Source organism: Taudactylus pleione, unplaced genomic scaffold, assembly GCF_031769625.1.
Source record: "Taudactylus pleione unplaced genomic scaffold, aTauple2 ptg000256l, whole genome shotgun sequence".
NCBI classification, from domain to species: domain Eukaryota; kingdom Metazoa; phylum Chordata; class Amphibia; order Anura; family Myobatrachidae; genus Taudactylus; species Taudactylus pleione.
Window position 1 is genome coordinate 17,261,007 of NW_028284658.1, and position 103,994 is coordinate 17,365,000.

The 103,994-nt window shown below is 42.2% G+C and overlaps 3 protein-coding genes across 5 annotated transcripts in view; 1 reads left to right on the plus strand and 2 right to left on the minus strand.

The window, feature by feature from the left end:
* The first annotated feature begins 3,302 nt into the window (after positions 1-3,302).
* LOC148514991 (claudin-12-like) lies at positions 3,303-8,565 on the plus strand. Its single transcript, XM_088480819.1, has 3 exons — positions 3,303-3,374; positions 3,566-3,686; positions 5,481-8,565. Exon 3 carries the CDS (start codon positions 5,499-5,501, stop codon positions 6,231-6,233), a length of 735 nt encoding a protein of 244 aa, XP_088336945.1. The 5' UTR covers positions 3,303-3,374; positions 3,566-3,686; positions 5,481-5,498; the 3' UTR covers positions 6,234-8,565.
* A 789-nt stretch (positions 8,566-9,354) lies between these two features.
* On the minus strand, positions 9,355-74,200 carry LOC148514992 (glycogenin-1-like). 2 transcript variants are annotated; one of them, XM_088480703.1, is made up of 10 exons: positions 74,029-74,200; positions 73,244-73,310; positions 70,103-70,244; positions 68,195-68,369; positions 59,948-60,110; positions 39,131-39,257; positions 16,758-16,968; positions 13,938-14,030; positions 10,982-11,095; positions 9,355-9,614 (listed from the first exon to the last, which is right to left on the minus strand). In XM_088480703.1, the coding sequence occupies exons 2-10, from the start codon at positions 73,248-73,250 to the stop codon at positions 9,453-9,455; spliced, it is 1,194 nt and encodes a 397-aa protein (XP_088336829.1). In that variant the 5' UTR covers positions 73,251-73,310; positions 74,029-74,200; the 3' UTR covers positions 9,355-9,452. The 2 variants fall into 2 exon arrangements, with proteins under 2 accessions (XP_088336829.1, XP_088336830.1); XM_088480704.1 differs by lacking the exon at positions 10,982-11,095 and having other exon boundaries at positions 74,029-74,198.
* Positions 74,201-82,606: 8,406 nt separating this feature from the next.
* Positions 82,607-103,994, minus strand: part of LOC148514993 (protein MTSS 1-like) — a 166,058-nt gene continuing 144,670 nt past the window's right edge. The window contains exons 10-14 of one of the 2 annotated variants that reach the window (XM_088480705.1): positions 97,782-97,896; positions 95,251-95,376; positions 93,341-93,491; positions 90,933-90,959; positions 82,607-88,318 (exon numbers count right to left, since the gene is read on the minus strand). In XM_088480705.1, the coding sequence (XP_088336831.1) occupies positions 87,594-88,318; positions 90,933-90,959; positions 93,341-93,491; positions 95,251-95,376; positions 97,782-97,896 (1,144 nt within the window). In that variant the 3' untranslated portion in view covers positions 82,607-87,593. The remainder of the gene's footprint in view (positions 88,319-90,932; positions 90,960-93,340; positions 93,492-95,250; positions 95,377-97,781; positions 97,897-103,994) is intronic. The other variant, XM_088480706.1, reaches the window with a different exon arrangement.

Consider the following 103,994-nt stretch of genomic DNA (forward strand, 5'->3'; position numbering starts at 1 on the left):
AGGGTTAGGCATTTGGGGGGGAGAATAGTTTATTCAATACTTACCTCTCGACGATCAGGATTTTCACTGCTGCAGAGATGCCGCTGTTGGGATTTGAACCGCCGGCCATGCTGAATACTGAATCCCTCCAAGCAGCTAGATGTTTTTGTGACTACATTTGCAATTATTATTAAGAAGTTTAAAGACCATGGAACTATAGTCAACCTCCCTGGACGCAGCCACAAGAAGAAAAGCAACCCCTGACTTAACAGAAGAACAGTGTGAATAATAGAAAAAGGGTCATGGAATATTTGCAAAGAGATATAAGTTGAACTTCAAGGTCAAGGTATGTCAGTGTCTGATCGCACCATCCAATACTTTTTGAAGGACAGTAGGCTTCATGGAAGAAGACTGACGACTGTAAACTTGCCAGCCGGCAAAACGTGTGTTGGTCACCAGGGAGTACCGGCGGTGTGCACGCCTGAGTTTCCAGACATCCAGCAGCTCTGACTTCCCAGATGATCCTTCCAGGTACATAAATACAATCCTACTATCACTGCACTCTCACTGGCTAGTCAGGTTATCCGAACCAAGGGCAACAACCCCCCCATAGCTGAAAGCAGATGCAGCTTTAACTCTGGTTATTTACACCTGGGAGCCCTAATTGGACAATCCCTACCTAGCGTACATTTTCAAAAGTAGAATGATACTGTGTCCATCTTCTAATGGTGTTATGTACGATACCTGGTTGGTTAAAATAATTAAGAATCTGTGCACTTACTGTACTATTGTAGTTACGATTATGTTTGTTATGCTTCAATAAAGAAACAATTATTAAAAAAAATAATAAAATATTAAGAATATTTTGTAGATGATGGTCAAACTACTGTATTTAAAACAAATGTAGTGTGTCACAACTGTTAATTATATTTAAAATAGCACTCTTTGGATTTATAATTTTTGCTGTGCATGTCAGTCTCATTATAGAAGAGAGATGATTTATATATTCCTCAGTTTGAGAGGACACAGTTAAATCATCTTTGGATGTAACTTAGCACTGTACAGTTTCGTTTATTTTATTATAATTTTTTACTTACTATCTGTACTCTGATCGACAAACAGTGAATTCCGAATTCACTGTGGCCAACAGCAGATGCAGGATTACCTTTATCACACGAGCAATTAATCAGAGTACTTTCATTAACCATTCACTACCATCTGGTACATGATTAACAACAGAAACTTACTACGTATACTACCTTTTCTATATTTCTATACCCACTCACCTGGGAGTCATATTAGGGATTACTTTATTCCTACCCTATTTTGTTGTTAACTCTTTCTTTGTACTTAAAGACATTCAATATTGTGCCATATTTTATCATTTAAATTGTATAGGTACACTAATATGACATTTGACAACACTGAACAATTTATGTTCTTTATTAATTTCTGGGAACTAAAGGTGCATACACACTATGCCAGTGGTTCCCAAACTGTGTGCTGGTGCCTCAGGACACTTGCAGGGGTGCCTCAGGTTGGTGGTCCAGCACCAAATCAAATTATTTATGGTCAATGTAATGGACATATGTGGACAAATAGAAGCGCAAACCTGTCCATCACTACTTAACTGACCCTAAGGATGACAAATAAGCACAATTTACTTCACTACATTTTTTCTGAATTTCTCAATAACAAACATTCGGCTTAGGGGTGCCATGAAAACAATGCTGATACACTAGGGCGCCGTGAGTCAAAAAAGTTTGGGAACCACGGCACTAAGCGATATATCGGCCACTTCGCTCAGTTTGTACGGGTGATTGTGCGCTCCTGTGCATCGTTCCTTCTGATCTGCTGTGCATGTACGGCAGGCCAGAAGATCCAGCGGCCGACACTATGCCTCTGGATGCAGCGTGGGAACAATATATCGAGCGTTCATACACCAGATCGTGCAGTGTGTACGAACCGCCCAATATATAACGATGCACTAAGCCTTCGAGAGTGATAAAGTACCAACCAATCAACTCATTTTTCAAACACAGCTTGTAACAAGGAGGTTAGGAGCCGATTGATTGGTACTTTATCACTCTCCACGGCTTTGTGCATCTCCCCCTGGATGTTATTCTTTTGTACACCATGTGCTGCTGCCTGGTTGGCCCTGTATTAAATCATACCTCTCAGCATTGGGGAGGCTGGTATCGGTACAATGTGCGCCGAAGCTGCTTGGCTGCCCCCAGTCTTTCTCCATAGTGTATGGATGCCGTGTGCAATGCGCATGACATCCATTCACTGCTGCTCTGCTATGAAGAGGAAGAAGGGAAACCTCCTAACCTTGCCCCCCATGGGATACTGGCCTATGCACACTGTGGTGGTGGAAAAGGTATGAAGGTATGATTACATATTAAAGAATGTGCATAGGATTCTCTTGATTAGCGATAACTCCCTTCTGCTGGCATTTAACGATTCTCATTGCTACATTTCACAGGTAGTAAAAATAAATAAAACTTTAACAATCTACGAAGATAATTCACGACTCCAGTTTCAGCCCCTATAACTCTATAAGACCTGGAATAAAAGAACACATATTTGCTACCCCTATATTTAGAATTAGTTGAATGCATTTCAGAATCATTTTCTAAATATGTAAAAGTAACTGTGGGAAAAACTAATAGAGTGATTTGTGTCAAATTCCCAAGCTAATAGACATAAATATTTGAATATGATATTGTTACTATATTTATAAACTTGCAACATATTACGCAGCGCTGTACATTGTGTGTTATTTATATGTAGTGTGATGCCCACAAAGACATGAAATGGGAAGTACTGTAAAGATGGCTCTGCCCAAGTGAACTTACACTCTAGGACATTTCCTGCAGAAAAGAAATACAATATGAAGATTACCACAGTAGATTAAGATATTAAAAAGTAATTCCTATTGAAATCGATGCAGCACATAATAAATAGTTCTGGTCATAGAGATGAAAATCAGCTCTGCTATTGCAGGAGATAAATACTGGGTTTATACACTGTTATGTAGGCCCAATAGATATCCATGTTTAGATAATTTTATTTCATATAAGTGAGTAAAACGTTTGCCAAGGGTTTTATTATTACTAAAAAATGCAGTGAGTTTTTGTTTCCTATTCTGTGCTTTGCCATTTTTCACTGCACTGCTTCCAATGAATTACGGTTTCATCAGCTGTTCTATGCAGAAGCTGTGACACAGAGCATGCTGGGAACTGCAGTCTGAATGAGAGAGATTTTCTGCATCAGCAATGACCTGAGAGAGACTGCTCCCAGAATTCTCTCCTGAAGGATGCTGGGCATGTGCGGTGTGATGTAGTGGAAGCCTGGCTGCAGATCTGTGCTGCCAGCCTCTGCTTTTGTGGTTGGTAAGTGACTTGATATTTCTGTTTTTAAAGATAATGAAAAGAACCTTAAGTGGCATGATATAGTGTCACAGCTGGAGCTCCAGGTCCTACAGGAATGTTATATTGCAGGTACCGCTGGGAGCTGAGCAATTACACACACTGTGTGACTGGTTGTATCCCAATATTTTAATCCTTAATCTGTCTTTTTGCAGAGAGCAATTTGTTGAAAGAAGGAACTGCCCCCCCTGGAAGATCTGACTGGTGTTTGCTCAAGGATGTGTTTCATTTATTAGCTGGATGCGCAGTGACTGAAGGAATTGTGAGTTTGAGAAGGTGAGTCACAGACATCCATGTCACTGGCTGTGTCATGTGCTTATTGTACGTACTACTTGGTTATAGGTTTCACTATTAATGTACAAATTCAGTTTTATTCAGGAGTGTTAAACCGGCGTCCAAGCCTTATACAACCTTTTATGATTGGACTCATCTGTGGCTAATTAAAGGCAGACAGCATCCCTTTAGGTCCTGTATCATCTCTTTTATAGGGCTAATACATCAGATCTGTAAATGGGTGGTGTTACAAATATTATAAATATATCAGGTTGCCTATACCTAAATTACAACCCATCTAAATGCACTTACTGCAAGAATACATTTTGCTCGCACTAAAGTGTTAACAAGGGGTTAAACGAACAGTGAATTTAATGAATCACCTTGGCCCTCTGTGTGGGGTGTAGTCAAAATGTTGATATTTACAATATCAACATTGTTAAAATGTCGATATTGAACATGTTGGCATGTGAAATACCAACATTTTGCACTGACTGGCAACTGAGATTTAGGGCTAGGCAACAGATGGAGGGTTAGGGTTAGTGATACTCACTACCATACCGTCAAGTCACCGCTAGACCACTCTGGATGTTTTGTTGATATTCTAGTTATGTCAACAGTTAATCAGTGTCAACATGATGAATGTGAACAATATACACCACATCTCCTTGTGTAACTTTCAGCTTGGGGCTGATTCAAAGTTGTAAGCTAACCCGATAGTTTATGTACAACTCCGATATTTGGAGAACTGTGCACACGCAGAATCTGTACTACGCATGTGCAGATCTCCTTCTGCGAGATCAGACGCCACAGCCTGATTGACAGGCTACAGACGGTATTTTGGTTGTCAGGCAGCATACGAGAAAATTAGGGTGTCTGTCCCATTTTCTTGGTGTGCTGAAGCCAGTGGCTGCATCCTTGTACACCGCTTCACTGGCATCATCTGCGTGAAAACACTGGCCATCCTAAGTAATCTGAAGGGTACTCAGATGACTGATGGTCACGTAGAGTGATCCAATGCAGCATCTTCAGAACTAGCAGTGGCTCACATAAGCTGGCAGGAGTCATCTATTTACACAAGATTCCTCCTGCAGTATTAACATATTATTGCACAGCCACTGTGTACATAATCGCAGCGGCTGTGCAAAAGCGTGCTCTACCAGTTGGTTTTGCTTCCCTGAACTTGTATGCCTGCAACCTTTACTACAATGGTGTAACTATAAGGGTGTGCGGTGCACACGGTCCCGAGTCCAGGGCGGTCCACACTGCACACCCTACACCCATATATAGTTATACTTACCTCTCCGCAGTCTCCAGAGTCTTGTGTGTGCTGGTGGCCTGACAATAAAGAGCAGCAACAATCACAGGGAAAATGGTGTGGCAGCCATTTTCCCGGTGAAATGTCCATGGGAATAAGGTGTGGGTGCCATTTTCCCAGAGACTTGCACAAGTGCAGTAGTCTCTAGCACCAAGCCAGATTCTACTGTGCTGCCAGAGAGGAGGGGACCAACACGGAGGCAGCACGCAGGCCCTCTCCTCTCTTAAACCTCCCCTGCTTTACTATATACATTATGTTATCTTTATGACTTTCATGTGTGTTTTTCAGCAATTAATTTGTATACTTGGATAAATGAGCAGAGCTGTTTATTTTCTCTGGCCTGGGAGATGTAGGAAAGCGTAGACTCATCAGTAATGTGTTAATTGTATAAAGCTGGACACCCCATTTAACATTATATTAATACTGCTCTGTAAGATATGGGGCAAATTTAAAAGGAAACATTTGTCATTTCTTTCCAGTCATTGTCTTTGGTTTCCATGGGCTGCCAGGAGGTGCACGCAGTGACTTTATTTGCGTTTGTATGTGGAACGGCCTCCATATCGGGTCTCTTTGCCGCTACTTTGCTACCACAGTGGAGACAGATGAAACTTTATACCTTCAACAGGAATGAGAAGAACCTGAGTGTCAGCATAGGTCTGTGGGTGAAATGCACCCGTTTAGAATGGAGCAGGGAGTGTATGATCTATGATACAGAGTGGTATGCAAATGTGGATCAGCTGGATATCCGTGTTCTGCAATTTGCTCTTCCCTTCAGTATCCTGACGGCAACCTCTGCTCTCATATTGTGTCTCACTGGCATATGTAACACCACCTTCAGCACAAACGTGCCCAGTCTGAAGCTTGCCAAGTGTTTAGTCAACAGTGCTGGATGCCACCTAGTGGCAGGAATGTTATTTATTTTAGCAGGTGTTATGAGTATGACTCCGTCCGCCTGGGTAATATTTTATAACAGTGTTTTGAACAGCAAATATGGGCCGTACTTCACATATGACATTGCGGTCTTTGTTGCCATTGGAAGTGCTGGGGGGATGTTCTTCACGGCAGTCTTGCTGTTTGTATGGTACTGTAACTGCAAATCTCTGACCTCTTCATATTGGCAGCCACTTTATTCACATATCCCAAATATGCCAAACTACATCCCCCCATCATATTCCTCACATTCCCACTTATCAGCCATTGATATAGACTTTCCTGTCACCTATACTGTTTAACAACAAATGGTGACATGTTATAGATTTTTTTTTTAGCTCCATATAAATAGCTAATTTATGGTGTTTTTTGTTACTACATGGGAAATATACCTGTTGTATGTTAACCCTCTTAAAGCTGCAGAGTCTAACATTGTTGTAAAGCAATGCATGCACTGCATACCTCCCAGTATGCCCGAAGCACAAATGAATATAACATTTTCCGTGGTGGTTCTCTGAGTATGATGGAGCCCAGCAGCTGGAGGGAGCCACCTCCCCAGCCAGAGTTTTTTTTTGTGTGTGTCTGCTGCGGCCATAATACACATATGCCTAGCACTGGCACAGCGGGCAACCCACAACCACTGTGTAGCCACACCCCTGGGAAGTCGGTGAAGGATAGCCTCACATCATTTAGTGTAGGCTGCAGCGAGAAAGCAGCTTTGACTGCATGAGATGGCTTATTAATGGGTTGGGAGGATAGCCAGGTCTGCAGAGATAAGAACACTGGAGCCCCAGATGATGACTTTAGCAGCGGTATGGGCTTACCATGATGGGTGGTGTGGATGCAGTGTGATAGAAAAACATGATGGGGACATAAATAGATATTAAGGATGTCACTATTTGTGGACAAGTGTCATTTATACTTAGAGCTTGCACACACAGTCAGTTACATCTACCCCATTCTATTTTTCATAGGTAAATAAAGGGGAGACAGCTCACCCAGAGATCTGGGGGTATATTTTCTAAAGGTTGATTTTTTTTAATCGAAAATCGATCAACATTGATGTGTTTCTTGGGTTAAATCACACTTTTACTTATGCTTAAAAGATCAAATCAGATTAAATTGTCTGTTAGTAAATGTGTGATTTAGGACCAGAAACACAACATCGATGTTAAATAGATTAAAAAATACCTTTAGTAAATATACCCCCCCCCCGTAATCTCTGCAGAGTTGCTGGTGCATGGTGACCGGATAGGATGTGACATAATAGCTGGATTTCTGTATTGGAGCGAGGAACAGCGGTACAACTAAATCCTACACCAAGCCTCTAGAAAATAGATTGGGTTTATTTATTGGAGGGGCAATTAGATTGGGCTTATTTATTCAGTGCAAAAACTGAAAAAAAGGGAAAACAGGAGCATCCGACGACTATGTGCACATAAGCTATAGTTCATGTTACACAGCCCTTTCAGCATGGGATGGATGTCATTCTGATGTGGGGATTCATTTTAATGTTAAATAGAGGGATTTTAAAATATAAAGTATATAAACTTTCCAATTTTGAAAGCATAATTCCTCTTACCACTTGATCTTTTTCTGTTTTCTGAAAATTGTGCTTTTGCCACAGTCTATTTGGAAAAGTTAGCACATTTTCTTAATATCTATTACTGAAATGTTTCTTTAGGTGAAAATTAATCTCCAAATGAATGCATATTATGACACCTTAGGTGAGAGGTACAGGTCTTTAAACATCTGAATGTGATAAATAGGTAATACGGAGCACCTCACATTTCTTTCTTCATTTAGGGCCTGATTGAGAGATGTACAAAACAATGGATTACGATGGTTGGAGATGTGCACATGCGCAGGTTTTGCACTGGGCATATGCAGGTCTCTTTCTGCAACTACGGTCGTAGAGCTCCTCCTAAACCACAGCTTTTTTTACATGCTGCGGCCGTTTGGGGACGGGTAATGGGTGGAGTTAGCCGGCCCTCATTTTCTGGGAATGGTGAAGTCAGTGTCTGCATCTTCCCACGCAGATTTACTGGCTAGTCATTCTGAGTAACCATAGGCTCACTCATATGGCCAATGCTTCAATGGTGATCTGATACTGCATCTTCACAAGCAGCACTAGTATCTGCGATGACGACAGTGGGCATGTTTCATCCTCAGACGCCTCCTATGGAATTACCATAGTTTTGCATCGCTGCTGCATCCAAAGACACAGCAGCGATGCAGATAGCATCCATCATTTAACCAGGCACAAAGTGTAGTGTGGCATGGCCCAGAAATATGAAAAAACAAAATCAGCTTAACACTTTTCTGACATTCAAACAAGATAGATGGTACAATTCAACCTCCTCTGCAACATTTTATTATATTATTTATTTATTTATTTATATATATATATATATATATATATATATTTATTTATTTCTTCTGTTTTAACTTCGTTTAAATACTAGTAATGTGAATATCAACGGATTTGCCAAAAATATATACGTTATTGATATTTTACTGTCACCTGTAATATGTGCTTAGCTGTATATTTTAAAACTTTAAAATGTTTCTTACATTTACAATCTGTAAATGTAAACTCGGGGTTTTTTGCAAATTATCATTAATTTATTTTGAAATAAATTTACATTTGTTTTTCTTTTATGCTGTATAATGTGATATCATTTGTAACTGTTGTACTCTTCAAATAAAGTTCTTCCTGTTGTGACAAGTTTCAGTGCCTCCTTTACCCACAGGTATTACTTGACAATTGTAGTGTTCTTTTAAATTCGTGTGGACAGCTCTTTGCTGTGCTAAATATGATTCTGAACATACCACTAGGGAACAGGTGAACTGTCCTGCTATTCAAAATGGGGATTTCTATACTTATCATCATTCCACATAGGCTACATCCCTGATCCACCACACAAACAGTATAGCAACTGTAATAACTACAAAATGTAGCAATCTGCTTCTATGCTAACAGAGAATTATCGGTACATTATTTATGCTGAATTTCAAATTCTTATCACAAAATTCACATGCGTCACTCGCAGTATTTGTGAATTTGGCTTTAGAGCAGTCAATAGTTATTGAAATATCTAAGAGAGAATGTTTTCCATTCCAAAAGAACTTTCTTTGGTAGAATCTTAATTAACAAGTAGTTGCTGTCATTTTTAAACTAGCAGCTTCTTGATAAAATTTACTATAATTTTTTTGCATGCGTGTTGAAAGATTATTCCAGTAGTAGCTGACTGTGAACCACCAACCATGTGTAGGTATAAAACATTTATAAGCAGACTTTAAACAGGGCAATGCCAGGAGTACTAAATTCACGGTCAAAACTTTCATAATTCTTTGTAATAATATTAGTTAAAAAAATGAATGCAAATTTAATTTATTTTTTGTTCCAATTTAATTGGCAAAAACCTCAAATAAAATCAAAACACAATATTGCCACTGCACAATAAATAAAGAAAAAAGTTATGCTGCACAGCATCCTCGCAGATCTAAGGGAAAACAAATTACTGTAAAAACCTATCTAGCTTCTTTTGGATGTTGTCAAAGCAATATTTTCCCATGTAATCAATATGTCCTTCCTCCCACTTTTTTCGTTCCTCCTCAGTTCTTACTGCTTCTTCAGCCTCATGGATGGACAACTCGGAAGCAGAATGGGCAAGATGGCTCTGAAGAACAGGGAAAAATAAAATTACCCAATCAGAATTAGAAATGGGATGATGTACCACCTAGTGTAAGTTCTAAAGGTATTAATCAATGAGGAGTTCCGTGACAATATAAAGGCTCAAGGCCATAGGGGACTTCTAATATCTTTAAGAATTTACAGTAGGGAGTATATTGTTCCAAGCAATGATGGTCCAATCGCTTTGCCAGCCCCTGCTCTATGCTTCTGACCATGCGTGAGACCTACGCATGTACAGTGAAACCCCGTGAGGGCTGTCTGTTGCACAACTGGGGCACTCACTGCGCATGCACAGACCCAAGGGCCTTCACAGAAGAGCAAAGCAACATCCACTACCATCCCCCAATATTGTACAATGGGGACCTGTGATTTCTTGTTACACCCCTCATACAAAATCCCAAAATTTTTGTAGGTAACTAATTTGGTGAAAATATTTTTGGATTTCATGAACCTTTTTGCACACTGTGCTATACATAAATGGGACTATAACTTTGTGTGTGTTGAGTGCTACAAAGTAAATATAAAAATATTGTCCTTATGGTAATCTTTAGATGAAGGCCAGTAGTCATGAGTGGCCGAACGCTACATAACTATGCAATATTTTTTCATTCAATTTTGAACAGTATACAAAAATAGTTTAACAAAGTGTCTATAAAAGGTACATCACTGAAAGAAAAAGATTACTTCAAAAATAATTCAGCAATTTACTTACCAGCTAAAATGAAGCCATGCAACGCTAAACAATAACACCAAAATAAAACAAATTTATATACTTTACCACCAATGTAAAAAAATATTTCTTGTAAAGCTAATTTGTAATCTAATGTAATCAGAAATACAACAAATAGAACATTCCTAGTGCCAAGGAAGATTGGGAGGAATTCTTCCCAGAAATTAGTTAATATTCAGGGCTGTTCCTATTTTACGTTATCAGCTCCGTACTTTACGGCTGCCCATAAAATAATCAGAAGTACCAGAAAAATTAGTTTTGTTCTTCTTAAATGTTTATAACAATAAAAATGTTGTATTTTGCGGTGTTATTGTGTATATGATAACTTGCAATGGAAATAAAAAAAAGTTTAATTACATGAAAAAAAAATTAAATTCAGAGCCCAATTATTGAGATTCATTTGTTATTTTTATTCAAATGTAATTTGTGATTTTTATTCAGATCTAATTTGCTATGTTTATCCAGATGTAATTAAGAAAGTGATACATGGCAAAGTAAATTTCAAATATCTATATCTAATATATATATATATATATATATATATATATATATATATATATATATATATATATATATATATAGTGGAAAAGCACATGACAGAGGAAAATAACCAGCGGTAATACCATATGTTCGGAGTCTTGAGTTACAAGCTGAGGGTTGAGCTGAATGGGGAATAGGAAGTCTTGACCTTGTAGATTGTCATCATGTGTACGTTGCTTAGAGCTACTATCGGGTAGCTAGAAAGACAGCAGGTAGATACATCATGCTTTTTCTAGAACCTCTCTTTAGGCTAGCGTCAGGTGGGCACTTTATGGGCAAGGTCCCACAAGCATTTCAGAGTGCTACAATTTTTTTAAACCAGAAACCACAACGTTCTAAAATTAGGTTACACTTAAGTGCTATTGCTCAGGTATGCATGGAAGTTAATGGGGAGAGGTGTCTTCGGCAGTCGTATCTGCTGTCGTATGCCAGCAACTGGACATATACAGTGACTGCAATATGCAGTCAAAAATGTGTTATGCATTTAGATGCTGGGCTCAAGGGGCGCCTGTCTGACACCACCAATACATTGTACTTGATGTAAGCCCACAAAAGGTGCAAACCTACAGTAATAAGATGCTGGCACTGTAAAACAAAGAGCCTCCCTTTAACTGATCTTTATATTTAATTATTACCCATTTCTGGGTGCATTTCTGACAATTGGAGACAGAAAAATAATACACAACCAGTTATCTTTTACTTTGTAGAGTGTGCTAGTAAAATGAGTGAGAATTTAATTGGCTACAATGGATTACAGCTCATTTTGTTCTGTGCCCCCGTTTTCATACCTGATCTCCAACGTATGCTATGTAATAAGGGAAAACACATACACTATATGGACAAAGGTATTCGGACGTCTGCCCATTACACCAACAGGGACTGTAATGACATTGTATTCAAATATATACAGTATACTTTAAAATGGAGTTAGTCCTCCTTTTGCAGCTATAACAGCTTCCACTCTTGGAAGGTTTTCCACAAGATTTTGGAGTGTTTCTGTGGGAATTTTTGCCCATTCATTCTGTAGAGCATTTATGAGGTCAGGCACTGATGTTGGACGAGAAGGCCTGGCTCGCAATCTCCGTTCCAGTTCATCCCAAAGGTGCTCGATGGGGTTGAGGTCTGGGATCTGTGCGGGCCAGTCAAGTTCTTTCATACCAAACTCATCAAACCACCTCTTATAGTCCTTGCTTTGTGCACTGGGGCACAGTCATGTTGGAATAGAAAAAGTCCTTCTCCAAACTGTTGCCACAAAGTTGGAAGCATACAGTAGCATTGGTATGCTGAAGCATTAAGATTGCCCTTTACTGGAGATAAGGGGCCTAGCCCAAACCCTGAAAAACAGCCCCATACCATTACCCCTCCTCCACCAACCTTCACAGTTGGCACAATGCAGGCAGGCAGGTAATGTTCTCCCGACATCCACCAAACCCAGACTCGCCCATCTGACTGCCAAACAGAAGCGTGATTCATCACTCCACACAACACATTTCCACTGCTCCACAGTCCAGTGCCAGTGCGCTTTACACCACTCCATCGGATGCTTGGCACTGGACTTGGTGATGTGAGGTTTGCATGCAGCTGCTCGGCCAATTCCAGTAAGCTCCCGCCACACAGTTTTTGTGCTTACATTAATGCAAGTGGAAGTTTGGAACTCTTCAACTATGGAATCAGCAAAGCGTTGGCAACTGTTACGCACCATGCGCCTTAGCAGTCGTAGACTGCGCTCTGTGATTTTACGTGGTCTTCCGGTTCGTGGCTGAGTTGCTGTTGTTCCTAACCACTTCCACTTTCTAACAATATCACTTACAGTTGACCGTGGAATATCCAGCAGGGATGAAATTTCACGAACCGTCTTATTGCAAAGGTGGCATCCTATCACAGTACCACGCATGAAGTCACTGAGCTCTTCAGAATGACCCATTTAGTGTCACAAATGTTTGCAAATGGAGACTGCATGGCTAGGTGCTTGATTTTATACACTTGTGGCAATGATTAAACACCTCAATTCAATAATGAACAGGTGTGGCCAAATCCTTTTGTCCATATAGTGTATTTGAGAGGTGCTTTTCTCACATAATTAAACGGATAAGCTAAGCAATTCTTTACTCGTTTGTATGGTAACCTGGTCATCAGAGGCATCCTTCTGCCTTCTGTTATAGATAAAATATCACATACACAACTTGTCCTTGTTTGCTTTGCGTGAATTGTTATTGCTATAGTTTTTCATGTGCCTGTGCAGAAGTATCTCTGACAGTACCAGTTGCGGAGAATAAAGCTTTTCCTAGAAATGTCTCTTAAACCTCCCTTCCCCAAAAGTAGTAGTGTCACCATGACAGTCACGTCTTCGGGACTTCACCATTGTCACACTGCTCTTTCCTGGTACCCATCGGCTACTCCCACTCTTTGTGTGATCCAGACCACCAATCTTAGTACATTTTCAAAGTGAGAGTGGCTTAGCCAGGGTATTGGGTAGAGTTGATTGGGCAAATAGACAATCAATGACTTGTCAAACAGATGCACGCTAACACACTGCCTTAGCATAATTTGTGGGTTCAGAAAAGAGGGACAGTGTTCTTGAGGGAGGGTCTTCTACAGAACTGCTGGTTGGGGAAGAAAAGTTCTAGGAAACTTTTTATGGATAAATCCAAAAAAGCAAGAAACAGGAGCCCCTGTACTCAGCTGCCAGCAAGCAAAAAAGACCTATTAATAACCTGTCACTAACATTATAACAAAAGTAGCCAGAGTTGCATACAATTGCATATACTGTACATGTTATCTCGACTCACACACCAGGAGGCAGCTGCAGCCCTTCCAAGCTCAACCAATGGCAAAAGGTAAGAGGAGGAGCTCACTTTAACACGAATAAAGTGGCTGACGTGCATTTGTATGCAAGCAAGCCTTCTGCTATTCTTACTGTTTTATAGGTGTTTAGCTCTTTATAGAAGGCACACACAGCAATATGCAAATAGGTCCTGTCTTTATCTACAGAGCTATACCATATGATTCCTTTTGTATACCAGACACATGTGAACTTACAGTGTTATCAGGACTTTCTACATGAGCTTCCAAGGAGCAGTCTGAGGACGGATTCTCACTTTTTATCTGGAGTTCAATCCTTCCAAATTGATGCTAAAATAATTGGAAACAGCATATCAAACAATGTTCACATCAATTAATACATGCCTCTTATTGCTAACAATAACAGGCATCATTTGCACTACTGGCTGCCTGTATAAATGTACACATGATGTAAGCAGGGGCAAACGCAGGATTTCTAGAGGGGGGTTTCCAAATGCTTGATTCTAGAGTGAGTGTGGCCAGTCCATGAATAGGACATAATTAGCTCTTAATCAGCTCTAATATGAGTCATAATTCCAACATATACAGGACCACCTATCACAGTAAGCCATTAGATGCATTAGTAGGACTATCCTGTTTATTAATTTTACAAGCGGGCACTGTTTCAGAGCATGGGAGTGAAACGGGAGCCTGGGGGAGCAGCAGAAGAACCTAGCACTGCTCTGGACATATATGTATGTCCAGAGCAGTGCTAGGTCTTCTTATGCACTGTATAACAGTATTAATAATTATGCCTATAGATGGTCTATAGCAGTGCAACCTTAACAGTGCACGTTTTCCATATATCCTAGTTGGTACACAGATATATTCATTACTGGCTGATGTTAAAAGATCCTCAGGTGGTGCTAATTATTTCATTTGTGATACTGAGGAGAACATGCAGCACTAGTAAATTGTATTGTATACTATTTCTATTGTGGTTATGATGTCCCCCCCGTCCCACCCCCACCCCTGTGTTTGTCTATGGATGTAAGCCTGCCTGTTCTTACATCATCACACATGAGAGCAGGTACAGGTGATGCATTTAGAGATTTAATTTTGTATTTCAGTGTAACCAATGCTTGACCTTGTGCGTCAGGTACACTGTTTGGATGACTGCGGTCAGTCAGTGGTATTGGCACACACAAACAAAATAAAGTAAGGTGTTTGCAGCACTGAAATTCAATATATTCTATTTAAAGTTATTCCAGGATTATTTTGTTGTATCTGCACTGGAGCCACATACTGTAGGATATGTCATTCAGACATGGCTCCTCGTGTAGCACTAGCTGATTATGCTTCTGGATTGGAAGCCTTGTCTTATTAGGTAACTCCACTCAAAAAATGACTATTTAAGTCCGCATTACACTGATTGAATCCATGGTTACAGTTCTTGCCAAGGAAAGTAAGTTGTTCAAAACATATTTGCCAATTTTTCAGCTACAGTTCATTCTGGGGTTCTCACTGGTTATTTCAGTCAGAAGTCCAATTTTAAGGGATATAGTCAGGAAGCCGACAGTCTAAATGCCGACCGCCGGCTTCCCGACAAGGTACTAATGACAGGTATCGAAATCCCGATGACTGTCATTAGACCTAAGCCGAGAGCCTGAAGCCCGGCATACCGAACAAAGGTAAGCCGGGCGCGGAGAGCCGCGCGGGGGGGGGGAGGAGGCTTAGGTTTTAGGGCTCCCAGGGAGACTTAGGGTTAGGCCCCCCCCCCGAGAGGGTTAGGTTTAGGCTAGGGGAAGGGGGGGTTAGGGTTAGACAACCCCCCCGGAAGAATTAGTGTTAGGCTGCGGGGAAGGGGGGTTAGGGCTAGGCACCCCTAAAGGAGGGTTAGGGTAGGGAATTAGGTTAGTGATACTTACCTAATTAGCAGTCGGGATCTTCACCTCTGCCGGGCTTCCGCTGTCGGGATTTGAACAGCCGGCCATGCGGCCGGTGGTAATACCTACTACACCCAATTATAAGTGTCCAGGAGTTATTCCATTAAATTTTTACTAATCACAATAATGATTCTGATTAGCCAGTAGTTATTTATGACTGAAGTTATCCTTTAAAACAGGAGTTACCCTTTAGAACACAACTATTTTCAATATGTTCCTTGAAAGCAAATCTAAATTTAATTTGCAATTTATTTCAGTAAATATATTTATTACAGGTGGAAAGGTGGATATCCACTCTCACTATTAGACTGATGTCACTCCATACCATGTGATAATCTTCATCTGTAAGATGTACTATAGCCCCAGTTTATAGTATCATTAATACTAACATTAGGGCAATTGTATTTTAGGGTTTGTAGCCCTAATCTTAATTCCTAAGCAACAAACTGAGAACTTTTTGCTTAGATGCAGATCTGGGGACCTTGTAAGTGAAAGCTGGCAGATGATCTCATCTGTGAAAAAAGCAGTTTGCTGTCTGAATGATTGGCATGCTGCGGGCCCCTGTCAGTGTCTGATGTTCTGCTATTGTGTGGGAGGCGGGGCAGACAGAAAGCTTCCATAAGTACAGGATCATGTGCACCTTCAATTACATCCTCCTTTATTTAACACACACATAGTTAGAATTAGCAGGCTCCCTCTGCTGGAATGAATAACATCTAATGTTTAAGGTGTCTGGTGTCTGACTGCAATGTGAAAGGTCCTGGGTTCAAGTCTTGGGTATTGCTGCTGTGTGCTCTATTTTGGTTTACTTTAATTGAGTGGTTCCCAAACTGGGTGCCTTGTGGAGCAACAGAGCAGAGTTAGGCAAATCCAGTTCTTGTGGCTACCAATCATAAAATATGTAACAAATAAAGCACAATCCATTCCACCACCATATAACTGAACCTAAGGATGATAGGTAAGCACAATTTACCTAATTTAATAATTGCTGAATTTCTCAATAATAAACTGTTGGCATTGGGGTGCCATGTAACAAATCACCTATCTAGGTCACCATGATTAAAGAAAGTTTGGGAACCACTACTTTAATGTTCGAAAGTATCCCCAATCATTAATTTATGAACAGATTTACCCTTGTATCTATATCGCCAAGCTTCTCCTGTTCTGTTAATAAGGGTAAAATGTCTGAAATGTAAATCTCCCACCAGAGATTGAGAAATATAAGATGTTGATGGCCGCTTAATGATTCCTCATCTACAATCGTTCTGGTTTGTGGGTTATATTTACAGGTCCAGGGTTTAGGTGTACCAATAAAATGAACAACCTTTGCCTCCGACCCAAACCTAAAGAAGAAAAAAAAAAAAACACATTTCATGTGCATCAATGTTATATGTCTGTTACAAGTATGTTTGCAGTATGTCAAATAAAGCGTACACACTACTTTAATACATGCATGTACCAGATGGAGTTATCCAAGGATTATTGATGTGTGGACCCACAGTGGTAGGAGTCGATCATTGCTCCACACTTTGTGTAGTATTACTACCGTTATCAAGTCCTCCATGAATTACGCCCTTGTAAGGAAGTAGTGGACACACTGTGTATGACATACTTCATCAGATTTAAACCTGATTAGCAACAGGCTACATAAAAGCAGTGACAATACATATGTTACTATTTATACACACAAATCAATGAGGGTAGAGTTGAACTCGTTTACCAGATTTCTACTGTGAAATATGTGGAGAATTACTTTTATTAGTGTTATACAAAGGGGCTAGTGAGGGGCACAATGTCACATTATTAACCCTGGCATCACTCTCATTAAAGAGTTTCATCAGGTATTCCGAGCGATACCAGAATCCGCTGTTAGAGCACAAAGCTCAGTGACGTCAGTTAGTTTATTCACTGAAAAAATGGTGAATTTAACAGCGCTCAGTGCATTAAGCAGTTTGATTAATCGCTCACAGAGGGAAATGCATCAAACCCTTGAGAAAGATAAACTGAAGTTTATCAAATCAGCTTCAACTTATATCATTAGCTAGAAGCTGGTTGCTATAGGCAGCTTCCCCACTCTATGGGTGGTATCCAATTAGCCCCAAACACTCTTTGGGCGCTAATGGATCCCCCGAGGCTATCCAATTAGCCCCGAAGTCCGGCCCAATGTCGGCACTTACTGGGGACTATTTTTCGGGACCTGATGTGTCTTGAAAAGTGCAGCAATGGCGAAAACACATCAGTCCGTAAACTTATCACGGGTCCTACGTGTTTTCAGGGGAATTATCCTATTTATAAAAAGAGGAGTTGGGGATACAAAGTGGCGCTGCAAACAAAGGGCTTCAGCCCATCCACACATAGAGACTTATCCCTCAAAGTCTATAGATGCTGGACAGCTATATGGTACAGTGTCGAGAATGCCTAATGTGTCACAAGGGGAGTACAAAAGAAAAACATTTATCTTCCCAAATGGTGTATCGTATTTTTCTTTGTACCATACATGTTCTGTTAGACAGGGGCATTTCTAGTGACGAGGGGGCTCGTGTGCAGTCTCCGTCACGGGCCCCCTCCTCTCCGTCCGGCAGCCCTCTGAGCTGTGTGCGGCCAGCGCCGGAGTTATAGACTCTGGGCACTAGAATGTGCCCAGAGTCGATAGCGCATGCACAGTTCCCCTGGAAAATGGCCGCTGCGGCCATTTTCCCTGTACTGCGCATGCGCTAATGACCATTTTCCCTGTACTGCGCATGCGCTAACAACGGGAAAATGGCCTCTGCAGCCATTTTCCGGATGTTTTTACAGCGCCGAACCCCCGCGCCAACGTGGGTCTCCAGAGAGGTAAGTATATTATGGGTGCAGGGTGTGTGATAGACAATGTGTAATATTTCCTAGATCAAGTTATCTAGAGCAAGCACAGGATATAGGGGAAGAGATATTAACCTACTCTCTCCTGGCCAACCTATACAAGCTTTAGCTTGCACCTTCTTGTGTGAATTAGGTGCATTGGATAGACCCTCTGAAGATTGTATAATCTGTGAATACTAAGCATAGTCACTTAACGATACTGCCTTTGAACCTTATAAATACCCCTGCCTATACCTTCTAATATCCTTCCTATAAACCTCTAAGGATGATGCTATTTTGCGTACGCAGTCATACAGTAAATAAAGACTCCAGACCTAGAACCTGTGGTTCCAAAGCACAAAGTATTATTCAAGTAAAAGTACAGCAGTTACACACTATGATCCTCATGTAATCTTAGCGCAAAGAAATAATACAGATCCAAGTACAGTTATACATACGCAGCGCTCTCTGGTCCAGATGTTAGGCAGTTTGTTAATACCATTGGTCCTAAAGGAGAGGGCATATGTTACTAGGAATTTAACAGGTTGGTTCAAATAGACACAGTCCAGCCTCTAACAACTGGAGGTCTCTGGTTTCCCGCCTCATGCAAATCCTAACAGTTGTTCATATAATGTACATTTTGTTGCTTGAAGTCTCTGCGGCCCATAAGTTCAGAATGCATGTTGCGATCTCTCCATCGATATTACCGGAATACTGTTGAGAGAGTACGCATCAGTACAATACCAAACATGGCTTACTTATCACGTATAGAACCTTAGTTACGAAATAATCTTTATTTCATAGCAATTATAGTAAATGTGCATACTTGAATCTTATACCTTAAAGCTTATGGAACCTTGTATGTGAATATGTAATGTGTAAGTATGTGGGGTTTGATGTAAAGACGCTAGTTAACTTGGGGCAGATGCGTGTGCATGAAGCTAATATTCAGCGTTTTCATACAGGATCTTATGCATTCGCTAGTATGTGACTAGTTAACAGCGCAATTGTGCTTATTAATGTGTGTATGAGAAATGGTTAAAGATGCAATCGCATGATGCTAATAGTAATATCGCCACATGTACTAAAGTGTGAGTTTATCTAAAATGGCACTTAGCCGGCCATTCGCAAAATGGCATCTTGCGATCTCATTTTAAACTGATCTTGTCTCAGCCAATTATCCAGCTTCGACAGTCCACCCTTTGATAGCAAACAACATGCTATCACAATCTGATTTTAAAATATAATTTAGGCTTACATTTATATACTATTTAGTGTTATTATGGGATGGCACAAGGTGGTTCTTAATCCATCAATAATGTGTCTCTGAGTGGGGACATAAAACTACTATTATATGCACACCGCGGATCTTGGAAGATCATCCGAAAGGTGTGGGGATACACCAGTCCTATAAAGGCAGTCTTGAAGGGGAAATTTGAGACTTTACATTATCTGAGGTGTTCTGAAATAACATTTCAATAATACATTCTATGCATGTCTAAATATAATACATTAAATGATGTATTTCCTAGTTCAGGGTTGTAATGCAGTTCTATATTTACCTCGGTATTCATACTGACCACCATCATAATTTCGTTCTTTCGTTTTACTCTATTTTTACATTTTCCACACTTCAACACAATAGTAACACACCGGACACATATGCCAATTATCATAATGACAATCAGTATAAGGATCAAGAATTTGCCTATGCTGGCGATTACTTCCTGGACCCATTCCCCTAGACCTGAGAACCATTTCACTGGGTTCAGCCATGAAACCCATCCTTCTATCTTCTCCCCTAGTTCAGCCACTGAAGCATTATGGTTCTTATGAAATTACCATTTTAGCTGCAGAATTTCATCCATCTTCCGGTCTATCACTTCCTTAGGGTCGCTGGTATCATTGGTGACATAGGTGCAGCATTTTACTCCAAATTGGGTGGCCAACGTTACGCAATACCCTCCAGTAACAGCAGTTAAATAATTTAACACTAGCCTGTGTTGCACCAGTTATTTCTTGTACGCTTGCAATTCTCTCCCTGTATACCTGAATGTGTCATCGTACCTCGGTGATATTAGCTATCAATTTAGCAAGTTCCTGAATATATCTAAAATTTAATGTACCCCGAGCGATCCTGGTGGGATCCAATGCGACTAAAACTTGAAAGCCAGTTGTCTCACTAATTAACTGAGTGGCTTTGTGCACGTCACCAGGTATCATATTTCGTTTGCCTCTGTGTTCATATTGTGTGTGAAGATATGGTGATGGTGTGTTTTTATGTATACCAAGCATTTCAATATGTGTGAGGGTCATAACTTCTGGGACTACTCTTCCCAGGTAACACAAACCTTCGGAACTCGGGGAGAGCCACTTATACGCTTTTCTTCCACATATAAAATATTAATTATCAGGGAGAACATAAGGAATGGTATGCATCATTATCATTAAGCACCTTTCTCTTGCAAACAATCCTCTCTCAGGCTCTTCCATTTGGTATATGCAAGTTTCGGGTTGTATTATTTTAGCACAATAACCATCTGGTACTTTACCAATCATTTCTTTGGTGAAACTCAATGTATACCGCTACCTAAAATGTCTCCCACTAGATTTCATTGAGCGTAACAGATCATGGTCTATAGATTCATTATCAGCTCTTTGTGAGAAGGTCATCGTCTGATTATTCCGTCACTTCCCAACTCCCGGGTTTATTGGGGTTGGTTATGTTTAAACACAAAAGTGATCTATCTACTTGGAATTGGTAGAGTTTGAAATGAGGTGGTTTGGATGAGAGGAATTTTCCATCCAATGTTTTCCCTTTCTGTAATTCTAAAATTTCCGTGATATTCAGCGGAAATGGCACCAAACCTACATTATGCTGTCCCTGTGGCACATGTGAACACACCCAGCAATCAGTTTGATTTAACACTTTGCCTACCATGCTATGATAATCCTCTAAAGGATACCCACCCCAATATGGGTTATATTTAGGCTGGCACCATTGGATACAATTCTCATCAACTAGGGACCCACAAAGCTCACAAATACAGGAATCTTCAGACGATAAACCTCCACACCATCCCCGAGTATGCGGAATAACAGCTCTCTTAACAATAACAGTACTAAGATTGGTCAGACACTCCCCTGATTGGCATTGCACTCCTTATGACTCCACTCCATCAGCACTGCCATCAACTCCCCTCTCCACAATCGGTCCCCCTTCACAGAAACCGGACATTCCCGAACTGACCAGGATGATGAACACTCTAAAAGAGAATATGAAAATGAACACAGCAGGCCCGTCCATTGCCACAAGATCTGCAGATTTCTTTTAGTTCAGGTATCTCACTACGACCTTTTCAATCCTCCCAGAACAAGCTCACGAGCGACAGGTTCACGCTATCAGCCTTGTCTCCGACTCGTTTCTCCACCAGTTGGTTGACCTTTTTGCAGTGAGTGGAATGGACCCAGGTATCTCTCTCAGCCACTTTCAAAGATGTAGTACTTGTCAGCAGCACCTAGTACGGACCTTCCCACCGATCAGTCAAACAACCTGAACGCAAGAAATTTCTGATCATAACATATTCTCCTGGTTCAACATCATGACAGTTAGTTTCAGGCATATCATTGGACAACAATTTCAGTTTCTGCTGCTGTTGTTTTAACTGCTTACTCATTGATATAAGATACTTTACAGTTACCTCGTTGTTACCTTTCAAGTCTTCCTGTGGACTTATAATCAAATGAGGTTGTCTACCGAACAGTATTTCAAAGGGAGACAGATTTAGAGGGGGTCTGGGAGTGGTCCTTATGCTATGTAGGACCAAAGGCAATGCTTCTGGCCATCCTAGTCCAGTTTCTGCCATGATTTTACTTAGCTTATTTTTAATAGTCCCATTCATCCTCTCTACCTTGGCACTGGCTTGCGGTCGGTAGGGGGTATGAAGTCGGCTATTAATACCCATCAGCTTACACATATTTTGAAAAACATCACCTGTGAAATGAGTACCCGTCACTCTCGTTGATTTTAGGGATACCGTATCTGCATACAAATTCCTGAACTATTTTCTTGGCAGTAAACGCAGCAGTATTAGTGGCCACTGGGTGGGCCTCAACCCAATTAGAAAATACATCAGTGCACACTAATACATACTTAAGATTCCTGCAGGGTGGTAATTGGATGAAATCAATTTGTATCACATGGAAAGGTCCATCAGTCGGTGGAATGTGGGATGGTTCGGTAGGGATCGGTTTCCCTATGTTCTTCCTCAAGCAGGTCAGACAGGACATTGCTATTTTTTATGCTTGTGAAGAGAAACCTGGTGCGCACAAGTATGCTCTCACCAACTTGCACATACCTTGCTTTCCCAGACGAGTCAGACCGTGTGCTGCCTCAGCCAGGCTGGGGTAATATGCCTTGGGGGCTACTGGCTTACCTTGTCCGTCCCTCCAGAGCCCGGAGGACTCTTGCCCACATCCCTTGGACTTCCAAATGGACTTTTCCTGAATTGAATACAAATTTAGCATCTCAATTAATTTCAATATCAATTGTTTGGAAAGACATAATTTTTTCAGTGGGAGAAAACATTTTTAACCCTGCTGCCCATTTTGCAGCTTCATCGGCCCTGTTGTTGCCCAGTGACACCGGGTCATACTCACATGTATGGGCTTTACACTTGATTACTGCCACCGCTTTGGGCAGTTGGATTGCTTCTAAAAGATGTTTTATGTGTCAGGAGTGTGCAACTGGTGTGCCTGATGCTGTCATAACATTTCTCAGACGCCATATAGCCCCGAAATTGTGCACCACCCCGAACGCGTACCTCGAGTCAGTGTAAATGTTAGCAGATTTGCCTGCTGCCAGTTCACATGCTCTAGTTAGTGCTACTAACTCTTCCACCTGGGCTGAGTGAGGAGGACCAAGAGGTTTGGTTCTATGATGTCTGTGTCATTTACAACAGCATAACCTGTACATAATTCACCTGTATCTGTTTGTCTATGACAACTCCCATCCGTGTAAAAAGTCACATCTACATTCTGTAAAGGTGTGTCGTGTATGTCAGGTCTAGCAGTAAAGGTCTGATTCAGATATTCCATACAATCGTGTGTATCATTATGTCCGCTGAACTCACCCTCCGTCAGCAACTCGTCTCCTTCCACCCTCTGTACATCATGTTGTACATATGGTAAATACGTTGCTGGGTTCAGTGTGCTGCAACGTTTAACAGTGATGTTTGCAGGTGCGATTAGAGCTAGTTCCCATTTGGTAAACCTAGCCGAAGAGACGTGTCTGGTTTGAGCAGAGTTCAGCAGAGCAGATACAGCATGGGGAATGTATACAATCATATCATGACCCAATACTACATCCTCACTTTTACTCACCAATAAAGCGGTAGCTGCTACACTTCTCAAACAGGTGGGGAGTGATCTTGCCACAGTGTCTAATTGGGCACTGTAGTATGCTACGGGCCTACTGGCATCACCATGTTTTTGTGTAAGGACACCTGCAGCACAACCATCGGCTTCTGTACAATACAAATCAAAAGGTTTTTCATAATCAGGTATTCCCAATGCAGGTGCTTTTGTCAGACTATCCTTAAGATTAAGGAAAGCCTGCTCTGATTCCTCTGTGTGTATGACACGATCAGGCTTTGAGGAAGAGACTAAGTCCTGTAAAGGCAAGGCCAAAATAGAAAAACCTGGGATCCACATTCTACAATATCCACACATTCCCAAGAAGGTACGAATTTGCTGTTGATTCTACGGCAGTGTCATGTTCTGTATGGCCTGGATTCTATCATTTGTGAGATGTCTTAACCCCTGGGTTAGGCAGTGTCCCAAATATTTTACTCTGGATTCGCACAGCTGTAGTTTGTCCTTAGCCACCTTGTGTCCTGAATGCGAGAGACGAAGCAACAAAAGTTTAGTATCATTCAAACATGATATAAACGAATCAGAACACAGCAATAAATCGTCCACATATTGAATTAGAACAGATCCATTTGCAGGTTGAAAAGATTGTAAACAGTCGTGCAATGCCTGAGAAAAGATACTGGGGCTGTCTATGAAACCTTGGGGAAACCGTGTCCATGTATATAAATGCGAATAGATACTGACAGTCAGGGTGGAGAGGCACAGAGAAGAAAGCAGAACAGAGGTCAATGACAGTGAAATGGGTTGCGTTTGGAGGGATCTGCATAAGAATGACAGCTGGATTTGGCACTACGGGGAATTGGCTCTCCACTACCTTATTAACAACTCTAAGGTCCTGTGTCAGGCTATAACCCCTCCCACCACTCTTCTTCACCGGAAAGATGGGACTGCTGGCTACACTAGCCGTACGAACTAAAATTCCCTGTTGCAATAATCGCTCAATTATTGGAAAAAACCCTAATTCTACCTCCTGTTTTAGTGGGTACTGGGGAATTTTTGGAACTTGCCTACCGCTTTTTAAATTTACCATTACTGGGCTTACGTTTGCCATTAATCCAGTGTCCTGTCCATCCTTAGTGCAAAGGGAATCTGGAATTTGGGACAACATTTGATCTACCTGGGATGGATATTCATTTACACTGGTAGAGCGATACATTATCCTTTGGGGAGTGTTCAACATATCCTGCACCTCGTGTGCAACTCTCTCAGGGATATCTAAAAATACACCATCAGGGGTGCAATATATAACACATCCCATCTTACATAACAAGTCTCTACCAAGCAGGTTAGTAGGAGCGGCAGCAGCCAGAAGGAAAGAATGCCTGGTATGCAACGGCCCAATAGTAACCTCTGTGGACTTTGTTAAAGGATAATGTTCCACTTTACCTGTTACACCCATTGTTGGTACTGCCTCGTTGGTCACCTGTAAATTAACGGGAGATTTTATCACTGACCTGGTCGCCCCTGTGTCTACAAGAAAAGGATATTCAATACCAGCTACATCAACCATCATGACCGGTTCTTCCCTAGTACTTCCCGTTAACCTGACTATCTGTAGACTACAAGTATGACCTGACCCCTAGCGTTGGCTACCATTCTCCAATAAAGCATTAACGGCCACAATTGGAGCTGGTGCTTGCTGGATATTTGCTGGTCTCTGTGCATATCCCTTATGGGGATATCCAGGTACTCTCTGGTTTGGGGATCCTACCCTTTTTACTCTGCAGGTTCTACTTAAATGTCCTGGCTGGTTACAATTAAAACATATTCATGGATCGGATGGAGACACTGGTTGTTGTGACATTTGAGCAGGGGGAAAAGGTGGTGGATATGGGTAGGGATATGGAGGATAAGGGTATTGTGGAGGATATGAAGTTTGTGAGTAGTGTGGGACCTGTGGTTGTGTAGGGTTAGTAGAATAGAGCTGTGTTTGTTGTTGCATGGGATTAGTGAGGGCATATAACTCTTCAGGTGTAGGTGTGTGTGTAGATGCAAGTGTGTCTGTTGGCTGTGGTGTTACCGTCATTCCTTCCAGAGCTTGAATACTGACAGCCATTAGTTTTTGGCTCTGGGTCTCGCTCTTCTTTGAGATGTTCTTATCATTTTCTATGGCAGATTCTATGAGTGTATCTATTGTGACTCCCCTCCAGCCAGGTTGTGAGGTCTGAACCCGAGTCTTTAAGTTTTCCTTAAGACCGTCCATGAGTACTATGACTATCATTCCCCTGTGGTGAGTGCTATCTTTAATATCTTCTATCCAGGTGTACTGGGTGATAGCCTGCAGAGCCCGGTCGCAATACTCTTCTGCAGATTCACTCTCCTTTTGCTTTATGGTGAAAATTTTGTTCCAGTTAATTACTACCGGAAAATATATACCCAATTGAGTTACAATGCGGGAAATGTTACCTTGGTTTACTTGGTCCGTTAAGGGAACGTCATCATCCAATGCACAATCTGTGATAAATTTTGTCACATCGGTATTTCGTGGTAGACAGGCCCTAAACACCACACGCCAATCTTTATCAGTTGGCTCATGAGAACCAAATTCCTCAAAAATCTCTGACATTTGGCTAGTTCCTTTTTGGGATCGGGGAAATCATTTATGATGGAATTTAGTTCTGCTCTTGTCGAAGGACAATGCATTACCACTTCCCTCGTGGGCACTACACCGTTCGCATCTGCATTTCCATTCGGAACAGTTATTGTCCGAATGGGATGCAGACTGGTAGCGCTGCTACCTTTGACCTTATTACCTGGCTGGGGGTTTAATCTGTTGCTGCTACGTATGGTAACAACTTCCTCTACGGGTGCAGAGGGTGTTAAGCACTTCCCTTGCTGTTACCGATGGATATGACGGCACCACTCGTGATTGTCATGGCGTAGCATCTATCATTTGTACAGCATGGGAAATGGCAGACATTACAATAGGCTCATCATCCACATCATGAACATTTTCTTTATAGTTACTTAAGAGAGGGTACAAATTGCTTGTTACATTTTTACGGGTATTTTTGATAACTGTACTTGCACCTCCATCCACATAAGGTGGGGGTGGTGCACGGCAACTGCCGGCAATACCTTCCGCAACGCTACTTTGCTGCACGTGCGCGCTATTTTGAATTTCAATTCAGCATAGCGGATGTATTCTCTGGCAATACGCTCGCAACGCTAGTTTGCATCACTTGCACATTTTTTAAGCCACGCATCCCCTTCATGCTGCCACAACTTTAAACATTCATAATATTTAACCTTTTTCTCTCTGGAGCGCATCAGACTGATGTGATCCCTGACATTATCTAATACATCTTTATCAAAACTACCAATTCTGGGAAATGGTCTAACACTCTTCATCGTCATTTTAAACCATACATCACAATACCTTATTGCATAAGTACCGTACTTAGTATGCAGAATACGACGGGCCGATCCAAGCGGCGCTTCCATTAGCAGCACATCATTGTCTAACATCTCTATTGTTTGCATGGCTCCCATTCTGAGACAACTCCTACGCTTTTCAATAAAGATTTAAACTGGTGAAAGACAGTCAAGATACTTTCACTTACCTGTGGACGATTTAACGGCAGCGCCCACACACCTGTGAAGATTTGAAGAAGGCTACTCCACCCACCCGGATAAGATTTAAGACGGCAACTTCCACACCTATGGAAGTTTAAGTCGGCTACTTCCACGCACCTCTCTACAACAAAGACAACATGTACACCTGCTACTGTGTATAGAACGGTAAGCTGCTTACCGAGCGGCTAGCACTTAGCCCTTAAAGGTCATACGGTACCTCTAACTTTAGGGAACAAGTTACCCCTACCAACAAATACTCACTATTACACACTTTTTTCCTGCGCAGAAAAATACGCGTTAACCCAGATATTGACAACAATTGAAAAGAATGTAAATCTCAACGGCTTTGTTTAAACACGTGGCAGCACAACCGGAAGTACGTATATGCTATTGTGCGACCAGTCGCATACACAATAATGCGACTACCTCACAACCGTATGACAACCTTTAGCTGCGTACACAAAAGTGCGTCTTTACTGTGCGCAAAACTGCGATTCAGCCGCGTGTTCAATACTGCGGCACCCCTTTAAATGTTAGGTTCTATCAACAAAGGAAAACAAACTTTTTCCTCTCTTGTCCCTGGATTCTAGTCAGCGTCCCTGGCTCACACGAAAATGGGTAGCGATCTCTCAGCACTGAGCGGTTGCAGGTAAACCCTGCATGTGGCCACTCCACCCTTTGGTGAGAAATCGATAACCGTAAGTGCCGTGTGAGTGGGTAAGTGACTTCACTACGAGCCCCAGCTAATGATACTGCCTTTGAACCTTATAAATACCCCTGCCTATCCTTCCTATAAACCTCTAAGGATGACGCTATTTTGCCTACGCAGTCATACAGTAAATAAAGACTCCAGACCTAGAACCTGTGGTTCCAAAGCACAAAGTATTATTCAAGTAAAAGTACAGCAGTTACACACTATGATCCTCATGTAATCAAAGAAATTATACAGACCCAAGTACAGTTATACATAGGCAGCGCTCTCTGGTCCAGATGTTAGGCATCAGCAAGAAACCCCTCGTCAATCAGCATTCAGCACAAAGACTAGGAACCCAGGGTCAGAGCACACATATTTATACCCCCAGGAATAAACAACACAATAGAAAAGTTTGTTGCTAATACCATTGGTCCTAAAGGAGAGGGCATATGTTACAAGGAATTTAACAGGTTGGTTCAAATAGACACAGTCCAGCCTCTAACAACTGGAGGTCTCTGGTTTCCCGCCTCATGCAAATCCTAACAGTTGTTCATATAATGTACATTTTGTTGCTTGAAGTCTCTGCGGTCCATAAGCTGAGAATGCATGTTGCGCTGTTTCTATAGATATTACCGGAATACTGTTGAGAGAGTACGCATCAGTACAATACCAAACATGGCTTACTTATCACGTATAAAACCTTAGTTACGAAATAATCTTTATTTAATAGCAATTATAGTAAATGTGCATACTTGAATCTTATACCTTAAAGCTTATGGAACCTTGTATGTGAATATGTAATTTGTGAGTATGTGGGGTTTGATGTAAAGTCGCTAGTTAACTTGGGGCAGATTCGTGTGCATGAAGCTAATATTCAGCGTTTTCATACAGGATCTTATGCATTCGCTAATATGCGACTAGTTAACAGCGCAATTGTGCTTATTAATGTGTGTATGAGAAATGGTGAAAGATGCAATCGCATGATGCTAATAGTAATATTGCCACATGTACTAAAGTGTGAGTTTATCTAAAATGGCGCTTAGGCGGCCATTCGCAAAATGGCGTCTTGCGATCTCATTTTAAACTGATCTTGTCTCAGCCAATTATCCAGCATCGACACACTTTAGTCCATAATATATTCGAGGCAGACATACTATTCATATCCATTTAAGGACAAGAGTTTGGTGGACTTGATAAGGAACACCTAACAGAACATGTATGGTACAAAGAAAAATACGATACACCATTTGGGAAGATAAGTATTTTTCTTTTGTACTCCCCTTGTGACACATTAGGCATAGCCTTTTTTTCTTCACACTGTACCAAAGAATTATCCTATTTGTTCATCCGAACAAATAGTATACGGTGAAATTTTTTTTTTTTTAATGAAAAACAGGGATTATCTGCAAAAAATCCTGGTTTCAAAAATATCGGGGCTAATTGGATACCGCCCTATCTCTCTTGAAGGTTTGATACATTTCCCCCAACTCTCCATCTCAAACTCATTACCCTACACGCCACTCACTTCCTACATTCCAATCAGTCCCATTACCTAATTTCCTAGTGAATTACCATTTCCATTGTCAGGCTCATTCCTCACTTCCCATTTATAACTCACCTATCACTCAGGGTGGGATGCATCAGCCCTAATGGTGGTAATCTCATTGCTTTTTCAAGTTTGAGAGATAGAGATTAAGTAGTCTGAAAATTTAAATCATGTTCCTTAATAGGACATGTTAAACCGTAAGGTTTTTGTCTATGGAAAATGTCTGTCTATCTATCTACCGTATATACTCAAGTATAAGCCGAGTTTTTCAGCACATTTTTTGTGCTGAAAAAGTACCCCCTCGGCTTATACTCGAGTGAAGTGTGTAGCGCTGACCGAACGGAGTTCGGTCATCGCTACACAGCACAAACACACAGCCGCCGGAGCCGGCAGCTGTGTGTTTGTTGTAATCAGCAGCCGCTGAGAGTCTGTCAGACTCTCAGCGGCTGCTGCTCCCACTGCGGGAACCATCTTCCGGCTCCCGCAGTGGGTAATGGGAGAGACGTCGTCATGAGTAATGACGTCTCTCCCATTCAAAGCGGCCGGAGGAGCTGTTAGCGGTGGGACCAGGAGCGGGGGTTTCAGGTAAGTGATTTTTTTTTTCATTCTTATTACGTCTCTCTCTACTTGGGGGGGGGGGGGGACTACTGGGGGCACTACCAGGGGGCGATTACTACAGGGGGCACTACCATGGGGCGATTACTACAGCGGTCACTACCAGGGGGTGACTACTATAGGGGGCACTGCCAGGGGGGGATTACTACAGGGGGCACTAAAAGGGGGGATTACTACTGGGGGCACTTAAATGGGGGGATTACCACTGGGGGCACTAAAAGGGGGGGATTACCACTGGCACACTAAAAGGGGGGATTACTACTGGGGCAAAACCAGGGGGAATTACTACTGGGGGCACTACCAGCTGCTGCATTTCCCACCCTAGATTTATACTCGAGTCAATAAGTTTTCCCAGTTTTTTGTGCTAAAAGTATTCTGGTCGAATTATACTCGAGTATATACGGTATCTATCTATCTATCTATCAATCTATCAATCTATCAATCTATCAATCTATCAAACAATATGAAGGCTGTTATACTGGTTATTTTTTATTAGGAAACTCAGAGTTTCTAGTGCATCCTTTATTTGCACCCTTTAACTCTATTTACATTTATTGATTACTTATCTATTTACCTATTTACAGCAATTTCTATGTGTTAATGTTGATAAAATGTAATACTTATGAGACTGAATAACAATTATTTCACCAAGGGGTAAAACACACTATGCTTTGCGTAGTATTTGTGTTTTAAATTCCTGCTTAAGCATGCCGAGAAGCAGCAGCATTTGCAAGCCGCCGCTTAGTAAATTTACCCCCTAAAGCTGGCCACACACTAGACCAACTTAAGGCCCCCATACATCAGAGATTGATTGCAACAATCGTGCAATTTGCAATCGATTGTGTATAAAAATCTTTCCCTTTTTCAATCGATTGCAGATTGCAGGATTGACACAATCGATTGAAAAAGGGAAAGATTTTTATACACAATCGATTGTAAATTGCACGATTGCTGCAATCAATCTCTGATGTATGGGGGCCTTTACATCCAACCAGCCAACTTGTTGATTGGTTGGAATGAAAATCTGGTAACGTATGGGAGTATATACTGATCAGCAATTTGCTCCTAAATGCCAGAAAACAGATGAAAATGGTAATTCAAACAAGTTTGTTAAATGTTTGATCTAAACTATTTGTTCAAATAACAGTTTTGGTCCATTTTCCAGTGTTTGGTGGCAAATTGCTGATTGTATTCCTTACCAGATTTTCATTCCAACCAATCAACTAGTTGGCTGGTTGGACAGATAATCTTTAGATGTGTGGCCATCTTAAGTATATATACTTCCCTAACTATCAGTGTTTCTGGTATTGCACATATTGTTTCACTGTACACACAAGTAATAAAAGATCACTGTTTAGGTTTGTACTGCACAGTAGCTGATCAGTAGCAGCACCTTTCCCAGATCTACAGTGTTCACTCGTACTCAGATGCAGAGGCATCACCGGGTCTGGTGATAACCGGTGCACACTGTACATCCCCCCGCACTCACCCGACAGGGACATGGCCTAAATAAAGGGTGTGGCCTTGCAGAGTCCCTGAACGTATCACTCCAGGGGCGTGTCCAGCAACCCTGGAGATGCTGGGTTGCCCCTGGAGACTGTGCCTACACTGTCAGCTTCTCCTGTGACAGGAGCCAAGTGCTGCAGGAGAATGTCACACTGCAGCACCCGTCTTCTGTCACTGAGGCAGACCTGGCATTTGGTGTCACCCCCTCCAAGGGTGACACCCGGTACAGCCTACACCCCCATAGCAAATCCACTGCTCAGATGCCCCCTGGACTAGATCCCAGTTGTATAGTGTTGCTTATAGCGCCAGTGCAGACAGTAGCAGGATACCATGCACAAATGGAAACACACAGACAAAGAACATACTAAGAAGAGTCAGGGAGAGGCCGAGGTGAAAAGGAAATTAGATTGGAGAATGGTCAAAGGACAGGCACAGGTCTGGGCAGACTAAAGACTCAAAAAGACAGGCAACGTCCAAAATAATAGGAAGCAGTCAAAGGGTTAATAAAAAATACAAGCAGAGGTGGTACACAGAGAATCAAATAATAAACTCCAAAATACTGGAACAAGCACAAGACTGACTAGGAACCTAACACCAGCCAAGTGAGAATGACACTGAAGGTATTTTTGTGAGTCCTGGCCAATCAGCTCCTAGGTGGAAATCATGTGACCAACACATAACTGCCAGTGCTACTGACCAACTGTACTAAAGAGAACAGTAATGAGCCAAGGTGACATATGATTGCCTAACAACCTCAGTACACAATGAAAGACAACAACATGCTGCTGATAACTAGGACAAAATGGAACAAACAATCTAAAATTATTTGAGGCCTAGTCATTTTTGGAAATTAAAAATATTTCATCAGTGAACGTGGGGAAGATTTTTTCTGTAAACAGCAGACTTCCTGTCAGCCAACTGAAAGACATTGCATGCGATATTCAGTGCCTAAAAAGTTGATAACTGGATAAAGGCTTTCACTCATATAAATAACCAGGGTTTGCACAATGTCAGATATCTTTTGTTCTATCTTCATTTTTGTACGTATGTTTGAAATATTATAAAGATGTCTTTGTATACATGATATACTTTGTATACATGTTAGTATTAAATGGCCTGATGTATTGTAGACTAATGAATTTCACGAGCAGCAGGTCACATAAGGACCTGACTGTCTTACTCTCATTCCAGTTCTGCCGCAGACAATTTTATTGTAGTTTGCGCCTGATAACAAACATGATTATTTATTTATTTTAGTCAATTTAATACTTCCCATATATTATACAATACTAGCTGGGATACCTGGCGTCGCCCAGGTTGAAAAATGGACCTTAAAGTACATCTGCAGCCTTCATTTTTTTACATTGTCCTCGCCTAGAACCCCATTCCATTGATCCTGAAAGGACCCCACTGTTTGCTAACATGGTTTTAGCCCTGAAAAGGACATGGGGTATAGCCAGAGCAGAGTGACTTACAGGGACATAAATCAGTGTAGCTTCCCAAATCACTGAGGTTTCAGACATCACTACAGAACAGAAATCAGTGCTGAGTGAGACACCCAGTGAGACTGAGACGTTCCGCAATTTCCTATCCATTTTTATCTTACTCGTATCGCAGATGCAGCGAAATGCCACTCAAAGTGACGCTGTGCTTTACAACTTTAACCACACAGGAATTAGTTTTAAGCAGGTACAAAGTCGCAGATGAAGCACAACGGAACTTGGCATGAGAAAAAGCCACAGACACTGCATCATTGCACTTCGTACACAGACACAGGGCCTCATTCAGACCCGGTCGCAAGCACTGAGCGCTCGCAACCGGGTTGATGCTTGCCCACTGTGCATGTGCACGTCGGAGCCGGCTTGATGCAACTGGGTTGATGCTTGCCCACTGTGCATGCGCACATCGGAGCCGGCTCCAACGTGCGCATGCACGAGACCCAGCTAGCGACGGGCGCTCCGTCGCTATGGGTCTTGCACCAAAGGGGGCGAGCTGTCAATGTTGATTGACAGCTCGCCCCGTTTGGAAGGCGGGCCGGGGGGGTGGCCGGTCAAACAGAGGAGTTCCCGACGGAACGCTCTCCGTTTGGGGGCGGCCCCAGTGACATCACCAGTGATGTTAGTGGGGAGCTTCCTGCTTGATCAGAGCAGGAAGCTCCCTGGGGCTTGCGAGTGCCGAGACCCAACCTTTGGGTCTTGTCGCAAGCCCTGATGGTCGCGATGGCCCTGACCATCGCGACCATCACCCTGGTCGGTCGCTAAGCTGTGGGTGGTAACCCACAGCTTAGCTAGCGACCAGGAGGCCGCACTTCAAGATGCAAGCGCCCGCCCTCATTCAGAGCGACCGCTTGCATCTAACGACCAAGTCTGAATGAGACCCTCAGTCTCACCCAGATATACTGTACAAATGTCACCCAGATATACTGTACAAATGTCAAACTGATCAGTGTCATTTAGCAAAGTAGTTTTGTCGCTCCCAGCTGTTTTATTTATGGAAATAAGATTCACTTTTGAGCGAGAAAGACGCTTGGCATGGCCAAGTCATCCAGGACCTGGCGCATTGAGAGGGGCTATTTGCCACGACTTGAGCAACAGTGTATGAGGACACATCTGGATACAAAATTAAATAAAGTGAGGAGTCAGCATTACATAGCTTTATCATTCACATCAAGTTTAAAGAAGCTAAGATGCCTATACAAATAGGCTTCAGCTGGGTCAAAAACAATTGTGTCCCTAGTGCCTAAGCCTATCGTACAGTGTGGTTAAGTATTGGCTAATTAGATATGTAGCTGGTGCGTAGGTTTGACTACACTTAAGTAGAGCCGAATGCAATAATTTGTGCCTAAAGCCCCACCTTCCACTGACCACATTGCTTTTACACAAATCATTCCCATAACAGCATTAGACTGTCAATTTTATCATTTCCCCACCTCAATTACTATCACTGTCATTATTTAATCTGATTTGGTCAGTTCTTTTTCTTCTTTACCTGTTAAAAATATAGCTTGACATATGCACCATGTTGGAAAGCCTCATTTCTCTACTCTAGGGGCATCTAAACTATGACTCGTGGGCCAAAAGTGGTCTGCCGCTGCTGGAATCCGTCCAACCAACCTGATTATAGTCTGGACGTCTTAGATCTGCTGCGACTACCCTACACTTCCACTTCTGTGACAGGAGCGAGAAAGTGAGGAGAGCTCTGGCTGATCTGCTCGAGAGACAGACAGATGGATCCAGACAGAGATGAGGGGACTCCCAGATTGTAAGCAGCGGCATGCCCAGGTATCCCACCCCTAGGCGATCATCCCCACCCTGGCCAGGGCCTCCCAATCAGCATGGACAAGGTGCATTACTGAAGACAGCATCTGAGAAAAATAGAGAGATTGTGGATTGAGGCCATTACCTGAGGTAGGATATGCACCATATATGAGGACGAATTGTGGAGGATAGGGGCTGGGGGCATAATCTAAGAGAGTGGGACTGGTATAATTATCTGGAAAGAATAGAAACCAGGGTCTTTATCCAAGAAGGATAGATCTCAGGCCCATAATCTAGGAAGGATAATGTCCACTGTCATATCTGAGGAGAATAGGGACCAGAGCCATTATCTCTGGAGAACAGGGACCAGGGCTATTATCTGAGGAGTATAGAGGGCATGTACAATATATGAGGGGGAGTGATATCAGGATAATAAAATGAGCATAATACATACCAGAGTCATTATTTGAGGATAATAGGGAGCGGGATCATAATATGGGAAAGTTACAGGCCAGAGCCATAATCTGAGACCAGGGACAGTATTTGAGGAGAATATGTACCAGGGGCTCTCGTCTGACATGAAGCACATCAAGCAGTGAAAGTAAAAACTCAGTTGCTTGCATTAACCCTCTGCTGTGGAGGACAAGTGGGACTCGTCCTCCTGATATCAGATAGACTATGGAAGACGAGACCCATTTGTCCTCCACAGCGGCAGGTGTAGAACCCCCCCAAAAAATAACTTGTCCCTACCTATCCAGAAGACCAGTAAAATTCAGAAGTGCTGCCATTGTGCGCATGCAGCACTGTTTAAAAAAAAAAAAAAAAAAAAAAAGAATGAAAATGGTGGGGGTAGAACTTTAAGTTATTCTATCTGTCCCCCCATATAACATAGAAAGATGGAGTTACCCTGATAACCAGTCACTAACCCCCTGCAATTCAGAAAAATAATGAAGTCCAGGCATGGGGGAAGATCTCTCCCAACCCAGCTACAAAAAATTTAAGGGGCACCTGTTTTAGAATGAGGGGAATCCCCTCTTTCAATTGTTAGGGCCCCTTAGTGCTTATTATCTGGTGATCACTTACAGTATGATCACCATGCAATCTTGCCTATAGAATGGAAAATGTGTGTTTTCCATATATGGGGGTTAGGGCACTGAGTGCCCTATCACCCTCATAATGACAGCTGCAACCCAGCGTGCACCCATATTTAAAAGCAGGGAATCCCCACTTTCAAATGATGTGGCTCACTAGTAGCTTTGTCTTGTGATTATCAGACAATATTGACCAGCGCTACGGATAATAGCTCTGTGCGCCATCATGCCCATAAAGACATCCCCTCATTCAAATTATGTGGCCCTCTTAGCATCTATTGTCTGATGACCAGAGATACCAGAACAGTTTTCCATAGATGCGGTAGGTTGTCTAGTGTATAACATGGTAGGCCTTGTTGGACTACCATATTCTTCCTACACATAGTAAGCATCTTCATTAAAGTGCAGATTTTCTTCTACACATAGAATTCTGCTTTTTTTTACTATTTTGGAAAGGTGGATTATTGGTGAAACAAGATGGGGAAAAAAGATCATGTCTGCTTCTGGTTCCCATTCTTGAAATTTCAATAAAAAAAAAAACTTTTTGGGCCATTTTTGTTATAGAATTCTTTTTTTTTTTACATGTTACAATGAGTAAAAAGACTAATGGTATTATCTGAAAATACAAAGTCTTCTGAAAAAAAAAAAAGGTATAATTTGTGTGGACAGCTCATAAAAAAATAAATCAGTGATATTGATGTTGGGATGTGACTAGCGCAAAACTATAAAATGCACAAGGGTGAGAAAACCATCAGCAGCAAACTCACTGTGAATGATACAGCATATCATTCACAGTGAGTAAAATTGCAATCTAAAATCATTAAATATACATTTAATTTGAGATATTTTTTATTAGTTTTCTTACACTAAGATTTACTCAGCACCCTTACCTAATTGCCAGGAGGCTCTACAGCAGGACTGGATTAATGGCGGGGTGACCCCTGGGCCTCCACACATAAGGGGCCAGTAGCACCTGTTTTCGAACACGGCAGCCACGGTGCTGCTGCTGAATGAATAGCGCTGCATATAGTGGGTCTCCTCCTGAGTCCCTTAAGCTTTACGTCATGCCCACAATGCTTAAGCTGCAATATGCATTCAGCAGCAGCAGGGACATAATATTATGGGTGGCTCTGTTTTACATACTTGGAGGGGGCAATGATGCTTAGGGCCATAAACAATTAGCGGCACAAACTGCTGGTTTTTTTCGGGATTGGCGAAAACAGATGTTTTCCTCCCCCCCCCAAAAATGAGAAATTTTTGGCCAATAAAAAAAACTTTGAAAACGGCAAGCAGGTGAAAATGGAGAAAAAAAAAAAAAAAAAAAAAACTGGAGAAAAGTTTTCTCCATCCCAGACCAGGAGGAAAAAAAAATGCTAAATTCCTATTTTTGGCTAAAAATGTGGGTATTTCTATTAGAACCCCATTTTTTTTTCCTGGTCTGGGATGGAGAAAACTTTTCTCCAGTTTTTTTTTTCCTCGATGTTTGCCAGTTTTGCAGTTTTTTGCCGAAAAACTTCAGTTTTCACCAATGGCGAATAAGAGGCAGTTTTCGCTGCTAACTGAATACAGCCCTTAATATTAATATAGGGGCTCTGTGTGGCATACTTGGAGGGGGCACTGAGACATAGGGGTAAAGCTGAGAGTGTTTACAAGTGGAGATGTTGCCCATAGCAACCAAACAGATTATACTTAACAGTTAACTAACACCTTCCAGAAGATAATAGCTAGAATCAGAGTGGTTGCTATGGGCAACATCTCCACTTCTAAAAACTCTCACTTTAGTAAATGTACCCATATTAATATGGGAGCTCTGTGTGGCATACTGGGGGGGGGGGGGGAGAATATGTGGCATACTGGGGAGCTCAGGAACACAAAAATGTGGTGGGCTCTATATGGCATTCTGGGGGCACTGGGACATAATATTGGAATCTCCGTGTGGCATACTGGGTGCACTGTGTGGCATACTGGGGTTGCACTTTGGCGTAATATTAATAAGGGGATACAGGCAACACACACCAATTGGATCCCCCTCCCACTCCCCACTTTACTTTTCTCCATAGTACTACTTTATTATAGTTAGCAATTTAACTATACTCAGGTGGAACAGTTCTGTACTTGCCTCTCTCTTTAGTCATTTGTTTTCGTTTTGAAAATTCTACTACATGACTATTTGTCAGTTTATAATCTCATCAATGCTGAATATGCTTTGTACTACATTTTCTAATATATTATATTCATTCCTGTGTATGCTACCAAAGCCTTTAATAAAAAGTTAACAAATAAATAAAAATAAAATATTAATATGGGGGTCCCGTGTGGCATACTGGGCGACACTGGTACATAATATTAATATGGGGGCTGTGTGTGGCATATCGGAGGTAAATAAGTGGTGTACTGGAGGGGGTCATAGGGACAAAATTAATATGGGAGGCTGTTTGGGGCATACTGGAGGGGCAATATATGGCGTTCATGGGGGAGGCACTGGGACATTATATTGATATGGAGGCTGTGTGTGGCATACTGAGGGGTGCAGTGTGTGGCATACTAGGGTGCAATGTATGGCATACTGAAGTGGGTTGCTTTTCATACTAGGCATACAGTGGCATAATGTTTATACTGGGGGCACTGTGGTACAATGTATATTATGGGGGTATTGTGTGGCATAATGTAATTTTATTGGTAGATGTCCCCACAAATTAGTTGCCCTGGGGCCCCCACAAACCTTAATCCAGCCCTGCTCTCCTGTCAAAGTAATTCTCTTTATATAGCACTCTAAGAAAAGAGCTTTGATGTCCGGTTCTACGCCAAGATTCAGGCTTATGTCACCTTTCACCTGGCCCCGTGAAAGCATCCTAATCTATAGGGGTATAACAATATCTTAAGCAGATGTGTTTCCTTGTCTAACTTATAGAATTACCAATCATTTCAAAAGCAATCAATGATACTTACTGCTTAAATGCAGGCCTATATGTGTACACAGAACTTATACTTAAGTTATAGATGAAGGGTAAATGCTTGCCGATGTCTGCTGTCGCCCAGTTACTGAAGAAACCATTTAATAGGCCTTGGTCACCTCCTGTAGCAAACAATTAAAAAAAGAAGTCATTAAACTATAACGCTTTTCAAAATAGTAAAACTCAATGAAACAATCTAAAAATAAGAGTTATGGTAGACTTACCATTGATAACTCTTTTTCTTCGAGGTCCATAGGGTCCACAGGGATACCATGGGGATGTGGTCGGAGTGATCCAGGCACCAAACAGTTAAAGCTTTCAGTTCCCAGGATGCCTCTGGTCCTCCTCCACATATATCCCGCCCCTGGCCACAGGCATTCAGTTATGTAAACAAGCCCAATGCAGGAGAAGGAAAGAGGAGAAGGAAGAACAATCATACACCAGAAACACTCTCATACAAGATGAGAGAATCCATGACCCAATGCAAGAAAAATTACCCAATGCAACCAGGTGCGTTAGGGCGGGTGCCCTGTGGACCTCGAAGAAAAAGAGTTATCAATAGTAAGTATACCATAACTCTTATTTTCTTCTTCGGAATCCACAGGGACAACATGGGGATGTCCTAAAGCAGTTCCCCTAAGGGGGGTGGGGGGTCGGTCTCCTGAGCAGAAAGGAGAACTCGTCGCCCAAAGGAAGCATCCTGAGAGGCAAAAGTTTCAAGGGCATAGAACCTGAGAAAAGTGTGAACAGAAGACTAAGTGCCTGCCTTGCACAATTGCTCAGCAGAGGCACCACGACTAAATGCTGAAGATGGCCCTACAGACCGAGTAGAATGTGCTGTCACCGTGTTTGGAACAGGGAGATCAGCCTGTGTGTATACCTGAGAGATAGTCATGCGTAACCATCTAGCAAGAGTCTGTTTGTTAGCTGGCCATCCTCGTTTGTGAAAACCATATAACACAAAAAGAGCATCTGATTTTCTAAAAGTGTTTGTACGCTCCACATAGATATGGAGAGCATGAACTACTGTACATCCAGGGAGGCTTCCCCTACAGAAAGATCTGAAGCCTGAAAAGGTGGAACCACAATTTCTTCATTCATATGAAACGGGACACTACCTTAGGAAGGTAACCCTCCTTTGTACGAAGAACAGCTCTATCCTGCTGAAAAATAAAAAATGGGGAGTGACAAGAGAGTGCTGCCAAGTCAGAGACTCTGCATGCAGAAGAAATAGCTAGAAGAAAAATTGTCTTCGCTGTCAACCATTTCAAGTCTACAGAGTCCAGAGGTTCAAATGGGGAAGCTTGTAGTCCCTTGAGAACCAAAGACAAATCCCACAGTACTACCAGTGGGACAAAGGGTGGCTGAACTCGGAGAACCCCATGAAAAAAATTCTAACATCTGGTAAAGAAGCAATCTTTCTCTGGAACCAGACTGACTGTGCAGAAACCTGCACTCTCAAAGTGGCTAGGCGGAGACCAAGGTCTAATCCAGCCTGGAGAAAAGCCAGTACCCGTGAAACCCTAAACACCTTCGGGTCATATTTTCTGTAGGAACACCATTGACCAAAAGAATGCCAAACTCTGTAATAGAAGCGGGCAGAAGAAGGCTTTCGTGCCCTAAGCATCGTCTGAATCACAGAACTGGAGAAACCTTTGGCTCTTAAGATGGAAGATTCAAGAGCCACGCCGTCAAAGACAGACGAGGTAAGTCCGGATGCAGGCAGGGACCCTGTGCTAACAGATCCGGCCATAGAGGAAGAGTATACGGACTGTTTATGGATAGATTCCGTATGTCGGTGAACCAATGACGTCTGGGCCAAGCAGGAGCCACAAGTATTACTGTTCCGCCTTCCTGCTTGAATTTCCTGAGGACCCTTGGGAGGAGGGAAATCAGAGGAAAGAGATACGCCAGCTTCAAGTCCGATCTTACTGCCAGTGCATCCACGAAGACTGCTGATGGGTCTCTGGACCTGAACCCACTCTCCGGCGAGTATGTTCTGACGACTTAGGAAGTCTGCTTCCCAATTGAGAACCCCCAGAATGAATATTGCCGAGATAGCCAGAAGATGAGGTTCTAGTCCTTGCTCCAAACTGTTTCCAGAAAGGACGATATAGTAAATGATAGTCCGTCAATAACGTCCTGACAAAAAGAGATATTCCACTTCACATCAAAGGAAAAAACTCCCAGTAGAATATGTGGGAAAAAAAATCAATCAAAATAACTGTCAGTCCTAACTGGAAATCACAATAAATGGACACCACATGTAATCTAGGACATGCAATCCGAGCTTCCCAAGATTTCTAAAACAATAGGATAGAACACCTCCTGTGTTATCCTATATAGACCCAGACAAGCTAAAAGGAATAAAGCTGTATGAAAAGCACCTCGGTGATATTCATATATAATAATGTGCTTACATGAATGCTTACATTAAGCAGCTTGATATAGTCATATCAAGGTATCTTTAAATATAGTGCATAGTGATGATTAATCATGCAGAAACATACATAGATTGAATGCTCACGTTTCAGCTTACATGGGATAATTTTGGACAAGCATGTAAAGGTATCTCTTCATTTCCTGGACAGATTTCACAAAGATATGATCTCCAATATATGGGACAGAAAAAATCTCATAGTGTAATATCTCAGATAAATATGAAGTTTAATAAAGAACAAATAAATAAAAAACAGAGAGGATAACCTCCGTACCAGATGATGTAAAAGGATCTGCATATACAGGATAAGATGGATGGCACCCGGGTGTTTCTTATGCCGTTAATGTAGGTGATCCTGCTGGTAAACTGGAAACTGAAGGCTTCCTCCCTGTCACTCCTCCAACATGTTTCGACACATAGGTGTCTTTCTCAAGGATCCTTGAGAAAGACCCGGGTGCCATTCATCCTCTTATCCTGTATTTATTTGTTTTTTATTAAACTTCATATTTATCTGAGATACTACACTATGAGATTTTTTTCTGTCCCATATATTGGGACACTGATAAATTTGGAGGGTTTTCAGATTTAGAATAGGGCGATGAGACCCATTTGGTTTCTGAACCAAAAATAGATTGGAATAATAACCCCTTCCTTGTTGCAACACAGGAACCGGGATTATTACCCCTGCCTGCAGCAGGGCGTAAATGGCTTCATGAAGGGCCAAGGCCTTGACCAAATCTGATGGAGGATTTGTGCACAAAAAATTTCTGGGGAGGATGCCTACATAATGTGAGGGCATACCCCTGAGAAACCACTTCACGGACCCAGGCATCTGTTGTTGTTTGATGCCAGTACTCCACAAACTGAAGAAGTGGGCCCCCCACCTTTGGATCCCCCAGGAGGAGGCCCACCCCATCAGGCCGAGGGTTTGTCATCCGGCTTAGAAGCTGGACATCTGGCCGGCCCAGATCTTTTAGTTTGTCATCGGTTATCCTGCGAAAACTAGACGGCCTGGAAGAAGACTGTTCCATTGCTCATCCTGAGGACGAAAGGACTGAAAAGAAAACTGCCTAGACTTTAATGTAGCCGTAGATGGCAGACCTGCAGATTTTGAAGCTGCCAGAGTAGCTATTATCTTATCTAACTCTGCTCCAAAAAGTATATTTCCATAGAAAGGTAAGGATACCAGAGCCTTCTTTGACCCTTTGTCAGGTTTCCAGGGCCTTAACCAAAGGACCCTACGAGCCACCACTGAGGTTGCTGATGCTTTGGAAGCTAATAGTCCCGGATCTATTGCAGCTCCTCCCAAATAGGAGGCTGCTTGTATGTGGGAGAGATATATGTGAGCTGTTTTTTGGTAGCATCTGGTAGAGAATCCTCCAATGCCCCCGTCCATTCTACATCCGCTTTGGATACCCAAACCTCAGCCATAGCTGGACGAGTAACAGCTCTAGATGATGAAAATATTGCCTTAAGACATGTTTAAATTTTTCTATCTGTAGGATCTTTGAGAGAAGATGCTGACGGAATAGGCAACATAGCATTCCTGACTAAGTGTGTCACATGAGCATCCACAGTAGGAGGGATTTCCCACTTAGTACATTCAGAAAGGATACAATGATGCTAATCTTTTAGTAACATAAAATCATTTATCCGGGTTACTTACCCCATGCCTCTTCCATAAGTTCAGTGAGCTGCTTGGATTTAGGAAACTCAGCTTTTACCACCTTCCAGTGTTTAAACACTGGAGCCTTCTTACTAGGAGCTGGTTCATCATCCTGTTACGGTCACAACTTGTCTCTCTCTAGCAGTTTACATTCTCAGGACGCTGTTGTTCCAGTTCCCTCAGTTGCTAGGCGATCTGCACGCCTCAGGAGGTCACATGTTATCCATAACACAGCGTGATTGGTTTGTCTTCCTATTTGTACACGCTGGCCTTTTGCCACCTCGCCGACTATAGCATTCCTGTAGGTCTTCTCTGCTCAGCCGCAACATCAGCATTCTGTATCACCTCTTGGAAGGGTATGCCAGTGGTATTACCTTGCTACTGACTCTCCTACGGCTCCCTAGCCGCACCAGCAGCTTCCATGCTGCCACCGGCTCTCCAGTCTCTCCAACAGCTCCCTAGCCGCATCAGCAGCATCATTGCGTCCACCAGCTCTTCAGCCTCTCCAACGGCTCCCTAGCCGCATCAGCAGCTCCTGTGCTGCCGCCGGCTTTCGAGCCGTACCATAAAACACAGACTTGTGTATCAGCTCTAAGTCGCAGTACACAAACTAGTACACAAACTTGTGTACCAACTCTTATAGACGCAGTACACTAATTAGTACACAAACTTGTGTACTGGCTCTCAAAGCCACATCAATTGTTACTCTCTTCTGCATCCGGCTCCAAGCCACACCATCGGCTTTCAAAGCCGCATCAATCATTTACTATCTTCTGTAACCAGCTCCAAGCCGCACCATCGGCTCTCAAAGCCGCATCGATTGTTACTCACTCTTGCAACCGGCTCCAAGCCGCACCATCGGCTCTCAAGGCCTCATCAACTGTTTACTTTCTTCTGCTACCGGCTCCAAGCCGCACCATTGGCTTCAAAGGCACACCATTGGTTCACTAAGTCATATCATTGACTCTCGTCTACCTGAACCTGTTTCTGTTCCTGTCATCCTCTCACCACTGAATCCCATTGTACCTTCGTGTGAATCACTACTACCCCAAATTATAAGCCCAGGCGGCCGCATAAGTATCCTAGTTCTAAGGGAACAACGGGTGGCTGTTATTGGCGGAAGACCTCGCTAGCCTGGGTTCTAGGGGGTTCACACATAGCAGACTTTGGGATTTATAGCACATCCTGTATATCTAGGATTGATTTAACCACCCTCACAAAAGAAGGAACATCCACTGTAGAAGGATAGTTCTCCCCTCCCAAGGTAGACCCCGAAGAAGAACCCTGCGCATCATCCGATTCTTCCGATGATGCGTCTGAATCCATATGCTGAACAGACTGATAAAAAGATAACTTTTGTTTAAGCACCATACTCTGACTTGAGTGGGCATTAGCATCCAACCAGGAAGGATGTGTAGGAGGTGCAAACAAAGCATGCTGTGGGTACCCCATACAAGGAGGCAGTGTGGGAGTAGCCATACGATCCACAAACTGCTTCATTACCCGAGACAAGGAGGACACCCATGATGGCTCCTGTACAGGGACTGGTATACTGGACTGGTGAGGTGGCTCTTTATAACAGACAGTACACAAACCATCCTTTATAAGGTCCTGAGAGGAGAAGCTTGCCCAAAAGGATTTACTTGAAACCAGCACAGGGGCCTCCCCCTCCTGATTCCCTTTAATTTTTGACATATCAATGATCAATTTATCAATTATAAAGGTAACAATGCAAAGTAATATAATGTGACAGCCTTCACAAATAACAAATAAATGTGAAGTATAAAGTAAAAAACCCACGCACCTGCAACAGAGGGATGAGGAGAAAAACAGTGATAGTTATAACTGACAGTCAGAAATAAAAGGCAGTATCAACAGCTAGCAAACAGTCACATACAATACATATGCAATTTAGTTGCAATGGGCTCTAAATCAACTACTCAAAACACGATGCTTGGTAGGATATATAGCACTATATACCTGACCCATGGGAATGGTATACAGGAAGACTGACCCAAAACCTCCTGAGACCAACAGCTACAGCAGCGTACCGATAGTGGACTGTAAGCGTCTCATATACACGAGGCGGAAGGAGGAGGAGTGACCGAGCAAAAACCTCTGAAGGAACTGTGTCTGGGTTGGGGGAGGAGCTGCGGGGGGGGAGAGTCTACCTCCCCTAAGCTCCATCAACCTGCCGAGTACGCTGGCCTCATGGCAGCAGAAGTGTCTGCTGCCAATCCCCGGCGTCATACAATAAGGCCCTGGTGGTCTAGTGAGGACGCGGAAGCTCCGGGCCCTCAATCCAGCAGCTTCTTGTGCGTCTCCGCTGCCGGAAGCAAGGACTGCCGTACGTGATTCCCCGCAAGCGAGGAATCATCTTACCTGACATCTCCAAGCGTCCGGTTGCAGAACGGGCCCCGGCATCACTGCTAGCAAGCTCTGCTGTGAACTGCCGAAATCACTAAAGGTGTTGCGGCCCGGTGGAGGTAGACGGAGTCGCAGTGTATGTGTCTTCATTCTGACGCTCAGCACTGCTAACTCAAAACATCCTGGGAGCTGAAAGCTTTAATTGTTGGGTGCCTGAATCACTCCAACCACATTATCCCCATGGTATCCCTGTGGATCCCTATGGAACGTGAAGAAAAAATTATTTTCTCTGTATATAAGCTGTTACCCAATGATATACAATGGTGATAAAAACATTTGTGGTTAAAAACAGCATTTTAGATTGTTCACAATACAATATATGCCTGTCACATTATCCCACATGAATACTATATGCTTTAAAGTGATTAGGTCTACTTTTATGTACAAATAGAATAAATTTACACCATTTCGTACATTTTTAGTACACTCGGACAAACAGAAAAAAGCTACAGGTAGACAATTATCATTTACTGGTTTTGTGGTTATGAACAGGGGTTAAAGTGGGCAGGAATGGGGTGGAACTGAGGGCCTGATTCAGACCCGGCCGCAAACGCTGAGCGCTCGCAACCGGGTCGATAGTGGCCCACAGAACATGCGCACAACGGAGCCGGCTCCGTCGTGCGCATGCGCGAGACTCGGATAACGACGGGCAATCCATCGCTCCGGGTCTCGCACCAAAGGGGGCGTGCTGTCGATGTTGAGTGACAGCACACCCCCTTTAGTGGGCGGGCCGGGGGGTGGCTGCCCAGACGGTGGTGTTCCCATGATAACGCCTACAGTCTGGGGGCGGCCCCACTGACATCACAAGTGATGTCAGTGGGAGAGCTTTCGGCTCTGTTTGAGCCGAAAGCTCTCTGGGGCTTGCGGCCACGAGACCCTACCACAAGGGTCTCGTCGCAAGCACGATGGTCGCGGTGGTCTTGACCATCGCGACCATCATCCTGGCCGCTAGCATTAGCTGTGGGTGGTCGTTCTACAAAGAGGCCGTTCTACAAAAAAAAAAAAATGCCCGGCCCTGATTCAGAGCGAGCGCTCTGTCAGAGTGTCCATCTCTGAATCAGGGCCTGAGTTCCATCACCTCTAATGATAGATGTAACTAGTTCCACCTCCACCAAGTCCCTGCACAGAAGTCCCACAGAGAGCCACTTTTTAAGTGATCTAACACTGTAGTCTCAGCTAATGGCAGGAGTGCTAAAAAAGCATCTAAAATGTATTTCACACTGTCATAGCCCCCAAAGCTTCTGGGGGCCTAGGCTTCCCCCAGTCATTCACTTTACCGTTTCCTATACACAACAGTGCGTCTGCGTGTGTGTGTGTGTGTGTGTGTGTGTGTGTAAAGAACAGTTTTCACACTTGTTTTGGCCTGTCAGACTAGCGTGGCAGGGGGTGGGGATTAGGCAGCGGGAGCAGTGGCAGAACTAGCGGCAGTGCAACCGGTAGCTTGCACCGGGGCCGCTGTGGTGCAGGGGCCCATAGCCGCTAGTGTCCCCACAAGTGTAGTGCAGACCGCAGTTTGAGCAGTCAGCACTACACAGTAACAAACACACTGCCGCCAGCTCATTGGCTGCTGTATCCACAGACGGAGCCTTCTGGCTCCCCCTGCAGCGGGTGATGGGAGAGATGTCATGATGTCTCTCCCACAGTGCAGAAGAGCGGGCCGGGAGGAGCGGACAGCGGCAGGAGTGGGGATTTAGGTAAGTTGTGTTTTTGTGTGTGTATGTGTAAGGGGGCACGGGAACTGGCACAGCATAGGGGGGGCGCTACTGGGTGCACTGTATAGGGGGGGTGTCTGCTACTAGGTGCACTGTATAGGGGGGGGCCACCTACTGGGGGCACTGTATGGGGGGGTTGGCCGCTACTAGGGGCACTGTATGTATATGGGAGAATACTACTGGGGGCAATGCATATGGGGGACTACTATTTGGGGCAATGCATAGGGGAAATTACTACTGGGGGCAATGCATAGGGGGGATTACTACTGGGGCAATGCATAGGGGAGATTACTACTGGGGGCAATGCATAGGGGGATTGCTACTGGGAGCAATGCATAGGGGGATTGCTACTGGGAGCAATGCATAGGGGAGACTACTACTGGGGACAATGCATAGAGGGGACTACTAGTGGTGGCACTGCATAGGGCGAACTACTACTCTGGGCACTGCATAGGGGGGGATTACTACTGGCGGCACTGCATAGGGGGAACTACCACTGCGGGCAATGCATAGGGGGGATTACTACTGGGGGCAATGCATAGGGGGGACTACTACTGGGGGCAATGCATAGGGGGGCCCAAAGCATATTCTTGCACCTGGGCCAACCACTCTCCAGTTCCACCACTGGGTGGGAGAGATGAGTTCCACCACCTCTCCAGGACCACTTTAAGCCCTGGTTATGAATGTTAGAAAATGAAGGATTTCATTAAGGAAGATCTCCACTAGGAAAATACTTTTCAATCAAACCTCTTTCCAACTTTGTGGCTGAGGTCTTGTGTCTGGGACCCCATTTTGGAGAGACTGTATGACACAAACTGATGCCTTGCTGACAGATGTTCACAGTCGATTTGCAAGTTATCTTATTTGATCATTCTAACTATCTATTTATAATAAAGTCCACAGTGGGGTCTGCCTGTTCGTTCGGGCTAATCTCTTGAACCACTGGACAGATTTTGATGAGGTTTTCACTATTCTATTTAGCATTGGTCGAGGAAGGCGAAGGTGTATGAACTATTTATCTGTGACAAAAGGGAGCCGAGCAGTGATTATTTTAGTGAAGCAAAGTCATGCCAAGCTGCTGTATGTGAGCTGAAACAGCAAGAGACACTGAGAGCAAATAGAGATGTTGCTTAGCAGCAGCCTAGAGAGGGGAGGGAGTCAGGGACTGAGCAGGGTCACGTTTGAGGCAGACAGAGAATGAGAGACAGCCTCCAACAAACCCATGAAGATGCCCTGATGCAGGCACAGTGGCCAGGAAGGAGCCAGGGGAGGCATAATTATCAGGAATTTAAAAAAAATATATATACAACCACCATCGGAACACCATCAAATAATTTCCATTTGATGATGGCAAACATCAGATTTCCACCATCAAATGGTAAAAACACTACCATAGGAGCAAAAACATCGTTGGTTAATAACCATTGGATCCTGATGTCCATCCCTATGCTGAACCTGCAGGTGGACACCCGCCACCACTCCTCCACAGTGAAGTGTTCCCTCTTCAGCATGATGTTCCTGCTCAGCCACATGGCCTCGTGAATAGAAGGCACCTCCCATGGAAGTCAGTGCTGTTCTTGGACAGGAGCACCACGGCTACATTGTGCAAAGAGGACATTGCTTATCGTCATGTTTGGCAGCTGGGGAGGGGTGCGAAAGGAGGCTGCGGAAATATGCACAGGTGCCCCAGCTGCAATACAAATCTCTCATCCATAATCCTCCTGCCTTTCTCAGCACATTCCAGTGACCAGGACCCCGCCAGCTGCAAGGCAGCAGCAGTGGGAGGTTGCAGTGACACTGGTACGATGCAGGCGGCAGGAGTGAGAAGCAGGGGGATGTAGTGAGATGAAATTGCTCCTGTGCGAAGTTGTGACTGTTTATTAAACAATTTTTCAAGATAAACATACATAAAACACACACAAAATAGAACACAACACAAAAAACAAAAATTGACAAATGACATCGAGCCATTGAAAGTAAAACATGCCATTACTGTCAATATTAGAACAAAAATAGCATCCATCAATCGACCAGGAAGAACCAGGCAAGCATGAGCACGAATGGAACACAAAATCAACCTAGACAGTGAAGGGTCTTGTTCCAGAGCATACTGTGAGGCCTGCCATAGGAAGCAGACTTTATCAGATTTAAGAGAATACATCTCCTTAAAATACATGAAGCATTCATGTTGGAATGTGGAATTGACTAAGCCAAGGGATTCATATATTTTTAAATTAAGATAAAATTAAAACTACTTTTCTTTCAATTAATGGACTTACATTTATTAATTATATTTGATGTTAAAACATATCCTTTAGGGAGGATGGCGGAAATAATGTAGTTGTAATCTTGCATTACTTTTTTCCTGCCTAAGCTCATTCCTGCTTTTCCCTGAGGGTCCAAGTGATAGTCCAATAAGGATCATTACGTGGCCTGGGTAAAGAGTAACCCCTTCCATCGGCGCACTGGCCTCATCTGACATGTTTTTCTGCTCTGTTGAACACTAGGTGAGTGGAACACAGCTGAGATGCCTACACACTTGAGGCTGCCATGTTGCAGGCTGATTTAATTTATTAGGAAACAGTGCCTCATGAATATTAGTTAGGCCTCATGAATAGTGCCTCAGTTGTGTTTCCAGCGATTGGAAGCTGCATTCTCATGAATATTAATTCAGCTCACAAAATGGCTTCTGCTCCTGAATAGGCGATATTTAGACTTTGAGGTGTATCTCCTAAATAAATTAAATAATCAATGGGGGACACATAATATTAGTTATAAAAAGAAAGACCATGACAGACTATCAGATGTTTGTAATAATATACTGTACAAAGCTTGATGCTAAAATAAACTCAAAAGACAAAATGACACTTTGAGAGCCTGTAGATTTGTTTTATACATACAGTATATGCTATAGCTAAAGGAAGCACACAAGGAAAAATGACTAGCAGAGCGTGTGCCCAAAAGGAAAAGAGGAACAATTATGAAGTATTCTATGAAACACTATTGTATTGAAGCAGACTCGTACTGGGCCGCCAGGGAGCCGGGTAATTCCCTGGTGGGCCCAACTGATTCTAGACCACTCCCTTTTCTGAGAGGGTGCGGGGGGTTGCTGCCCGAAATGTACAGTGGTGCTGCCTGTGCCGCAGTCCAAGCCTGAATGAGGGAGGAAGGCCACCGTCACTTCCCCCCCTTCCTCCACTTATCTGCTATCTGCGGTCCAAGCCACAGGAGGACTAACTGGAGGAGGGGCCACCATCACTTCTCCTTCCCACTCCTCCTCTTAGCTCCACTCACATTGAGTATGACTACTGTCGGCGCCGGGTTGATGTCAGGATCTATTGATCATCCCCGGCGCCACAGTGTCTAGGGAGGAGAGGAGGAGCAGGCAGCCATTTCCACTCGCTGCAGTTATCCAGGAGGCCTGTGGTAAGTAAAGGCATTCAACTCAAGTGCTGTGCTGCAGCTGCTGCTGTCATTACTGACTGACCGGCCAGGCTACAGCTGTGCTCTTTTATTGGTGCTGCTTTGAAATCACCAAAGCACATCAATATGTTAGAGAATGACAATATAATATACAGACTTTACCCATCAATAACCAAAGGGTATTTTTTGATTCTTAGAGTGTATTAATTCATTTGTATGTTTCACATTGAGTTTTTATTCTATATGTATGTCTAACTTGTTTATGGTTTACTGAATTAAATACTATGGGGCCTATGTACTAATAATTGTGGCACTGCTGTGATTACTAAGGATCCATATTGCAGGGGATATTTTCATTGCTAATGAAAACATCCCTGCTATGTACAAATGGGAATTCGCAGGGACAGCGGTTGCAGTAACCGCTGTCCCTGCGCGTTATATCCCTGGTATTTAGTAGAGGTCTTTCACATTTGTGAAAGACTTCCCCGGGGGAAGCTGACACTACCCTACGCATTTTTTCCCCCTGCATTTCTAGAACCAGGACCGGATCAGAGCCCAGTGCTGGTTGCGCAGAATACGGGGGACCCCCTACGTCGTTTGTCCCCTGAATTTTGGCAACCAGGGCTGGTTCTGACTAGCCCGATGCTGGTTGTGCTTACATACGGGGACCCCTACATCGTTTGTCCCCCGTATGTTTCACAACCAGGACTGGGTCACTAAAAGCCTGGGGTCGGTTGCTCTTTAGGGGGGAAGGGGGGCACGCCATTTTTTTTTTTCACACATGCACGGATGGTTCTCACTGAACCATCCCTGCATCTGTGTTATTTTATTAAAGACAGATGCATGCATCACGGATTTCCCTCACCCGTGCGTGCCTTTTTTTTTTTTTAACAAATGACGCCGCTCGGATGGTCGGACACACGATGCATAGGGGCGAATGTTCATATGAACAGCGTGTGTCAACAGCACCAAATCGTGCGCCCGGGACCGCCAGGGAGCTCAAGGGAAATCGTAAGATGAATCTTATCTTATGCTGGTCGTACTAGTGTATGACCAGCTTAGGTGTTAAAACATATTCTATCATCTAAACCTACCTATCTTTTACTAAATAATCAAATTTAGAACAGCTGTGATCAACTCTGTGTTTGCTGAGTCCACAGGTATTAATTGTGCCATTGTTATTGGGTCCCTATTATATAATGTATAGCCTATCTGACAATCTGTAGTCCTCAAAATGGATTCAGTATTTGTGACTCTAAAATTGTTTTTCCATGGATCTTCCTCTTGTATTTTAAAATGAATTATAATAATGGGATAATTACTGCATAAAAATAGTACACATACGTGGATAAATACTAAATAATGGGATAAATACATTGTAGTATGTATACCATTATTATGAAGTATTTATCCCATTATGTATACTGCATATACACATATACCTGGACTGTAATGGCAGAGTGTGGGAAACTCTGGTATACACTATACATAGGTTATCCTCCCACCAGCTGACCACCTTCTCCACATTTTTTTGTAGAACAGAGGTTCCTACACTCAGCTATTGAAGTTTTCCTTTTGCGGGTGTGTGCCAGGGTTATGGGGTGCCAGGAATGGGGGTGGTGGTCCGGAAATGGGGAAGGCGGTGATGGGGGGGGGGGGGGGGGGGGAGGGAAGGAAGGAAGGGGTGGAGATGTCAGGATGGAGGAGGGGTAGCATATTTTTGCACCAGGGCGCACCACTCTCTAGTTGCGCTACTGCTGGTAGCTGCACCCAGACGATGAGTGACTGTAAGTTCATTGAATTTCTCCTCTCCTTTCATTATTTCTCTTTCATCCACTAGGGGACACTGGAGGTGCTTACGCTGGGGTATAGAGGCGTGGATAACTGGAGCCGGCACTTTAAATAATTTAGAAGTGTGAAGCTCCTCCCCCTCTATGCCCCATCAGCCCTCAGTTTAGAAAATGTGCTTCTAGGAGCTGGTCACATTATGCTGTGCTCCAGCAAATACATTTATATTATTTAATTTATTTAATTTTTTTTATAAGCATCTTTTACACTCCTATAGGTACCCTTCGCCACCTATCTAAAAGGTGGGGTACGGGTACCTGGCGCCCTGGTGTTTTAGCAAACACCAGGAAAGAGTGCACAGGGCTCATTACAAGAGCTCCTGACAGCTCCTTACCGCCACAGCAAGTCTTCACAACAAGAAGAGAAGACTCTGCTGACCTGCCGAGAGAAGCCTCCGGGGACACGCAGTGAGTAACAAGCTGCGCATCCCCCGGCTCCTGCCCCCGCTGCCCGGCGCTGACACAGCATGCTGCGCTGTGTCAGGTGTGCATAGCACTGTTAGACAGCGCTAGCAATGTCCCGCTGTCGGCGCGGCCCTGCACTGTGTTCTCCCCTCTCCCCGCTGATACACCCGATGTAGCGCGGAGGGGGAGGCAATGGCCACATAGCAGCCATAATGGAGCCCTTAGGGCATGAAGAAGGGGGCGGAGCCTAATCAGCGCAGGCTCTCTCTCTTCTATGCGCGGCAAGCGGCTGTGTTAAACAGCGTGGCTGCCGTTTTTTAACTAATACATGCCTGCATCTCTCCCTTATACAGGAAGTGTGCAGCAGATCTGCAGAGGCTGGATTCTCTTGCTCCCCAACCTGGCTACAGTGTGCAGATACAAATTAAGCACAGAAGGCTCTGTTGCTTAATACACTGGGGGTTCAGGGAATCTGATCTGTGGGAAGGGAGTGGGGTGTGCTCCTCCTCTGTGTCCCAAGCCAGCCTTCTGTTTTTCTTTACTTCTGTATATACTCTGTCCCTCTGTGTGTGGTGACTGTGTGTATCCATGTCAAACAGAACAAAGGCGTCTCAAAAGAAGTTTGTTTGTTCTAGGTGTAACAACAAACTATCCAAGCCGCATGCTGCTGGGTCCACGTTATGTGATGCTTGTATAGCAATTGATCCACCTGTGGCTACTACTACCTCACCTGCGCCTACATGGGCCGCTGGCATGGTAGGAGTAATGACGGATTTAACGTTTGAGTTAGCTGAGGCACGGAAGTCTCAGCCTCCCTGGGTTGCTGGGCTAACCAAGTCTCTAGACACCCTGGTACAAGTTATGGGTACAGCTGTGTCTGCACCCTCCACTTCCCTACAAGGACCGACACAAAAGCATCCTTTATCGACTGTTCTCTAGTCAGAAGAGTCTGACGAGGAATTCCTCGCTACGGAGGATACGGAGGAAGGGGAATTGGAGGAAGCATTACAGGAAGATACCCCTCTAGAGATAGAGTCCACCTCTCCCGGGGTGGAATCTTTAATTTTGGCGGTCAGAAAAATCCTTAACTTACCTGAGGATGTTATTCCTGCATCCCAGGAGTGTGAATTATTTCATGAACAACCAAAGAGTTCGGCGGTTTTTCCGTTCTCACTGCATCTTCAACAACAAGCTCTCAGTGGCCTGGAAGCAACCGGATAAACGGTTCCAAATTCCGCGCCGGTTTCCTTCTAGCTACCCTTTTCCATCATCCATGATGGAGAAGTGGGAAACACCCCCTCCAGTAGATGCGTCCGTCTCCCGTCTTTCTAAAAAAACAGCACTCCCAGTACCGGGAGCTACAGTACTAAAAGATCCTTCGGATCGTAAATTGGAGACAACGCTAAGATCTATTTATACCGCAGAGGGTGCTCAACTTAGGCCCACTCTTGTTACTGCTTGGGTTAACAAAGCAGTGGTTTGCTGGGCTGACCAGTTGATTACAGGTTTGGACTCAGGTATTTCTAGAGCAGAGTTACGCTTACTAGCTGAACACATCCGCGAGTCTGCAGTTTACTTGGGAGAAGCGTCAAAAGATATCAGTCAGATTAGTGCTCGCATATCTGCTTCTGCTATTTCGGGCCGCAGAGCCCTCTGGTTGCGCGCCTGGCATGCGGACGCAGAATCCAAGCGTGCAGTGCTGGGTTTACCATTCAATGGCGACATGCTGTTTGGCCCGGAATTAGACAAATGGATATCCCAGGCCACGGGGGGTAAGTCTTCCTTCCTCCCGTAAACTGCACCGGCTCCCAGACGATCTTACACTGGACCTTCCTTTCGTGCGCCACATTCCTTTCATGGTAGAGCCAGAGGTGCTCCCTCCCAAGCAAGGGGCGGCAGAGATAGAGGTCGCCCACACTCGGTTGCACGTAGACAGGAGCCTAAGCCAGCTGAAAAACAGGTGGCATGACGGTCTTCCCTCCCACCTGGGACCACCTACAGTGGGAGGCCGCCTGCAAAGATTTCAACAAGTTTGGAACCAGACATCTCCAGAGCCGTGGATCCGCAGACTAATTTCCCTGGGGTACCGAATAGAGTTCGAGGTCCCCCCTCCACCTCGGTTCTTCAATACAAGTCTGCCAATACCTGCAGACAAGGGCAGGGTTCTACAGGAGGCTATCCAGTCTCTAGTAGTATCATCTGTGCTAGTCCCGGTTCCAGAACATCAACGAGGTATGGGGTTTTACTCAAACCTGTTTGTAGTACCCAAACCGGATGGATCGGTAAGGCCCATCTTGAACCTCAAGTCATTGAACCTGTATCTGAAGATGTATCGGTTCAAAATGGAGTCTCTGCAGTCCGTTATTGCGAGCTTGGAACCAGGAGAGTTCCTATTATCCATGGATATCAAGGATGCTTATCTCCACATTCCCATTTGGGAACCACACCAAGCCTTTCTGTGTTTCGCCATATTGAAGGATCATTATCGGTTTCGGGCATTGCCGTTCAGGTTATCCTCAGCTTCCCGCATCTTCACCAAACTCATGTCAGTCATGATTGCTCTCCTTCGGTCATCGGGAGTGAACATAATCCCTTATTTGGATGACCTGTTACTCAAGGCGCAGTCGGTATCTCTTCTTACAAGTCATGCCTTACCGACATATCAGACTCTAATCCAACACGGTTGGATAATAAACTTCAAGAAATCAAATCTCAATCCATCCCAGAAGCTCCTGTTTCTGGGCATGATCTTAGATACGGCATCACAGAGGATCTTCCTTCCAGTAGACAAGGCCCGGGATATCCGGTTGTTAGTTCAGCTGGTCCTCAGACTAAAGAGGGTGTCCCTCCTTCTTTGTCTGTGTCTCCTGGGGAAGATGGTAGCGGCCTTCGAGGCAATACAGTTCTGGTGGTTCCACTCCAGGGTGTTTCAGCTGGACCTACTAACACAGGGGTCAGGGTCTCATCTGCTCCTACATCGCCAGCTCCGTCTGAGCCCAGCTACCAGAGTGGCCCTTCTCTGGTGGACACAATCTAACAATCTTCTTGCGGGCCGGAGATTCGGAGTGTGGGACTGGATCATCGTAACAACGGATGCCAGCCTTAGAGGATGGGGAGCTGTAGTCCTCGATTATCATTTACAGGGTCGATGGTCCCCTCTAGAACAAAAGTGGCCCATAAATGTGTTGGAACTCAGAGCGATCTACAATGCTCTGATAGAAGCAACAGAGTTTCTAAGAACTCGTCCGGTAAGAGTTCAGTCCGACAACGCGACGGCCGTCGCGTTCATCAACCGCCAAGGATGGACTCGGAGTCGCATGGCCATGCGAGAAGTAACTCAGATTCTCAGGTGGGCCGAGAGCCAGTCAGTAATCCTGTCGGCGGTATTCATCCCGGGTGTGGACAACTGGGAAGCAGATTACCTAAGCCGACAGGATATCCACCCTGGGGAATGGAAGCTTCATCCAGACGTGTTCAACGCGCTGATACGTCGATGGGGATGTCCTCAGGTGGACCTCATGGCGTCACAATTGAATCGTCAGCTCCCGGTATACGTGTCAAGAACTCGAGATCCGCAGGCAGTGGCAGTAGACGCTCTCACAGTTCCATGGAACTACGACTTGGTTTACCTCTTTCCTCTGATTTCACTTCTTCCTCGACTGCTAAAAAGGATAAAACACGAGTCAGCCTCTGTCATTCTCGTGGCTCCGAACTGGCCTCGGAGGAGTTGGTTCGCGGACCTTCGGTCCCTATTGTCAGACGATCCGTGGCCCCTTCCTCTGCGCCCGGATCTGCTACAGCAAGGTCCTTTAGTACACCCCAACCTAGCGCAACTGCGTTTAACGGGGTGGCTCTTGAAACCGATATCCTAAGACGCAGAGGAATCCCAGACTCTGTCATTCCCACCATGCTACGTGCCAGGAAACCAGTTTCTGCTGCGCATTATCACCGCATCTGGCATTCTTATATCTCGTGGTGTTCCAGTCGGGATCTTCCATCTAGGACTTTTCGGTTGTCCCGGTTTCTGCTTTTTCTTCAGATGGGTCTGGATTCTGGCCTTCGTCTTGGAACTTTAAAGGTGCAGGTTTCTGCCCTTTCCATTTTCTTTCAACGGAAATTGGCCCTCATTCCTGAGGTGCAGACGTTTCTTCAGGGGGTCTTGCGGGTGCAGCCTCCTTTTGTACCTCCGATTGCTCCCTGGGACTTGAACTTCGTGCTTTTGTTTCTTCAGTCGTCCATGTTTGAACCTTTGGAAGAGGTTGATATTAAGTACTTGTCTTGGAAGACGGTCCTTCTCTTGGCTCTAGCTTCGGCTCGTAGAGTTTTGCAATTGGGTGCTCTGTCCTATAAGCCACCTTACCTTGTGTTTCATGCTGATAGGGTGGAACTCCGGACGGTAGCCGCCTTCCTTCCCAAGGTAGTGTCGGCTTTTCATATTAATCAGCCTATTGTGGTACCGTCTTTGGTGGAGGACTCTGGTGGTTCTTCTACCTTGGATGTGGTTAGAGCTCTCCGCATCTATGTTGACAGGACTGCTTCCCTCCGTAAGTCTGAGTCACTTTTTGTCCTCTATGATGCGGTTCGGAGGGGTTGGCCAGCGTCTAAGCAGACTTTGGCACGTTGGATCCAACTGACTATTCATCAGGCTTATGTTAGTGCCGAACGCCGGCCTCCTTCGTCCATTTCGGCTCATTCCACACGTTCTGTGGGTGCGTCCTGGGCGGCAGGTAGGGGAGCCTCCACGTCACAGTTGTGCCGTGCGGCAACTTGGTCTTCTGTGCACACGTTTGTCAAGTTTTACAAATTTGATACGTTCGCGGTTTCGGCATCCCGTTTTGGCCGTCTTGTTCTGCAGGCCCCGCAGAGCGCTCCCGCCCGTGGGGAAAACTTTGGGACGACCCCAGCGTAAGCACCTCCAGTGTCCCCTAGTGGATGAAAGAAAATGGGATTTTGGTACCTGCCGGTAAATCCTTTTCTCTGATTCCACAGGGGACACTGGACGCCCACCTCTGCGCTCTTAGCCTGCCTGTTAGGTTTGTTCCATATGTTGTATGTTTTGATTATTGTGTGTTCACTCCCTTTTTACTCCACTTGTTCTCCATCTCCTCTCGGTCTTCATTTTCTAAACTGAGGGCTGATGGGGCATAGAGGGGGAGGAGCTTCACACTTCTAAATTATTTAAAGTGCTGGCACCAGTTATCAACGCCTCTATACCACAGCGTAAGCACCTCCAGTGTCCCCTGTGGAATCAGAGAAAAGGATTTACCGGTTGGTACCAAAATCCAATTTTTTCTTTGTGCTGTGAATTGTTTGTGCAGGATTCCTGCAGATTTCATTGGGGTCTGGTGGTTTCCCTTACCTGAGCTATAGACCACTGCACTAGAAGGAGACTGATAATAACAACCCGGGCTGATGCAGAACCTCTTTGCATGCCATTCAGAATTATTGATCAGGATGCGATCATACTGCCAGGGGTCCCTCTGATGTACCAGGAGTAAAGTGACCTCATCAGCAGTATCTTCACTCCTGCGCTGGGACTCCTGCGCATGCGAGGTCTACTGACCACACATGCGTGGGGGCCATTGCCGGGGGGAGGGTTCCCCTCTCTCGGCTTGATTTACGATATGTAGCCTATAGACTACCATGGCTTATGCCATCTCCAGATGGCGTTAGCTGCGGGGAACAACTTGATAAAACTGATAGTATCGCATCCTCCATAGAAACCTATGGGGGTTGTGGTGCCGGCGGAAATGGAGGAACAGCAGCAGATATCTGCTGCGATCACTCTATAATACATTAAAGGGATACTTAATATTTGTGGGTATACCCCGAAAACAGTTGTTTTCGGGAAATACACTGCAATTATAATATGATAAATGGGCCCCTTCGTAACTGTAGAGTAAATTATTCATCTGGTAAATAACATTTTGACTGCTCTATTGCCTGCTCTGCTCTTTTCATGTTGGTAGGGAGACAGGCAATTTCTGCATGAGTGTACGTATACTGTACAATAAAGTCCTAGATGCACACTATATTTTGATAGGCATGTTGGTCTGTTGTATAGTAATGGAACAGTATTATTACTGAGCAGAGGCAGGCAGGATGGTCTTCTCCAGCTGTTCTGAAACACATGTGTTCCATATATTGTGTCTGCCTGTCCTGTCTGTGAGCCTGATTCAGCAAAGAACGTACGGATGCAGACGCACGCACCCGGCCGCTGCGAGAATATGCTAATGAATGCATACGCACGGCAATCGCAGCAGAATAAGCAGACGCCCAGCACTACATAATACCACCCACTTCTCTTTACTTGCGTCCTCTATACCTGTCAAGACAGCGGTAATATCGAGAACCATTGGACCCATACATAATATAGTAGTTGACCTGACCCTCCGCAGACATAACGAGACTTCCTGTATGCAACTAGACCTCAGGCTGCACCTGCCGCCGCAAGGGCTTAATTATGCAAGCCCCTGAAACGCCATCCAAACGCACAGGCACGCCTGCGTTTGCCCGGCCACTCCCCCGTCACCACCCACAAAAGGCACTTCCTGTCAATCACTTGTCCCTGGGGCTGCGGACTCCCTGCGTAAGCATACTCCATTGCACTGACCGGTTCGCGCACTGCGATGCATACGCAGAGCAAAACCATCGACCGATTGCGTGCGTCTGCATCCGTGTGTTCCTTGCTGAATCAGGCCCTGTGTTCCATACTGTGATTGTACTAACTACATTCCCTAAGTCCCTGGCTCATCCAGCTGGTACTTAGAGGTCCCTTTGAGTGGACAATAAAATGTGTTCTGCAGCGGGTTGGCAGTTTAATCGGTGGTCCCCTAATATTGTCACTTGTAGACCCTTGATGTTCCAGTCAGACACTGTATTGAAGACTTACCATCAAAGCTTCCATGTTCTTCTGCATACTGAAGAAGACAGTTAAATGTCTCAAGGGATGGTCTGAAGACAAACACGCCACTGTTAAAACAGTCTGGCCAACCAGAATCAGGTGAAGCTGAAAGTTCCTCCCGATCAAATAGTTCATCAATGTTACGAAGAGCCTATTACAAACAAGAGACAATACAAGTTTAACTGCTGTAATATCCAGATAAGCTAATAATAATAATAAAAAATATAAGAGCAGTTCTTATGTAATGTGACTGATTGCGAAGATGTATTATAAGTGTTTAGTGTCAAAGTACTAAGGGGCAACGATTTAAACTGCATGCTTTTTAGTCATTTCTCCTGGATGGATAACTTAATCACTTCCAGAAACATGAATAAACAGTTTATGCACTACAGTACTGTTGGCGTACCATTTAAAAAAAAAAAAATCTTTTTAACGTACAAGCTTATTCTGTTTGTTTACATTATATTCAATTAATTGGTGTCAATCAAATTAGTCCCGATGTATTCGTGGGTACGAGTCAGGGCTGCAACAGCCGCACTTTACGGCAGCCCTCTCTCAAAATTGAGCGAATTAGGGCTGAAAGTGGGCTATGAGATGAGGGGCGTTTTAACGCCGTGATGACGACAACTCGCACCCTTTGCGACTAATTGGATTGACCCCATAGCATAGAACAGTGGTTCTCAAACTCGGTCCTCAGGACCCCACACATTTTGTAGGTCTCCTAGCAAGAGCACAGGTGTAGCCATTACTCACGGACACATTTTAAAAGATCCCCAGGTGGAGCTAATTATTTCACTTGTGATTCTGTGAGGAGACCTGCAAAACATGCACTGTTTGGGGTCCTGAGGACCGAGTTTGTGAACCTGTGTTGAGAAGGTCATACTATACAATGTTGTACGGTACAAGCTTAAAATTTACCTAACCGTTAACGGTCACTTAGTCATATTTGTTATTACTGCTGTATATATGTTTGTTTACAACAGATGCTGAGGGCTCATACAAAACAATAACTTTCAAGAGCTTAAAGTTCTTAGACATGCATGGGGGCAATCCAATTAAGGCCCGTATTCAATTTGAGGCGAAAAGTCCAGACTTTTCGCCTGATTTCCTGGCGGAAAAGTATCACACGCGTGCCCAATATTCCTCATATTCAATTTGAAAGGATGCGAAAACGGGACCTGGCGAAACTTGAAGCGGCAAAAAAAAAGGGAATTTTCAGGAAATCATCCTTGGAGCCCCCTAAAGATGTCCAGACATGGGGGATCACTGAAGAAAAGTTGGGTTTTTAAATAGCCGCGGCAGGTGCATAAATGTGGCTTTGAAGAAGGTGACGCAGAAAAGCATTTAGCAATTTTTTGGGGGAAATGTAACTATGCCCATCAAATTTGGGGTACATGAAAATGGGTGGAAGCATATTTTTAAGTCCCTAAAATTATTTTTAAAAATTCTTAAAAAATGCACCTGCCGCTACTACCCGCAATTAAGAAAACGCCTGCCACATACTTTGGAACCCCTCTGGACTGAACTTATCTATTTTACAAGTGTTTTCCCAATATTTTTATTTTTTTTTTACCCCAAAAATGTAAATTTTTTTGGGGGTCTCCCTATTTTTTTTAAAAACTTTTTTTTTATTTTTAACACACATTGTTTCTAGGGAGCATTCCCAGAGGTGCAGGCTATTTTTTTAAAGCCTGCACCCCTAAACCCCAATTCTGCACCGGCGAAAAGTCTTTGTAATTGAATACGGGGATAATGACAATAGGCGAACATGATGGGTTTTCGCCTCAAACTGAATAAGGCCATAAATGGAAGTTATTGCATTTGCATTCCAATTTCAAACTCACTTTTTTTGTGCACACCTCCCTGAGGGTGAGAGATGGTGGGGAAAATCTTTATGTTAAGGTAAAAATTTTGGGACCCAGTGCAGAACCCCTTAGGCAGCCCCCAAAAGACTAATTAGGCATTTAGAAGTTTTCAATTAGCTTAAGTGGCCCAATAATTAAAAAAAAAACACACAAAAATAACATGTGACATGTAATTTTGGTTTGTTTTTTTTAAACCAATGGCCTCAAATTACCCCCAAATCTACTTTTTCGTTAGTTTAGGCAGCCCAAATTTAATTCCAGTATTTTTTTAATGAAAAATAATTGCGTTTTTATAAATTTTTTTACATTTTATTTAAAAAAAAAAACTTAAAGTGGCCTCAAATCACTCCAAAATCATGCTTTTTCCTACTTTAACATTTTTAAATGTTTAATTTTTTAACAAAATTATCTATTTTGGGGAGTCCGGGATGGTTTCCCCACTTTTTCATGCAATTATCCCAAGTCGCATGCTATAGGGAATTCGCACACCCTCCCTGCGAGTAGTGCGAGTTAGCATTTCTAATTGGATTACGTGATTCTTGGATGCGAGTATTTGAGCAAAGTGTGCCAGTTTTAAGAGACACACTTGCAAACTCTCTTCTAATTTGATTGACCCCAATGTGGGTAACTGTCACTAAGGTTTTACTTTTGCACTATATTATTTTTTTTCCCGATCACAGGATTTGATTTTATTTGAAAATTGCAACAAAAAATTGCAATGACAAATATCATCTAAGAATAATATTCTTTTTCAACATAGTTTATACTCTCAGCAAAGTGGGGGGGAGGAGTGGTAAACGATAAACAAAATATACCCAATATGGATACATGAAATAAAGTGAAGCAGTAGTAATGATGAGAAGGAGGAATGAGGAGGAGGATGAATCCAAGGCCAAAACAGAGTGGTATAGAAAAGAGATAGTACCCCTATTATTGGGTCTATATACACAGAGTTTTTCTATTGGCGAGGGTCTATGAAGGGGGCAGAGGTTAATGAGGAATATACAAAGGGGGATATTGATAAAAAGAAGGGTGGGACATAAAATATCTTTTTTGAATGTCTGCAAAGAACTGTGGGTAAAATTTACCTGTGATGTGACAGAAACGAGTAACACTTACAGCATGTCATAGGACGCCGAACTACAAGGAGGTTTATGAACAAGCTGTGTCTGTACTGTGACAAACCAGGTCACATTTTCACTGGCTGTTCCAAACTCCTGGGAAACAAGAAGGCCTAACTGATAGAGGGGTGGTCAGATTAGGTGCTTTTTTAGCACACCCCAAAGAAAACGCTTCTTCCCAGTTTACAATCGACATGACTGTCTCTGGAGAAACCCTCTAAAATTCTTAAGGCATTTTTAGACTCGGGTGCCGATGAAAATTTCATCACAGCCAAGAAATTTCAGGAGTTCGGAATTCCTAGTGTGCCTTTACAGAGTTCACTCTGCAATATCAGAGTGGACGGAAATAAACTTCCTACGACTACCATTCACTCCAGGACTTCAGAACTTATCATGCAAGTTGGCGCTCTTCATAAGGAGTTAATGTCATTCTATATACTTATGTCAGCTGAGAGACTGATTATCCGGGGTCTTCTGCGTCTTCGCAAGCATGCCCCACTTTAGATTGGCGTGAACCCCAATTCCTGTCATGGGGATCCCAGTGCCATCAGACATGTTTGCCATCTATCAAACATCCACATTGTGTCATCCGGAGTTTGGTCATCTCTCCAGAGAACTCTCTTCCAGCTCCGTACGAGTCCTTCAGGGTTGTATTCATTAAAAAGGCAGCTGAGGATGCTTCCAGCTCATTGGAAGTAGGACCGCGCTATAGACTTGTTACCTGGGAAAATGCCCTATCTAGCTTCTTGAGACCCAGGCAGTGTCAGAATACATCAAGGAGAACCTTGAGCGTGGGTTTATCATGGAGTCCAAATCACTAGCAGGAGCTGGTCTATTCTTTGTTAAGAAAAAAGAAGGTGGTCTGAGACCGTGCATTGATTACTGGGGTTTGAACACCATTAGTGTCAAGGACAAGTTTTCTTTACCCCTGATCTCGGAACTTTTTCTTGTCTAATAAAGGGGGCAAAGATTTTTACCAAGCTAGACCTTTGCGGCACCTACAATCTAATCAGGATCCAATCTGGGGATGAGTGGAAAACTGCATTCAACACATGTGACAGCCATTATGAGTACTTAGTCATGCCTTTTGGATTAAGCAATGCTCCTGCTTTATTCCAAAAGTACACGAATCACATCTTTCGAGACCAGTTATATAAGTACATTGTGGTGTATTTGGATGTCATCCTGATATTCTCAAAAGATGTAGTGAGCCATCGCCAACACGTATGTGAAGTACTGTCACGACTCCAGGCTAATCAGTTCTGCAAGCTAGAGAAATGATCCTTCGAGCAAAAGGAGTTGACATTCCTGGGATACATAATTTCAGGCTCTTGCCTTTGGATGGATCCAGAGCAGCTCACCGCTATTGTCAACTGGTCTCGTCCGGTTGGGTTGAAGGCGATTCAATGCTTCCTGGGTTTTTGCAACTTCTACCACTAGTTCATCAGGAACTACTTGTCTATTGCAGCCCATCACTGCTCTTACCAAGAAAGGTCAAGACACCCGAGTGTGGCCTTTCCGAGGCAGAGGAAGCTTTTGTTTTTCTCAAGCAGTGTTTTATCTCAGCACCCTATCTGAGACAACACAACTGTGATCGGCTTCTTTTCCTGGATGTGGATGCATCCATGGTTGGAGCTGGGGCCGTACTTTTGCAGAAAGATGAAGAGGGCAGGTGGTATTCCTGAGGATTATTTTCTCATAAGTTCTCTGCTCAGGAGAAGAATTATGCCATTGGGGATAAAGTACTGTTAGCCATCAAGTTGGCCCTTCAGGAATGGTGATACTTGTTAGAGGTAGCAACATTTCCAGTGACAGTTTATACCGATCACAAGAACCTGACGTATCTCAAAACAGTTCACTGCCTGAATTATTGTCAGTTTAGATCAGAGATTGGGAACCTCCGGCCTGATCATTTCATCAGGCCCGGCCAGCTGTGGCTCGATCCCCCTCAGTGGCAGCAGGCGTCTCCTTCAGCAGCAGCAGAGACAGCACAGCGGGGCTGTGTACAGGACTGTCATCAGCGGGGCTGGGCACATCAGCGCTGGACTGAGAGGACCCCAGGGCTGGACTTCCGCCTTGCCTCTCACGCGACCATAGAGACTGCCCCTCCAGACTATGCCTGGTGACATCCAGACTGCCTCCACCTCTTGGCTGCCAGAGCCCACAGAAGTAAGTGTGATGGTGGCACATCTGCCTGTGTATTCAGTGTATTGTGATTCAGGGGACAGTCAGTGCCAGGCAGGCTGGGAGCATACACATTGCAAAAGTGTTATCACATACTGGAATTCAGTGACTGGATAGTAACAGTTATTAAAAGTGGTGTGAGATCCTACAAATGGGGTGCGTTAATTAAATTTTTGTCCAAATATAGCAAGCTAATTTTTAAGTTGATAATTTTGTATGGCCCCCGACTGATGTTATAAATATCCAAATAGCTCTTGACAGAAAAAAGGTTTCCCATCCCTGGTCTAGATGGTCATTATGCTTTGATCGGTTCAATATAAAGATTATCCACCATCTGGGTAACAAAAACATCAAAGCCGACCCTTTGTCCCTAGCATTCAGTTCTCCTGAGGTGTACGAAATACGGGAAAACCAGCCCATTTTGAACCCTGCTTGCTTCGTGGCAGTCACCAGCAAAGTCAAAATTCCTCTAGGGAAGACGTTTGTAGCACCTGAACTTCGTACAAAGTTACTTCAATGGGCACATTGTTCACACTTCACTGGTCATGCGTGAGTGAAGAATACCCTGAAGATAATCCTCAGGAATTAATGTGGTCTACTTTCCGTCAAGATGTCAAGGACTTTGCGGCAGCCTGTACTACCTGTGCTCACACATGCTATAATCGCACATTTTTACAACTCACCCTATGAAATAGAGTGCGAGAACATTCAAACTCGCACGTTTCTCACACCCATGTAACATTGTGTAAATGTGTGTAAAAATTAGAAAGAATAATATGGTCTCAGCAAGCCTCCCCTTCATGGAGAACCACAAGTACTAGCATGCAGGGCATTAAGGGTCCGCTGGTACCTCTAGTTCATCTGCAAAATAAATATTAAATTAATAAATAAATAGGTATTCAAATGCTACCAATTACAAGACTCATACAGATATACTGGTATCCTGACCAGAAACCATACTTCTGCCATTGTGCCCTGACTCCTTATGCAGATCAGATATAACCTTTGTATCTACACCTAACCCCTTCATTGCTAAGAATGAGTCTGACTTGTCCTACAGAAATATATTAAAACTGCGGAGTGGCTTAAAAAATGAAGGGGCACCCTTATGGGAGAGTTAGAGCACAATGTGCCCTCCCCCCATCTATGCAAAAATCTATGGGTGATATTGTCTGGTGATCACAGGCATTCACCATACAATAGCTGCTAAGGGGCCAGATAATTTGAAAGAGGGGACCCCCCATTCTGAAATATGGATGCTATCGTGTACAGGTGCAACTGTAGCCGTAAGAAGGTACGCAATGTCCCTTGCTCATATATGGAAGCTATCTGTTTTCTGTGGCGCAGGGTAATATTGTCTGATCACCAAATAATAGCTACAAGAGGGACACATCATTTGAAAGAGAAGACTTTTCTTTCAAATATGGGTTCGCCCACATGTACAGGTGCAATAATGGGTGTAAGCAGGCATTTAGTTCCCTCCCGCCCATATAAGCATCACCAGACAATAATCACTAAGGGGCCCCATCATTTGAAAGTGGGGACATTACTCTTTCAAATGGGGGAGTCCCTTAATTTTTTTAAGCCCCTCCGCAGTTTTAATATATTTCTGTAGGACAAGTCAGACTCGTTCTTAGCAACAAAGGGGTTAGGTGTAGATACAAATGTTATATCTGATCTGCATAAGGACTCAGGGCACAATGGCAGAAGTATGGTTTCTGATCAGGATACAGTATATTTGTCTGAGGCTTGTAATTGGTAGCATTAGAATACCTATGTATTTATTAATTTAATATGGTATTAAATACCTCTATTATACGTATTGGAAGTTGTTGCATTTATGGCAAAATCTTTATTACAAATTGGGTAATAGATAGAATAGATGGGAGCAATATCTTGGATTAATTACAAGATAGTTTTCATACATTTTACAGTCAATTATAATATACCTACCTTCCATGTCTACCTAGGTTAAACATAGTAAAACTAAATTTGTTACTGATCAACAATGAGACACGCATTGCATAGTTTGAGAATGTGGACTAACCATGCCATAGGTGTAGCAGCTGCTCACATTTCTGGCTATTACAGACGGAAAACCCAACTGATGGAACCTTGTAGTTAATCCTACCTACAGTACCTCATTGTCTCTTCATCGCTTCCAACCTATGACCAGTAATGAGCGTCTCCCACAAGAGAATCTTATTTTTTTTTTTAAAGATATATACCATTTTGATGTTTATACACTTCACCTTCCATAGAACAAATTAAGGGACTGATTCAGCAAGGATCGCAATGGCAAAAGCTGCACGCAGGCAGCTTTGCCATTGCGATCCTTGCTATTATGCAAATGCAACAGGAGGTGCTGCATTTGGAATCCCAGCACTGCGACGGAGTTCGCAGGCTGGGATCACCATCGCGACCATAGCAGATCCTGGGCTGGCCACTCCTGGAAAACAGGATGGACACACCTCCATTTGCGGTAACACCAGCCTCCCCTGCCCCACCCCTTAAATGTTTCTGCCTGTCAATTAGGCAGAGGCATTCAAGGGTCTGTGTGCGACTACGCAGGACCCATTCTGCACACTCGTAGAATGGGTCCTGATTATCGAAAATCTGCGTTCAGCAATGCACTGCTGATTCAGGCCCAAAGATCAGAAGAAGCCCTATTATTGGACTAATATATATTTTATATAGTTATTGCAAGATTGTGTCTTTGGCTTGACCAGCATATACACAGTTCATTTCAGTTCATTAACAAATGACTCACATTACAAGTACTCTGGATCTTATTTATTTTCTCGCAGAGCAACCTTTGACCAAAGAGGTTTCCATAACATACTGAAGGAGAATGGTCATATCCCAGATACATCGTACTATAGTCCTCTTATGGCACAGTATATTTACCATTGTTATCATTATATTTATATTTTATGTGTAAAATCTTTATAAATGTAAATGCTAGTGTGTATTCCAGCACAACTTAGCGACCCCCTAAAAGTCACATTTCCCAGCAGGCAGTTTATATGCGAACATACATTTACAAGCACAGAAAATATACTTACAATTGTGTCTGCATCCATGTAGACACACTTCGAATACTGTGTGAGAGTCCAGCACTGAAGTTTGGTGAATGTTACGCCAAGCTCCGGACGCTTCAGTAAAGACAACCGCGCCGAATCTGCACTGTCCAAAATGTCCACTTCAACAACTTCATCAAAAACTTTACTGAGGGTTTCCCTTTAAGTAGAAAGGCACCAAGTTACAAAAAGGTAATAGCTCCAATATCTGCTGATGGCAATATTAATGTGTCCACACAGTGGAAATTACTTCCACTGTGTGGACACATTAATAAATCCACTAAATCCACTTTGATTAAATATGTTAGGGTGAAACAATCATATTTTGGAATACAACATGGTACTTGTGAGGTTTTATTTATAAGAACCAGCAGTGCATATTCTCTTGAAATAATATTGTTTTGTTTGATGGCTCTAGGTAACAGATACTGCTATGAAGCTTTTGGACTCTCCGGGGCTTATGTAATATGGTGTGATCTGTTGCCGCTGCGGGAACTCCTGCAAATCTTCCTGTATTTTTAAAACGGCAATCCTTTTAAAGGCAAAACCAAGCTGGTTTTGCCTTAAAATGGTTGCTGATTTAAAAATACGGGAAGACTTGCATAAGTTCCTGCAATGGCGCCAGATCGCTGCCGATGGTATTTCATGAACTTCTGTGTGCGCCTCAGTTACTAATTTGGGTAAAAAGACAGAGTTCCAATAAGAGCAACCTGCGCCATGCACTGTTTTGCTTAATCTGTGACTATATGTCAATTATGCATCTAGCGCTCCTGGTACACTAAGCGCCTTTGTATGTGACTACTATGCAACTAAGACACACAATTCAGAAAAAAGTACAAATTGTTACTTGTGGCAGAGCATCTAAGTCACGCTAAGCATCTCACCATATGGTGCAAAAACGCTATGTAAATGAGGACACATCTGTAGTTTCAAATGCACTCTTAGTAACTTTGGTATCATCCTAGACTGCCTCATAATTACCCTCCTACCACTGGAATTCACCAAGTATTTATTCAGGAGTTAGACACTCCTACAAAAAGGTGTTTCTGTGGATCCCAATATTAAAACAGAAAAACGGAAGCAAGGGGTTGGGTACGAGATGCCGGTGGTCAGAACACTGACAGTGGCTTCCTGACATTCAAAATCCCGACACAAGTAGGCAAGTGTCCTAACCCTCCCCCCTAACCCACCTTTCCCGTAGCCTAACCCTAACTCCCCCTCCCCACAGCTTAACCCTAACCTCCCTCTAGTGTCTAACCCTAACCTCAGCCCTCCCCCTAATACTTACCTTCGGCATGCCGGCGGCTGGGATTCTGGAGCCAGAATTCCGACTGCTGTCGGGATTCAGTTGCCGGTATTCTGAGCACTGGCATCCCGACCGCCAGGATGGTGACTAAGATTCTGACTTATATCAGGATTCTGGCATCAGTATTCTGAGAGCCATGATGGGTCTACATCCCAGTGGTAATGCAGCTTTACACATGGACTTATCTTTTAAAAAAGTAAAGCAAATAAACATGAAAATGGTCACTATTTTGTATTCATCATCCAATTTTCTGTTTAATGTTTTTAACACCACCCCAACCATTCTCTGTATTTCACACACACATATAGCCAAGACATCTGCTGTTCCTATTCTGTGCTGCTCAGCTCTCTCCGCTGCAGGGGAGACCTGTTGCTGTGGCTCTAAGGACGGTCACTGTTATAGAGCAACCTGGATGGTTTAATACAGTAAACGGAACCAGGAAGGAATTTTGTAAGAATGATTATTAAACCTCTCTAAGGTTGAGAACACTCTTATTTGCATAAGTCTCTGATTACCCAAAGTTCATGAAGATATCAGTAGGCATACAGTTGGGCATTATTTGATACCTTCATAAGAAATAGTCTTACCTCATTGTACTAGTGACTTGCGATGTAATAATTACAACCAATTTGCGGGATGTGTGGTGATTCCTTAATGATTTTCCTAGAACTAATGAGCCTTGACAATATATGTCATTTGTGCCAAGGGTCACAAAAGCTTGGTCTGTAACTGAAACATAAAAATAAGGAAATAAGTTGCATTCTGGGCATCACAAAATCTTAAACATATGCCTGCCATCAAGAACTAACCTGAACTCATTTAATAATATAATAAAGTAAATACTGATTGTCACTTACTACTGTAACAGTCTTTCTGGATACTGATTTCAGCATGTTGCATGAAGTGTACGTTTGAAAATTACACACAAAATACATGTGTAACATCACTGTGTTTGTCATACATGAAGCAGAACATATACAATTAATATGGCACCTGCATAATAGCCATATTCAGGGTCCTGTTGTGTCAATGAGACCCTCATGCCATTTTATAGGTCCCTGACTAATACCCCTCTCCTCCCACATCTGAAATGGTATAAAGTCTCCAGAAACAGAACTATAAAGTAGTAGTGGTTTTGAGTCTTCTGGAATGGCTGCATTGTCCAATGGCTTGTATAGTAATCCCAGAGCCAGTAATGATTTTCACCACTTGGGTTCTATCTATCCCCAATGCCATTAGAGGACAGGATAGGAGATGCAGCAAAGTAGAATTATGGTAAATCAGTTTTTGGAGGATTACCACATCAATTAAGGATCCCCAGTATGTAAGAACAGGGATCCACAGATGATATCTTAGATACAGTCTCTCTATATAACCAGAATGTATCAAAATAAATCTTGATGGGACAGCTCCTCTGGTAAATAACCATTCTCTGTGAAAGTTTGTAATATTGTAGCCAATAGGCATTATATTTTCAGTGCTTCAATCCTTAAAGCTAAAATTTTCACAGCTTGATACATTTACATTTGACCAAATCGTATAACCCTATGGGGACGCTCTGGTGAATGAAAATAGAGGAATCGATATTAGTTGTGGATTCCTGATTAATCAATGCAGTATAAACTTCAGTTTTCATAGGATTTACCACAATTCTTATTTTGTACATATTACCCAAAGCGTATAATAGTCGAGGGTGAGAGTCCAGCACTTTTTTGTAACTTGGTGCCTTTCTACTTAAAGGGAAACCCTCAGTAAAGTTTTTGATTAAGTTGTTGAAGTGGACATTTTGGACAGTGCAGATTCGGTGCGGTTGTCTTTACTGAAGCGTCCGGAGCTTGGTATAACATTCACCAAACTTCAGTGCTGGACTCTCACACAGTAAGCAAATCCTTCCACAAAAATGTAAATACTTGGCATGCATAGATCTGTAGGAACGGAAGATAGGATATTCCATTCACAGCACTGGGAATGGATGGATTCAGACAAACTGTCATGACTGAAAAACATTAAAGGAGTCTATCTTTATTTTATACTGCTCTATAGTATCAGACTGGACAGACTAAAGGCCCCCATCCATGGCGACACGACAGCCGATCCGATGGCCGACATATCGGGTGGTCCCCACACACTGAGCGATCTGCTGCCCGACCGCCTGATATGCCGGCACCCCCTCCCCCACCCGCATAGCACTGCATGGGATCATACATCGCATACCCAGATCAAGTGAACATGCAGTAAGCTTTGATGGTGCGATGTACAACCCCACGGGAGTGCGCACTGGCCAATATGCCCACACACAGTAAGATAAAGCAGAGATATCGTGAATGGTAATGGCTGCTTTCTGGTGCCAGCTGCGGAGGGCCCTAATACAGAGCTATAACTAGACTTTTTGGTGCCCTGTGCCAGAGACAGCATTGGTGCCCCCCCATTTTTTAAATAGGGACATAAGATAGTGCACCTGAAAAAGGCCCATGGCTTCATGGAGAAGGGCCAGGAAAGAGATAGGGGAGGCCAAGAGATGCTGGGGATAAAAGAAGAGGAAGCTACAAGTGAGAATGATAATAAACTGGAAAATTGGCAGGCCCAAACAGCGCCCCCTGACCTGCGGTGCCCTGTGCCATGGCACTGGTCGCACTACCATAGTTACGGCCCTGCCCTAATATATTGGTACACTAAGGTGCAGGGGACACAAACTAGGGGGTAGTTGTTCAAAATTAAATAACCTCTCTCTAAAAATATAAGGGAATTATTTACATTCTGGCACATTTGCATGTATTCATGTGAGTTTAAATGAATTCATGTATAAAGCTTAACACGAGTCGGGAAACTTATGAAAACACAATGTCCTAATGGTGAATACAGTTGCAGAGACAGAGCATCCTCTCCCTGGAATCCATACAGATTATTTGGCACTAATAATGGCTTTTGCAAGTTACCAGGAAAATCTGTACTCTGCAGCCATACAGCTGCAATGCCCCCCTGGCGCACACAGCCTTATTTACAGTTGGATGTGTAGAATCTCCATTCATCTTGGAGTAAAATGTTTCACTCATCTTAAAACATGCACAAACGTACATGTAGAATAGAGATGCATCTGGAGCTGTGATGTCTCTATCATTAACATCTCTAAAACTTGCACCCAGTTAAGTAGGTGCAAGATTTATGACTCATAGCAACATATTTCAAGATTCGTGTAACGCAAAATGAGACGCATGTCAATGGGGCATACGTAACTTGCATTTGCACACCGTTCCTGTACTGCACTTTCATGGTCGCCTCGACCTTCATGCATAAGTGCTAGACACATGCAACCCTAAATATGGCTGTAAGTTGTACACATGCACAGTTCACCAATGTAGCATTTACACGCATGTTTACATCATGCAATCACAAAAATGTGCAATTCGAAATCAGAACGGTAATGTATGATTTCCTGCTAGACATAGGATCTGGTCAAAATAAAACAGGTATTACTCTGTACTACAGCAAAAAAAGAAGGCGGGAGGAGCAGGTGCACACTATAAGCACTAAGTATAGTGCTCATTAGTATTCTTAGCGCTTATAGTGTGCACATGCTCCTCCCCCCTTCTTTTTTGCTGTAGAACTACAGGTCTCAGCATGGTAGCACCTATTATCATGTTTAATATTAGGATGTGCAGCCCAGCCCCTCCCATTATTCTGTACTACACAGTAACAACATTAGACATACTAAGGCAAATAATACTTACCAGGCATTCTGAGAAATATAACTGGGATCAGTAGCTTTGTCCTCTGTGTAACATAGAGGTATTTCGTCTAGTTTCAAAAAAATATTAAACAAAAATTAAAAAATACTGGACACATTTTTTTTTCTACAACAGCGACTTCAACCATTGTGCTCCAATAATGTGTGAAAGACCCCAACTCAGATCATTGTCAAAGGTCTATTTTATAGTAAGTGCACATAGCAGGGTACATTGTATGCACTGGTAGAGCAGATATAGGATGCTGAAACCAGGGTGTGTGGATCACAAATAGATAGATCTGCATCCTGAGAGCTCAGCTGAATCACCAATCACCTACTCTGAGTATCTTTTATTAAAATGTGCCCTGAAAGACATGTACAGGTTACTACTGTGTTTGATGGCTGGAGGTTAGACTTTGAAGTTGACTTTTGCAGTGGTGACAATGTATAACACACCCCCTTACACAGGGTTACACATTGCACCATCTAACATGCCTTTTAGGTTTTACTGTATCAACTGCTACATGATGATTCCATCCTTTCTATAAGAATTGCCTGTTTATATGCTGTTTTTTCCCCCTCTAGTCACAATGATATTCTCCTTCTGCAATGATCCACGTATGACCCTCCCTCACTGTCATCTTCTTACTAGAAAGTATGAGGGCTTAGAGTGACTGCAGCAGATCCCGAGCACCTGGCCCTCGAAGTGTATGATCAGAGCACACATCACATAACCATTAGCCATGCACATACATTAGACGATAACACATCATCATTAGCACTGGAGACCTTATGTGCAGGAAGTCCTCTAGGTGCCCTTGTCTGCAGCTTTCCTGGAAGGGCCACTGACACCGGCCGCGGTCACACAACTCTCCTCGGCCCGGCGCTGACGTCTGAATGTGGAGCTGGAGGGAGGTGCAGGGAAAGGAGCCAGGGAAGAGGGACATACACGGAGGCGGGCGCTCTGCATGTGGGCACTGGGGAGGTGCATGCCCTGCTCTGCAGTCTGTACAGCAGTGACTGGCTGGCTGCAAGTGCCATGCCGTCACACAGACTCACAGTGGCAACAACTGGACCTGAGCAGGGCACAGTGATTTTTACCTTCCCACTGAAAATAATAACGAGTGACACTCTGCAGTGTAGACCTCTATGCTGAGTTTTTCCATATGATATGTATGAAAGCACTCAGCGGCTTCCAAGTTTATGTATATTTCAGCTCACCTGACAAATTGCAAGCAGCCATAATGACTGACACACAGAAGGGTTCCATTGTGGTGTTTATTAAACCAAATGAGATTCTTATGATTAAAGTGCATTTTATTGAAATTTCAATAGGTAAAAACGCCCCCATAAAGTGTCATATGTGCACTAAGTAAAAAAAAAAAAAAAAAGTAATATTGAGTTTGGAAAATGAAGAGTGCAAATGTCAAAAAAGGAGAACAATATCGGACTTAAGAAAACCATCAGCAGGGTGAAAGCAGCGAAAAATGAGACAGCTGTTAAATTATAAACAGATTTTGAGGATGAGTTTAAAAAAACAACAACAAAAAAAAACAACATAGCCGAGTGATGTTTCTCTTTATAATAATAATAATAATAATAATAATAATAAAGTATAGCATACATTGCTGCTGACAAAGTTTTCTAATAATTGATTAAAGTCAGTAACCATGAGAAACTTACTGGACAAGAGGGAGTTAAAGCGCTCAATCCTATTAGATGAGAGTTTGCGAATGCGAGTTTGTTTAATGAAACTCTCATACATCGCACAAATGTGTGCACCCGTGATATGCAGGATCCAATTGGAAATAACAAATCACAACTTTTCTACAAAATGCGATCTTGGACATGTGCAGTGGTATAACTTGTGAGTGGTGGGTCCAGGTGCAAAAATATTCAAAGTAAGGTGGGTGACAAGCACACATTCCAGTGCGGTGCAGAGATTTTTTTTTTTTTTTTGGGGTTTGGGGGGGGGGGGGATGCCTTGATGTGGTCGGGAACACAAAAGCATTACAAAAAAAAGTGATTTATCGATTTAGATAGCTGTTAGGGGTTATTTACTAAAGTGTGGGGTTTTAGAAGTGGAGATGTTGCCCATAGCAACCAATCAGATTCTACTTCACATTTATCGAGCACCTTCTAGATGAGAATAGCTAGAATCTGATTGGTTGCTATGGGCAACATCTCCACTTCTAAAACCCCACACTTTAGTAAATATACCCCTAGTGACCATAAGGGAAGTACTGGAGGTTTTTAAAAGGTGTCAAATGACTGATATTTGTGCGTTTTATTAATGGTTGAAAAATTATAGCAATCACGGGTTTTCACCAAATTAGAGTCTTTCCAGCATTTTGGGGTACAGGAAAATGTCTGGATAGTATAGTTTGTAAAAAGAAGAACACACCTACCTCTCATCTGCAAGTTCAAAAACCCCTCTGCCATCAATACATCTCCACATACCTGTCCCACGTAATTTAATCCAGAGGTTCCCAAACTCAGTCCTCAGGGCACCCTAACAGCCCAGGTTTTAATGATATCCATGCTTAACCAGAGGTGACTTAATTAGAACCTCAGTCAATTTGATTTAACAACCTGTGCTCAACCATGGATAGCACTAAAACCTGAACTGTTGGGGTGCCTTCAGGGCCGCATTTGGGAATCTCTGATTTAATCCATTAGCATTATTAAGCTATTTAGAGCAATTTAACCTAAAACTTAAATGTCTTTATTGGCTAAATTATGCTATTTAAATCCATCCAAGTGCATGATTATTTATTGGGATGGGTGTACCAGATGTTCTGCACAGTGTCCTGAAATTTTTACATTAAAATAAAGATTAACTACTTCACCTGCTCAGGGCGGTGTGCACACACAACATGCAAATTTATAATGAAAATCAAGTTTGGAATTTTGATTGCAAATGTAATTCGCAGTACGAGATCGCCGAGAAAACAGCTTGCAGAACCCAATTTGCATCTAACAGAATTGAGCCCACTGTGGTAAGGCTAAAACTGAATTCACCATTTAAAGGCAAGTTTTCAGTTCCTACTTTATCCCTCCCATGTATTATAACTCTCTCTTGTTTTCTACATTTGTTACATAACTTTGTTCCCTTATTCTTTACAATACTTGTTACATATGTTGCCTGTTCAGTGCATTACCTTTTGGCAGGGTTGGCTGGTTTAATCCACCTCGGTTTAAACCAAATGGGTTTTAAAATAAAAAATCTCTTATTTTTTTTTTTAAATTATACTGTGACTACAGGCACAACACTGTAACTGGTATTAGTCCACATTCTTGTTGGCTTGTGGTCTTTATCTGAGTAAGCTGAACCAATGCAGTGAATCACACACACTACAAAGATATACAGGGGCATTCAATATGGGTGAGATAACATCGTTTTTGCGTTAATATCGGAGGTATGACGTCATTATTGCAGGTTTTACATTTACACCGTATTCAATTTCATAGACTTATCGCAGTTTTGAAAAGTCTTTGATAAAAAAACGGGGATAAGTTTTCACCATTGAATAGGTGTCGAAAAAAAGTGCAGAATTGGGGTTTAGGGGTGCAGGCTTAAAAAAAAATAGCCTGCACCCCTGGGAATGACATTTGAAAAAGAACTGTCAAAAAAAAGTTTTTAAAAAAAAATAGGGACACCCCAAAAAATGAATTTAAAAATTGGGGTGAAAAAAATAAAAAAAAAGGGAAAAAATTGTTTAACAATATGGAAATAGGTTCAGGGCTATTCTGCAAGTATGCAGCAGATGTTTTCTAGAATAGAACTATAGCGGCAGGTGCACAAATGCAGAATTTTTAAAAACTTACTTTAGGGACATAAAATATGCTAGTACCCATTTTCATGTATCCCAAATTTGATGGGACCACTTCAAAAAACGAAAAAAATAACCTAAGTGCTCTTCTGCATCACTTCTTCAATGTCGGAAAAAAAAACACCTGCTGCAGCTATTTAAATCCCCGACTTTCAATTAAAGGCAAAAACGGGGGAACCCATAGTGTTCCCCCCATGTTTTTACTACTTTAGGGGGGTCTTGTAATTTTTTTAAGGAAAAATTCGTAACTTTACGCAAATCCAACTTCGGAGTTTCCCGTTTGTAAATTTTATATTGAATACAGGTATAAGCGGGAGCGCGCCCGATACTGTAACGCAGGTAAAAACTCCGATATGAAACGTTAACTTCGACAGTGAAGTTAACGTTTCATATTGAATACCCCTCAGAGAGTATGAACCAGATAAGAGGTGCTAAATCTGCCTTGCATCAAACTGTAAGGCTGGGCATCCACTAAACAATTTTCTGTCAGATATCGGTCCAATCTGGCTGGTTGGAATGAAAACCTGGTAATGTATGGGAGCAAATGACAATCGTCCATTTGCTCACAAACACTGAAAAATAACCAATTTGTCTGAACAACCATTTTTGGCTAAAATGCACAAATTGAACAATTGTTTTTGTCCTTTTTTCAGTGTTTAACACCATAAGATCGACTGTCATTTGCTCCCATACATTACCAGGTTTTCATTCCAACCAGCCAAATTGGACAGATATCTGACAGAAAATTGTATAGTGGATGGCCAGACTTCTCCCCCATCAATCCCATAGGGCAGGACAAAAAACACAGCTAACATTCTGAATCTTAAAGAGTAAACACCAACACATAAAACAGGCAATACACAGAGAAACACCTCATGGTTTAATCTCCATGTTTACCTTTGTATTTAAATTTAAAGCCTTCAGTCCTATTGAGATGAGTGCTATAAAGAATAGTCTCTGTGGTGTCACAAGTATCATCTTATCAATGGTGGACTATCAAAAAAAATAAAAACGTTAACCCCAATATATTTCCAATTATTTAACTTCTGACTGCGCAGGCATTTTCAGCTAGTGTAGAAATAATTTTTTTCTTCTTTCAGCTTAGTTCATTCGAAGCTTCGAAACAGACTGGGAACTGAAAAGGCCGCAAAACTAGTGTTTTTATTCTAAAATGTTTAATGCCAGTGACATTTCCAGTTCTAATGCTTAACTTCTTTTTTTGTGTTTGTGTTTCTCTGAAAAGTGCTTTTGCATGTTTTAATTATGTTTAGTCTAAAATTGTTTTTTTTTTTGAAAGATGTCAAATAAATCTTATCGAACCCTAATAACTTTGGTTTGTTAATGTTAGAAAGCATTAAAACGTGACTGATCAAGGTTTCTAATACATAGCAAGATTAATTTTTTCTTCATTTAAAAACATTAATGCAAAAAAAACCTAGTTTAAACGAAAAAAAAAAGGGTTTAAAAAAAAAAACAAAAAAAAACAAACTTTTTTTTCCCCAACCCTGCCTTTTGGTATTCTGCATATATGGCACTATGGAGTTTTGGTGGTGTCCTATAGCTAAATAATATCTGCCTTTTATGTAATTACTACTACCATGAAGTTTAATGAAACTGGTACAGAAACTGTCCCCACCAATCCTGTTAATCAAGATAAATCAATGTCATGTCTCAAGCAAGAAATATCCTGGGTTTAAGATTTCCAGTGTTAAAAAAAACAACTGCAAACTGTCCTGACTAGACTGAGATGGGACAAATGGGGACAGATTCAGCCATATATGTTGGGATACAGCAAAGGCCTCTAAAAGAATGTCTAACATTAAGCGTCAAATAATATACTGTACAGATATATCAATTCAGTATGCCAATTAAAAAAAAACAAAAAAAAAAAACTAGGATTTTTAGAGACTTCTGTAATTTACTTGACAAATTAGGTAGTTTTTTTTTTTTTTAAATACTAACTGCTCCCGAATCGCTATGGTCAGTGATGCCCAAAAATAACCATCATTTATGATGATGGCATCAATTAGATTTCAAATGGACTGGAAAAAACTAGGTAAGAGAATGACATTGGGGTCGATTCAATTAGATGCAACTTACCCATGTGCCTGTGGCTCAGGGCGGGCTCGAGGCATGTTCGACCAGTGCGGTCGAACAGGGGCGCCACCCTATAGAGGACACACCCCTCCCAGCCAGTCTCGATTTCAGTGGGACAGTCCCATTTTTTGGGCACTACCCTGCTGTTCCACCCGCGGGTGGTCAGGAAGATGTGGCGGTGCTGGTCCCGGAGAATGGATGCTGCGCACATGCGCGTGGCATCAATTCAGTGCAGGGAGAGCTGGGGGCAGCCCAGCTACTGACGTAGTGCTGGGCTTGCCCCCAGCCTGAAGTTAAATGGGGGTGTGGCATACAGCACCCCCCCCAAATAGCATAATTTTGGGGCATGGCCTATGGTAATTAGGCCACACCCCCTTCTCAGCCTTGCTGTGTCTTAATACCACAATTACAGGTGGTGTTTCCACAGTTCCCATCGGGTGTATCTACACATTAACCAGGATGGCACTTGCCATGGGTGCCAGTCGAGGGGTGGTGGGGGGGCGCTGCCCAGCAGTGTCACCCACAGCCAGGGAGTAGAACAATATACAGTGACGAATCCAGTGAGGAGTGAATTGGTCAATCACCCCCCCTGTAACAAAGAGCTCCCTCCAGGTGCTGCTGTTGGAACTGCGAGCCAGTGCTCTGCATTATTCTCTCCCCCCAGCAGTGAGACACCACCAGGGTTGAGAGATTGGAGGAGACAAGTTCTCCCGGCCAATCACAGACAGCCTGCTCACTACTGGAGCCCTAACATGCAGATCTACTGGAAGTGGCTGGTGACAAAGGTGCTCCTATGGATGGAAACCAACACTATCACCATGATGGGACTGGTCATGATTCATGAATGTCCACTCTCATAATAGTCTACTACTGCCCTACCACCACTGAGGAGGTAGCTATCTGAGTGGGAAGCTGGACAGGAGCTCTATAAGCCACATATTAGTGTATATGATGTTAGTTGTACCTATATGTATATAGGAAGTGGTGAATTCCTTGGCAAATATGTTGCGTCTCCCTTCATTACAGTGTTTGCCTACCCTATTGTCACCTGATGAGTCATTCTGCCACCTCGGCATTCATCTGACATGTCACAATAGCCCACTTGTAATGGGAATCACAAGCCTATTCAATCAGTATTTACTTATGCAGTGATCCTTCTTCTGGCATTTTAGATTTATTTATATTGTAAGCTTATACATTTATTTCTAAAGGTGAGCTTTTCACCACTGTGTTCATTATATAGTAAGCTGAAGAAAACAAACTCCATAGCAGAATTGTGTTTCTAGGTTCAAATAACTAATGAGGTTCATAAGTAGCCACACATCTATACTGTGATGCGTATCATGGCATGGATGGCGCGACTAGCATGCCCACGGCTATGGCGTGCACATTTGTATGCACGTGTACACCATAGACTAATTGATTAATCGCCGCCTGCAAGTGCTCGCAGCCTGGCGATTGCTGCGCTATGCTGCAATGCTTGCGCACGCATCGCGGCAACGATGTACATGGCTACATCGGTTATATGAAATATTCCATATTGCCAGTAGGTTATGTATCTACAGTATATCTTAATGTATCTACAATTTAACTAATATGCATCAGTGGGATAATTATAAGGCTTGCCACACACTGGTGGTAACCCAACAATATCACTATGGTGCAAGTAACAAGTGGTTGTGTGAGGTCATGTGGTAGGGGGAAATATGGGGGGGGGGTGGGGTGTGCCATTCCATTACTTTGCCAGGGGTGCTTGGACCCCTAGAAACACCCCTGGTTACAATGGCAACTCCCCCTACCCTCCTTGACATCTAATTGAATTGACCTCTGTGTGCAGGGTCATCAAATAACTGCACTTCAGCTGGGTACACACTAGGTCGATGGGTTGGCCAAACACTTACCAATCCGTCTACCAGATGTGCCAGTTTTGACAGCTCAAATGGGCAGGCTACAATTTGCCAGCCCAGTTGATCTGTCAATCACCGCCGGGTACCACAGGGGGTCGCCCGTACACACCAGCAGAGGACAGATATATCTTTCAGATAGATCGGCCATCTGCTGTGCTGAACAGCAGATCGGATATGTTTGTGAATGACGTTCAGACATATCCACTGTACACACCGGGCAATGCACTATAGATATATCACCCGTTGAACAGGTGATACAGTATATCCATCAGTGTGTAGCCAGCTTAAGACACCAGTGAGTATTGACATTCACTTTGGCATCCAATAATAGATGAAGATGTGTAGCCAGGAGCAGCAGGAGCCTTTCAACTGGGCCCCTCAGAAATAGTCCTGGAACAGGGAGATGGTTCCGGCACTTACTTTAAGCAATAATGCATCTGTTCAGACAGGGGACAACTACTTGGAGGATTAACTAATTAAATTACATATAATAGGTGCATGCAGGGGCACCATCAGGGGGGTCGACGACAGGGGAGCCCGCCCGCAATCCCGACCAGCTGCTCACAGGCCCACCCGCTGCCCAAACCGGCACACCCGATGCGGCCCACAGGCACTGCCGACTGCAGTGGAATAGTCTGTGGTCCTTTTTTGGAGATGGCGCATGATGTCACACCGCTCCAGCTGAGGATCTGCATCGTGTGAAGAAAAGGACTTGTATCTGGATGGAGGCTGCCCTGGATGGAGCAACAAGGTGTGGGGCTGGGCTGGGGACACAGAAGGGGGAGTAGGCTGGGGAGACAGAAGGGGGGCTAGCTGGAACTGGAGAGACACTGCAGGGCTGGTGTTGCAGAAACACCGGGGGTGGAGTTGCCTTGCCTATTTTGACAGTCCCGGGCCCCATAATTTCTGATGGCAGCCCTGGGTGCGTGAGTAAAAGTATTTGTAGGAAAAAATACATAAAAGCACAATTCCATCTATAACTGCATATTGCCTCTCATAGCATTGTTGTGGTCTTTGTTATCCCTACAGTATGCCTATTTTATCACTTCTTAATATTGGCAAGGATTCTTCACTTCACACACTGCTTATCCTCTGTACTCAGCCGCATAGGAGAGGATATATGATGCATGTCCCAAGCTTCTCAGATGGTGCTAGATAACACTTTATATAAATTAAAAATTATCTGGATGACAACTTTGTATTTTTATGTAAAATGACAGTGATGGGTGGCAACCTTGTAACATTAACTGTAGGAATTAAAATATGCCACAGAGATAGACATTTTGTGAGCTGAATAAGTATCCATGAGGAGGTAGCTATAACTTCACTAGGAACAGGTGACATTGCTGATGCAGCCAATAAAACCGCTGACAGACATTTTCCCAGAAGCTCCCAACTTTACACCACCCCCAGCTAGACTATTTGAACTATAAAACATAGTGCATGTAATCTGTTAATGGTTATTTTGAAGCAAAGGGACCCAAGTGCATTTGCAACTGAAGAAAGACACCATTTTTTTATCTTCTTTAATTTAAAGCTAAAATTGCAAGACATTCATACAAAATAATAAAACAAAAATATACACAATTTACAACGTCCAATTAAAACAGATAGTAATTGTGCCAAATCCTGAATTATTAACAAATGGCTAACTTCAATGTGGTCTTTATTTAATGAAATGGGAACTATGTTATTTTGTATTGACTACCTTTCAAATGTACATGGAATATGTAATTCTCTATAATAGTGCTCTCTACACCATTTATTTTTTTTAATGCAATGTTTATGTCGGAAGAAGCATCCTCTGAATTCTGTTTTGTTGATTTATATGTGGCCAGGTTGTCTAAATTCAAAAAGGCTCACTTTAATAAATAGTTTGCTCCATTAGAATGAAAATATGTATTTTAAGAAAGCCTTGACTGCACTGATGGGCTAAAACAATTTTTTTTTGTACTTGCATCTAAATTGATGGCATAAATGCAATGACATGGCCTGACGATTTGTTCTTCAAATTTAAACAGTTATAACAGCACTCAAAATATAGATGAATATTTTAAATGGAAACCCAGACCTGCTGAGTCCATTATAATAATTATAAAAAAAACCCTACTTTACAAATATTACCTAGGTTTTTTTTTTTCTCCAGCAGATTTAAACTTTTTTCAAGCGCACAATTAAAATCAGTTTCCTTTGTACAGTTTCTTATATATATATTTTTTTTAATGGCAAATCACAAATAAGAAAAAGAAAACCATCTAAAAACTAATTTGGAATTACCAAACTTTGTTATAAAGTAATCAAAATTATCTCTACTCTAGACTATAAAGAAATATTTGTACATCTGTGTTTAATTAAAGATTTAGCCTTTTCCCTCAAAGTAAAAGTTTAACTACAGTAGATGTGTTGTGGTTTTTTTTCACAACTTTTTTTTTGCTGTTAAATACAATCTTAACAACTTAATGCAGAATCATGTAAAATATCTTGGAACCCCAAAATAAAGTAGTACAGAATCTATTCCCTATGCAGGAATACTTAAAATAAGTCAATGAAAGTCACAAGTATATTTACAAGTCATAAACCGATATTTGAAAGGAAAACAACAAAAACAAAAAAATATTCCAGATAACAATTTACCAAAGTACAAATATAAAAATGTAACCTGTTCTGAAAATCAATGCAAGCATATTTTTCTGCAGGGCATGAATAAAGCTTTTTAAATAGAGCAAAATGGGAGGGGGGGGGGGGGGGGGCGCGATGTGTAAAACCTTTTAAAGATTGGAGAAGTTGTCCATAGCAACTAATCAAATTCTAGCTAGCATTTATCAAATGCATTCTATAAAATGCTAGGTAAAAGCGGATTGCTTGCTATGGATTACTTTCTCAGCTTGTCCACTCTTTGGAAGGTTTGATACATCTCCTCCAAAGTTTTAGAAGTAATTGGTTAGATTAACATTCAGAAATGTGTGCCAGATTCCTCATTGAAAGGCTCAGTCACACCTATCTGCTGGTTCTAACCACTAACGCCTGAAAAAACGCATGAGTTTTAAAAACAATGGTTTCTTATAGGCTCGTTCCCACCATTACATTCTAAAACTTATATACCGGCCTTAAAATGTTAAACTGTGATATTATAACCTATTCCTACCAGTACATTACATTATAATGATAAAAGTGCAACATATGAAAACGCATTAGCTTCATATGTTTCTACCCATTTTCCCAGTGCATGTGTGTGAACAATGCACAATGTTAATTAAGGTGACAATGGAATATCAATATCAGATACAATATGGGATCAGAAGTAAAGGTTCTGACCCATCTACTATATATGCTTCATCTTTAGATGGAACAGTTTAATTTTTATATTATAATAACTCCTCTTCCTTTTAAAGACCATATAGTGCCAACTACATCTCTTTGCACAAGAGGCATAGATGACAACGGGTGTATAAAGGGTAGTAGTTAGATATTAAGGGGTCTATTTATCATCCTATATTTGCGGCTATGTCCCCAAAAAACGGGGGTTAACTGCAAATATTTAGTATGCGCCAGATGCATTAAGGAGGGACCGCAGCAGGTATCTCCAATACCTGCTGTGATCCCGCCATTCCCGCTTGCAACCACATCCCCCATTGGTTTCTATAGGGGATGCGATGCTGCCAGATTTACCAATATCTGAAATGCGATGCATTCCTGATATTGGCCCCCGCAGCTAATGCCATCTGTAGCCTATGGGCTACACACCGCATAAGCCGGCGGAGGGTTACGGAGGAAACCTCCCCTGGCAATGGCCACCGCACGTGTGTGTTGAGCGGGACTGCGCATGCGTGGCGGCTCTCTGGCACATCGCAGCGGCGGGCTCCTTTCGAAGCCCCTCTCCCTGCATGTGCTGTATAATACATCCTGGAACTATGATCGCATCTTGCAAAGCGATCATGGGCGGTACTGGCATACCCAGATAACATTGCACGTGCATCATTAATAAATGTGGGCCCAAGTAAGCAACCCTCTGTTTCATTGAATGTGACATTATATAACTACAGATATAACTAATGTATAGATTAAATTTTGTTGCTTTTCTTTTAGTTTGGTGTGGGGGACTTGTAGTGTTTAGCAAGTGTCAAGATTGTATTCATTACAGTGGATGACTGAAGTTATTGTATAATGCCAGTATAGAGGGGTAATTAATTGAAATCAAACCCTCAAAGTATTTCAAATGCTTAGTATTGGAAGCACCAGCTCTGCAGCGTTAGATTTCAGTGACATGTGCTTAAGTTGGCCATTCACACAGATACCGTTTAAAACAGAACTTAAAGACAGATGCAGTGATGACCTCACATACACCAATAAGGGGTCACTGGTCATATGGTACCTGTCTGATCTTATACAGCAAGCCCGGTCAACCTGTGGCTCTTCAGCTGTTTGTGAAACTGCAAATCCCAGCATATCATCTCACTGATCAGCTTGTAAGCATGCTGAGACTTGTAGTTTTACAGCAAGTTAACCAGTCTAATATTGATTGCTCAAGATAACATCACCACACGCAATGCTACATTCATCTTTCTGGTAAAATGAAATAAATAAGTTGACCAAATCTCCATGATTGTCTAATAGAACTGCTAATAACCAATTTTCTGTGTGTATCAAAAATGTTTAATTGAGTATGGCCTTACAATAACTTGATGTGAATATGTATACTAAATGTAGGTTTGTCTTGATAATCTGACTATGTACCTATTTGAGGTTTAGTCTTCTATTCCTGCACTGGAAGTTTAGCCCAAACTTTCTAAAAATGGACAGTACAGCTAAAATAAAATTTAAATGGGGATTAGTAAAATGTGACATTATCGCTCAGATTGGAATATGACAGTTAGAATGAACATGTGACATTTCTCTCAACATATAAACTTATGCACAGTCTTGGTGCATATCTCAGTTATGGACAGGTAATTGGGCAAAAACTCTTGCAAAGATCATTGGTTTTTATAGAATGCTATTACAGCCTCAAAATGCACATTAACCAAAATAAATTTGCTACTATGCCAACCCTTTCTATGAATATCTTTACATATACACACACATATATAGATTCATAAAACTCACCTCTAACATGCCACTACAATACTGATGGCGGGATAGTGCATAGTCTTTACAGGGCTGCTCCCAAATTCTCCTTTATCCAATGTAACATACTGCTCTCTCTAGTAAAATATATCTGGCAGGCAGAAAATGTGAAAAGTTTATCCTAACCACTGAAGAGACAGAAGTTTGCCATCTCCATTGTAATAAATGTTAATGTTACCTCTGAATGCTACTCCGCTATGTCTTATTAAATGCACTATCAATGCATTTTTATTTTACGCACCTAATGGCCAAAGATGTGAATAATTTAAAATGCATGCGGAACTTCAAGCAAAAAAGAAGCTTACGTGAATGTAACAGTGCAAAATAGTGCCATCAGTTTCACAGTTTCAATATATGAAACAAATGGTGTGAATGCACCCAGTGTGATGCATAAAGATAATCATTTGAAGTACTGTAGACCCTGCATGTCTGTTAAATACAAATAAATCAACTTTTTTCAAATAAATAATTATGTTCTATAAAGTATCTATGTGCAAACATAAAAAACTTCTGGGATGCACTGTACTAACCTCATATGATAACAAGCTATTAGTTTGCAAATATAAATTCCACAAAAACCTTTAAATGTTCGGGAGTTGATATTTTTAGAAGTATATTCAAGGTTTGCCCTGTGGACAATACAATAAACAGCAGTGCATTATCCTCATTATATAATTTGGGCTAAAATACTGCAGTGCTCACAATGCACAGTACAGAACAATATAGTGAGTGTGGTAAATACAGCCTAGCATAAGGCTTAAGCAGGAGGAAAGGAGGCACGGCATGAAATGATGGCACATCAGGAAGGTTCCCATGCTCATCTATGCATAGTTACCAATCTGTTAAAACAAGGCTGTAGGAAACCAGCTCTGCAAAAGTCATGACTAAAGATGAAAAGAGGAGATGCGAATAATTAAATATTAGCAGTTACATTGAATTGTTTGTTACAGTTTGATTTCTGGATGTAGACACCCTTTAAGACTTCTGACATTACTGAAAAATGCCCTAATATTTGGAAAAACTTCTGTTTGAGCAGAGACAAAACATGTATACACTGCTTTATCTGGATCAAGGAACTCTGCCATCAAAGCACCAGCCTGAACTGACAAAAAAAAAATAAAAAAAATAACCTGATCGAAATCAAAAGAAATCTAATGCATAGCACATAATAAAAAGCACACAATAAAAAAAAAAATCCCCTAAAAATTAAAAGATTGATAGCTAACAAAGCTACTGTGTAAGTGGCAGCTAGCTGAGCCAATGGCAATAAACAATGGGAATTCAAAAGTGTACATCTTATTAAGTCTTTATAATAATGATAATAAAAATATTTTCTTTAACTGAAGCAAATAAAAGGCAAGTGTAAAGCATAGGGTTGTCCATAGAAACGGCCTTATTTGATTTGAGGAGCTGATCTATCATTGCTGATTGTTTTTCTAAGTCTCACTCCGCGTCTAATCATTGACAGCATATCGTCCTGGGACTCTGTATTGCCAACGTTCATGTTTTCCACACCACTCGCAATCTGCCCATCGCTTGGGGCAGATGTATCATAGGTTGGGGTGCTAGGTACTGCACCAGCGCTGTTTGCAAACACTTTTTGTGGACTCAAGGGTTGTGGATTGATTCTTTGAGAATAGATGTATGATTGCTTAGGTATAAAGGCACAATATGTTGTTTGTATAGCGCTGAGACTCTGAGCTGAGGAACAAAGGCCTTGCTTCATTTGCGAGATATCTGATCTAGGATCCTGGATATAGGAGAAATATTCACTGTTTGTCCTTTCACCAAATGCGCTTGTAGGAGCTTCTGGAAAAGTGGGGGTTTTAATGGGCACCACAGGTGTTCGGATGGGAATTGGAACTCCACTTATTGTGCCTCTCCTTATAGTGGGCTTGTTGGAGGGCTTCCTCTTTATGGTTGCGATGTATGGTGATCGGACGAGTGGGTCCGGCTCAGCTAATAGACTGACGGTTGAAGCAGGTCTCTTGGCCTGGAACATTTTTCTGTAGTTCTGGCTTATGTCGCTATTTCTGGGAATTGTGGATGACTTGTCAAAATCCAGTTGGTCCGTTTCTCCTTGTTCTCCATGCAGTGATATATAGTCATAGTCTGCAACTAAACAGAGAGGCGGAAGTTACACACTGAAATGGCACCAGATAAGCTAAATTACAAAATCAATTCAATAATACTTAAAAGGGAATAAAAGTTAACAAATAAATTGGTACCAAGCAATACCTTAATTAGATGTACACATCACCTTTATTTCAATAGAGTGAGTCATTCAGCGTTTTTATGAAATTACCCTCATTATCACATTCATTGATGTGTGATGAAACAGGAGATAGAGGGGCCAATGGGTGTATTGGGAGTGCAGGCCTTTTATTTATTAGCTTCTGTGACAAGACAGGCAGCATGAATGAAAAGCACTCATAGGACTGCCATATCACAGTACAGTATGTGATGCAATTATTTTCTTTACTGCGCAAAGATCATATCGATATTGATCATTACACTTTGCAGAACTTCCGCGGCAGAAGGTGCTGTAGTAAATGTGGAACAGGACTTAACGTTTCCCCAGCTCAGGAGATAAGGGGTACCAATGAGGACAAGAACATTTTCTATTTCTCTTCCAATATCCATTACTGGGGGGGACTGTAATGGGCATAAAAGAGGGAAGCTCGGGAGTGCAAAGAGTGTTCATGCTGACAGTTCTGAAACGGGATTATGGTTCCCATAGGACTGATCAGGGGTGGCCTAACCGCTAAATTGACCCTCTTCTGTCTGACAACTGGAGCACTGTTTGTGGTTGTGTTGGTTTATGTTTCACAAATGTTTACGTGAGTAAAAGCCAGATTTTGTCAAGTGAACATTATTCTGCTTTAAAAAAAATTCTGTTTATTCTTTGTTATGTATGAAAAAAAAACTAAAACGGTTTCTTTTAAAAAGCACACAATGTCTGTTTATAATATTGCTGACTCTGCTTGCTGTGAGTGAGTAAATGTAGGGTTTTCAAAACAGCTTAAACCTTATCGCAAAGCCACCAAGGTTTTTAAGTATTAAATAAACTTAAATCAGCAAAACAAGCTTTATACCAATTAAACTGCACACCACTGTATAGCATCAGGCAGACGCTTATGCTGGGTACACGCTAAACGATGTGTACCCAGCACGATCTCGCTGACGACGGGACCTGGCATCGGCAAGTGCTTGCAGATGCCGGGAGCGACGGCCATGCTCTATTCGGCAGCATGGCCATCGCTGACAAATGCAGGTCCGACGGACGATGTAGCAGACGACACGTTGGAGCACGCATAGTCAGCCACATAGCCGGTACACACTGGCCAATGCGGACAATATGTTGTCCGGTCCGTCGGATCGGGTGACATATCGTCTACTGTGTAAGTGGCTTTACTTTCATTGCCCCGGGGTAAGACATAAAGCTGGTAACTGTATACAGCTGTAGAACACAGGAGAGCTATGTCGCATCATAGGACAATAAAATACTACCTTAATAGTCTTTCCTCAGTGCCACCAAAGGCGCTTGTAATACCACAAAATGTGTCCGTTCAACAACAAAAATTTAACCATTGTGTTCGGAAATAGGAGGGGCAAAGTACCATGACAGGAAAAGAAAGGACATGTCCAATGTCAACCTACTTTGACATAAGCATGCCATACCCACATGCTCCGACAAACATAAGTCAATCACATTGGAGACAGCTGGCATGAATGGCAGAGTTATAAAGTATTTCCTGTAATATTTAAAAGAATTACTGAATCCCTGGGCGTAGGAGAACAAATACTCCTTTTTATGATGCATTCCCTACAATCTTATTTAATATAAATAACATCTGAAATTGTATTTTCATGAAGAAAAATGCTGAAATAGTATGCAAGAATAAATGGGGATGCTTCTAAATAGAATTACAAATGTATGGAAGATATTAGACTGGGTTAGGGGTGGAAGAAGGACATGCAGAATGTATTGCATTAATTTTTCTTTAGGTATGAGCAGCTCATACATAATTTGTTATAAGACCTGCTCATTTTATCAGTAGAAAATGCAAAGTTAACATTACAAACAGCACATTCCCATGTGTAATCAGTAGAAGTACCAATTAAGTTGGTCTGCTAATTTGGCCATAATCGACGCTTAAAATAAGACAAAAAGAAAATCATAGGCATAAAGACATGCTGCGACACGGGTGACAACTCGGAAGGAGTGTAATACAAATTGTAGTATTTACAAATGATCACCTGTAAAATAGCAGATTTCAATAGTATGCAGTGAAAGCAGGAGGGACAACAGCTTGGGTAGCAAAGCTCAACTAAAAAACTAGCATAAATCACAACAAATCTATTTCAATTTAATAGGGATGAATTGGCAATATGGATATACCACACTGCTCAGAGAGGACAGAAGCTGTTTAAGAGATTACAATTAATCAACATGTTGAATGATGGAAAGCTGGAAAGTGTCTGCATGATATTTAAACTTTTGTAAGAGCACTTGTCAACAATTCCACCCAACAACGCAAAATTAACATGTCTGTAGAATATATAATAAAAACAAACCTTGTTGGAAGGAGTATGGATGGCCGAGTTCACTATACTGTAAAACTATTTCTAGGAACACAACAATATTGCATGTGACAGGCACACCATCATATTATATATTATATATGATTGGAACAGCCTAGTCCAATCTAATTAAAAAGCATATTCTTACCAAAAAGAGAGGGGTCCTTCTTTAAGGCTGTGGAAAGAATGCACATATGTTGGTTGAGAGAGAACCAAGGAACTTATAAAGTAGATGTTTAAAAAATGGTATTTGCCAAGATTACTACCCTTCTAAACAAAACCATTCTGCTTTATGACATGGAGATTTGTACCTCTCCTGGTAAATCACTGTACTCTGTGCAATAGATAGACTAACCGGTGGCTGCTAAAATAAATCTAATATTTGTATTAACTTTTTCCATAACTGTAGGGTTAACAAACTGGAAAGATATAGGTAGCATGCCAAAGGTAATTCTATCTAAAAACAAAATAAAAAAGCCAAACCCACCACACCTCCAAAAAATACAAGAAAAATGAGTGTTTTCTATTGAATGTTGGGTTTATGGTTATGGTAGTTTTACAATGGTGGTAGAGATTCCAAGATATTATGAAGACACAAAGAGCTATACTTTTATCATCATCAAGAGGAGTGCTAATAGCATCTCTGGTGCAATTTCCTACAACGCTCAACCTTCTTAAACAAGTGAGAGTGGCCTCCTTTAAATGGTTGTATTCAATTCCAAATTGAGCACTTATGCACAGCGGACACAATATTAGGTACACCTATACACATGCTGGTTAATGCAAATATATACCCAGCTAAATCAGTGGCAGCAATTCAATACAACCCATGCTAACATTGTCAAGAAGTTCAGTTCATGAAATCAATCACCAGAACAGAGAAGAAATATGATCCAAGTGACTGACTGTGGAATGAATGTTGGTGGTTCGGGCAGCTCAGAAACTGTTTTGCCAGGAATTTCACACACAAAAAGTATCTATAAATTTGAGAATAAAGAGCAAAACAAAAACATCCAGGTATAGAAAAATTGAGGTCAGAAGCAAATTGCCAGGTGACGTCTAAGTCTAAGCCAATAGGAAGGCAACAGTAACTCAAATAATCATGTGTTATTTGAGTTACTGTGAAACTTGAAGTGAATGAGCAGTAGACAAACACCAGTTTCCATTCCTGTCAGCTAAGATCAGGAAACAGACGGCAGCGAGCACAGGCTCCAAATCTGGACAGTTCAATATTAGAAGCATTGCCTGGTCTGGGAAATCTATTTTGCGACATTTAGATGGAAGGGTCAGAGTTTGGCGTAAATACATAAATCCATGGATCTATCCTGCCTTGTAACTGTGAAGCCTTGGGATTTGATTACTATGACAAACACCGAACAGGGTATAGCTGTGATTTCCTGAGAGGTGGTAGTTTGGTAGCGTACTTTACAGTAGACGGATACGTTGGCACTGTTTGCACAGTGCGTAGCTTGCAATAAGGTACTTGGAGTTGTTGCCATTGTGGGAACAGCGTGTAGCGTGCATGAGAGGCACGGATATGTTGGCACTGTGGGAACAGCGCATCGAGTACGATGAGAGGCAGGGATGTGTTGGCACTGTGGAAATAGCTCGTATTGTACAATGAGATACATGCCCGTGGAGCAGTTTGGAATATTGGACACTAAGCTATAACTACACACGCAGCGTCATTGCAGCCGAGGACGGCGAGCACTACTGCAGGTCTGGAGACCTGTGAATGTAAGAGCGGACTCTGCTATTTGTTACTTACTTGGATGTGGTGAGATTCCTATCTTGGACAGACTGTACAGACATACAAATCTAACAATATTTACCACCGATGGTTCAGACATGGATTTTATAGTGTATTAGACTTTTCATTCAAGTGGTTTGCTGCTAGTATTATGCGATTATCAGGGTATAATCGAATTTTATGAAATGTTTTATTGGTAATGCAGCATTGCTATTCTTAATATATATGCTAATTAAATTGGCGTCTTGATCCTTTTAATTTTTCTACCATATTCAATACACATATACCATATTTTTTCATTAGCACAAAACTTTCTTTAAAAAAAAAAAAAAAATAAATAGACTGGAGGCAGAGCAGGCTGGCCAGTGGCACACTGACAGTGCCATCTGCCCTGGACCTCGGGGCTGTTGCCGGCGGCGGCTGGGGGTTATGACAAGCCAAGTGCCCAGGTGCAGTCGCACTGGAACAGCCCTCGAACCGGCCCTGCTTGACCAGATGATGCAGGGACGATTACAATGCAGCCACGGGTCATACAGACAGTCCCGTCCCAAAATTAGCTAACCGGAGAGGAGTGAGGCAGCTGTCACCAGCAGCAGCCCGCGAAAATATCTTGGCACTGAGCCACCGGGGAAAGGCGTTTATTCTAGTTTGGTGTTTTGTGTGTGTATTCCCTTTACACTGAAGATATTTGTACATCAGTGACTACATATAGTACATTTGTTTTCTATAAACATTAGTAATAGAATTATATTAGATAACTACACAGAGAGAAGCGTCAATATAATTGAATCATTGGAATAACTCACCATGAGAGGGAATGGTGTCCTCTGAACATGATGGGGTGGTTGTCTGTGTGCTGTACCCACTGGAACAGTGTAGAGAATCCCTGCTAAGTTGTATTTCCGAACTCAAACCTTGACTTAAAGCCAACGCCAAGTGGTCACGTGCTAGTTTTGGCTGGAATAATAAATGAGAATAGGTAACATTAGCACCAAGAATACTTCCGGTTCTTACAGAATTTGCTGGACTTTTGGAAACTGGCAAGCACAATACACAGTACTAAAGTCTACCAAGAAAAATAAATTTCAGAATGCAGTGGGCAACAGCTACTCTTTAACTGAAATAGCAAATATAAATCTAAATGCATAAGGAAAGCAGAGAAATAAGGTCAGCAAAGATATTTCATGAATATAGTAAAACCGAGATCTCTGAATATACAGTAGTCACACAAAGTAAAAAAATGAAAAAACCACACAAAAAAACTCCCCAGTGACTTAAGAAAAAAACCCACTAGATCTGCGTATGGCACCAATGAAAGGATTAATGTACAATTTGGCTAATTACATAGGTGGACAAATTGGTTGAGATCTAGCTTTATTGCAGATGAAATATGTGCAGTAATATTCTAACCACAATTACAGACATACTAAAGATTCTAGTCATGTTAAGGCATTGTAGACAATTTGGGGTAAGATACACTGCAGTATAGGAAATACATCCATCAGCCATAACATTACAACCACCTGCCTCATATTGTGTAGGTCCCCCTTGTTCCACCAAAACAGCTCTAACCCATTGAGGCATAGAGTCTACAAAAACTGTGTTTCCTGTGGTATCGGGCACCAAGATGTTAGCAGCAGATCCTTTAAGTCCTGTAAGGTGCGAGGTGGGGCCTCCATGGCTCTGACTTGTTTTTCCAACACATCCCACAGATGCTTAATCGGATTGTGATCTGGGGAATTTGGAGGCCAAATTAAAACACCTTGAACTCTTTGTCATGTTCTTCAAACCATTCCTGAACATTGTTTGAAATTGAAATTGTTGCAGTGTGACAGGGTGCATTATCCTGCTGAAAGAGGGCACTGCCGTCTGGTAATACAATTGCCATGAAGATGTGTACTTGGGTCTAGAACAATGTTTAGGTAGGTGGTACGTGTCAAAGTAACATCCACATGAATGCCAGGACCAAAGGCTTCCAGCCGCAGCATTGCCCAGAGCATCACATCAGACCAGGCCACCTTCTTCCTTTGCTCCATGGTCCAGTTCTGATGCTCATGTGCACGTTGAAGGTGCCTTTGGCAATGGACAGGTGTCAGCATAGGCACTCTGACTGTTCTGTGGTTATGAAGCAAGCTGCAATGCACTGTGTGTTCTGCCACCTTTATATCATAGCCTGCATTAACTTTTTCATAGGACCAGACAGGCTAACCTTCACTTACAACAATGAGCCTTAGGCACCCATGACCCTATTGCCAGTTCACTGGTTGTCCTTCCTTGGTCCACTTTTGGTAGGTACTTACCACTGCATACCGGAAACACCTCACAAGCCCTGCCGTTTTGGAGATCCCCTAGCCTAGTCATTTAGCTATCACAATTTGACCCTTGTCAAAGTCACTCACATGACTTTGCTTGCCCATTTTTCCTGCTTCCATCACAACAACTAGAACTGAGCATTCGCTTGCTGCCTACAATATCCCACCCCGTGATAGGTACCATTGTAATGAGATAATCAAATGTTCTTCACTTCACCTGTCAGTGGTTTTAATGTTATGGCTGAGGAGTGTAAATCAGCCTGTATCACTAGCATAATTTTGTCACTTACACTGAAATTAAACAACTGAAAAAAAAAAAAAAAAAAGGTATTTTTTTTTGCCGGACAGACAAATTTGTTTTTGTGTGAAATAGCCCTGAGGATCCAATGTTATTTGAAAACTACCTTAGCCATGACTTGCGGTGGTGGAGCCCGAAAGCCATCATTAGTCTGCTTTAATTTCAAAGTGCCATTATCTCCACTGGGTCCACTAGAGGGAGACACCTGTTGATTGTTGTTCATCTTAGGATCCTGTATAGAAAGTAATAGTTGGTGATATGTTGAACTAACTTTTTGTGCATTCAAGCTATAGGGTGGGCATGTAAAAGTCTGAACCTTGCAGGCATCAGCAAGATCACAGGGAGTCTACCCAATGTTTTTGCCTTTTAACAGATTGCCACTTTAAAACATTGGCCAGACTCAACAGAATCCTGCCAATGCTTGGAAGTCGCTGGTTATTAAATTTCCCTCTAGGTTTTATAAATATACTTGATTAGTCAGGAAAGAAAAGAAAAAAAAAGTCAATACTAGAATGTAATAAATGTCCTATGCATATACATGAAAACTGCAAAGAACTACACATCGCCCACAGTGAAGCAGGGAAATAAATAAAAAAAAATTACCAGAGCAGGACACACTAAAATAGCGCTCCACTACACTACAGAAAAAGTTTCTATAACGGAAGACAGAGGGAGGAAACGTTCTATAATGGAGGACATTGGGAGGGGGGGTTTGAAGTTCACTTAACCTGGCACACAGAGACAAAGAGGGGAGTATCTTTTTCAAAGTAGGAGCCCCCACCTTTTCATATGATGTGGCCCATTAGTAATTCTTGTTTAATGATCATGAGACAATAACACCATAAAAATGTGCCTCATCACCAAATGTACTCTATCTTCAAATACTGGAAACTGCACAATTACTTCAGCCTTGTTTTCAAGAGGGAAGTCCCCTTTTCCAAATAATGCCCTTCCTTAGTATTTACTGTCTGTTGATCACATATGTTTTTGAGATTTTTAAAAAAGGTATGCCTTGTTAGGGTACCATGTTATTCCTACACATTGTTTGTGTTTAGTTTAAGACAGTAAAACCTAAAAAAAACAAACAAAAACAAACATTTTCAACTGCAGATTTTATTATGAAACTCTACATGTAGTTTCATACTTTTTGCTATTTTGAAAGGTGAACTTATATAGAAAGATAAACCTCAACATTTTCAAGTTGCAGGTATAGCTAAGGGTGTTTTCTGGAAAAAAAAACAAAAAAAAAAACATTGCACTTAATGCTCTTTCCTGCCCTGCCCGAAAATGCTCCCACCTTCCCTTCCTCACCAGTGACTCAACTGTCAAAGGGAGTGAATAGAGAGCACTAGGGGGCATATTTACTACAGTGCAAATTTTTAGAAGTTGAGATGTAGCCCATAGCAACCAATCAGATTCTACTTAACATTTATCTAGCACCTTCTAGAAGGGTGGTTCTCAAACTCGGTCCTCAGGACCCGACACAGGTCACATTTCCAAGGTCACCCAGCAGGTGCACAGATGTATTCATTACTCACTGACACATTTTAGAAGATCCACAGGTGGAGTCATTATTTCCCTTGTGATTCTGTGAGGAGACTTGGAAAATATGCACGGTTTGGTGTCCTGAGGACAGAGTTTGAGAACCTGTGTTCTAGAAGATAATAGCTAGAATAAGATTGGTTGCTATGGGCAACATCTCCACTTCTAAAAACCGGCACTTTAGTAAATATACCCTCAGGACTGATATGACGTAGAGGAGGTAAAGGGAGGATGCTTCCACTTTCCACTAGTATGAGCACTCCTGTTGTCATTCAATCTGCTCTTCGTCCAGTGATTGCAGGAGGAAGCTCACACTGATTGATCTGTGTCACCATGCACTGCCTCCTGGAGTCAATGTATTTGGAAAAATGAGGTGCTGCAGGCACAGGTTGGTATGGAAACTGAAAATGTCGCCTTTGCCTCCCCCTAAAGGTACTCCCTGCACCTCATAGAAAAAATGGACAAGCCCGCAACAGTCACTAGTAATATACACATCTAAAATTTCCCGTGCTGTTGAAGTGGTATGTGCCTGTACTATCTAGCTAATAGCCAATTAAGTTATTCCCCTGCATAATCAACCATGTCACATTCTGAAGTTTGCCCAGGTGTTTTCTTCAAGATTTGAATGTTGAATAAAAAAAATAAAGGGCCCCATTTAACAAAAATACATAACTCCTTTGGCACTTGCTATAGATGGCAAGAGCCATACGGTCCCCCATTGCTGCCATTGACGACCCAGCAATAGCATTTCCAGCTTCAGGTAAGCCTTTCAGGCTTTGCTGTGTCCCCTCCGTGTGAAAGTGTCATACACATGTCTAGACTGGCTGTTGCACATGACACAGCAGCTCGTTGCTGGCAGCAATAGGCTGCCAACAACTAAACTGAGAATGCCGACAACGAGGGTGGTGTCGCTAAACCTTGCTGAAGCAATAAGTAAAGTTGAATACGTGGCATATTCGTATTATGTGATACTAAACTAAATAAGCCACTGGTATTAAGGTTCCTTGTTAAATAGGGCCCAGGTCCTGGTAAGGAGGTCGGCAGAGAAAAAGCCCTAATATTTTTGTGAAAAAAAATATAATTCATATCTCCTACCTGGAACATAGTCTCCAACATTATGGTAGAAGGAGGACGAATATGAAGAGCCTCCACTGAACTTGAGATGGAGTCCATAGATGGAACATGCCTTATGGATCCATGTAGATAATTACTGTTGGAAAAACAAAATAATTCACCAGTTGTTAAACATTCCACCTGATACCAGATATAATAGCATAAAACCATTTTACTTTATACCTAAACATGAAGGTTTCAAATGAATACATATATTTCTAAAAAAAAATAAGCAAACATTGAAAAGAAAAGTGTAATTGGAACAAATGTTACAGAGCAAGTATGTTACAATGAAAAGACGACATTATAATCATATTAGTTAGTTAATGGTTCTATAGTATACTTCACCAAATTTATCTGGCCAGCTATATCTGGAGTAGACACACCTTGGTTGAATTTACCAAGATAAACCATTGCCTCCGGTTTGGGACTTCATGGGAAGTATTTGCTCTGTAACTAAGAGAGACTACAATTCCCAATAAACAATCCAGAAGGTATAAGGCAATCAAGATTCCCATAGAGTCATACAGAAGCCAAATTACTTGGTTCCAAATACCTTGTGTTGCTGGGCAGCTCACGATTAAATGGAATAAGCTACCTGGGTCAAGGACTACACCAGGCAGGATCTGTTTTATAAAACTTTAAACCTAGCCTATCCGAGTATATAATATGATCTGTGTAGAGCAGGCTCGCGTTAATCTGTCAAAAAGTTGGGATGATAATATAGGAGAAATGTTGGGTGAAAAGAGTGCACTCTTAATAACAATAATGCCTAAATAACAGGATCCACTAAAAAACCCACAGAACCAAATTATATAACACAAGGCACACAGGGGAAGATGTATAAAGCTCTGTAAAATAATCAAGTGCAGTGTGATAAATGACCAGCCACTCTGCTCCTATAGCTTTCCAGAGCTTCATAGATCTGCCCCACAATATAGTAGAACGGTTCCTCTGTTTCATGGTTCAATATTCATGCGAGACTCTCATTCCATCCATCAACATAAAAAAGGAAATACAGGGAATCAGAGTGGTATCCAATTAGCCACAAACATTGTTCGGGCACTAATTGACACCCGCGATCGTCAAAAAACATGGATTTATTGCCGATTATCCCCGATTTTTGCCGAAGTTTGTTTTCGCCCTATTCTATTATTTCGGTCGAAATAATAGGATAGTTCTCCCAAAAACACATAAGCTCGTGAACCTATGTGTTTTCGCCTTTTTTCAGGTAAAAAAAACGGCAGTTAACGTGGATTCTTGTTCGGGACACATCAGGTCCCGAAAAAAATCTCGATAAGTGCCGGTGTCAGGCCGACTTTGGGGCTAGTTGGATAGCCCCAGGCGAGATAATTTACCGCGGGTAATTGGATACCTCCCATATTGTAGTACTCAATTTGTTTGATTATACCACCACCAGTGTGAAGAAAAAAGGTACTCCAATATTATAAAGTGCAAGTCCCTTCTAACAAAAGAAAAATGGTAGGTCCAAAACAAACACTCAGAAGGAAGGTTTTCACCCATTATGTCTGTGCTCTTACTCATTTAGTAGAAATAATGCCAATCACAAGATCATTTCCACGGACTGCACAACAATACACTGGAATCTTCTACCAAACATACTGTAGTTCCCATGATATAGATATTGAATACCCAAAAAGAATAGAAAGAAACCATTGGAGTAAAGGGTCAATAAGGCATTGTACTGGGAAGCATACCTTTACCTGTCCACTTTCTCAGATGGATAAATCATGCTGACACATTTATATTTGTCATACAAATCTTTATCAAAGCTTTAATAAAGATTTGTATGACAAATTAAGACGTGTCCGTGGGATCTTCTGTGCTCCCCTTCATATCCCCATCCAGACTGGAGCCAAGAGGAGTTTACAGCATGAGAAAGCAAACCGTGAAAGGACTAAACATAAGCAGGGACTGTGTGTACTGATACAAATAGCTCCAAGGATAATATAATAGATAAAATAAATAAAAAGGAATATATTGAAGTTGTAAAAGTATTTTTGGAATATTACTATATGAAGCCAAGGTGTACGAAATGGATTGCTCGAATGGCAAAATATTGGTCTTTGTCCAATTTATAGAGCTCGGAATAGTGGCCTTACTAGTATAATCACCTACAGCACAGGGAAGAATCACTGTACTGTGCATCGCACTGAATTGAATAGAGCCCTATGAGTTGGTAGTGCCATTACACAAAATATCAAAAAGGTAGTGTAACAGATGTCATGTTCCTTCCAAATCCAGATAACCATAAGCCATCACTAGAGGGAGCCCAAACACAAGATAATTAAACTATTGGAGAAATGGAAACACCAAGATGCCCTCAGCACTGCAATAGGACTTAGTACCTGTTATAAAATAGAAACTAACAGAAGGTTGCCATGGCAACACAGAGATGTTCTACTATGAAACCAAGTATCTCAAAGTTTACATGTTGCCATGCAACAGTGTGAAAATCTGATGAATAGGGTGAGGGAAAAATATATATATTTTTTATAAAACACATCCTTTAAATTGTTTAATGTTATAAATAAGAAGAACCACATGACAAGTAGGCTTTTTTTATAATGTGGTAAAACATATGAGATAATAAATAGAAAACAGGGTTGTGTGTGTGTGTTTAGGAAGCCAAGAACATTTTTCGTAAGATAACATTGCTTATAGGATTGTTTTGGATCTATATAATGAACTGGAAAGCCTAAAAGACCACCTCTGTTTCTGTAGTGTAAGTGAGATACAAAAGATTGAAATCATTCTGCCTTGGTGCATAATGGTTTGGCATGTTTGTGAAAATATATTATTACAGAGAGAAGGCTAAACTATGTAGATATTTACAGCAACAATTACAAAGCCTCTCAAATAATACAGTACAGGTAATATCTAACAATACATTTTATTACATCAAATGCTGACAATTGTATCCCCTCCTGATTACATTAGAATACTTCTTCACCCAGTACTAAAAATAACTATTGGAATGTAAAAGTAGATGGCACATGAGAATGGAAGATATCAGATACACATTGTGCTGACCTATAGTAACCCTAATTGATTGAGGAATCTAAGCTCCCACTAATGAAGAGGCTGGGGGATTCTGGGTAGGTATAAGATATTGATGGCAGGGTAAAGTTACAAAATGTCTGAAAGAAAGAAGAGTTTACCCAGAGAAACTGTAAAAGGCTGTGGTGATATAATTTGTTTTAGTGACAATAGCTGCTTACAAGCCACAAAAAAAAGGACCATGTCAGAAATGTTTGCCCACTAGTGTGAGCAGGTTAGTGACTAGGTTTTGTCCACTAGATGTCACACACATTCTATTCTTAATAAAGCATAGACTCAGTAGGGAAGATGTATGCAACGGGCTGCTCTTGAACTTCTGTAAGCCCATGGCTTGCAGGACATACTTCCACAAAACTGGGTGGAGTACCACAGATTGCAAAAGTGGACTGTAAGCATTTCACAAAATTATTACTGTAACAATATAATGTACCACAGAATATCTATATATAGTATAAATTAAAGTCCCTGATGATAGGCATCTGTTTGTTTAGGCTAATTTCAAGAACCACTGGATGGATTTTGATGCAGTTTTAAAAATTCTAGAGAGCATTTGTCGAGGAAGGTTTAGGTGTATGAAACATTAATGACAAAAGCAAGCTGAACTCACATTTGCATCCATAAAAAGGTCCTTCTCCACAATATCCGCAGCATTAATGTTGGGTACATAAGTATGGTGTTAAAATGCAATGACTCCTAAACTATGACATTAATTTGTCTCATTTACAGTATGTGTGCTGAGCTAGCAGAGTTTAACAGAAGCTGGTGATTGAAGGTGCAAATGCATCATTGCAAATGAGCATTTTCCACTGCAGACCAAAATTTTGGCACCAAGCTGAGAGTGTTTTTCATCCTGCTACTAAAAGCTTTGATCCCCTGACCATTGGGCTGTAACTTCTTTCTAGTTACAAAGCTTAGATCGATGGTTCAATGTTATAATGATATACCCCCGATGAAGTCCTCTTTTGGACGAAACGTGTTGGGTTTCAACATTGTATATGAATAACATTTGATGTAAGCAATCTCTGTTAGAATCTACTTTCTATTTTTTATATGAAATAAATATTTACTTTTTAAACAAATTGTGATCTTAAAATATTTTATCTATTACTAATAGTGGGCCTTGTGGCCTGTTATATCTGGGTGTCTCTTGGTGTAAGGGTATTTTGCAGTGAAACCACAAGGAATAAGTGAACATCTTGGTATTCGCCACTTCATACTTCATTTCCAAGCTGGAAAGACCAACAAAAGAATTTTCTTGAAGAAGTCTCTTATTCATCCTTTCATTTGGGACTGATCGATTGATTAATTAGATTGCCATATTCATCATTTCTGTTTTCTATTTTATTACTTGGTTTTATAAACCTCTTTTTTAATAGTATTTATTTGTGCAGCGCCCTTTCATTTCCTTTTTGATTACCTTTTGTTGTATATCCGTCTAACAGGGATATTATGTGATAGGTGCAGCTGTTTATTATATTTTCTGATATATCTCGGATAAAATCTCTATAACAATTTAAGTGCACAGTGGGGACACTTTGTTGAGATATATATATATATATATATATATATATATGACAGCTTTGACATGAGACAATCCGGTAGTACTGGTTTTATACACAGTTCCCAAAATACAAAAGTCCCTGGTAAATCCACCAGGCTGCCCCATAAGCTCGGCACGTACCTCATTATATCAACCGATTCCTCAGTTACTGGATATATTCTGCAGCTGTACCTATTGACGCAGAACACTTTTCTTAAGGATACTACCTCATTTTTATTATGTCTGGACAAAATAAGACGGTCCTGGAAAGCATGATCATATGTGTGATGGATGTGTGCAACCTGTACACTGGAGGGTTTAAAAGCGGTACAGGATTTTGCAATAAAGAAAAAAAATACAGGAATTGGATTTGAACCTACTATTAATTCTTTTGGAATTAATATTGACCCGCAATTACTTTTTATATGACGGCGCATTTTATCTTCAACAGTCGGACTGCGCCATGGGCAGTAACGTGGCTCCGACATATGCCAACATATACATGCTGCAGGAGGAGAAAGATGTTCTTCAGTGATCCAGAGGTATTGAAACATTTTGTTTTTTTGTCGCTACATAAACGATTTGTTTATGTTTTGGACAGGTGGTGAACAGGCCTTCATTAATTTGATGTCCTCTATTAATACAAGAGCATCACCGATCAGATTAACGTATCAGTATAGCCTAGACTCTCAACTATATGGATGTAATAATTACACTACAGAATGGCAATATCATTACAAATGTCTATACAAAACAAACAGACAAAAATCACCTCTTACATGCTGCAAGCCATCATCCACAGTCATTAAAACGAGGCCTCCCTAAATCACAGATGATGAGGGTGGCCAGAATAAAGAGTGACTCTACAGAAGTTGAGCAAGCTATAGACCAAATGGTTACTAAACTCGGAAAGAGAGGCTACAATTTGAAATTACTGAAACAGAAAGAGGAGGTCTTGCTACTATCACGAACATCTTTGCTACAAACTACATCAAAAAAGAGAGATACAGTAATACCCTGGAAAAATAAATTTTCAACATCCAGTCCGGTGATACAACATTCCAGTAAGGCACTTTGGCCGATTATCGCATCAGACAAAGAACTAACATGTTTCAAAGGACAATGACCGATGGTGTGCCATTTGAGAGGTCATAGCATCAAGGACTTAACAGTCCGGATGGACATAACAGGAATAAACCAAGCAAAGCCAAATAGAACTTGTTTTCTTCAAAACCTCCAGGCTGCTACAAGTGTCTCAAATGCACCACCTGCAGAACATGATAACAGTGACAACGTTTAAGAACCCTCACAGTGGAGAAGTATACAAAATTACTTATATATTATATATTAATTATTTGTTGTTTGCACCAGTGATGCGGTCCAGCTGGGCTGCGTCCCGTTACCATGGAAACTGCAGTCAGCCGGCTGAGAATACGTCATCAGAGGGAGACGCGCCCTGCAGCATGCAGACGCGGGCGACTCCGGGGGTGCAGCAGTTCACTTGGGTGGTATAAAGGTAAGTGTGTAAGCTTTTTAACTTTTGATACCTTGACAAAAGGGCATAGAAGCCCTGA

Coding starts and splice junctions, on each gene's coding strand:
- LOC148514991 (XM_088480819.1), top strand. CDS start 5,499: ATGGGCTGCCAGGAGGTGCACGCAGTGACTTTATTTGCGTTTGTATGT.
- LOC148514992 (XM_088480703.1), bottom strand. Junction 68,370..70,102: donor CAAGTCACTAGTACAATGAG/GTAAGACTATTT, acceptor TTCTACTTAAAG/GGAAACCCTCAGTAAAGTTT. Junction 9,615..10,981: donor CTCAAGACTCCGAACATATG/GTATTACCGCTG, acceptor CCTGTTCTTCAG/AGCCATCTTGCCCATTCTGC.